Source organism: Biomphalaria glabrata, chromosome 16 (assembly GCF_947242115.1).
Source record: "Biomphalaria glabrata chromosome 16, xgBioGlab47.1, whole genome shotgun sequence".
Lineage (NCBI taxonomy): Eukaryota > Metazoa > Mollusca > Gastropoda > Planorbidae > Biomphalaria > Biomphalaria glabrata.
In genome coordinates this window covers 30,816,232-30,960,410 of record NC_074726.1, presented here as the reverse complement: position 1 = coordinate 30,960,410, position 144,179 = coordinate 30,816,232, and the positions used below count along the sequence as shown (strand labels likewise).

General features: G+C 35.8%; 3 protein-coding genes and 1 long non-coding RNA gene across 12 annotated transcripts in view; 1 reads left to right on the top strand and 3 right to left on the bottom strand.

The window, feature by feature from the left end:
- Positions 1 to 13,200, bottom strand: part of LOC129923514 (uncharacterized) — a 24,665-nt gene extending 11,465 nt beyond the window's left edge. Inside the window, exons 1-3 of one of the 4 annotated variants that reach the window (XR_008775478.1) lie at positions 12,901 to 13,200; positions 7,565 to 7,751; positions 4,923 to 5,111 (exon numbers count right to left, since the gene is read on the bottom strand). This is a non-coding gene — a long non-coding RNA (uncharacterized LOC129923514). The remainder of the gene's footprint in view (positions 1 to 4,922; positions 5,112 to 7,564; positions 7,752 to 12,900) is intronic. The other 3 variants (XR_008775477.1, XR_008775479.1, XR_008775480.1) reach the window with 3 other exon arrangements.
- Positions 13,201 to 33,407: 20,207 nt separating this feature from the next.
- Positions 33,408 to 104,950, bottom strand: LOC106074070 (mitogen-activated protein kinase kinase kinase 12-like). 6 transcript variants are annotated; one of them, XM_056014127.1, is made up of 17 exons: positions 83,737 to 84,240; positions 78,740 to 79,064; positions 67,066 to 67,325; positions 64,684 to 64,713; positions 58,831 to 58,884; positions 53,919 to 54,148; positions 52,373 to 52,568; positions 50,811 to 51,002; positions 49,588 to 49,746; positions 48,416 to 48,574; positions 47,464 to 47,572; positions 46,314 to 46,423; positions 45,676 to 45,792; positions 43,675 to 43,803; positions 41,993 to 43,145; positions 37,646 to 37,957; positions 33,408 to 35,920 (listed from the first exon to the last, which is right to left on the bottom strand). In XM_056014127.1, the coding sequence occupies exons 3-17, from the start codon at positions 67,284 to 67,286 to the stop codon at positions 35,816 to 35,818; spliced, it is 3,276 nt and encodes a 1,091-aa protein (XP_055870102.1). In that variant the 5' UTR covers positions 67,287 to 67,325; positions 78,740 to 79,064; positions 83,737 to 84,240; the 3' UTR covers positions 33,408 to 35,815. The 6 variants fall into 6 exon arrangements, with proteins under 6 accessions (XP_055870102.1, XP_055870101.1, XP_055870103.1 ...); XM_056014126.1 differs by lacking the exons at positions 78,740 to 79,064; positions 83,737 to 84,240 and adding an exon at positions 104,774 to 104,950; XM_056014128.1 differs by lacking the exons at positions 78,740 to 79,064; positions 83,737 to 84,240 and adding an exon at positions 74,940 to 75,608.
- On the top strand, positions 84,754 to 87,927 carry LOC129923307 (chondroitin proteoglycan-2-like). The gene is made up of 3 exons (XM_056013581.1): positions 84,754 to 84,890; positions 85,810 to 86,518; positions 87,868 to 87,927. Exons 1-3 carry the CDS (start codon positions 84,754 to 84,756, stop codon positions 87,925 to 87,927), a joined length of 906 nt encoding a protein of 301 aa, XP_055869556.1.
- Positions 104,951 to 121,648: 16,698 nt separating the features above from the next.
- LOC106069965 (innexin unc-9-like) lies at positions 121,649 to 132,366 on the bottom strand. Its single transcript, XM_056014614.1, has 4 exons — positions 132,292 to 132,366; positions 126,787 to 126,968; positions 125,478 to 125,641; positions 121,649 to 123,514 (listed from the first exon to the last, which is right to left on the bottom strand). Coding segments are annotated over exons 1-4 (1,269 nt in total). The 5' UTR covers positions 132,294 to 132,366; the 3' UTR covers positions 121,649 to 122,593.
- Positions 132,367 to 144,179: the final 11,813 nt, after the last annotated feature.

The window sequence follows — 144,179 nt, the reverse complement described above, 5'->3', positions numbered from 1 at the left end:
AAGTGTGGCAAAGAAATATAGGATGTAACAAATGCCTCTAACCTACAACTTCTGCAAAACAAAACTTCACCTCCAACTTTCCTCTACAGAGCACACAACACAACTAGCAGACCTGACCTAACTTTTATCTCTACAGACATTACCGACTCTTTTAATAACAGTACTTGAAGACATAGGTAGTGACCACAGGCCTATACTCCTCAATATTGGAATGCCAGGTAGATACCAATCCAACAAAACAACTAGATGGAACTATAAAAAAGCTAACTAGGCAGCTTTTTCACAAGAAACAGACACAAGACTATCAAGCATAATTGAGACAGACGTCAAATCAACCTACACAACTATAGTCTCCAACATCTTACAAGCAGCAAAAAAACACATCCCTCGAGGCCAAGTTAAGAAATACAAACCTTTTTGGACACCTGAATTAGATAAATTAGTAAAAGAAAGAAACATGGCCAGGAAGATTATAGAAAAAAAAACTACTAGAGAGAACAAGACAACGTACAACAAATTGACAGGGCTTATAAGATACAAAATTAAAACAGAAAAAAAGAAAAAGTGGACCACAACATGCGAACAACTAGATCTAAACAAGGATGGTCAAAAGGCCTGGACCCTTCTGCACTGGTTAGCAGGAAAGAAACAAATAACAAACCCTGCCTGGTCGTGCGGTTTGCACGCTGGACTGTCGTTCGGACTTATCGATGGTCCCGGGTTCAAACCCTGCCCGCTCCCATCCCCCGCCGTCCTGCGGGAGGTTTGGACTAGGAAGTAATTATCTTCAACTCTGAAGGAACATCCGAAATAAGTAAAACATCAAACAAACAAACAAACCTATAAAAGGCACTGACGACATAATAACAGAAAACCTTAAAAAGGCTGAAACCTTCAATAAATATTTTGCCAGCATTAACAAGTCAAAGCCAAGAAAACAACTGGACCAGGCCTTCAGTAATATCTTAAAGAAAGAAGAAAAAGCTCCAACAGTCAATTGTCAGATCTTTTGACACTCCTTTCACTCTACATGAGCTCAATACTGCCCTAAAAAGCCTCAAGTCAAGAAAATCCCCTGGACCCGATAAAATAACAAATGAAATGATTTGGGGACTAGGACCACAGGCCCAAAACTGTATACTTAACTTTATCAACCATACATGGAAAACTGGAGACATACCACAGGAATGGAGAACCGCAAACATAAATACCCATTTTAAAGAAAAATAAACCACCTGGAGACTCAAAAAGTTATAGACCAATATCTCTAACATCCAACATTGGCAAAATGGCAGAAAAAATGATCAATAACCCACTTTATTGGTTGCTAGAAAGTACTTGCTCACTCCACAATGCACAAGCTGGCTTCAGGAAAGCAAGTAGAACAGAAGACCACCTCTTTCGTTTTATCCAGGACACAGTAGAAGGGTTTCATGAAAACAAGCACACTACAGCAGTATTTATAGATTTGCAGCAAGCCTATGATAGAGTGTGGAGAAAAGGTCTATTTTTGAAGATGAAAAAAATGGGCATCCATGGAAAAATATACAGCTGGATCAGGGCATTCTTAAAAAACAGAACCATCCAAACCCGATTCGAAGGTGCCATCTCTAGTAAAAAAAAGTTTGGAAGAAGGACTACCACAAGGTTCAGCCCTTAGCTGCACTCTCTTTCTAATCTTCATGAATGACCTCCCGGACCTCATTTCGGTCAATAAGGCACTTTATGCAGACGATCCTTTTAATTTGGACTACAGAGAAATATCCAGTGCTGACTAGATCCAAACTAAATAGAGCCCTCACAACTATCTCCACATATTAAAAATTATGGAAAATGGAAATAAACAAAGAAAAGTCAGTTTATTCAATCTTTAGCCACAGCAACAAAACAGCAAAAAGAAACTACATCCTAAAAATAGACTCTCAGCCAATAAATAAAAAAAAAATCCAACATATCTTGGTGTAAAACTAGACCAAAGACTGTCTCTAAAACACTTTATGGCAGATTTAAAAGAAAAGGCATCACAAAGATTAAACATAATAAAACACCTAACAGGAACATCCTGGGGAGATGAAAAGAAAACCTTAAGACAGTTATACACTGGATATGTCAGATCTGTAATGGATAACTGTCTCTCCATACAAGTAGCTGCCAACAAAACCTATCAATCATCATTAGATACAATCCAAAACCAAGCCTTGCGGCTAATTAGTGGAGGTATGAGAACTACTCCCACAGCAGCCTGTGAAATAGACTCCAATATTGAACCTCTTAAGTTAAGGCGCAACAGAGCAGCATTAGAAGCTATTGAGAGATACAGAAGGTTGGAGGAAATATAGGAAAAACAACCAAAAAAAGCAAAAGACTCTGATCCAACTTACTGACGAACTAGCCCTAAAACACCACCTACCCAATAACAGAGAAAAAATTACCAGGTTTTCAAACATTACACCCGGACTAAACTACAAACAATCAACCATCAAAACACATTTACTAAATAACACCTTAACAAAAGAATCAAATCCACTGGAGCTCAAAGTAGGCACGCTTGAAACAATCGAAAGCTATCAAAAAACAGCTATTTATACAGACGGATCGGCTTTCAAAGCTACCATCAATGCTGGTCTTGGTGCCTTCCTGGTCTTCCCTAAAAATAAACACTTTGAGATAAGCGCACCCAGTGGCGATTACTGCTCAAACTTCCAAGCCGAAATTGAGGCAATTACCATAGCACTTCAGACAGTGGAAAACAAATTATATGAAGGAGTGCAACCACCATCAGATATTGTTGTCTTTACAAACTCCCAATCTACTCTGCAAGCACTTAACAGCAGCACCTCAAACAGCCCAAGAGAGTTGACAACACTCATTGTAATAATCCACCAGATGAAATCAAAATTAAATATCAATATCACACTACAGTGGATCTCTGGACACATTGGCATCATGGGAAATGAAAAGGCAGATAAGCTATCAAAAGCAGGTTCATCTATGGAACAACCAGATAGACCTGTTAACTACCTCACCCTAAGGTCAATGTTAGTCAACAATCACAAAGAGGAGTGGCTCATCCAATGGGCATCAGGAAACACAGGCAGAGCCATGTACAGAGAAATGACTAACCTAACAAACTGGACAGTATTAACTTCCTCCCCCACAAAGAACAATCTACAATCTTCCAACTAAGAACAGGACACACACCACTATTAAATTACCACCTGAACAAAATAAACTCCATACAACTACCCCTTTGCAGACACTGCGCCCACCCCTTTGAAACCGTAAACCATATCCTCTTTGAATGCCCCTCCCTAATCCACCTTAGGCAGACCCTACTTCCACTACAGCCCAACATAACCAACACCATGTACGGCAGTGCTGAACAACTGAAGAAAACAGCACACTTTTTTTCCTTGTCAAAGTCTGCAAAAGAGCTCACAGCTCAGCAGCAATAAAGCTGGCTAGAAGAAGAAGAATGTGAAAAGTGAAATAGAACTAACAGTATTGAGATATGTGCCTGTAAATGTGCAGCTATTTTATAAGCTTTGTTTATTTTTTTATTTTGCTTGTTACATTACTTTCTTATTAGAGGCTCAATGTATTGAGAAACTATATTGTGATCTTATATTTCTGTATTACAACATTGTTTCTTTATAAAATCAACTTGTCAAGATGTAACCTTATAAAATGAGAGCTTTAATTCATTCTTCTTCAAGCCACATTTATGTTGCTGACTTTTAGGCTCTTTAGCTGCCCACTTTTCCTCATTTAGACCTTGTGCTCTATAAGACAGATGATGTATAGGTCATCTGTTTCTGTGGCCCACAGTTAATGAGGGTATCATGTGGCCAGCACAATGATGTCCCCAACTATTTCCAGGTACCCATTACAAATTTGTGGACTCAGGAGTGCCCTTAAAATCCTGAAATTAAAAACCCAGTCATCACTCAGATTCAAACTCGAGACCCCTCAGTTTGAAAACCAAGTGCTTTACCACTTAGTCACCACAACCTGTCCCATAGAAAAAAATGTGCTGTTTATTTTTTAGCTGTTCTACACTGACATACAGAGTCTTGGTTATTTTGTGGTAATTGGTTCTGTCTGCGATGAATTAACTTCTCCTGTGAAATTTCCTTTATTAATTCACTTTTTGTGTTTATTATATTTCTAAGTAAAAAGAGAAAATGGTGTCAGATCATATCTCAGTGGTTCAAGTGTAGTTACATAAATAATTTAGTGTTCTTGCTACAAGTCTGGAGCATAAAATTGAAAAAAATTTCAGAAAGTCAATGAAGTCTCATACAAACTAGAAAATCTTGATGAATTTTATTTTTATTTAATGTACATAATCCAGCTCAGGCTTTAGAACAGTCACAAAAACAGTGTTTCTTGTTTTAAGCACCAAAGAGTTGTTTTTTTAATATTTGGCATGTTCAATAGAAGTGGAAGAAAGAGAGAAAGAAAAATATTATGGGGTAATAGCTTGAACAAATTTGCTTCTTTAATTTTTTGTTATTTTTTTGTTGCCAGTTTCAACATGACGCTAAATGCTGAAACAATGAACAATACATACATATAGCATATGTGAAGCACTAGGGTCCACATTTTTATAAGAGAAATTAGTGAATTATATAAACACAATAAGGGACTGTAACAAGCAGGGCAATAACCAGTAACCCCAGAAACAGTCTTTATATATGTAATATGTATGCATCATTCAGTTTCAAAGTGAGACTGCAATTTGTGTTTTCAGTTAACCAGGAGATTGCAAGCTTCATTCAAAGACCAATGTCTGAGTACCACTCATGGAATCAAATTTTTAGACAGTCTTACTTACATGAGGTTAAGTGAAGAAACATGAAGTTAATCTTAAAAAGAAATTTAAAACAAAAATCTAACATAAAATGGAAAAAAAATCTTACAGTATGTGCTTTGTCTTGTTAAATGAACAGCCAAAAGAAGCAAGCAAAAGCTTCATCAGCTTGACACCACATCAGGTCCACATCTTTTAGTGCTGATCGCTTGATGTACATGACTCTATCAGACCTCTATTAGAAGACTTGCTTACTGGTTTCCAACTCACGGGGACACAGCAGAATTACATCTCTATTCTTGAAAAAAAAAAAGATATATAAGGTTAAGCATTCTGATAGCTGAATTAAACATTTTTAAGTTTCTAGGGTTAAATTTTTTCTCTACAACTAATCAAGTTTTCAGTCCAATTTCTTTTGAAATATAGACAAATGGTCAACATCTTAACAAACTATATTTATTACAACTGTTTCTTATTGCCTTAAACTCAGATCTCAAAAGTGAAGTTTAGGAGATAGGTACTTGCAATCTATGAGAGATGATATAAAGCTCTTCTGTTTATGTGGTAATGGTTAACAAGGGTGTCATGTGGCCAGCAAGATGACCAACTTATTTCAGGCATCCATTAGAATTAGGTGGATACCCCCTTTTGCCAGCACTGCTGAGGAAATGTATGTATTCCTATTCATTTTTTATTGATAAATTCTTAAAGTACAATGAGTAAAGAAGTGAATACACTTAAAATAAAACCAAAACCTTCCACTTTAATTTTTGGCCTAAAGTGACACTTTTTGTCACCAGTACTGGAGAAACACTCATATTATATATATAAATATATATATAACATATAGTTCGTCCATCGTGGTTTTGCACTGGGGTTTTATGCCTCCTCATGTGGCTGATGAGACCTATGTGAGCCCGGAATATTCGGACGCACACTGGGCAGGTTATTCCAGCTGGAGCTAGTGTCGTTTGCCTTGCTTTTCTTTATTGGCGTTTTTCTTCTGCCAGCGTTGTTCTTTTTTCTTCAGCAACCTGTGCGCCAGTTTTCACAGCGCGACGCCATGATGCTCTGTCATGTGCCTCTGTCTCCCAGGTGCCTGGGTCTATGCTGAACGCCTTCAGAGAAACTTTGAGGGTGTCCCTGAAGCGCTTTCTTTGACCACCTTGCAAGCGCTTTCCTTCGCTTAGTTGGCCATACAAGAGTCGTTTAGGGATGCGGTGGTCTTCCATTCTGTAGATGTGACCTGCCCATCGCAGCTGGGACTGCATCAGGATTGTGTGGATGCTTTGCAGACACACTCTTAGAAGAACTTCTGTATCTGGTATTTTGTCTTGCAATTTGACATTTAGTATTTTTCTCAGACATGTCATGTGGAAGTGGTTCAGTTTCTTTGCATGTTTACTGTACACTGTCCATGTTTCTGAGGCACAGAGCAATGTAGGGAGGATGACGGCTCTATAGACCCCCTAGCTTTGTGTTTGTGGTGATGCCACGTCTGTTCCAGACAGTTTTAGACAGTCTGCCATAGGATGATGTTCCATCAAAAGACAAGATAATTACTTTGCATTTCTTATGTCAATCTAGTCGTGCAAGTCAATCAGTGAATTACTCTGCTAAGTCATTGGTTTCCCTTGCTGATTCAGGCAGCCCATATGAGGTAGGCATTAGAGTTTAGTGGACTCTAAGGCATCCTTGATTCCAGAAGTTCAAAACACAGTCTTCACCTGTATTTGAACTCAAGATCCCTCAGTTTGGAAGCCAAGCATTTTACGACTCAGCACCCATGCTCCCAGGTATGTTTGTAACTAATTTTTATTACATGTCCCTGGTCATATGTTATGCACTCTGGGATCCCCACCACCCTAGAGGAGGTTTGGATTACTACATAAACTTCATTTTTCAAGGAACATAAAAAAAAACTTTAAAAGAAACACTTTTTTTGATAACTAAAATCAAAATTTTCAACTAATTAATTAATTAATTTATTGCTTTTATATAGTGCAACTTTCATGCATATAGCATGCTCAGAGCGCTTTGGCTCAATCTCATTTGTGGACCAGTAGGGGGTAGTTATCTGGGAGAAGGTTTTCCGTGCTGCCAATCTCAAGCGTACTTAGCCTCTAGATCCCACATCTAAAGGCAAAGATTAGTTTTAAATACTGATGAAAATAAATATTTATAATGTCAAATGGCCAAGTCAAATACATGTCCATGTGTACCTGTCTAGATTATTTGTGTATAGTTAAAGAACAATGTATAACTAAGAGACATTACAAAATATTATTAACTTAGCTTCATAATGAAATATGTATATGATTGATTTATAAGATTATGAAATACATTAAGATTATTTATTTGATAATGCCCAACTATATAACATTACATTGAGACATGGTGGCTGAGTGGCTTCCGAACCAGGGGAGGTTCTGGGTTCAAATCCTGGTGAAGACTGGGATTTTTATTTTGGGATCATATGGCGCCTATGATTCCATCCAGTTCTAATGGGTACCTGACATTAGTTGTGGAAAAGTAAAATCGGTAGGTCATTATGCTTGCCACATATCACCCTCATTAACTATGGCCTACAGAAACAGATGACATTTACATGATCTTACCAATAGATCACAAGGTCTGAAAGGGGAACTATAATAGCAATTCAATTATGAAATAACTGTAGAAATACTTAGCTAGATTATGAACTAATCCTAAAAATACTTAGACTAGATTATGAGACTTGAGTATGATTACCTGGCTAGGTATAAAAACAAATGCCAGGGCAATGGTTAGAATCATTAAGAGTCAGCCCAGCCAAATGTCAGAGGAAACATCTCCATAGCCAACAGTGGAGAACGTGACAACAGCAAAATTGAAAGACTCAAAAATGTTGAAGTTTGAGCTGCTGCTTCCTCTCTGAATGTGTTGAATAGTGCAGATACTTGAAGGAAGGAAATCAAAAAGAAAACTTAACTCATGTAAACCTATGTATATTTATGTTTATTACTGACAAAAAAATAAGGCAAGCTATTAACTCAAGAAACTGGGTCAAAGAATACATGGTCACTTAATTATAACTAATTATTTATTCAATTTAACTCACACTCTGTCAAAAACTAACTCTACAGCACAATTTCTAGAGGCTATATTTTAGAATCTGATAAAAAAAAATTTTGGCTATATTACATTTTACACAGCACTATATCTAGTCTAGGCTACATAGCACATAGACAAACACACACTGAGATTTATTTATTATTGTTCTTTGGAATATACATATTATAATTAATAATTAATAGCTTTTATATAGCGCTACTTTCATGCTTATAGCATGCTCAGAGCGCTATGATCTCATTTGTGGACCAGTGGGGGGGGGGTGTTATCTGGGAGAAGGTTTTCCGTGATGCCTTTAGGTGCTTTGCTCAAGTTGGGTGTCACACCTCGAGCCCACTTAATAGGTAGCCAACACAAACGTACTTAGCCTCTGGGCCATGCTTCCCAACATATGTCAAGATCTGTAAGTCTGTTAATAAGAGTAATACTATGTGTACAGAAACAATCAATCTTCTGATCAACACAAACTCGACAGACCCAGATTAGACATATTATTGATCTAAATCAGACAATATGAATAATAATAACAATTGCTAGAGTTCTTAATGTCAAACGTGAAAAAGCTAATGAAAACATTGTTGCTTATGTAATGTGTCTAGAAGAAAGTGGACTCTTCTAATAAACTTGTTCTGAAGCAAATAGTCAAACAAGTTTGTGATACTCGCTATAGCTCTGCATCAGCAATTGTACACAAAATAAAACTAAATGAATCTGAAAATTGACACAAAGAGATGCAGTGATAAAGGAACAGCAACATCAACAAAATACAGATGACATCATATGTAGCATCACCTTGAGTGATAGTTTAAAAAAGGACAGATTAGATTTTGCTGTGTTATTAGAGATCACATTAATGTGAGACACTAGAGACTTATTTAAAGAGATAGGCAACTCATTTATTAAATGTTTTTGAGTTCAATTATTGTGCTTTGGAATATGTGCTTTGTAGCCTAGATATAGTGTTGTGTAATATGTAATATAAATTCTGTTCTACAGAATCTAAAATATAGCCGAAAAATAGTGCTATAGGGTTAGTTTTTGATATATTATATTGAATTGAATACTAGAAATACAGATGGATGCCTGCCTGTTCATATGGTAATCGATCAGGCTGACTGTGTATTTTACATGTTTCTGATATTCCTTCAGATTTGAATTTTAAAAATGTATTTTATCCAAGCCTAAGGATTGCAGGAGATGATGACAGGCTGAGTTTGAACCCAGGACCATTAAGACCAGCAACCAGGCAACCATCCTGTCATCTAGATGTTGTTCCAAGTTTTAACCAAGCTTATCCTCTGCCATCCAGCGAGAAGTTTGGGCTTGGTTGAAGAAATGGTTATTTCTGAAAGATGCGATAGGGTTAACTGTGTGTGATAACCTGACAAATGTGACCCAGGCCAGTAAAACAGTTCAGCGTACTGTGTTGGTGTACAAGGGACAGTACTGGTATGAATGTTACACATAAATATGTCCCATGTGATTTTTGGGGACCAAACTGTCAGTCTACCGTGAAGTCGGTCTAGGGACAGTGAATCCTTGAGTGAAGCAGTCACAAGTCCAGAATGAGATAGAGAGATAGTTTGTTATTAAAGTACCACATTATTTTGTTGAGCAGTGTTTACAGAAGGCCTGTTAGAGAGAATCGGAATTATTACAATATACAAAACCAAATAAATATATTTTTTTTCCAATTAATATCGAGAGAGGATTCTCCAGACAGAATAATTATTCTTTTGATTTGCCATTTCTTCACTAAACATTGTGTAGGTTGAAGCTATGTGTTCAAATTGATCCAAGTAATTTTCAAGAGTTTCCTCTTTGATGTTAAAGTTATGGAATTTGGAGATGTTTGTTGGGTCGATATATTAGGGTTTACTTTGGCTGCTTCTACTTTTGCTAGTTCTATCCATTCCTCACTTTCTTTTTTTTTTATTTCTAATTCTTTTTGTTTGAGTTCTAAGTCTTTAAATTCTTTTTGATGAGCTTGTTGAGCTGCTCTTTCATCTCTTTCTCTTATTCCCCTATATCTGTTTCTAGTTTATCCCTCTCTTTCCTTTCAGCTTTTTCTAATTCTAATTCAATAAATTGTGAGAAATTTGTGGAGGGATCCACAAAGGCTATGGCACCTTACCCAAAAATAAAGGCAGCTATCCAGAGAGCTGAGAGGGGCAGCCCCCCAGATGGTTGTGCGCAGGGCTTACTACTTTGTCATATAAAAAACAAATACTGTTATAAAAGCTTCTACTCACAAAAAAACCTGGACAGATCTCAAAGGAAAACAGCCTCGGCCTGGAAAAGGACATGATTTTTGTTTTGCAACATGGAATGTGCAAAGCCTTTATAGAGCAGGTGCGCTAGCCCAACTTACTGAAGTGTTAAAGAAATAAAGGATACCTCTTGTAGCCATACAGGAAACCAGGTGGAAAAACATTCTCAAAACTAAGGAGTATACTATATTTGATAGTGGTGGAAGCATTAACTTAGGTACAGGTTTTACTGTAAAAAGAAAATGTCAGGTAATGTCATTGGATTTAAACCTGTAAGTGATAGACTCTGCTCACTATGTTTGAGAGGAAAATTCTTCAACATATTATTCATCAATGTCCATACACCTACTGAAGATGCAGATGATAACACAAAAGAAGCCTTCTATGATGGACTGGAAAGAATTTATAATGAAGCACCAAAGCATGACATCAAAATAAATCCTGGGAGATTTTAATGCAAAAATTGGAAAAGAACCAGCATACAGACCAACAATTGGCAAAGAAAGCTTACATGAATAGTCCAACAATAATGGCATAAGATTAGTGAATTTTGCATCAGGAAAAGGAATGTCTATCTGCAACACTAAATTTTAACATGAGAGTATTCACAAGGTAACCTGGATCTCACTCGATGGAACACCCAGAATCAAATAGATCATATACTCATAGATAAGAGACATGGATCGGATATGATATGCTAGATCAGAAGTGTGCAAATTACAGCCCACAGGCCACATGAGACCCGCCTAACTGTTTTATGCGACCCGCGCATACCTACAGAAATTAGGTGAGCTCATAGATTATACATATAAAGAATGCAAATATATAAAAAATAACTTATTTTAAATATCTATATAAATTATTGAAATTTCTGTGATTCTTATCAGTTATGATGAAGAGGTGAAAGAAATAGTCTCTACACATCATTCTAAAAAGCCTAAACTAAACGTAGCGATGCAATATTTTAAAGATCCAGTCAAAGATTCAAACTCAGAGAAGTACTTAAAGATTTGGAAATAAAACATTCCAATGATCGGTACCACAGTATTGTCTGCTGGCTTAGCATGGACAAGATATTGAGAAGAATATAGGATCTCAAGGAAGAAATTGTTATGTTCCTTGAAGGACATTGACTATGACTTTGCTACTAATATTTCTAATGAAGAGTGGAAGACTCAAACTGTTTTTTCTTCGAAGGTAATGCACATGAAATGTATGTGTATGCTAAATCTTTTCAAACAAAACTTTCCCATTTTTCCAGGCAAGCAAGTGAAAACAGATTTTGACATTTTCCTTTGCTGAAAGGTAAAACTATTTCTAGTAAAACGGTTGAATTATTTGAATTCTTTGATTGTGGAATGGGCTGAATACTTTGAGGGGACAATGGAGTATATGAGCTGCCACATTGGAGGACCAGATCCCTTAGAGAACCAACACTCATTGAAACATCAGAAATAATTAGGACCACGAAGAATCACAAAGCACCAAGAGAGGACCAAATTACAGCAGAACTAATTAAATATGGAGGAAAAGACTTAGATTCCCAAATACACAGACTGCTATCCAGAATTTGGGAAGAAGAAGTAATACCAACAGAATGGGAAACAGCTCTTATAATCCCAATACACAAAAAAGGATCCAAGCTAAAGTACTGCAATTACAGAGGAATCTCTCTACTAAATGTGACTCATAAGATCCTGTCTAGGCTTATAACTAAGAGGCTTGGAAAATACTCAGAAGAAATCTTAGAGACTACTAATCTGATTTCAGATCAGATAGATCCACAACTGATCACATCTTCACACTAAGATGTATACTAGAAAAATGCCTTGAATACAGCATACCTATCCACCAACTCTATTTAGATTATAAAATGGCCTATGACAGTATCAAATGGAAATATCTATATGACACTACTAAATTTTTGAATACCTAACAAACTGACAAGACTTATACATATGACTTTAAATAAATCAAAAAGTAAAGTCATGATAGAAGGAGAACACTCACTGGAATTTAAAATTAAAAGAAGATTAAGACAAGGTGACTCACTAACTTGCATGCTTTTCAATTTGACACTGGAGAGTTATAAGAAATATACACATAAACATGAGGGGAAATATTACTAACTTTTTAAATACTTCAGGAGAGAAAATATGGTTACACAATCAACAGGGACGATATACAGCTAACCTCTACAATACCTTGATTATGCAGATGAATTAACTTATTGGGTAAAGAAACCTCTGACATTGCTAGTTTTTTCACACAACTAGAAGCATCTCGACCAGCAGGACTTGAGGTCAATGACAGTAAACCAAAGTACATCGCAATGACAAGAGACAATCAAAAAGATAGGACCATATATTAAAATCATAAATCACAAATTTGAAAATGTCAAAGCATTCAAATATCTAGGAAGTACAATTGATTTAAAAAATGACCTACTAAACAGAAATAAAGGAAAGAATAGCAGGAGGCAACAGAGCATTTTATAGCACCCATCATTTACTTAAGAACAAAACAATATCAAGAAAAAACAAGAAAATAATATACAAAACCATAAGACCAGCTGCAGTGTATGCAAGTAAGACCTGAACACTGACAAAGACAACCGAAAATATACTAAATACTTGGGAACGAAAAATTCTTAGGAAAATCTATGGTGCTATACAAGATGAAACAGGGTGGAGGACATGCACTAACCATGAGATATATCAATTGTATGAAGACCCACAGATAGTGACGGAGATAAAAGGCTAAGGAGAGATCTGAATGGAGGGATGTGTTGAAGCCAGCTAAAGCCCTCCATGGGCTGTAGTGCCATTGGGATGGATGGATGGAAAGTGTTTCCTGCAAAATAACTGAAAAATAATGACAACATTAAAACAAAAAAAATATTTGCTCTATTCATATTTTACGATGTCTTAAGTATTTCTTTCAAAATAACTATTTTGTATTAAATAGGTTAAATAAGATCTAGATGTAGTGATAAATCTCATCATCTTGACATCATGAATTTAGGAAATTTAGGCACCGGATATTTAGGCACCGCATATTTACGGATATTTAGGCACCGGATATTTAGGCACCCGGAAATTTAGGCACCCGGATATTTAGGCACCCGGATAATTAGGCACCCGGAAATTTAGGCACCGGATAATTAGGCACTTTTTGACAAGGCGGAAAATTAGGCACCGGATAATTAGGCACTCTTTAATTAGCGACCTTAATTTTGAAAGTAGTTTTAAAATGTTAACGTATATGTTATCCTTAGGCTATGGGCTATCGGTGACGTTATAAAAAAATAGCAACTATAACGATTCTAGCTAAAGAAAAGTTGAAACAAAATGGGAAAAAATGAGAATGTGTGGAAACAAAAGACTCGTGAGTATATAATATAGACATCACAGGATTCAGGGGAGGGTTGGTAGAGATGATACTCCGCTCATTGCTTCCGTCCATCACCAACCACTAAGGTTGACTGGTGAGTCTTTTTAAATTGATGATTATGCAAATTGTGTAAATATTTAGTTACTAATGTAAATACTTAGGATTAAAAAGTATTATAAAATATTGTTATTATGTCGGGGAGTGTTGGTGATAAATATAATCGCAATCGCCCTCTGCTTGTGGAAAAGGGAGGGGTCGTACTCTTAAAATGGGATGGGCGGGGCGAGGGGGGGGCGCACACACTCTCACTTAAATGAGTGGATTTCTCGCAGGTAGATGTAAACTTAGTCGTAAAAGTTACGTAGTGAATCTGAAGGCTACACACTGGACTAAAGGGTATGGAAACACAAAGGTGTTCAAATGGAAGTCTGGGGATTATATTTTAGAGGCCTTCCAAAAACTTTGGTAGACACATTTCTGTTAAAACCATCATAATAATAAGAACAGTAATAAAAATAATAATATATATATAAGGGAAATGAAGATAGTTAAATTTCATTGGCAGTGTTGAAAGTTAGGGAAACGAGTGGGGTTTTTTTTTGTTTTTTTTTAATATGTGTCAAGGGTTAGGGTTAGGGTGTGTGTGTGTGTTTAATAATGAGTGTATGAAACCTTTTTTGTCGTTGTTTTTTTTTTGTTTTCATTCTGAAGAAAAAAATAATTCTATAAGGTAGGCCTACTGAACATAAAAGGAATGGAGGAATCATACCTTCTCGACAATTGTAGTAAATATATTTGGTTTATGATAGAGAAGGCGGGGTTAAATTGGAATTCAACAATCTTCTATAAGCAGAATAAGTATTAATAAGAGACCAATATTCCAAAAAAAAATTATATTTAAATTTTTAACTCATGTCTTTTCCATAAACTTTTTTTAAATTTTCAAAACATTATATTTTATCGTAATTTCTAGCCGTTTTGCGATTTCCATTGCTATTTATATAAATATTATATTACATAAATTTACATATAGGCCTATATTCAATAAAAGTTAATTACCACATTTGAAGGACGTAACACACCTATACACTCACACAATAGATCTTCCTAAAGGGGTTACCCATTAACAATATAAAAGAAGGAGTGTTGATAATAGATATTAATGGTATTATAAAAAATGTATACTACTTTAGTTTATCAACATATTTAATTCCTATAAGTAACGCGCGCAAATCCACCCTGCTCATTTCAATTCCCACTATAAGAAGACAATTTTCTCCAGACTTCCATTTTAGCAGTTATGTTCAATGCTGTACCCTGCCCTGTACTCCAGTGTGTAGCCTTGAGACTCATTGCGTCATTTTCACGACCTAGTTCAACATCTACCCACCACAAATCCTCTCCTTTAGTGGGAGTGCGTAAAGGGGGAAGGGCTAAGGTCAGGAAGCAATGAGAAGAGAATCAACTCTACCTCCCGTTCCCTGAATACTGTGAGGTCTATATTTTATAATGACTATTAATCCGGAGTCATTTTTTCCACACATTCTCACGATTGTCATTTTTTTCCTCGTTTTGTCAGTTTTTCTTTTATATCATGAAAATTCAGTTAGAATCGTTATAAATGCTATTTTTTTGATAACGTCAACAATAGCCCATAGCCTAAGGATGACATATACGTTAACATTTTAAAACTACTTTCAAAATTAAGGTCGCTAATTAAAGAGTGCCTAATTATCCGGTGCCTAATTTTCCGCCTTGTCAAAAAGTGCCTAATTATCCGGTGCCTAAATTTCCGGGTGCCTAATTATCCGGTGCCTAAATTTCCAGATACCTGACATCATATGTGATAAATATACATGACTTGATCATCATATACATAAATCATACAGGAATGGACTGGATTTCTAGATGCACTAAGATTCTACATCATGCAACAATACAGGATTACAGGCAGCACTTTGGCTTTCTTACTGTCACTAATACCGTAGTCTAACTGTAATACTTGATCTAGATTCAGATCTAGACTCTAGTAGACTGTCACTTAGTTTACTCATAGTCATAGTCACCATATAGATCTAGATATCATAGTTTCGGTCAGACGTGAAGACCTCCCGCAGGAGAACGGGGGAAGGGAGCGGGCATGGTTTGAACCCATGACCATCGATAAATTCAAATGACAGTCCAGTGCACAAACCGCACGACCAGGCAGCCATCCACAAATACTAGATCTAGAGATATAAATATATATAGAGAGAGATAGATCTAGAAACTAGAATCTATATACTAATAATGTAATATAGATCTAATATAATTATATAGAGAGTAGTTTATTTAATCTGGACATTACATGAATTTGGACACTAGCTGTTTTTGTGGTCATTAAATCTTTATTTTGATATTTAATATGAAACTAGCATGTCCATTTCCAATGATTTTGACCCAATTTCCTTCCATTTAGTTGTCTTTTTATGTAAAAGAAAAAAGAATTTCAAATGTCTACATCATGTTTTTGTTTTTCCTATGATGACTTTACCTCTTCCTAGGGTTAAGACTATATTTTTTTGGTTGGCTAAGTCTATGCTAATGAGCCCGGCAATACTTATTCTGTTTTTGGAGCTGTTTTATTTGATTCATAAGCCAAGTTGTTTGATTTTATACAACAAAAATAATAGGGTGTTTGAATTAAATTACGATTTTCTTACCCAAATTTATTTCAGACAGCCAGTTTTGGACATCAATGTTAATGATCTTATATTAAATTTGTTTGTTTGTTTTTTGTTTTTTTTTTATAGAGAATAAATGGGCAAATGTTTGTAGTGAGCTTGGTACATTGAATGTAGTTAAATGCCTAGATCTAGACCTACTAGATAGAGACAACAGGCGTAGCGCCATTAAAAGATGAACATAACATAATACATAATGATAATGAAACTAAAGCAAACATTCTAAACAAATACTTTGCATCAGCATTCTCAGCCCCAGGAGACAAAGACATATTACTGAATTTGAACCAAGTAGACAACATAGAAGATATAGTAGTACAAGAAAATGGAATTCAAAAACTATTAGCCAACACCAAACCAAATAAAGCTTCTGGACCTGATGGTATTCCAGCTAGATTACTCAAAGAACTAAGTAATGAGCTAGCCCCAGTGTTCAAAATACTCTTTCAGGCTTCACTTAACCAGGGCAGAGTACCAAAGGACTGGAAAGAAGCTAATGTCACCCCCCTATTTAAAAAAGGAGAAAAATCTGACCCAGGAAACTACAGACCAGTATCACTTACCAGCATCACATGTAAAATCCTAGAACACATAATATGTAGCAACATCATAAACCACTTAGACAAACATAATGTCCTCACACCATACCAACATGGCTTTAGGAAATATAGATCATGTGAAACACAACTAATAGGACTAATTGATGATTTTTCAAAAGGTTTAGATAATAGTGAACAAATAGATGCTATCTTACTAGATTTTTCTAAGGCTTTTGACAAAGTTCACCACCATAGTTTGCTTAAAAAATTAAAATATTTCGGCATTAATGGTCCACTGCATCAGTGGATTAAAGACTTTCTGATAGGGAGAGAACAAACTGTAATAATAAATGGCTCTAAATCAACACCGATAACAGTAAACTCAGGTGTACCTCAAGGAACAGTCTTGGGTCCACTACTATTTTTAATTTACATAAATGATTTACCAAATTGCATTACTTCAGGAACAAAAGTCAGATTATTTGCAGACGATTGCATAATATATAGAACAATAAAAACAACACAAGACACAGATATTTTACAAAGAGAATTAGATGAATTACAGAAATGGGAATCAAATTGGAGCATGTCTTTCCACCCAGAAAAATGTCAGTTGTTAAGAGTAACAAAAAAACTAAAACAAATTAATTCCACTTATCTTATTCATGGCAAACCAGTAACACAGACTAAAAACGCAAAATACCTAGGTGTTATAATAAATGAAAAACTGTCATGGAATCCACATATTGATGAAACTACAAAAAAATCAAACAAAGCATTAGGATTTATTAAAAGAAATTTCTATAAATCAAATAAGAACATAAAACTAAAATGTTATTTAACCTTGGTTAGGCCAATAATAGAATATGCATCCTCTGTTTGGGACCCCTCAACTCAAGAAAACATTAAGAAACTAGAACAGACACAAAATAGAGCAGTGCGATTCATAACAAACGAATATTCACATATGACTAGAGTAACACCTTTAGTAAAATCACTAAATTTAGAAAGCCTTCAGGACAGAAGGCTCAAAAGTAAAGTAGCAATCATACATAAAACACTGAACCATAATCTTCAAATACAAAAACAAAATTTAATAAAATACTCTGAAAGACACAAAGATAAAGGCACATTCCTCGTCCCATATGCTAGGACAAATTTGTACAAATACTCCTTCTTCCCTAGTGCTATTAGAGCATGGAATGGGTTGCCTGAGCTAGCCAGGAAAACCAGTGACTTGGCAGAATTTAAGTCATTGGTTAATATGCATGACTAAATGCATGACGCGTAGGACGTAATCATCTTCTTTTTTGAAGTAAGGTCTGTATTATATAAGATAAGATAAGATTTATAGAGAGAGAATATAGAGGATTCAGCTATTTAGGCAATAATGGCTATTTAGATCTTAACCTGTACTATACTACAAAAGATCATCTGTATTTGAAATTATTAAATTAATAAACAAAAAACAAAATGTAGTTAATGTTAATATAGAATTAAAATCGGAGTTTATTGATGCCTAAATATAGAGACTGTCTGAAATAAATTATGGTCTCCGGAATAAAATAATGTGGGTCAAATTTGTCTGCATTAAATGAAAACACATGGCCTCTTTGCCCTTAAATATAATAACAAATATAGGGTAGGGGTACAAATATAAGTAGTCATCCTTATTCTCCTTAAACTTAAACTAAAGAAGATTTTGATACTTATTTCTTTTTTATGTCGAACCATTGTCAAATAATGCGCTGTCAAAGTCAAACTTTGAAATTTTAGCCTATAGGTGTCTGAATAGCAAAATAAACTACTCTAGATCTAGATTATAATAGATCTATTATAATTTATTATTATATAAAATATATATATTACTACAGATCTAGACAATCACAATAGTCATTATTATCGTAATCATTATACTATGACTATCTCACACTATCTGTCTATACTTTTAGTCTGAGTATAGTCACTATAGACTAGTCACTAGACTATACTTAATTATAATACTAAAATAGTATGACTATCTCACACTATCTGAGTATCTGTCTATACTATTTGTCTGACTATACCGTCACTATACGACTATAGTCACTATAGACTAGTCACTAGACTATACTTAATTAAAATACTACTATTTTATACTATATTTTTTTCATACTTAATAAAATTATAATATAGTTATAGTTATGGACCTCATTCACCAATCGTAAACAAACAACATTTAGCCATGTGATTATCTATATCTTCTATACAAACTATGCCATCCATAGTGGCTGTCACGTGATACATATTTTTTTATTGTTTTATCCATATTATGCAGTGGCTAAACATGTTTATTTACGATTGGTGAATGAGGTCCATTAATATTATTTATACTATATTTTTATATTATATAGTTATAATAATATAAGTTTTATATAGTTTATATATATATATAGATCTAGTACTTATACTTATAGAGTCTATACTTTATTAAATTATTACAGTATTAAATTATAGTTACACTACTAACTAGTTATAGATAGATCTAGACAATATAGTCATCTAGTCAGTAGATCTACATTATATACACATTATAAATAGTATTACACCGTTTAGTCAGTTTAGTATAGATTTCTATAGATCTAATCAATCTAATCTAGATCTATCTCTAGAGATCTAGACCTATATATTATATTATTATATTATAGATCTAGTGACAATCTAGTGATTCTAGTCTATTTATTATTAACACTTTCACCACTAAACAGTTGTCAGAAACTATCTATCCCTAAGTCTCCTGGATACAGGACTCAGTGATACCCCCCCCCCAACCCCGTCTGCAGACAAATATGTATATTCAGATACAGTTTGGTTCTAAGAAGACAGGCTAAGTCGTAAGAGAAGGGATATATAACTTTGAACGTCTTTGTAAAGAAAGTTTGTATCAGTTATTTTAAAAAATCAATTTTATGACTAAATTCACAGGAAAAAACTAGATCTAATTAATCTAATTAGATCTAATATTAATTATTTCGATAAACTGACCTAGATACAGTGTGAGTGATTCATTACAGTTACTAGATCTAGCTAGAATTCTAGAGAGTCTAGAGTACTCTAGAGTGACTAGACTACCGACACTACCGTCACTAGAGTTAGACTGTTAGTTAGAGTGACTAGAGTAGAGACTAGTAGAGAGTAAGAGTCTTAGTAAGAAAGAGAGTCTAGATCCATTTTTTTTGCCCATTACTTGCCTCAATCATTATTTATATCCATATTCTACAGCTGAAACATTAATATTCCCATTAGAATCTTATTCTATTAAAGCCTACACTATATGCCTAAATATGTTCCATTTTGAAGGCTAGCAAAAAAAAAAACACGTAATTTTCTAAAAATCTTAAAATTCCATTTCAGCATGCTGCAACACCTAAAAATAACTTCACTATCGCTCTTCTAGGTCAGAGTTAGTAAAGGTATAAATAGTTTAAAAAATAGCAGTGCGTTCGTAAACGAAACAACCCAAAATCGGCGCCTCTAGTCGGCGCCTTCGACATAGAGGTCACGCTCTAGTTGTCTACCTTCAGTGAAGTCCAGAAGGGCGTCGGCGCCCTAGGCGCCATTATCCCATTGGTGGTTAGAAAGGCTTTTATCTAATTACGTGGGCCTCTTCACCCCTGTCCTGTCTGAGGGCTCCCAACGGTAGACGGCCATATCGATTGACTGGGCCAGACGTGTACACAGCGCACCTGGGCCCCACTACAAGTGGCCGAGAACAGTGCAAACTGATGGGAGCTTGTCTCATATTCCTACACTGTAACCGCCACTGTTCCATGCAAGGACCGCCACTCCAGCTAACGGGACACTGATGACGGCCCCCTTGTGGAACGGCTTGACGGACTTTTTGGACTGGGTTCCGGGCGTTTTTTCCATCCCAACCCCGAGTGAGAGAAAAAAACAAAACAAAAACTCACCCAGGGAAGCCCGGCCGGGCCTGGTTCGCTACACGTACGTAGACTATATAGTTTCCACCACTAGACGTTTCCACCGGAGGGCCGTGCTGTGGCGACGGGTAGCTGGAATTTCCTCCGGCTAGTTGACTACCAGTAGCGGCGACTCCCGGCCACTCTAGTTGTCAAATGGTTAAATATTGACTCTATAGCTTGCCATGTTTGTATTTCAGACGTCAATAAGATAAACTTCTTGCGGAAGTAATCTTTTTTGTAATTTGCGTAGCTAGGAATTTTCCATCGTTGGGGGGGGGGGGCCCAGGGCTTGACCTCTTTTGAGGCCTCTGTATTTTGCGTAATTTTTTTTTAATGTAAAATACACACTAACTTGGGTGTCCTCTCAAGTGGGGGGCCCGTGGGGATTTTCAAATACTCCCTCCCCCCACCCCCATTTGTTTTTACAAAGCTTATATCAACTCTGTCTGTTTGGTCAAAAAGTTTTGTAGTTTTTTTTTTCAAAAAGTATTTTTTATATTTTCTTGTTCATATTTTAATTTTTAAGAGATGGGAATTTCAAGTCACTGTCCACTGAAGGAAAACCTAGATAAAAGTCAGCGCTATTGTGTCTCTAGTGCAGTGTTTCCCAAACTTTTTCCTTAAAGGAACACTTCGCACGTTCTGAGTATTTAGAGAAACTTTTCGCTTATTTTTTTTTTCACTTGGTGGCCTTAATATGGATTGTGTATGTGTGTGTGTTTATATTGTTACGATCTTCTCTATCAGGCCTTCTGCAAACACTGCCAACAACACAACACATCTAAAACAACTTGACTACAAAAGCTTCAATAAACAAAGTGGCGGTTTAATGACAAATTACATAAACAACAGCCAATAAACACAATTGGCTACACTAACTGAAATGCTTTTCTTCACAACAGAACTGCCTAACTAATCCATACAAGTCTCTCTAACTCGTACAGCTACATCTTCGAGGACTCTCAGGGTACTGCACAGTCTTTCTCTTGCTGTCTTGGACTCAACTGTCCTTTCTTTACACACTGAGTCTCTCCCCCGTAAAGGCAATCTGTCACATGACCTCAGCACAGGTCAGACTTGCGTGCACTAGCAGTACTGTCCCCTTATTCAACAGCCCTTGACCTGTGTGATCATCAAACACACTGGAATTTTTTTTTTCTGGTTTATCATTCGTTGCTATGAATATTATGATTCATATAGGAATTTGTTGTTCTATGAAGTAGTCCTTCCAACATTAAATACTAATTAATATGCCTTATATATCATTGTAAAAGGTTTCGCAAAGAGCAGTTTCTTGAGTATTTATTGATTTTCACGAGCGGCACAAATATTGAATCTGCTGAACAAAACTCAAACCTTTGCTGCCTTGCGATCATTCTGGAAGTCGACAGAAGTCAAAAGTATATAAGAAGTTGTAGGACACAGAGAAGGTTGACTTTACTTGCTGTTCTATCCATGAGCGAGAAACAGCAAACGTTTAGAAATAGATTCACTGGTTTCTGAATTATCTAATGAGAAGAACAAAAAAAAAAAAATGTTAGATTGATCTAATATAAGTTGATAGACATGAAAATAAGTCATCGCTAATTATCAATGTAAACTAGTTTTAATTAACTAGATTGGTTAGATTTTTTATTACACACAATATAGATGGCTGCTCGGTCATGTTCTATGCGCCCCACACTATCGTCTAGAGCAGGGGTCGGCAACCTTTTGAGTCGGAAGAGCCAAAATTTACAATTTACAAAATTTCAAAGTTTTTAAAGAGTCACAATTTTATTTTCTTCAAAACAATAAATAGTACTCGATGGCTTTGCGTACATTTGGCTCATAACTTGTTTTTAGTTTCAAACACGACTTTAAATTTTCATTTGTTAGTTGGCTTCTTACTTTACTTTTAATTATATTAATAATGCAAGAGAACGCTCGCTCGCACGAATATGTCAATCTGATGATAGACATCTTTCCAAACGCAAACGCTCTATTTTCCTCTCTAGTTTGTCACGAGAGCGGTAGCAATCCTAGAAGTTCTTCTTTTAGACTTTGGGAAGACATATATTTGACAAAAAAAGGGCATCTTGTGACTCATTTATAGCAAGTGATAAGACAGAAAAAAACTGAATATCTTTCACCTGCAAATATGTTACATTTCAAGACATGGGGGAGGGCTGAGCTGAAAAGCGAGTACATTTGGCTGAGAGATAGAATCGGTGCCTAATCCTCGTTAATCGATTCAGAACGATTTAATTATTTAAAGCTTAAAATAAATCATATTGGCGTAAGGAACTAAAGAGCCGCAGCTTAACATCCAAAGAGCCGCATGTGGCTCGCGAGCCGCAGGTTGCCGACCCCTGGTCTAGAGTACTCTAGACGATCTCGGTATCGAATCCTGAGACCACTAGCACCCCCCCCCCCCAGCCGTCACGCGTGAGACCGTGACCTCCGTGACTCCGTATCGAAGGTGCGGGGAGACAGAATTCCAGTAGTGAAGTTTCAACTTGATCAGAAAATAGGTGCTGGAGTAATAACATGTTCAGATTTTTTTCCAGACGGACAGAGTCAATTTAAGTTTTGTAAAAAGCCTCTCCACTAGTACAGTATGTCACAAGACGGGGGTGTAAGATGTGAGTCTGTGTGGAAGTTGTTTATTATTGTGAGTGAGACATGAGAATTGTGTTGTTAACATTTTTTTAATTCAGGGGAGACTATGTGTGTGTGTGTGTTGGGCCAGAAGTTCGAGTGCTAAGCTGGTCTTTGATAGGAGTGGGATTCTGTTTGTTTATAAAGAAGTGGTTCTCAAACTGTGGTCCGCATGCAACCGTGGGGAGGTCCGGAAAAAAAAAAGAAAATAGTTTACAATTTAAAAAATTTCTTCGCTGATAGCCAGTTAATTCGATCGGGTAATTCGAATAATAATCGACTCGCCCATCTCTACTGTTTATTGTCTTTTACGAACTATTTTATGACGACCTAAGCAACAGATTTGAAGACACTCTTCACTTGATATACCCTATTGAACTCTTTAGAGCGTAGAAAAACTCTAGATCGCAATAACAGATCAATCCATACTAATGCAGGAGCAGCTAATTGAGATATCAACACACACACACAAAAGAGGAACTTACAACCAATGTTTGAACAATGATATGAAAGATTCTGGTTTCAAAAATAATTCCAATTTTATACCCTGCATTATGGATCATTGTACAAAGTTGTTGGCTGATTTCCCGTCTTTTATTTGGATACATTGCCGCCAAGAATCTCATGACATTAAAAAAAAAAGGACTAGAAATTTGTGATCTTTGAAATTTGCGGTTACTATTTATAAAAACATTGACCCAGACACAAATACACTCCTAAAATCTCGTGACAGTTATCCAAGTTATCCAACTCATTATTTTAAAACTTACTTTTAACAAAAGTTACTATTTCATAAATCAATCCTTCCCTATACTTTTTTTTTCTACATTTTAAAATTATCTACTATGTAGTTCTGTAGCTTTGTCACGTTGAGATTCGAGGGCAAATTTTGACTATTCAAAGGAGTCCCCGGATAAAAAAAAGTTTGAGAACCTCTGTTATTAGAGTATGAAAGGGATATTATTTTTTCTCTTTTATTTATTTTGGTTCTTGTTACTGGTAATGATTATGTCTGTTGACAAATTGTTATACTTTAAAATATTATTACATAAATTGCAGTATTAGCCTAGGCGCCCGAGTACTATGTGTATGGGTGTATTTACTCTTTTATTATCGGTTTTAATGAGATACTTGTGTATGTGAATCGGCTGATCTGTAACTAAATCTAAGTTTGTACTTCATTGGGAAGTGTTGATATAGTCGTCGTTCACATTCAAGCAATCTAGAATGGTCAACCCATGTACCATCTCTTTCACATTTATATGTACTAACCGCTATCAGAATCATACTCTTTATCCAGTGTGTTGTTGCATTCACCCACACAAAGCCATTTGTCTACACAATACACTCAGCCCATCCGCATCTTTACACACGCTTTAAGGACCAGCACCCGAATTGCTCTTTCTTTTTAAAAGATGAAACGAAGTTAAAATAAAAACATTTGTAATACATGAAATGTCATTTGGCTTGGTTAATAACAAAACATGGATTGATATATATATGGCTCCTTCTGTCTCGTAAGACAATGGGTGCGCCCAGATGAGTCACTGGCTTTGGTTACGTCTTGAGACGTGGCAGAATCTGGAGTGGCTGATCAAGCCAATTCTGGATCGGCAGAGTTTGCCACAGTTCGAGCATTTATATTCATCTGTCCTAGGGCTCACTGACAGGACAGCTTTCTTTTTCTTTCTCTTGACCGATGCAGCTTCATTTCTTTTGCATTCAGCAAAGTTCGTACCAGCACGTACACTCTGTCTCCATGCTGTCCGGTCTTGGGCTATCTCTTCACACATACTTTGGTCGATGCCCATGGCTCTCATGTCTCGCTTGCAGACATCTCTGTAAGTTAGTCTTGGGCTATCTCCTCCCACATACTTTGGTCGATGCCCGTGGCTCTCATGTCTCGCTTGCAGACATCTCTGTAAGTTAGTCTTGGGCGGCCCTTGGGTCTTGCTCCCTCTGCTAGCTCAGCGTACAGGATGTCTTTAGGGATTTTTCCATCTGGCATGTGAGTGGATCTGGCATGGATTGATAACTATACAAAAATATTACTTTTTTTTTCTTCACTTGAAAAAGAAAATGACTTGCTCCGCCTCCCCCATTTTGTCAAGAGCTCGCACCCCCTATCCCGAGCTCCGAATTTACGGCTGTGCTACACAAACATGTATATATATAAATATTTAAAACTAAAATTACACATTGAGTCACTATCTCTTCTGTAGAGGTCTAGCAAGGTAATGTAGGTGTTATCCCCTGGAGTTACACATGAACAGGGCTTACGTAACACTAACGATTAACGTGGCCAGGAGAAATGTCACTTTAATGGGTGTGTGTGTGGGGACAATGAAAACTCTGGTTGGACCGTTATAATTTTTAAAAATATAATAATCTTACAATTAAACATTGCTTTTGAAGTTTTATTTTTAATACATGTCGTGGGAAATTACCGCAAGTAGTATTCAAGAGTTGTATACATAAGAAACCATAAACATAATCTTTTGAGGAAATATAAATTACACTGAAATCACAGATTTAATTACAAAGTAATATTTGGACCGTTAAATTGAAGCTTTTAACAAATAACCCTTATATTTTAATGTTTACAGTGATATATAAATAAAATATAAATACAATTTTTAAGTAAATAATTTTAGGTTAATTAAGTCAAATTTTCGAGAAAACTTGGCTGTCATCCAATGGTCTGTAAAGAGAAAGTAGCAATGTTAAATTAGTCTAGTTCTTGAAATATTGATAGTAAAATTACGTTTATTTTATAGTTAAGTTGTTTTCAGTTCATTTACATCGGTTATAAACTGAACAGCTTGCCAGTAGAGATCACAATAAAATAAGAAGACGTGTATTTCTATTGTAGACTGTGTGACTTAGAAGTAGTCATACAAACCGCTTAGTTAAGCAGCTAGAGGTCATTCTTAATATGCACCAGGAAATTGTTTTTTCGAAGGATTTAAAATTTGAGTCGAATAGAATGGGCCTCATTTACCAATCATAAACAAACAACATTTAGCCACGTGATAATATTGATAAAATATTGAAAAAAAACTGTAACGTGACAGCCTGTGTGTATTACATAATTTGTATAGAAGAGATAGAGAATCACGTGGCTAAATATTGTTTGTTTACGATTGGCGAATAAGGTCCATTCATTTAACTGAGCGCCCTAAGTTAGTTTAGAAACATTCTTATACACATGTATTCCCTTTGCCCATTCCATTATTCTATAAATGAGATTGGACCCTAGTGCACTAAGCATGTTATAACATTAAAAACGCGCAATGCAAAATTTTTGGTGTAGGTCTTTATAGAATAGTAATAGACATATTAAACAGTAGTAAGGGACGAGTTATCCTATTGTATAAACTGGCTTTTAGAGAAGAATTTATTTTAATTGTATAGTTTTCATCTTTGTGTGGAACTTCTTTCGTCACGTGGAACCTTGAGATCCCGGGATACAGTATGAAAAACACTGAGTTAAGTGCTATGTGAAATAACAATGCTTGACTAGTCACCTTTTTTCAAGTTTAATGTACAGCAACACAGCTAGTTTCTAAAGGCTAGCCACGCGAGCGAAACTCGTGCATTAAAATCCTAGCCTATAGCACATAATAATAAAAACACGACCCAAAATACACGTGTCGACATGGCGACTTGAAACATTTGACCGTATAGGATCATCACACACATGCGCATCAACACAAATACACACACAGATACGAACAAATGAAATTATTTCTTATGAACAAAATCATGTTTTGGTTCTATGATGAACTAAGAGAGGCAGAACAAAAATTGATAATTGAAGAGACCAAGCAGTACACGTGCCCTAGACTGTTGGACCGCTGGGATACCACACATGATCTGTCGACCATCTTTCTCCATTCCTTTCTATCTTTTGCCTTGGCTAGAATCTCTTTCAATTACAGGCCCGACCATTTATTTACGTTGTCCTCCCAGAGTCCCATCGCTTTCTCTATCTGCCTTTTTCTTTTTTTCTGGTACTGTTTAATAAAGGAAGGTCTTTGCAAGAAATTGGACCTTGTGATATGGCCATAAAGTTTAGTTTGAGTTTTTTTTACAGTTGTTAGCAAGTTGTCTTGGAGTCCAATCGCCGTTGTGATCCTAATTCTTATCGGTTCTTTTGTGATGCTGTCTTTATATGAGATGCCTAGGATCCTTGTATATTCAATATATACCATCTCAATTTCATTTCTAGGATCTTCCTCTCTAGTTCCGCAGTCAGCGTCCAAGATTCACACACATAAGAATGTGGCAGTGACCAGGGAGCGTGTCGGTCTGACTTTTTTTGTTGAGGGCTATGCCTTTGTCTTTTTAAGTTGTTTCGCGTTTTTCAGATGCAGCTGCCATTTTTCTCCACATTTCTTCACATTCCCATATTAACATTCTTATCTTCACAATTTCATTTCCACATTCTTATATTCACATTCACATATTAACATTCTTATCTCCATTTTTTCATCTCTACATTCTTATCTTTGCTTTCTAGTCTTCACTCTACATTCGATGTTTTAGTTTTTAATACATGTAATAAAATGTGATTGAAAAGTTATTAACTTTTAATTTAATGTATTAACTGAACAAAATAAATAAGTATTTTAAAACATCATAAATAATGCAATGCAACGCGCACTCTGTTCAAACTCTTTCTGCATCCCTTGGGATTCGCGTAGGCTACCACACTTTGGAAAAACTGTGTTAGAAGAGATAATTTGCTGGCCGAGTCTAGATGAAACATTGAGGAATGTGTATGACCATTTCAAAAAGTGTAACAATTACAAAGTTGTTTTTTTTTTAGGGAGAAGTCGTTGACCTTAATACCCTGTAGACTACACACGTTATTGTCACGTGATTTAACTTTTATTACACTGTGCTAAACGAGGGAAATAGGGAAGATGATGACATTGACCTAATTCGTGTTGGGGTGGGAAAGTATCACATAACAAGAAAAAAGAGAAAAAATCACTTTAAAAAAAATAAAGCTTATATTTAGAATAATTTTATCAATTGTTTTGTATTAGTCATGTACTCCAATTTGTAATAGATCTAGATTTTTCTAGACTAATAATAATAATAATTCTAAGCGATTAGAAATATATGTGAGAATTAACGTGTGCAGGCTTTTTACCAGGCAGACAGAGTGAGTTGATATAAGCTTTAAAAAAAAAAAGAGTTGACCTTCCATCTATTAACAAAGACATCGAAGTGGCTATACATTTTTTTTTCAAATAAATTTACTAATATCTAAATCTGCAAGGCAATAAAATATATGTTTGAGAAAATATCTATCAGCATTTAAGAAGGCCTTTTGTGTGTCTGACATTCGACAAATATAATATAATAATACAATAGATCTATAATTTTCATTTGGGGAAAGTTCTATTTTTAGAGTTCGAACCAAGTTTCTTAAATTTTGTTAACAGAGTATGACGTAGATAAATCAAAAGAGACTCGATCGGATAGAGAATTATCTAATTGTGAACAAGAAAAGGCGCTAAAAATGGCATGTGTTAAATGAAAAGGGCTTTTGTTTGACTTATTGTTATAAAACTTTTTTTGCTGTTGGTGTACTTGCTGATGGTCTTGGCTACCACACTGACAGCGTGCTTGGCCAACTCACCAGGAAGGAGGAGACGGGCCGCAGTCTGGATCTCAGAGATGTGATGGTGATGTGTTTGTTGTGGTGCGCCAAAGAGGTCATTGAGTTCATGAGGAGATATTTTTATTGCTTCACTCTTACGGTGGCTGTTTAGCTTTGACACGGCCTAGTCCATAACTATATGACAGTCACTGGTACAGTTATATTTGTAAGGTGGTCCTTTCGAAGTAAGCCTATTTAAGAACGGAGGCCCCTTTGATTGAAGAACTATTCAAAATAGTGGTGACAACCACAGGTTGGTAGACGTCATTTATTTGTAGGCAGCATGAGTGAAAGAGGTACTTGCAAGACGGTTATCAACTTCTTAATGCATTGGTTCAGCAGTTACCTTCACATTTGTATTTAGCTTATTTATGGGCGACATGTAGCTTCTTTAATGTACCCCACCTAAATGTCTTTGAATTACTTCCTAAAACATGGGGTCTATTTTATTTTTAGAATGCACATTTCTTCAATGAAACGAAAAACGACATCACAACTAAATTCAATCATTTCTAGTTTATTAGCTTACAGGCCTAGTAGTTTATAACAAGTCAAGTTCAATGCCTAGAAACCCATCATTTATTAATGGGAAGCATTATTCAGATTGTCTTTAGAATAATCATCAAAGATTTTAAAACCATATACACGCAATACGTAATAACCATTTGCAGCACTAATTGACAACAATAACAACTGAATAATAGTCCTACAAATAACAAGAAATAAAATGGCTGCCACTAGAATGATTGTAGGAATCAGGAGAACACAAAAGAGTTCTACTGTCAATGTACAAGTGTTTGAATGTTTAAAAAAAATGGATTAGTAACAATTATGAATAATAATGTAATATAATATCATATACAAAACTGTTTTTTGTTTTAATGTACTAATCATACAGCAACTTTAAAACTTAGTCAACAAGAAAGGCTTTAGCAAAAAAAAAAAAAAAAAAAGCCAAAAAGTGCTACCAAATATAATTTGTAAAAAATAAGTATTGAACAGATGTTCACTCATGTTGTTTGCTTTCTTCAGTCTTATAAAATGAGAAGCAAGACAAACTAAATGTAAATAAAACAAACCAAAAAGCAAACATAAAAAAAAAAATAATTAATTTGAGGTCCACAGAGGACATTTTTGTCCCCCCCCCCCCCTTTCCCCTAAAATTTTAACAACAGTAGTAGACATGGCAAAAATAAAACAATTGTTTCATGATTTTCCTATGATTAATGTTTTGTATATTTGAGAGTGCAAAAGTCAAACAAAAGCATAAAATAACATGAACTCTTTTCAATAAGAGGTAGAATCAAGGTGATAGTCCAGCCAGCGAAACCAATGTTTTGATGAAGCAAGTTTTATCCAGCAAAACTTGAGTTTGTCTAATGAATGGAATAGTGACAAAACTATGTGGCCAAATTAAACAATTATAATCTGGACATGTAATACAAATGTCACTGGTAAACTTTAAGACCAGTTCCAGACAAACGAAGCAATGTGTGTGTTAAAATAAATAAAAGGATCTATACAAAGAAATAAACACTTACAAATGTATGAAAGAAGAGTAATAAGACACAGAAAAACTGAAATAAAAAATTCATTGGTAAAAATCAATAAGATATTGTAATATACAATATTTAACTTTTTTTTTCAGCTTATGTAGTAATAAATGTTTCTATGACAAAGTTTGTTTTTTTTCAGATTGAAAAAAATCAATTTAGAGATGATGACATAATGAAAATTGATCTAATAAAAAAACAAAACATTTTTTTTTGTAGGACTGAATGCTGTATTTCTAATAACTACAGCCCCCCTCCCCTCCCCCTGAAAAGAAAACTTAAATCTATTTTTTTTTCTGTTCTATCAACATTTTAAAAAGCCTAAAAGTTTTTTTTTGGCCAATGAAAAGTTGGACAGGAAATAAAATCATGCATTGCTTAAGAAAGATGTGGACAACACTCACAAGGAATGATTTAGATCAGCGCTGCCCAACCTTTTCCAGCCTGAATTTCTAATACAGGTCATGGGCCACATTTAAAAACAAAAATGAAATTTGCCTTTGCAGTTTGATTATGCACTATGAGCAGAAGCTTCAAAAGCCAAACAGCACTGCACCATGGGCCAGATATGGCCTGCAGGCCCCATGCTGGGTATCACTGTTTTGGATTTTGGATGCATACATGCTTTTAGGAATGCAAAAATAGACTTGAAAAAATGTGCATCTATTTTTATTCTTATCTCGGAATGACAATAGTGGTTACCATGTTATAAGATACATAAAAAAACAACTTTTTAAAAAATGTGATATGTTAATTTTAAATTATTTTTGATATTTTAAAGATTTGATAAAATATTGTCATTAAATAAATAAACTTGAGCTAAACAAATAAATGTATCATTAGCAAAGATGAAAATGAGGAGAAAAGAGGCAAAGAAAACTGCCAATGAAATCATTGTTTGTAGTTATTTAAAAGAAATTTTCCCCTCTTGAAAACATGCACTGGCTGAAAATCCTTTTCATATTGGCTGTTAGCAATAGTCATCAATAAATACTATTTTCCTGTGCATTAGCTTATTACCAATATGCAATAGTTCCTTGTACATTGGCTAAGCCAATATAGCTACACTAAGTGCAGCAATCGGCCACACAAAGCTTGAATGCAATCAGGTTTTGAAAATGAGTCATCTTAAAGTTCAAAGGAAATTAAAGGAAATGCTCATTTTTTTTTAAAGAGACAAAAGTTCCTAGTGGCTGGCTAATTAAACAGAGCTCCCAATAAGCAAACAACGCCCAAGTATTTGAAATACAAACTACTGCACCTGGTTAAAATTCATACTGATGAATTCACTCAGTTAATTTTTATTGTGTTTTTTGAGATCAAACACACACACATAAATAGTTGACTATTTTCAATAAAAAGAAAACAACCATAAAAAAAAAAAAAAAAAAAAAAAACAAGCAGATCTATAATCACAATTGAAACTTGTAACCAACTTTTGAAGAAGCCTATCACTAACTTCATCTTTTAACATACAGTATTTATGATTAACAGGTTACTATTGTAAAGAGTTTAAGAAAGTAGGCCTCTATTCTGGTAGACATTTATGTTTTTTAAATACAATAATAACAAACTGTCTGTTTGTTATGTCAGCATTGAAATAAAGGTTAGGCTTCAGTGATACTTTGTTGACACTCTTTTAAGTCCAATGGCTACTTGACATCTGAAGGGACATAGCAGCTAGAAGCAGAAACTTGAATTCACTCAAGAACCTGAAGCTACAACAAATGGCTTTTATTTCTCCAAGGAAAATTTGACGCACATTTTTGAGCTGAACATTTTAAGTTTAATACTGATAAAAATAAGTATAATTGTCTTTTTTTTTTATAATAGAAGAGGGAAAAAATCAAGATTTTACTAACGTCCTACAAGATTGGCTAACATATCATTCTACCAAGAAGCAATTATTTCATACAATTTGACTATTAGTTTTTGACCATCTTCTTAGCATTCCATACTGTGGTCAGGCCTAGATGTACAAATTGATGGTAACTTTTTCGCTGTGTCTTGAGTATTCTAACAACTAATTTCAACTAACCAAATGAACACAGAGGCAATGCCAACAATATAATGAGACAATCAAGTGTGTTGGCGGTTCAAACATTTAATCTAATAATGAAGGGAATCTGTCTGTCATCGCTGTCACTAACCAAATAATTAAGTCCAAAACTTCTTGATAAACAAAACTTGACTGACTCCAAAGACACTAGCATTATGAACTGTTTTCATTTCATATCGAACTCTTTTGTTTTTACTATGACATTATTGTCATTATATAAAACTTACTCAAAATACACAAAACAAAAACAAAACTAAACTTTTATCTGCCTAATTTGATATTGTAAACAAGTGAAGCCTAACAAATTCCTTTGACATATCACTATAGAAGTAGTGAATCTAGCACTAAATGTTAAGACACAAAAAAGGGGTTAGCAATAAAATACTCATAAGGGGAGGATGTCCTAAAATTTGTGCTGATGTCAGAAATAGATGATTCTAAATCAAAGGAAAATATAACATTCCATAGCTTAAATGTAAACAAGAAAAGGAAGATAATCCAAAAGTAAAGAAAGAGAAAAAAAAGTGAACAAAGAGAGAAAATAATTATCTTTGTTTAGAAGTATCAGTCAATGCCTTTAGACAATAGAAGGAAGTTAGTGTATAAAAAAAATTGGTCTCATTGGAGAGTCTGGTACAAAAACTTTTAAAACAAAGTGCAATGACAGTGCAATGAGAGACAAAAACACTCAATTTCAGACAGCCAGGCACATCACTGTTGAATGTATAATTTGTGACATCTTGCCAATGTTGTAAGACTTGATACAACTAAAAATATTAATAGTATTAAAATGTTGTTGATGGTATAATTTCTGCTGTTGGAGCTGATCTCTGAGATTTGGTATTAATAATTACCAGACATATAAATTATTTCAGAAGTGAAGCCATTTAATAAATGACATATTGAATAGGATTCCCTAAGATGAAAGAAGTAATAAAACTACATAGTGGAGAAAGTGACTATAGAGATGGCCTACTTATAGGTCAATCACAATGAATTGAAGCTAGACTGAGTTTAGCATAAGGAAATAAATCATTAGTGCAAAAGTTAGTTCACTTTAAAAATAAATTAAAATATATAGCAAGGAAATGAGCATCATACACTTAGAAGACCATCTTCAGAGGCCCACTTAGTTTTATTTCCAAATGTTCCCACACACATCTGATGATTCTATCATTGGCTCTATCCCCATATGAAGTGCCACCATTCAAAATGACTATATCCCCACAGATGTAGTGGATCCAGTACTAATTATAAAACTGATCTACAATGATTTTGGTAACTCACTGAAGTTTAAATATTATTGACTCCCCTGATAATACTAAAAAAAAAGGGGGGAGGGGGTTAAGGGGGATTTTGGAAGGTAAATTTCATATGCACAAGATTCACATAGACTTGTTCAAATTGATTATTTATACTAGAAATAGAAAAAATAGATCTATGTCATCAGTGTACATTATCTAAGAAGCAAAAATCAGAGAAATGGAAAAATGTGTGAAAAATTACTAATATTTGGAGCAGAATTTAACTAAATATATTTCAAAATTAGAATCTAAAGTGCCAATGTCCTTTGATCAAATCTCATTTAGATCAAAATAATTAATAATGTAATTTTTAAAAAAATCTATTAACCAGTAAGTAGTTAGTTCAATTGAAACAGCTGGTAGTTTTAGAAAGGATGAGTTCACAGAACTGTTAGAATGGACATAAAACAACAAAAATAAAAAATTTAAAAAATACTGCTCATCCTCCTCCAGACAATACATCAATGGCCCAGGGTTAGCTTTGAAAAGTTATTCTAGACTTGTATAAACCATTGACAAATCTGATATAAAATGACAATTTTTCATTCATTGATTTAGTGCATGCTTTTATTTAGTTTAGATCAAGTTTCTATTGGCAGAAAATGCACAAATTTGCCATCATTTTAATATGATTTTCCCTAATAGCAATGCATTTTACTTTTTCTATATGTGACAAGCATAATACAATCAGGATATGGTGAGGTGATGCTTACATAAACATTTAAAGTTTTACTATCAGTATAAGATAATTAGAATCATGCCACACAAAAAAATATATATTCGCATCAATGCAAAGAAGATGAGCATAAGTAGGGAAAATCAAAACTCTTGAGTCTTGATGTATCAGTGGCAATGACAGACAGTTTGTGTATGGTAGCCCACCTAACTGAATAGCTTATTCTAAGTGTAAAAATATATAATTAAAGTTTATTCTAAGTGGGGAGCGTGGTCGAGAGGCTAAGTACGCTTGAACTTGGCTTGGCTACCTATGAAGGGGGCTCGAGATGCGACACTCGACTCAGGCATAGTTGTGTTTACTGAGCACCTAAAGGCAGCACGGAAAACCTTCTCACAGATAACACCTCCCTGGACCACGAATGAGATTGGACCATAGCATTATGAGGATGCTGTAGGCATGAAATTAGCACTATAATAAAGCAATAATTTATTTATGTGTAAAGATATACAATTAAGACATTTTTCACAGAAATTCTGTTTTTCCTGACTTGCTGTAGTGGTGACATGTCAATTGTTGAGTTTTTTAAATTTGAGATCAACAATCAGTGAGAATGAAAATACTAATTGTTACATGACTTCAATTCAGATTTAAACTGAATGCATTCCATGAAGGTCCTCATTTCTACAGATGGTGCACAATGATAAATGAAAATCCCTTTTTGTGCAATTGATGGTGGTCTCAGACCAAGAGCAGTGAAAACATTGGTTTGATGCACTGTTACATTCACCAAGTAATGCAATTCAAAGATGCTGTCTTTGTGTTTTAAGATGTTTTTGTTATAGTGAAATTTTGAATCCATGACGTCACAGGACTAGTTTACTGCTTGATTTAAACAAATGACGAAACAGCGTAAATGGTAGTCTATCCAACTTGATGGATGTCCAAACAAAACATTGTAAATGGTTGTCTAACCATCTGTATTGATGTCCGAATGATGTTTATCTAGCACAGTTCACTGAACAACTGAACACAATAATTGTAAGTGATAGAACTGATGACTTCTGTCTGGAGGAAATAGAACTAAGAGAAAAACTACTACCAGTGTGTACTAGTTTCTAGAGATCTGGTTTTGTGTATAGTTGATGAGACAGTCATGTCAGAGCATTCATCAGAACTTGAACTAGTTTCTGTATCACATTTCTAAAATGAAATAAAAATATAGTTAGTAAGTGAAGCAGTATTAGAGTTACTTAGTGAATAATACAAATATTTGAAATTATTAATACTTTTTATACACAGCTATTTGACTGCAGAATTACTTAAATTTTTCCAAGTTTACAGAGACAGCAGCTCATACATTATAGACCTCCCCCACCTCGCTGCTGATGGGGCAGATAATGAAAAAAAAACAACACTTGAATTGACTGGCAGAAGAGTCAGATGTGATTAAATATATGTAGGTCACTGTTGAATCTGCATAACATGTAGTTCACAATCTCAAGAGTTTTCTTGAATCAACTGTATCTTTTGACTCACACATAATTCAGTTCTGCATGAGTCTCTGTCTGCAGCTGCACATATTGGGCAAGATTTTACCATATTTGACAAGTGTGTCAACAAAAAAGCTTGCTTTGGCATTCATACTCTTCTGGCTTAACTAATAAAATGCAATGCCAGCATGTAAAACTGATAAGCTGCAGTGAATTTACAAACAAAACAACATGAGATTCTGTACACTCTTAGCATACACTCGATTGGCTTCCTGAGAGTACAGGATAGACTACAGGGTGGCCATACTTTGTCATTTTTGCATTTAGAACAAAGATATGCCCTTGTACCTTAGTGAACTGATCTCTCCATGTGACCCTCTAAGAGCCCTGCTTTGGGCTAAACACTTCTAGTTTTGCCAAGTTTCTTCCATAAAAGTTGAGGTTTGCTTTTTCAGTGCAAGCTAGTATTGATCTTAGACAAGCAACATGCTTCACTACACTCAAAGTGTCAAAATTTTGACTTGTCTGCTCAAACCTTTTAAAAAATTGGTTTGTCATTTTAACTTTTTTCTTTAAGCCATGTTATCACAACACCTTGAGCCTACATTATGTGTGTTAACAGCACTATAGAAATTGAAGATTTTTTTTTTCAAATGATTTTGTTCTACTAGATGCACATTTTTCATGCAATAGATAAACCTTGGAGGTGTGAGGCCCCTAAAACCACAAGGCCCTTGGCAGTCACCCACATCTTGAACCATGCTGGGGCAGATGATATAAAGGTCGCCTTGTTTCTATGACAGATGGTTAATAAGTGTGTTAAGTGGCCAGCACAATGACCAACTGTCTTCTGTTTAGAAGCCAAACACTCACTCTGCCACCATGCCCCCCCCCCCAATCTTTACTTTAGCCCTCTTAATTTTCTTTTCTATAACCTGAGGCAGTGTTTGCTTTTAAACTCTCTAATTAGCTGCATGAATATTTTCCTTCTTTTCCCCCACATTTCTTCTATTTTCTTTTGAGCAGTACGCTACAACAGACATAGCTGTACATCTTTTTAAGGAAAGTTTTCATGAAAGAGAAGTAGAGATGGCAAAAGTTAGTATACCCCCACCTTTCACATTTTAACATATGCTTTTACTTGAGGAAAAATATGCAGTATATGTTCCAGGCCATTTCAGTGTAGCCTCTTGATGTTCAGAGATAATGCCTATTTCTATTTTATTTAGTTTTTCAAATTTATTTATCAACAACTGGTTGGAGTGGAAAGCAGGGCTGCCTGGTCATGTGGTATGTGCCCTGGACAGTTATTCCAATAATCCCTGGTTCAAATTTTGCCCGGTGCCATACCCCATCATCCTGCAGGAGGTTTGGAAAATAATCTTCAAATCTGAAGGTACATCCGAAACAAACAAGACTAATAGTTTCTACTTACTTCAAATATTCTGTCAGGGGAGTTGACTTTATTCTTCATCTTCCTGACAGTCTTCTCCCTGTCGGACAACCCATCAGGTATATTTGTAAACTTTGTCAACTCTGCTTGTAAATTTTCTGCACTACCCGTAGACAACAAGCCATTATCGCCACTGCCATCTTGATGACCAGAGCGATCGCTAGTCATGTCCTCCTCAGACAACACACCTTCAGAACTGAGAGTTGAGAGAGACTGGCGACAGGGAGGGTGGCTACTTGATTCATCATCCTCACTAACATCTCCTTCTTCTTCGGACCATGAATCTTCAGAGTGCTGTGGGGACAGTTCAAAATGGTGTGAACAAAACATACAGTTGTCATTTAGTTTTTGAAGTTATAATCAATGAATGCACTGTGGATGAACTTATTTTTTTAACATTTGTCTTTAAACCTAATCTAAATTTGTCTTTAAACCTAATCTAAATTTGTCTTTAAACCTAATCTAAATTTGTCTTTAAACCTAATCTAAATTTGTCTTTAAACCTAATCTAAATTTGTCTTTAAACCTAAAATCTCATCAGTTTTCTTCACAGATTTTATCTAAAGAGAAGAACTGACTACTAAGTAAGTATGGCTTCTTAGCAGTGTGGTCTGTGCTTTGGCTGTCATTACAATGGCCCTGGGTTCAAACCTGTCATCCTGCAGGATGTTTGAACTAGGAGGTAATATGCTAAATTTCTGAAGAAAACATATAAAACAAAACTAACCCAAGACTTATAATTTATCCAAATTATATTAAAGATTTTAAAAATATTTCATCAAATAATTTCCTGGCTCAGAAAGTGGTCAAAACATTTTCTAAGTTGGCCCAGATTGTTAACAATTTGTCTAGTGCAATCCCAAGTCAGAGCTTAAAAAATTAATGAATGATGATAACTAGAACAAAGTATTATGTGGATGAAATCATACTTCACAGAAACTATTTGATATAAACTTTTCACAGGTAAATTATGAGTGAGTCTGGTGTGAATATGTACATTTTGGTTTTCTATAGTTATAATGTTTTGTTTGGTGTAATGCACAAATTGTAAGACAAGTGTCTTTACGGATAACAAAGATTATTATTTCATATCCACTGTACATTGAACACTAAAACATTTGGCAAGAAAATATAGAATGTTTCATTTCTGACAATTTTTCTCACATAGCCAAATAATTGTGAGGTGCAAGGAAGCATCATCTTTAGGGTTTAATCCACAAAAGTGAAGGGGGGCAAGAGATCCTTTTTGATACCACCAGTTTGGAGTCTGTACATATGAGAAAGGCTTTACCCTTCAAAAGTCTTCAGAACAGGCAGCAGATCAACTCCAGCAGTAGCTCTAAATTCTGATAAACACAGCCCTTAAACCAGACAAGCATGCAAGAACCACAGCTCATTGTTTTCCTCAAACAACCACTAGCATATCACCAGTTAGCCTGCAGAGGCCAGCGACTGTCAGATGTTTCACAATGTTAGCTCTTTTCAAAACATTCAAGAGGGTAAACTCCCAAAAGTTACCAGAAGGCACCAACTGGAGTTTGGCAGGCAATGTCCCCCATAGAGGAAGAAAGTAAATTTGCATACATTGCAAATTCAATAATTATTCAAAGGAAGTATATAATTGTTTAGATTTGTCATGTTTAAATGAAAGTTTCTAGATACATGTCTTATAAAGACTGCTTCTCCTCATCTTTGTTGGGTGGTGAGGGGCAAAGCCTACATACATTTGCACTAAATTGCCTTGATATCCCTGCTACAATTGAAAAGACACGGCAATGGATTGAATATTTCACAAATTAATCTTGATTCCATATTTTCATAACTCATGAGGAGCATTTTCACCTTCAGTTTTTTTTTTTTATTTCAAGTGTTGTTTTTTACAAACCAGATGAAATAAGAAAAATGATACAAACATACAAATCTATCATCTGTGATTTTATAAGTATCCCACTAACAAACCATATAGGCTGAAGATAAAAATTCATACGAGGCTGTATAACCTTACAGACTTGAGTCTGTTTAATCTGACCGCACCAGGAAATGATCATTTTGGTCCTAATAACTGGCTGATCATTTCATCCCGTCACTTTGGTCAGATCATCCCCAATTAAAAATGTTGTAAGTCATTGTATAATTGTGTTGTTAAGGGTTTGCCTATAAGCACTCATTTCATATAATATATAAATATTCCTATTATATTTTTTTATGTTTTGAACATGTTATTATAGTGTTTATAGTGTTCCCCCAATATATTGTAATGCAGGGTTTGTATTTAGTTATATAGTTTCTGTTTGTTGTAGGGATGTCAATATTATCCTGTGCATATTGCGTGATGTAATGACAAAAGGCCAAGGCATGGTGGAAGTGGGGAAAATCTTTTTAGAAATAGAAGTACAATTTGAATAATTATGATCATGCCACTCTGCGCTCATAAATTATCATCAAAGGCCAAGGTGTGGTGGAAGTAGTGTAAATCTTTTGAGAGATGTGAATAGTTAGAATACTTATGATCATACCGCAGATAAAGTATCTCCTGACGGCCATCTTTCACTTTATCTTTCTTTGTCAAACGTTTTTTCTTAAATATGTGCATGTCATTTCAAAAAATTACTCTGGAATCCTCGATACACTATAATGAATCTCCACCCTGGGACGAAAGCCCTCTTCCTACTATAAGGGACCATATTGAAAACATAAAAAGAAAATCTGATTACAGACCAACAGAGCTCAAGGAAATAGTGAACTGTTTTCTACATACCAATTACTCTAGCAATCAGTGGATCAGAGTTTACACGGATGGCTCATCCCATAAAGCCACCACAAATGGAGGAGCTGGAATACTTATCGAATGGCCAGATGGAGGAAAACTAGAAAAATCCATTGCAACTGGAGAGCTCTCTGACAGTCACAGAGCAGAAAGGGAAGCACTAGCACTAGCTGCAACCATGCTAGCAAATCATCCAAGTTCTCCTGACAGTCAGATTGTCTTTCTAACAGACGCGAAAACAACCCTCCAAAGCTTCCAAAACTCTGATTCCCCTTATATTAAAAACCTCAGAACAGCACTTACAAAGCTCAACAACAACAGCAAAAAAACTGTTATTCAATGGATACCAGCTCACATACAACTAGCAGGAAATGAGAAGGCTGACACACTCGCCAAGAGTGGGAGAACAAACTCACAAGTAAACTCTGCAATCTATCCAGAAGAAATGAAGAAATTAATTGTAGATAAAATAAATGAGAAATGGACGAGCTCTCATCCAAATCACAAGAAAGATGACGCTTACTATAAGCTAGCGCGACAAGACCAACGTCTAATCTTTCGACTCAGGACCGGACACAACAGAATGCGACAACACATGTTCCGGAAGCTCAAAATTGGAACCAGTGAAATCTGCCCATGTGGAGTGTCACCAGAAAATGCTGACCACGTCCTCCAAAACTGCTCTCTCTACCAAGAGGCCCGTATAAGACATTGGCCCCAAATCACCCCAATAGAAAGAAAACTATATGGAGAGCTCCCTGATTTGGAAACCACTGCGCAGTTCATCTCATGTATTGGTCTAGTCATATGAACACTCCAACATAACAATGAGAACGATGAAGAAGAAGAAGAAGAAATTTCAAACCCTACTATATAACATTTTATTTATTCTAATAAACGCTGACTTCAAGAAATATGCAACACTGGCCGAGAAATTAGGAACAATGTACAGCAATAGGAATCAAAAGATCTTCTTCTGTACCTACTATCACAAGCCTATCTTATTGATTTCAATTAACACGCAAAAACAATTTTTACATTGACATTATATTTTATTCTTATTTATTAATGTGTAATTATTATATTTATTATTATCATACTTATTATATTATAATGTGTAATAATAAAAATAAATATATGAAATATTGTTAATTTCATACTTCTTACAATTATTATTTGATGGATTAGAGAATGAAATGACTAGCGGATGAAATGACCATGGGATGAAGTGACTTGGAACCAATTAAATGATTATTCTATGTGATACAAGAACACTTTGGCACTTCAGTCCTGATTAGTGGACTGGTGTTTAACCTTCGGTTCAATGAAATTTATATGGTTATGTTTTTTATTATCAAAATGGGGATTATCACCGCTGACACTGTGTGGAATAAATAATTGAGTCATGATCAAACTACAACTTTAGAAGACCACCACTGGCACAGTGTGGATCAAAGTAACAAGGAAGTCAGGATTTTACTAAGATCAGTGTAGATAAGACCTACACAACTACACAACAAAAATGGTCATTTAACATTGATACAATATTTTACTATACTAACCTTTGTATTTCTAAACTTCTTCAGAGCATTGGTCTTCTCTGGTGACTCATTTCTTTTTTCTATTCCACTTTGGAAACAGTTGGTCTCTAAATTTCCTAGCGTATTGTATCCTCTAATGTTTTCATAACTCCTTCCCTCCATCAAATCAGATTCACGAATCCTTCTGGAGGGGCTTCTATTCTTCTGTCGCCTCATATCCTGACTGCTATGTACACGTTTAAAGCCAGAGTTGACAGCCAGAAGTTGATTATTGGAAGTTGTATTGTTGCACAGACTGTGGATGTTGTTAGAGTTGGTAGTAGGACTGTCTTGGAGAGATTCCTCAAGTTGACCAGATGTTAAATGACAACTTTCAGTGGCTGAGCTATTGATTGGGTAATTTAAATTTTCATTTGAGTCTTTTTCTCGCACCGGATTTGATTGAGTCTCCAGTATGTCAGCAGGGGAGGTAACCGGTGAACAAGAACATGAACCTGACCCAGTTTCAGGTCGGGAAGAGAGGTCAATATCCGGAGAGGATTTTTCACTCATAGTTTCCAAGTTCTGTTTTGGGCTGGGCAGAGGGGATAGGTCACATGTGCTCTCCACATCAGCACTGACCTGGGATGAGCGTTGGCTGCTACAAGTAGCATCACTGCAGCCACCATCACAGCCAAAGCAGACATCATTAATGTTATTGTCTTGATAGGATGAAGAGTTCTGTTTTGATGCTGGTAAGTGTTTACTTACAGGTGAGTGTTTTGAGATTGGCGAGTGCCTGGTGGCAGAAGTGGATGAGCTTCTGCTACAACACTCCTGACGTTTCTTAATGTTGTTTTCCATATGAGTTAACCTGGTCTCTTGGCCATCAGCTTCATCTTCACTTCGATACTCCCTGATAGCAGTGGCAGGTCCCAAAAATTTAAATGTCCCAGGATAGGGTGCATGGTCAGTAGGATGAAGCCCCGCAGGGTTTAGTTTGTCTGATGTTTGGGTGTCCAGTGATGCTTCATATGTTGATTGAGATTTGAGCGGAGAGGTAATGTCTTTCATAGACCCTCTGCTGTTATTGCGACGATGACGAGACTTCCTAGCACGCATTTTCGTAGGAGATGGTGGTACCAGCTCAGAGCTTGTTGTCATGCTCCCTTCAGTGTTTTTCATAGAGTCAGGCCTAAAGTCAGAAGAGAAATATAAAGTCTTAATTTTTTATTATATCTCCATCTCTTGTTATTCATCTTTTAAAAACCACATATATATTCTAAAATTAATTTCTTGTTTTCTTTTTCTGAATACCATTTTCATATTTTGTCATATACAAATTTAATAAGCTGAACATTTATAGGTCTAACATAACTCAGCCTGTGCATCTTAATACCATTTGGTGAAGATTTCTTTATGATTGCTAGTTAATATTTACTTAACAGTGTTATAGATTACAAGTCTTTCCAGTTCCTTAATTAATGACCCTGACTTTGACATTATGTCTACCTCGTCATTTCCCTCTGTAAGACTGCCTTGTCATTTCCCTTTTTGCCTATAAGTCTGTCTCTTTATTTCATTCTATACCTAAATTCTATCTTTTCATTCCTCTTTATGCTTTATGCCTACATGGCCATGGATCCCTAATAGTATGATAGTGGAGTGCGAGCTATAGATTGTGGAAATCAAGATACACTCACACAAAAGGAAAATTTACTTACGTCGTGACTTCAGACCCTGACCTATGTGTACGTTTTTTACCAAGTCGATCTAACTTTTCTTGAGCTTTTATGATTGGCCGAACTATACTCTTTCTCCGTTTATTGTACAAAGTCAGTTGTTGCTCTCGTCTGATAAAAAAAATTCATTATTAAAATTGAATGTTTGCCATGATACAAAATAATCATACAGAAAATATCAACATCATGCATAAGTAACAAGAGATAGTCCATATGCTAGGACAAATTTGTACAGATACTCCTTCTTCCCTAGTGCTATTAGAGGATGGAATGGGTTGCCTGAGCCAGCCAGGAAAACCAGTGACTTGGCAGAATTTAAGTAATTGGTCAATATGCATGACTAAATGCATGACACGTAGGACGTAATCATCTTCTTTTTTTGAAGTAACATCTGTATTATATAAGAAGTCTCAAAAAAAATAAAAATTTGAAGAGGTGAAAATGATCTAAAATTATTTTATATAACTTTAAATCATTCTTGGGTTCAAAATTCATTTGTTAGCACTGAACTTACCAATACTGGGCCTGATTTAAATAAGATAAGCACTTCAAGGACTCAAAATCATGAAGTCATTTTTTTTTTTTATATTTTAACCCAATAGCTTCTATTTCCGGTTAGAAAAAAAAACTTTCAAGGCCCTAATCAAAGAGGGATAACCCTGAATCCTAAAAAATAAATATTTTGAAAAAGTAATCAAACTTAAGATATATTACTAATAAATAAACAAACAACTTTAAAAAATAGAACAATATGTTTAGTTTAAAAAAATATATACTTTTAATACCTTTAGAATATAAAAAAGCTTCAAAAATACTCATTTTCTCAGGTGGGGGCTTATACACTGGGGTTTATGGGCCATTTCATTTGAAAAATTATTTAAACAATAAAAAATTCCAGATTTTACTAAAAATAGAATTGATAATCTTCACAATGATTTACAGTCATGCTTGCAACGAGACTAGGAGAAATCTTCTATTTAAAAAAGTTTAAAGCAAGTAGGCCTATATTGAAAAAGGGGATTTTAGAAACGTTCTACAACAGTTTACGACAAAAATTACAGGAGAAAACGTTTCAGATTGCAGAAGGAGCTAATGGGTTAATTATAATAACAGTTTATCTTAGCATAAATTCTAATACAAAACAGAAGTGTTTTTCAAATTATATATTTTACATGTAAGGAATATTCTACCTTAAAAATAAGATAAATGTTCAGCTAAATTTTTTTTCCAATGTGCAACAATGTGTTATCAAAACAATATTTGGGAAACACTTATTTAGATACATCTATAATAGAATATACTGTGCTTTAGCTATGGTTCATACAAAACATCTATATCAATAGTAAAATAGTAAGGCTTTCCAAAGTGGTAGTATACGCAACATTAAAGTTACTTTACTTGTATCTAAATGTGTATCCGTTAAAAAAAGAACATTTACAACAAAAATTAACATAAATATAATATAAATAAATATAAATGATATATAATCTTAGTAAAATTTAATTGTACGATATAAAGTAATTTTATTAATACTGCCTTAAGAAAGTTTTTTAAAAAAGTGACCAGATATGTGACCACTCCTTGTCAGCAATTTGTGGGAGAGAATTAGACTAAAGCCCATAGCCCAAGACATCACAATGCCAAAGGAGCTGGATAGGACACACCCTACGAAAACCAGCTACCGATGTTGCGAGGTAGGCACTTGATTGGAATCCACAAGAAAAGTGGGCAGACCCATGCAAACCTGGAAGAGGTCAGTCATCAGTGAAGCTGAGGGTACTCGAATGACAGGTGAAGAAAGCTGCTCAGAACCGAGTTTGGTGGAGAGGTGTGATTGCGGCTCTATGCCCCCCTGGGAGTGCACAGGAATAAGTCAAGTTCTTGTCAGAGGGTCCTTTTGTGATATGGCCCACAGGTTGAGAAAAGCACCCCTAAAACATTGTAAAGCATGACTAACATTAACACCAAAGAACATGTCCTTACTTGATGAGCTCCCGTTCTCTCTTTTCCAGTTGCAGCATACAAGCTGTTAATTCCATATACAAATTGTTAGCACGCTCCAACTTTCTTTCATAATGCTCTCTGACATCCTGTGCATGTCTAAACAAAATAATTAACATATTGAAACATAATAGTTAACACTTCGTAGCAACAAATAATGGAAACATCCTAATTTACTATATGTTTAGTCAAAGTCTATATAGATACAAGTCAGGGCATGAGATAATTAAAAATATAATTGTCAAGCCTATTATGTCTTACTTAAAAATAAAACAAAGTAAGTCAAATGAAAAAAAAAATTTCAGTTATTATTATTATATTATTATAGCTTTTATATAGCGCTACTCTCATGCTTATATCATGCTCAGAGAGCTTTGGTCCAATCTCATTTGTGCACCAGTGGGGGTATCTAGGAGTTGGTTTTCTGTGCTGCCTTTAGGCGCTCAGTAAACACAACTCTGCCCGAGTCGGGTGTCGAACCTCGAGCCCCCTTCTAGGTAGCCAAGACAAGCCAAGTTCATGCGCACTTAGCCTCTCGACCACGCTTCCCACGTTGCATAAATAAATGATCTTAATTTCATGAGAAAGAAAAAAAAACAAATACTCTCCATACAAAATACCTTAATTCTTCTTTTCTTCTTTTTATAAGCTCTTCTTCTAGCTGTGGTAAGTTGGAACCTTCAGCTTTCATTTTTTGGAAATTTTCACGAATTTCTTTCCTCCAAATTTCCTAAGCAAAAAAAAGGTTTAAATATTTTCTTACATTTTTTAATATATATAGTAGAAAAATAAAATGTATCATGAAAAAAATATTTAGACAGGGATTTTTTCACTTTAAGAACTAATGACAATAGAAGATAAGCCAGAGCTGGAACAGAAAGGAATTAAATTTGCTTTATTTCTGCCAATGCCATTCTTGGTCAGAATAAGAAGTTTGAATAGAGTCTGAAAGAAGGTCACCATTACTACCATATAGGAGCAGGGATACTTGCAGTGTAAAAGCTTTTCTCTCTCAGAGTGTAAAAGAAGGCTAGAAAATAAGAGGCTGTCTCTTTTTTTTTTGTATGAAGAAAGCTTAGAAGCTTTGCATTTGTTGAAAAAACAGTTTTTTTAATCATTCAAAGCACAAGTTCACTTCTGGCTCTAGCACTGCTATCACACAGCTACATTAAGTACAAAGCTAACTTCTGAGGACAAACCAAGATGCTGATACTAGAGTAATATCAATTCTTTGTACCCACCTAGGAGAAGGAAACTTCTGAATTGAAACCTATGCTGCCTTGCAGCTATACATAATCATGGGAAAGGTTTCTAGAGTTGACCCAGAGAAAAAATCAGGAGACCGCAAACCCTTAGGCAGTTTGCAGAGCCTGCAACACCACTGATACCAAACTGTATCAGCACTTGCCACTCCTTTGGATACATCAGCTGCATGGAGAGGAGAGCAATATCATTCTGACCACAGCTGATGCCCAGGCATTCATCTTATTTCAATGTGATGATCCATAGTTGCTTTGTGACTGAAGGAGGCCATTATTAAATATGTACTGTTAAACGTTAAATGCCATAAAAAGACAAATTTTCTAGCACAATATGACAAGTCAGGAAGCCACCTGCTCTTTACTCAAATAATAATGTATGCATTATGCACAAAGGCAGGTTTTTAATCTGTATATTTTAATTGGGAAAATGAGAACACATCAGATAATTTCTTAAGAGTTTCTTGTTGATAATGACAGAACCCATAGTGTAAATCAGTTAAGGACTTACTTGAGATTCAGAAAAGTCCTCCCGACTGAACCGAAGTAATTCAGCAGAGGCAATCTCAAGGTGCATGAGAATTTGTCTAAATGATGGTCTATTTCTGGGCTTTGCACTCCTGAAAAAAAGAAAAAGATATTTTCCATTAAAATAATTCTTTGGTGATGACCTTTTTTTTTTTTTTAAAAGGAGTAGGTTGATGATTTAAATTTTTTAAATTTCATGTATATAGAGAGTGTGGTAACCTAAAGACAGTAAATAGAAAGAAAAACATTTGAACAGTTTACATTAAGATATAAAATGTTGATTAGATTAAAAACCTGAATAATAGTTATAAATTAATGTAAGCAATAAATTAATGTAAAATATACTACAACAATGCAATGAAGTTGATAACCAGTTCCCACTTCATAAACTTTCCTAAAGATCTTACTGTGTGTAATGTTATTCCTTGATGTATTGTTTGTTTGTTTTAAGTGGATCCTGTTAATTTTTTAACCTAATTATACCATAAGAGATTATTAAAGTACCCAGAGATCCAATCAACAGATCCAATCAGCTACTTGCTTGATCTGAAATATGATCCTAGAACTTGATCCTAAAATGTGATTTCTAGAGCTTCCTAAGCCTCTAATCTTTATGTATTGAAATTTTTCTAATGTGAAAGACAATGTTTGTTTGTTTTTATTTAATCTGACAAAATGAAACAAAAAAAAAAAGGAAAACTAGACACGTTGAAGTCTTTAATGTCTCGTTTATAAAATTATAATGGCAGGATAAATTGTTGATAGGATGCCTGTTAAAAATGTATTATTTGCTATTGTGGATTGCTAGCTTGCAAGCATTTATAGCCCCCCAAAGGAAAAAGGATCTCCCCTAAGACTGCAGTACATTCTAATCTCTAGCTTGTTATCTTAAAGGAAACTGTTCTTTAAATCATAAGCAAATAAAAAAACTTTACCAGCACTGCCTCATCAGCAATTTAAAGCCCTCTGGGCAAGTGCCTGGAACAGGAAGGTGAAGGCTATTGCTTCCCACTCCCCAGATGATAGCAGAAGAATCCACATCTTTGTAGGGTACTTCTGCTGTCAACAGTTCCCATAAGACAACACCATAAGACCTGCAATTTAAAGAGTAATATGACACTTAAGTAAATTCTTACAAGATTCTTTGAAAAAAACTTATAAGTTTCTTAATATGAGACAGTGACTAAGGTTAAAGGCTTAAAACCATATTTCTTTATCACTGCACTTAGTTAAAATAGGTGAGTCTTTGTTGTTGTTTTTTTAAATTATAGAGCAATTATATTTATGAGCGTTGTCAGATCAAAAACAAAACACTATCTAATAAAATACACAGAAAGTCACATCTCCCCATATGAATTTTTTAAAAGTGCTTTTCTTCCCTAGTGCCATTACAGCCTGATCAACTAGGAAAACCAATAACTTAGCAAAGTAAGTCTTTTATGAACATGTAAAGCTTAACATATGGATATTTGTAAGATGTAAATATTCATAAAAACTTTTCTAGTAAGATCAAAAGCAAAATATGTTTGATGTTAGTGTAAATTGATTAGAATATGAGTTGGATGCTAGTGTAAATTGATTAGAATTTGAGTTGGATGCTAGTGTAAGTTGGTGAAACTATTCTGTTTTTGTATTAATAATTGTTCATAAAAAGATGATCTATAAATTTGACATGGATGAGGTGTACAAATATCCAATAATCTTTTAACTAATATGAATTTAAAAATCAGTAAATATAAAATTCTTTAGTTGCTATAAAGTAAACCTTGTTTGCATAAAGTATCACATATGACAAAGATTTCAGACATGAAAACTAATGTACACCTGTGTATGCTGGTTAAATAGATAATTTTTGGGTCCCCTCAAACATCTTATTTGTCATTTTTAGTTCTAAAATGTCAATTATAATGTTCATTCCGACTTGCTTTATAACAATGTCATTGAAATTACTATTATATATACATCTTTATCTAAAAAAAAATACAGCAACAAATGATGAAAACTTAAGGAATCAATATCTTGCATATCAATACTAGGATCATAGGGTCGAATCATGAAATACATTATTTTTATTTTTAGGGAGGAGGAATTACAACAGGCTACTCACCAAATGTCTACTTTTTCACTACACATTTCATTTCGAATGACTTCTGGTGCCATCCAGGCCACAGTGCCAGCAAATGACATTTTAGTGCTTTTTTCATTCCACTCTCGGCTGGTTCCAAAATCTGAAATCTTGACAATATCATTGGATGCCACAAGAACACTGCAGACAAAACAAAAATAGATATAATATTGGAAATATTTCTTTAAAACATGATTGCATAATGATTGCTGAGAGGTTGGTAGAGACAGCATTCCAAAAGAAGGTAGAAACTAGAACACAAATATTAGTTCTTGCCAATTGCACTAAAGAGAAAAACCCAGCTCAAGGTAACATTAAGAAACCAATTTATCACTACATCATTAAAGAATTTTAAGACATTCTGGAACCAGATGGATATTTCACTCTGCACTGTTAATTATGAATGAAATAATAAAAATTCATATAAGTGTGGCAGGAGGAACATAGCTATTGGAATATTAGCTATGCAATCTGTTTAAGTTCCCTGCATAGGCTAATTAATAGAACAATATTTCTTAGAAGCAAAATAAAATTAGCTTTCAGCAAAGGAAACTCATTGCTATTAAAGATCAGAAAACAGAGTTGGCATGTATAATTGTGCTAATAAAATTAGCAAGCCACACAGCTTAGAATATGCTGTGATATAATCAAAATAAGACTTTAATCTCATATAAGTCTACACCGCTACTTGATTGCTCAAAACATCAGAAAGTAAAATATTTTTCTTTTACATCTGACAATGTTTACTGAAGTAGAAGGAAATATGTTGTGTCTATCCTGTATACTTACTTTCATAATGTCTAACCCATCAACTCCTTTAGCTCTAGATTATAACACAATAAATAAAAACTATTTTCTATGGGGAGATTCTAAACAGGATCACAAAACTTGCTGCTTTGCATACATTTTTTAAAAGATGAATTTTTAAATTGCTTTAAACCCAGTTGTCACTGATCACATCCTGGGAACAATACTGATTTTTTTCAGCAGGAATTTCTAAAACTTATTTTTTAAAGAAGTCTGAGATATGCAGGTAGATTTTCTTTCAACGAAAATGAAGAACACTGATACCTTCATTGAATTTACAACATAGATGGTGAGTCATTTCAAAATGAAAATAATAAAAGGCTAGACCTAGATTGGCCTAGCTTTTGTGTACAGTGATGAATAAACAGAGAAAGTTAACTAAAGTTCTAGTCTCTCACTTTGGTGACTTGAGATCTCTGTGAATGATCTTATGTGAGTGCAGATAGTTCATTCCACTAGCAATCTGTTTGGCCCAATCAAGCACCAATGTAGGTGGGATCTCCTTGCCGTCCCGCAACACTTCATACAGCTGCCCATAGGGACAGTATTCCATAATGATACAGTAGCAAGGGGCTTGTGTGCAAACTCCCCTGTACAGAACAGTCATATATTAATGCATTTAACTTATTATGAAATAGTTGTTAGACATCAAATTCAAACTTAGCCACAGTTAGAAAAAAAGCATCTTTCAGTCTTCAAACTGTTATCTTATTTATTTATCAAAAGTTACAAGCTTCACAAATTGTTGAGATCCTCCTTTTAATGGACAGAATAAGAAATTGCACAAAGTCTGTTTTTTAAAGGTTTACATTACAAGGGACAAAAATTAATGCAGTTGACAATTGATAGTTCGACATGTAATAACTCAAAATTCTCAGTAATCTGACAAGGTGCCGATGTATATTCATGCAATTCTTATTATTTAAAATATTATATACTAGTATCTATATAAAAATATACATATATCATTAGTTTATGGTTGGCTTAAATTGTAAATAACTACTATTTGTAACACCTATTTCATAGGTTTTGTGCACTTTTTAGATATTAATAACAAATTTTCTTTTTCAACTATTTTTTTTTAAATTTATACCACTGAAAGTCTAAGAGAATAAATTATAACATGAATGGTTCAATTCTTTGAAGTACAGTTAATCTCTTGTTATGGAGTGGGTGTGTGGGTGTTTTCCTGGGTGATGATGAAGAAAGGGAGCAATAATAATTAGTCTTGAAGAATGATGCAAGATAAGGGGCTCTGTCATAAGATATGTTCAAAACGAGAGACAACTCCAGGATGCCTGAATGTAAGGACGTGTTTTATTGTGAGTTGGATTTCTTTCAATATCAGTCTATTCCATTTCATCTCAAATTGAAGTTTTATATTGTAACAAAAGTTATATTTAGTTCACAAAAGAAATTTATTCAAGTCATTTCAAGTTCTATAATTTAAAATATGATGCTGCTACATTGGTTTAGCTGTCTACTAGCAATCTGGTGTTACAAGTCAACATTCATACTACACCTCTCCCCCACTCAGGTCCTGTAGCCGTCAGACTATCAAATCAAGAGTCAACTGTGGGAAGAGTGGTCGAGAGGCAAAGTGCGCTTGAACTTGGCTTGCCTTGGCTACCCATGAAGGGGGCTCGAGGCTCGACACCCGAATCGGGCAGAGTTGTGTTTACTGAGCACAGAAAAACCTTCTCATAAATACCTGAGATTGAGATTGGACCAAAGCGCTTTGAGAATGCTATAACCGTGAAAGTAGCGCTATATAAAAGCCATAATTTAATTTAACTGAAGAAATTTTTTATTTTTACTATCAGCAAAAAGTCAAATTAATAAGTCAGTTGTTTAGAGGAAAACAGTGTTCTCGTGTCAATCAACACTGAGTTACAAGTTTACTAAATGTGAAAGATGCTTTAAAAGATAATGGAAATGACAAAAACACATGAAAACATACTTGAAGGATATAATGTTTGGGTGATTCAGTTTCCTCAAATTCCGAATGTCTGTCTCTTTCACATCTCTGACCTTCTTGACTGCTACTTCTTCATTACAGAGTTTGCCAAGAAATACAGCTCCCTGAGCTCCACTTCCTAGCCACTGGAGATCTGTGATACTTTCAAATGGAATTTCCCAATCATCAGAAGAGGAAACTGAAAGAGAAATATAAGATAAAAAGGATAATATGGTCTTTGTATTAACTGAAGGGTACTTATCAAAACTCAAGATTAATCATATCATTATGTATAATAATAATATGGCTCCATCTGTCTCAGGTTTACAATGGATGCACCTAGATGAATTAATGGTTTTTGTTTCTTCTTGAATTAGGGCAGAAACTCCTGTGACTCAACAAGGCAATTCTGAAAAGACAAATTTTACCACAGCTTTTGCAAGAGAATGCATCTGTTTTAGAACTATCAGATAAGGCAAATTTTCCTCCTGCTCTTTTATAAGGCTGAGGCGCGGTGGCTGAGCGATAAAGCACTTGGCTTCCAAACTGGCGGGTTCCAGGTTCGAATCCTGGGATTTTTTTTATTTCGGGATCTTTCTGCATCTCTGAGTCCAAATGGGTACCTGACATTAGTTAGCAAAAAGTAAAGGCAGTTGTCGTTGTGCTGGCCAAATGACACCCTCGTTAACCGTAGGCCACAGAAAAAGATGACCTTTACGTCATCTGCCCTATAGACTACAGGGTCTGAAAGGGGAACTTTTTATAAGGCTGGCTCAGTCCTTATGCTTTTAGTGAGGCTCTCAACAGCACTGCACAGACTGACTCCATACTGTCTTATCTTAGGCAGTTTCCTCCCACATACTATCATTTATGTCTGATGACCTGATTACAGACATCACTGTAAGTTAGACTTCAGTCTAGTCTAGATTTCAATTAACAATCTTATTCTTAGAAGGTCGGTCACAACATGAGTGGCCGAAACCCTGGCCTAGTGATATGGGCTTTAGACTCTTTGCCATGATGGTTCTTAGCTTGAAATGTCAATAATTAAAGGGAGGGAATTGATTACAGGATTAAAAAGAAGATGGCGAGGGGGCAGGGAGAGCAAAGAGATCTACTTAGATATCAATGGACGTAGTAGAAGAGAAAGTCAACAACGAAAAAAAAAAAAAGAGAATGTAAATGGAAATAGGCTAAGAATACATCATTTTGTTTTCAAATATTCTTTTTTTTTTTTACATTTGTTAACTTAAATGTTCCATGAAAGACACAAAGATAAAGGCACATTCATTGTTCTATATGCTAGGACAAATTAGTACAAATGCTCCTTCTTCGCTACGGCATGGAATGGGTTGCCTGAGCCAGCCAGGAAAACCAGTCACTAGGCAGAATTTAAGTCATTGGTTAACATGCATGACAAGTAACGAGTAGGAAGTAATCATCTTCTTTTTTGAAGTAATGTCTGTATCTTATATAAGAGTTATTGTTATAGTGATATTTAGAAATAATATAAACTCTATTAGAAGTAAAGTAATAACGTAAAGAATACCTTGTTGTTTTAACTCTGCAGCAGCTGCCTTGCCAAGGATTGTCCATACAGGTCGGAGACAGCCCAGCAAGCCCTGGAAGAAACCTCTCTGTGATCCTGTTCTATAGCCAACATCCACACTGCCATCAGGGTTGTGGGTGGGAGTGACAGGGGCAGAGTGAGCTGTAGTTGGTCCAGTGGAAACCACAGAAGATGAAGACGATAGACCATCATGATCTACCCTGAGCATGCTGAGTAAGAAATATCATAGTCTGATAAATATGTGGTTTAATATTATGAGGTAAATATAGCGTGTTCAAATATGTCATTAAATGTAATGTGGTAAAATATCTGCTTAAATATAAAGTGGTCAAATATTTGACTAAATATAATGTGGTTAAATATGTGATAACTTATTATGTGGGTCAATAAAATGTCGTCAAATATAATGTAATTAGTTTCATTACCAATAACAAATCCAAATATAGGGAGTTTTTAGATTCTCCAAAGCTTAGACGTTAACATGTAATTAGGAATTTAAATGGGTTGGCAAATTGATTTAAACCATATATAGTGATATGATTCCTTTTTACTACTTTTATAAAAATGGTTCATGTGTAAAATTTAAATGGTTTCCTGGTTGTGTGGTTATGCTTTGGACCATCATTCTGATCCCAAATTTGAATCCTGTCCCCTTCTATCCCCTGTCATGAAGAAGGTTTGAATTAATAATCCTTTTTTAAGGAAGGAAAGTCTGATACTTGTAAAACAAACACTGTGCCCCAATAATAGGAAAGAGTAAGACAAAGACTAAACTGTTTAATTGCACCTTTTTGGAAATTTGTTCTGATTACAAGACTCAAGTGGAGGGGCAGTGACTAAGCAGTAAAGCACTTGGCTTCCGAACCGGGGACTGGGGTTTGAATCATGGTGAAGACTAGGATTTTTAATTTCAGGATCTTCAGGTGTCCACCCAGCTCTAATGGGTACCTGATATTTGTTGGGGAAAAGTAATGGCAGTTGGTTGTTGTGCTGGCCACATTACACAGAAAAAGATGACCTTTACATCATCTGCCATATAGACCACAAGGTCTGAAAGGGGAACTTAACTTTAAAAGGACTCAAGTAAAAACAACAACATTCACACAAAGAGAACAGACACAACACACACAGAATTTCATTGAGTGACTACACACATAAAAAAATGACATAATATCTTGATCCTTTTTACTTTCCAGGACAATGAGTAGCGCTGATATAACCTGACAGATAGTTGATCTTTTAATCAGTGCAATGTGAAAAAATAAATTCAATGATATATCAAGTTGTTTTTTATTAATTAATTTTTTTTTCTTTTTTCTTAAATCCCCACTGAATTTTATTTTACTATTTATTTGAATGTAAACTTTCACTCTGTTACTTAACATTTATTAGTTGTTTATTTTTGTTTATTTTGCATCCATAAATACAATATTTGCACCTAGTAGGAAAGGAAAGAGGAAAATAGAAACAAAAGCTGGCGCTTTACTAAAAAAAAAATGTCTAAAATTTGGCACAATAATACACAAAAATGTAGCATTTATCATCCATGTAATAAACAAATCAGAGCAGGCTTAAAATCAAAAACTATCCTACTATACAAATACTATCTTTTGTTGTACCCAGACATTCATCATCACAATTTGTCTGAATGCAAATAAGCTCACTTGCTATATATAATTTCCTTGCATCAATTTTATTTGCAATTTTTTATGTTTGAAACTTTCTTCAGTAACATTTAAGACATTGCAGCATACACATTTTAGAATTACCAAAACCACTATAAAAAGGGCTGGCCTTAAACAAGTGATTTAGGTGGCCCCAAAATGAAATAGAAAAATTAAATATAATCAACAACAATGCAAAAATGACAGGCAATTTACTTAAAACCTAGTGGCTCCAAAAATAACATTAGGCACAAGTTACTACTCTACAAAATGTTCAAGTCCTGTGTGAGGCCCTCAGGCTAAGGAGGCTGCCTAGTTTGCCTATGCCTACAGCTGGCCCTGCACGGTTTCATATCATAGCATTTAGTTTACAATGAGGTTTTTTTTTTACTTACAATGTTTTGGATTACAAGTCATGGTGCTTTCCATGGATTCCATGGGCATTGTTATGTCTGGTTGATTGAAACATTGATGAGTGGCAACTGACAAGGTTGGTTCATGCATTGTCTAAGCCTTCAACCATGTCTTCTGCTTGTTGAAAGTTGATGTGTGTGTGGTCTGGTAATGCTCATAGTTGATGGTCACACTTTTATAGGGTAGGACTTCTACTTTCATGTGCAGTCCAAAACGTATGAACCAAATATTTTAAATTCACACATTTATTACATTTGTGTCTTTCCATCCTGTTTCATAAACATTAAACATGAACCACAACTTCTTGCAGGATTTTGTTTTCTTTCTGTGTTTCATGTAATAGACTCAGGCGTTCTTATGGACTAACACTAACACCTTTCAGATCAACAGTATGCAACTGTTAGCGGAACAAATTCCTTTTTCTAGTCAATTTCTTTTCCTTCCTAACAGTGACTAACAGCTATTCTAGACATTTTTCTGTATTTATAAGATAAGATCATATTCTGGGCATTCTGGCTCATATTCTTTGACATTTCCGATGATTTCGTCATTTGCTTGGAATCCTAATTTTGGTGTGCAAGTCAAGTCCACTTTGTTTCATAAATTAGAAAATAGAATCTATAGATAGATATATCTAGATGTATTTTCTATAGATCTAGATCTATCTAGATCTAGCTTTCATATTACCACAGTGACTTTTAATAAAGTTTTAACTCCTGGCTCTGGCCACTTAGCATCATCTCTATTTAATTTTAATCCATTTTCTTGTGAATAATCCGTCATTGAAGTTGGCTGTCCTGTTTTGTACATTTCCCTGATCACTTTTTTTTTCAGTAACATTTCATTTCTTGAGCACAAGTTAGATCTAAAAACGTCAATTTAAAGTAAATGTTAGAACTAGCTTCTTTTGTTTTGACTTTTGATTTCAAATTCTGTTGCGTGCAAGATAAGACACTAATAGCACACTAAAATGGGGCTGATCCACTATTAACTCTAAGACAGAAGAGCTCCCATTTGCCTAGACACAGGACTGACGCCAGCGGCGAAATGACGTCAAAGTCTCGCGCAGGTCATTCGTTCAATAAAACCCTAGATAAAACGTTGGAGATTTTATTTATAAACCCATTTTAGAGATATTTTTTAAAATGCATAAGTGACGCGAAAAATACTTTTTTTTTGTCAGAGAGAGAGAGAGAGAGAGAGAGAGTGCACTAATACAACTTTAAACATAATTCTGTTGTAAAGAAATATTCGATTGCATTTTTATGACTACTGATGTAGACTATATAAATCTAGAATCTAGATTATGATAATTGAGAAAAACAAAATGCTAATTATGTAGGTCTACTTGCAGTCAAAGATTGTGCTAGTAAAAAAAAATAGCTTTGTTAAAATTCAGGTCCACTATAAAAATGTTAGATTTCTAGCTTTGAAAGGGAAAAAAAAAAAGCTAATTCGACAAGGCTATCTCCGATCAATTCAATGCACCATAAATATGTCCTCCTCCGGATCACCCTCGGCGTCTGCTATCCAACACATTACTAACAATGTGCGAAGGCCAAGGTCAACGTCCATCGATAGAAGCCCTTGTTTCTACTCTTGCTGTTGAATATGGTTCATCGTTGTAATGACGGGAGTTATCAGACTTGAAGACCAAAACAGAAAAAAAAAAATGAGACACTCTCCCCCCCCCCCCCGACCCATTCAATTCCCATTCCTTAATTAGTCTTTTTATTCAAATTTAAAGGATGACTGCCTATGTGGTATGTGCTTCGAACTGGAATTACATTGGTTCCGAGTTTGAATCCTAGCTGTATTTGGCTAGCGTACACAGACAAGTACGTACTAATCTTTTCAAAAGAGATGTGTGACACACTAAACACATTGTTTCTGCTAATGTTTTCTCCATAACATTGATATTTCAAAGAGAGAAAGTGTGAGTTCTTGCGCTTGTCCCAACTCTAAGTATGTCACCACTTCATGCATCAGTAGTCTTTCTGCATTAGGAACATTTCTGAAGAGGGCATGATTTATTAGTTCTTTCCAATGATCTAGTGATTAGTCCACATTCTTGCTGTATATTATATTCTAGGTAGTATTTTCATCTGGAAACTGGATTTAAAAAAAAAAAAAAGGGGGGGGGGGAGAGTGTTTAAAAATTTTAAAGTTTGTGTGTATTTCTATGGTGACGGTATGAAGAGGTTAGCGATTGGTTGTGAATGATGCAACATAGGTGGCATTGCCGTCACTTGGTCTTAGTTAAGACAGACGACTCCAGAACGTGAAACTGAAAAATTGTGTTAGATTTTGTTAAGAAATATTATTACTAAAGTTTAGTAGTATTGTTCGCAAAGAAGTTTTTTCAAGTTTTATTAGTTAAGATATATAATGCCTACAACGGTTTAGTTGTCTACCAGCAGTTTGGTGCTACAAGCCAACGGCTGGTAACAACGAACATGAAAAGATGGATGCACTGGATCTATGTCATTGCATGTCCAGGGAAAGTGACTATATCAAAGAGCTTTTGGTAGCGTATTTGCGACACCAGAAATGACTTTAAACAAGCCATTGGTTAGGGTTAGTCTAGTTATGGACTATGACAGATCTATATACCTAAGGAAACTTTTCTTTTGATTCGATGCCATTTTACGAAGGCATATGAAAAATAGTGCCTCAAATATAGAACTAAAATATGAAATATTTCTTGATTCCAAAAACATTCTTACAAAACAAACAAAAAAAGTTCCCTTTTCTAACAATCAATGTATAGGTCAGTTATTCTGGACAGGACGGTTGAACAACTTTTTAATTACCTGTTAGTGAAGTCCACATCTGAGCTGGTGGTCATAACATGCAACATGCTTGTACTAGAAAAAAAAAGATATAAAGATAAAAGTCGGATAAACGCAAAAGGCTGGTCACTCAAGTAGCAATAACATTGGTCAGGGCAATTGCATTAGTTAGTTTAGTGGCAATTATAATTGTTAGCTTAGTGTTCATTACCATGGCCGGTCTTGTGTCCATTACATCGGTCAGTGCATTCGTGTATAGATATCTAATATGAAGACCGAAATACAGAGACAAAAACTTCATGTTTATAACAAACGTCTTAACTGTCATTAACCTTCGTGTAATTTATGTCTTCAGCTGAACAAAGTTTTAGCTTCTTGTTTGGGGGGTGGGGGGGGGGAGGCTGGAAGGAATCTAAACAGAACTAATGGAAAATAGCACTGTTGGAAAGTGTCATTCTAATAGCACTGTTGGAAAGTGTCATTCTAATAGCACTGTTGGAAAGTGTCCTTCTAATAGCACTGTTGGAAAGTGTCATTCTAATAGCACTGTTGGAAAGTGTCATTCGAATAGCACTGTTGGAAAGTGTCATTCGAATAGCACTGTTGCAAAGTGTCATTTTAATAGCACTGTTGCAAAGTGTCATTCTAATAGCACTGTTGAAAAGTGTCATTCTAATAGCACAGTTGGAAAGTGACATTCTAATAGCACTGTTGGAAAGTGTCATTCTAATAGCACAGTTGGAAAGTGTCATTCTAATAGCACAGTTGGAAAGTGTCATTCTAATAGCACTGTTGGAAAGTGTCATTTTAATAGCACTGTTGCAACGTGTCATTCTAATAGCACTGTTGGAAAGTGTCATTCGAATAGTACTGTTGCAAAGTGTCATTTTAATAGCACTGTTGCAACGTGTCATTCTAATAGCACTGTTGGAAAGTGTCATTCGAATAGCACTGTTGGAAAGTGTCATTTTAATAGCACTGTTGCAACGTGACATTCTAATAGCACTGTTGGAAAGTGTCATTCGAATAGCACTGTTGCAAAGTGTCATTTTAATAGCACTGTTGCAACGTGTCATTCTAATAGCACTGTTAGAAAGTGTCATTTTAATAGTACTGTTGCAAAGTGTCGTTCTAAGCTGACTCCATTGGAATCCATTAACTAAGCTCTGTCTTAAAGCTAAATGGAGAGTTTAGGTTTCACTGATACATTTCGGACGTTCCTTCAAAGATGAAGATGATGACGTCAAACACAGGTTGGCCAGTCAGCAGGCACGGTTCGAACTCGGGACCTTTGTGAGGACAGCCTGAAGTGCATACCACACAACAACGCAGCAACTTCACCACTGTAACATGCCTAGATCTTCATATGAAACCAATTGCTAATAATAGTGAAAGGGATTACTAGGCATCTAAAGTCTTGTCACCAACGACTCGCTCTATGTGTATTAAGCTTTGAAAATATTGGATTGGATTATTTTGTGCTATTCATCAATTTTCCTGTAATATCAGCGGGACTGGACTACGACATGACAGATCCCAATGTTCTGAAAGTAGCAGTTCAAAATGCAGTGTATCAGAATAGTGAGGAGAGAGAAATGAGTAGATACAACTATCTATGTCAGTGTCTTGGCAGACCAAAACTTAACGTAAGCGATTATCTCATTAAACATTCTAAACATTTTGATAAAACTTCTGCAGGTTTAGAATTTAGCAATTTACATAAGATAAAAAAAAAACCTATCACCCTAAAAGTTTTTCTCATATAAAAGCAGAGGAAATATAATTAAGAGAAACAGAAGAAACATTGAAATAAAAAAAAAATCAAATTCAAATTAAAAAAAAATAATAAAGAAGGAAATAAAACAATTCCCCAGAAGTATGTCACGTGACAGACATACAATTAAAAAAGTAAATGTATTGTATTCACCCTTACGCATTGATAACAACTTTAATCGCATGTATGAATAACCTTTTTAAGAAGTAGATCTTGTTTGTAAGCTTTGTACGTTTAACATAATAAATTTCAAACTGAATAGAAATATAGAATAAAAAATATGTCCAAACGTTTTTTATCTTAAATAAAGTCATCTAAAGTTTTGAAGAGATCTAAATATATATATATATTTTAATTTTTATATACATATATAAATGCAACAGTGGCGTAGCCAGGGTGGGGAGAGAATTTGAAAATTCCTTCCGGGCCCCCACTTGAAATGGTTTTTTTTACATTAAAAATTAAATATTACGCAAAATGCAGGGGCCTCAAAGAGGTCAAGCCCCCCCCCCCCGGGCCCCCAAACGATGGAAAATTCCTAGCTACGCCTCTGAAATGCAATCTATTAATTCATATGTTGTTTTTTTTTTTTTTAAGTTATCGTTTCAATTGCTCTGTTTTTGTTATTCCTTAGAAAGTTTCATAACAGTTTAATGATGATTAAGTGAATGAAAAACAAAATAAGGTTCATACTAGCTGTTGGTGTGTCCTAGCTGTTGGTGTGTCCTAGTTGTTGGTATATCTTAGTTGTTGGTGTCTCTCAGTTGTTGGTGTCTCTCAGTTGTTGGTGTGTCCTAGCTGTTGGTGTGTCCTAGCTGTTGGTGTGTCCTAGCTGTTGGTATATCTTAGTTGTTGATGTGTCCTGGTTGTTGGTGTCTCCCAGTTGTTGGTGTGTCCTAGCTATTGGTGTGTCCTAGTTTTTGGTGTGTCCTAGCTGTTGGTATATCTTAGTTGTTGATGTGTCCTAGTTGTTGGTGTCTCCCAGTTGTTGATGTGTCCTAGCTGTTGGTGTGTCCTAGCTGTTGGTATATCTTACTTGTTGATGTGTCCTAGCTGTTGGTGTGTCCTAGCTGTTGGTGTGTCCTAGTTGTTGGTATATCTTAGTTGTTTGTGTCTCTCAGTTGTTTGTGTCTCTCAGTTGTTGGTGTGTCCTAGCTGTTGGTGTGTCCTAGCTGTTGGTGTGTCCTAGCTGTTGGTATATCTTAGTTGTTGATGTGTCCTAGTTGTTGGTGTCTCCCAGTTGTTGATGTGTTCTAGCTGTTGGTGTGTCCTAGCAGTTGGTGTGTCCTAGCTGTTGGTATATCTTACTTGTTGATGTGTCTTAGTTGTTGGTGTCTCCCAGTTGTTGATGTGTTCTAGCTGTTGGTGTGTCCTAGCTGTTGGTGTGTCCTAGCTGTTTGTATATCTTAGTTGTTGATGTGTCTTAGTTGTTGGTGTCTCCCAGTTGTTGATGTGTTCTAGCTGTTGGTGTGTCCTAGCTGTTGGTGTGTCCTAGCTGTTGGTATATCTTAGTTGTTGATGTGTCTTAGTTGTTGGTGTCTCCCAGTTGTTGATGTGTTCTAGCTGTTGCTGTGTCTCCTAGCTGTTGCTGTGTCTTAGTTGTTGTGTCCTAGTTGTTGCTGTGTCTTAGTTGTTGATGTGTCCTAGTTGTTGGTGTGTCCTAGTTATTGATTTTTGTCTCTAGTAGATGTGTCCTGGTTGTTGGCTTGTCCTTGTTAGTGTGTTCTTGTTAGTATGTTCTAGTTCTTATCTTATCTTATATGATACAGACGTTACTTCAAAAAGAGAAGATGATTACGTCCTACGCGTCATGCATTCAGTCATGCATATTAACCAAAGACCCAAATTCTGCCAGGTCACTGGTTTGCCTGGCTAGCTCAGGCAACCCATTCCATGCTCTAATAGCACTAGGGAAGAAATAGCATTTGTACAAATGTGTCCTAGCAAATGGAACGAGGAATGTGCCTTTATCTTTGTGCTTTTGGTGTGTCCTAGATGGTATGTCTTGTCTGTGTGTCTTAGTCGTTGGTATTTTCTAGTTGTTGTTTTTTTTTTTGGGTGTGTTCTAGTTTTTGGTTAGCCCTAGCTGTGGGTATGTTCCCGGAATGTATTTGAAGAGTGGCAGTACAAACAAAAACTTGCTGGGTGCTCAGTGTGTACAAGGTTAAAGGGAAACTCCGATGGTTTTTCAAATTTGAGTTACTAATATATTTAAATTCTGCGTAAAAAAATTAAAGGTAAAAATCTTACAATTTTGTATTGAAATGACTAGAAACATTTATATGTAATTAATTAGACCAAAAGTTCTTGACTTCCAAAAAAAAAAACCAACAACAACCGGGTTTCTTAGAGGTTTTGTTTTAGGTTAGGCATACGTCACTTCCCTCAACAATACTGAAAGCGAATCTAGATCTAACCAATCGTATCACTTCATTCCTAGATAGACCTAGATCATAGCTATGGTACATTTATATATATCTATTTTTATATTATATATAGATCAAAAGCATTAGGATAACCAACTCTAGAAAAAACAATTTTCATCTACACCCCTCCCTGTCCCAAAGACTAAATAGATGGTGTGTCTGACTGATTCTAACAAACTGGTCAGTGTTAGGGTAGTCTAGACTACGTGTTTCGGACACGATAGTGTTTATTGTGTGTTAAGTGGACAGGCGAGAAAATACACACCGCCGTGGTCAGTCTGTCATAGTATGTAGATCTACTCTTTACACGTATTGTTTGGCTGCCTGGTCGTGCGGTTTGCGCGCTGGACTGTCGTTCGGATTTATCGACGGTCGAGGGTTCAAACCCTGCCCGCTCCCATCCCCCGTCGTCTTGCGGGAGAATTGGACTAGGAAGTAAACTATCTTCAACTCTGAAGGAACATCCGAAACATGTAAAACATTTTACAACATTTTACAAACATTGTTTTCTTTGTTAACAATATTTAGATCTAACTTCTTTAGACCTAACTCTTATCTTATCTTATATAATACAGGCTCTATTTCTTTTACGAGAATGTAAACTTTACTGTTATGGTTTTCCGTTATACAGTAAGTCAATAAATTGAATTATAGGGTTTGTTTGACGTTACATAGAAACCAGGAGAAAATCTGCCGTTTCAGATGCGTAGAAAAACATCAGTCACTAAGTGATTATTGGAAAATAAAATAAAAAGAATAATACATTCATTTTCTGTAAATCAAAACACATATAATACAAATTGTCAAAACCATCGGAGTTTCCCTTTAAAGAGACAATCAAGTTTCAAACCACAGGCTTGAAAGCTTAAAATATACTACCTGAAAATGCCAAAATATAAAACAAAATGCAAATTATTTAGAAGCGAAATTTAAAAAAAAAAAAAAAGGGGGGGGGGGAGGAGTAGGGGATCATAATTCTGTGAAATAAATATTGTCTATACTATTTGATAGTTATGTTAAATGCCTTACTAATTATAATAATTTAGGTTTAAGCGTTCTAGCAATGAACTATGCCATCTTTCTTTTGGAAAATCTAGAGTCTCTATGTTTCAATCTAAATGTATTCTGGAAGTTAGAAGTTTATCTTATCTTATCTTATATAATACAGACGTTACTTCAAAAAAGAAGATGATTACGTCCTACGCAAGTTTAGTCAAGAAGAACTGGCATTTAATGGCCTGCAAGAGGATAATAGTGAAAGTAATCTAGATGTCCAGAAGGTTAATGACATATTTGGCCACAGTGTATTAAAACATGCCAGCTAGGCTTTTATAAATGAGGATTATTTTGTATACTATAAGATGGAGTTGTGTTGTTTTTTTTACTGTAATTCTGTGTATGTGTAACTTGTGAATACGTTTGTGTGTGTGTGTGTGTTAAAGAAAGAAGAGATGAGTGTGCAAAGAAGGAAGACAGCCAGTATGAATGAGAAAAACAATGAATGCGATACAATGAAAGAATCAAAACAAATTTGTATCTAAAAAAGAATGAGTGAATATTTACACCTGAGAGTCTGTTAACTTTCGAATTAAATAAAAAGGGAAAAGGGATGTGACCTTAAGTCGGTTATGGAAAGGGAAATAATCCAAACCAAGCGTGTCAAGAGTTACTTACATAGGTGACAATAACACACCAATTTCTGTCCTGAAATAGTGGCAATCGCTCTTTTAAAGATGAAATTACAAAATGGCTTAGTCTAAATCAGAAAATGTGGATGATTCTTTAGTTCACACAAAACTTTAAATATATATACATATAATATGAATTTCAAATTGGTGAGCCTTTGCTTACAAGATTGTAGGTTAACATGCAGGTAACGAAAGCTGTGTATTGAATGGCTTGCATACAATAAGCATATTAGTTTAATAAACAATTGTGCATTATATCAGAACACAAGAGACTGTTGCACCGACCACTAAAAATATTTCAAGCTTTTGTTAAATTTAAAAAATGCATTCACGTGACAAATATATAAAATTAGACTATTCCTCATTCGTAATAGGTATCTTTATCGTTACTTGAAAAGAGAAGATAATTTCGTACTATACATTATAAAAACTTAATGATCATAATTTCTCTCCCCCTTTTTTAAATCTCCAAGCCAGCAGAACCTCGACTAGTCAACGTCATTACTAGTACTCAGTGGCGTAGCTAGGGTGAGGGAGGAGTGTGGAAAATTTGAAAATCCCCCCGGGCATCCACTTGAGGGGGTCCCAAAATGAGTTTTGTTAAATTAAATATTAAATTAAAAGAGGTAAAGCCCCCCCCCGGGTCCCCAAATAATGGAAAATTCCTAGCTACGCCCCTGATAGTAGCCTACTATTAAAGTCTTGATCTTGAGTCAAAGATAGTAGGCCTACGTTTTCAAAATATCAAAGTTTCATTTATTTTGAGAACGATTTTTTGAATTTGTGAGAAAGTGACACACGAAATAACTGATGGGATATTCAGCACTAAACTTTTAGCAGCTTTCTGTTTTTTTCTGTGTCAGATTTATTGAAAGATTCGCTGATTTTCTTTATGTGCACTGATTTATTTTTAGAATGACGTGTTTAAATAGTCTTTTCATGGTTATAACACTGCAGTTCACGACATCTCTTTAGTCGACATTAAAAAATGCACAAAGAAACATTTACAGAACTCAAAACATGCTCGTCTCTCCGTTTGTATTTTTACATCTTCTGAAGATTTTAAACGAATTAAACTCAACCAACACTTGGTCAGTGAAGCAGTAACTGGTCAATACAATCTACAATAATTTAAGAAACTACAATGCTGAGGCTCGCAATAACACGCGAGATGAAAAAGGGTGTGTTGACGATGAAACAAAACAAAACAAAAAGTTTAAAAAATATTTTAAAGCGTGTAGACGAGTTAAGACTGTCACATTTTGATCAGTTCAATATATATATATATATATATCATCACACGTCAATGTTCTGCAGGCTTGGAGATTTTTTAAAAGGGAGAGAAATCATTATCACGTATTTAGTTATTGTGGTTTCAAGTTAAAATTAAACAGTTTTATTAACGTGACTAAACAAAGGTGCGATGAATTAAACACCAGTTGTTTGTTTGATGTGAAGATGGTAACGGCCGATCAACTCCCCGATTTGGCTATTACTCAGTAACAACCTTCATTCCTTCTTTGTTCGTTCTATAAAAAATACCATCTAGCCTAGTCCACATAAGAAGACTAAAAATAGAATAACTTTTGAATTTTTTTTATTTCTATGGCCTGACCAACTGATTCGTTGATTTTATTTTTTTTTTTTAAAAGGAAAAAACATGTTGAAGAAAAAGGTGCTGGATAAATGAATAAAAACATTTCACTGCCAGTAAAGAAAATATCTTGCCAGAGTCATCTTCGTTAGTCAAATAGCAGTGCAATTAAATTAACTTAAAAACATCAATGTACTCAAAACAGTTAAGGCAAAATGTAAGCAAATCATCTCTAACGACTAACATGTAAGCAAAAAATTCTTAAGCCTACACACCAAATGTAAGCAAATCATCCCTTAGTCTACACACTAACATGTAAGCAAAAAAAAAGTGAAGGAAACAACCAGAGCAGCGGTTCTCTCAACCTTTTAGCTCGGCGAGCCCAACTTACAATTTATGTAATTTTATTAAATGTAAAATAAAGTTGTGCTTCAATTACAAAAAAAGGTTTATCTTTAATGTATAGCCTACCATCTATGTTGTTATAACACTCAGAAATCGTATGACCAAAAACAAAAAAAATAGACGAAAAAAAATTTCTGATGGTCTTAGGCGACTCCTGGCAAATGGTCATTCGACCCACAAAGAGGTCGCGACCCACAGCTTGAGAACACTGAACTAGAGGGAATTCATTGTGCAGTGGGGATTCTGTTAAAAAAACAATGTAGCTGCACTAATTAATTCAATAGAGTAGCGCGGGAAAATGTTTAAAATAGATGTTTATAGAAAATGTAAGGATTTTTTTTGGGGGGGGGGGGAGATAAAAGTACTGACCTGTTAGAAAATTCTAGATCAGAGCTGGCCGTCAGGATGTTCAACATGTTCGGGCTGTTCCTGCTGTACATTGGCTCGTCCTTACGCAACACATCTAAGCCGGTGGGGCTCGGGTACAGGGTGCCCACGCCCCCAGCCATGGTGCCAGAGCTGGGCTTGGCGGACATCGTGCTGGTGTGAAGGGACGCTGCTGGTGGTGGGACGTTACGTTCCAATGTCATTGTTACACTTCATCGAATGTCTGTTAGTCACTATGTTACCTGTTCAGATAAAGAACGCATTGTTACGATTCATTGAATTTATTTTCTTACTTGGTTACTAGCAGAGATCTAGGCTTCCGGAAGTGGTCATGGATATAAGTTCTATAAGCACCACACTACCTAACCATAGCTTCCAATGGCATGAGTTTCAAATAGCCTTTAACAACCAGTCCAACCCCGGGCCTTCAGTGGCTCTAATAAAGAATCACCCTTTGTGTCAGGATTTTGTGATTTTACCATCACAAAAGAGATACAAGACACCGATAGCAAAGACAAACAGACACAAACACTCTTTTGTTCCCCTGGCAATCAAATCATTAAATAAGAACAATCTGGTATAAACTTTGTCACATGTAAATTATGAGTGAGTCTGGTGTGAATGTACACTTTGGTTTCTTATAGTTATAATGTTTTTTGTTTGGTGTAATGCACAAATTGTAAGACAAATTTCCTTACGGATAATAAAGATTATTATTATTATTATTATTATTATAGATATGATTCCGGCGCAACTTTTATCAATAACAACAGAAGAGTAAAAGACGAGCAACTGGCGCCTTAAATAGTAAGCTTTGGGCAGGAGGAGCTCGTTAGCCTTGACCTACGAAAAGGAAAACCTCTGCTGCTTTAGGGCTATAACCAAACATGGGAAATGCCTCGGGAGCTAACCCTGAGGAAAAAATGAGGAGCTGTCAACCATTAGGCAGCTTGAAGCAAAAAGTAATACACCCTGGCAGAACCTGCGACGCCGCTGATCACAAACTGTATAGGTCATTGTAGAAATGGAATTAATGAGGGGAGATCATTCATTTTCCGGCACAAGAAATTTCGGTAACTCTCGAGTTCTGAGTTCGAGACAAACTATAATTAAAGGGCAATCAGGGCTATACACAGTTCATTGAGTCAATAAGTCGATACAGTGGGCGTTCTCTTGTTTTATTATTTCAACTTGGAAAATGATTTTTTTTTCTGTTTCGAAAAGAGGAGAGTTCTGTTGGTTCTTCACCAATACTATAATACCTGGCATACAATTGGATAGTGGGTCCGACTAAAAACTCAAAACATCTAGGTGCAATAAAAAATGTGAAGTTATCACGGAATCCCCATATTGATGAAATTATTTTAAAAATCAAGCAAAACATTACAGTTTATCAAAAGAAATTTCTACAAATCAAACAAGAACATAAAACTAAACTTCTGTTTAACTTTAGTTAGGCCAATATTAGAATATGCATCCTCTGTTTGGGATCCCTCAACTCAAGAAAACATAAAGATACTAGAACAAACACAAAATAGAGCAGTAAGAAATATTCTAATTTGATTAGAGTAACACCAGGACAGAAGAATTAAAAGTACATTAGCTATAATACATTAAACACTAAAGCATAATTTTCAAATCGAAAAACAAAACCTAATGAAATACTCAGAAAGACACAAAGATAGAGGCACATTTCTTATTCCATACGCTAGATCAAATTCGTACAAGTGCTGCTTCTTCCCATTAGAGAATGGAATAGGTTGTCTGAATCCGCCTGGAAAACCAACGACTAAGCAGAGTTTAAGTCATTACTTAACATGCATGATATTGACACATGAAATGCGTAGGACGTAATTATCAAATTTTTTGAAGATCAGATTTAACTTCTGAAAGTACTTAAAATAGTGAGACGATTTGAAACAATTGTAACAAAGGTTTTTAATCAACAAGGTTAACACACATGCAAGTTAAGTCTGTATTAAATATAAGATAAGAATGAACTGAACATATTAAAAGCACTTCTATAAAATCAAATTATAAATAAACAAGTCTGACCCTAAATACGAATACAAAAATTTATCAATAATCTTTCAACATCAGAGACATCTTAACATCAGAGACATCTTAACATCAGACATCTTAACATCAGACATCTTAACATCAGAGATCAGAGCTGGAGGCATTCACCAATAGAAAGCAACAACACTTAAGGTGTGTGACCGCCTCGAGTTTGTCAAGTCATTAATGAAGAACGTGTTTGATTTACACAATGAAATGTCAAAGTGACACAGAAATGCGCGCATACTCATTGACATTTTGTACGCAACAGCCACATCTATATCAGCTCATTCCAGTGTTTCAATGTTGACATACCTTAAGTATTAAATAATTGATGACTTTCCTTTGACAACAAAAGGAACGTTATAAACAACAAAAGTACCGTTATAAACAACAAAAAGTGCCGTTATAAACAACAATAGTGCCGTTATAAACAACAAAAAGTGCCGTTATAAACAACAAAAGTACCGTTATAAACAACAATAGTGCCGTTATAAAACAAAGTGCCGGTATCTAGAACATGATATCGTCGCATAGCAGAGATCCAAATTGATTATCCGAATATTTCAAGCTAAAAATAGGTTGCATGCTAAAAATCATGTTGCGTTTAAGTTGCTCTCTCAGAGCTTGCCATTTATAGTAAACATCATCTGACTCTATGGCCAACAGTTATTAAGCTTGTCAATGATCAAACGCCTTTAGGTTACTTAACTGATGTCAGATACCCATTAGAGTTGGGTGGACTCAGGGGCGTCCTAAAAATCTAGAAATTCAAAATACCAGTTTTTTTACCGAGATTCGAACCTGGGACTCCTCAGTTCGAAAGCCACGCGATTTACCACTCATCCATCAAGCCTCGTTATAATTTACCATTTGCTAAACATGAAGTTTGAACTACCAGCTGTCCACCATAATAGTAGGACTATTTGACAATTTCTATTAACATAAAATAGTGGCTATTTAACCTCAAGAAAGTTCATAGGATAGGTTTGTGGTAGAGATACTGTCATTTAATACCAGACAAACTATCCCTTTAAAAAGAAACACGCTTAAACATTTCCTGTATTACTGATCATCCGATTTTTAATAAACCACAAAGTTACAGTTTTACATGAATTGGGTTAATTTACCCAAGTATTGAGAGTTGTAATACGTATATTTCCCTTCCCTTGTTAACACATCTACATACACACACATATGTATAGAGAAAAAAGAAATGGCGAAGACCTTCATAGTTAAGTATTTCTTGTGCAAGTCTGTTGAGTAATTATTATAGTCAAAGTTTCTTAGCTATGCAATTGTAGAATTAGTTGGGTACTTGTTAGGTTAGTATTTGTTCAGTTTGTTAGCTATGTGATAATAGTATCATTTTGTTAGCTATGTGATAATTGTATCATTTTGTTAGCTATATGATAATTGTATCATTTTGTTGATTATGTGAACATGTATTATTTTGTTAGCTATGTGATAATTGTAACAGTTTGTAGCTATGTGATAATTGTATCATTTTGTTAGCTATGTGATAATTGTATCCTTTTGTTATCTATGTGATAATCGTATTAGTCTGTTAGCTATGTGATAATTGTATCATTTTGTTATGTATATTATTCGTTTATAATGTACACAATGTACTTTTCAGTCAATACCTTTTAAAAAATCAATAAGCTATTTATAGTTGAGAAGGAATGCGGCGGGGATTTCCCTTTCACAGCCAAGTGGGCTCAGGTGACAGTACAACAGCTGATCATGTAACCTAGTTAACATTTTATAGCTACAAGACCTTCCTTTAAATCGTTCAATCAAGATAAGTTCCAACGAGTTTTAATCAAACTTCAAACATGATTTTAAAAAAATACATTTTTTGTTTTAAAGGTGTAGAGAGTTTTATCAAAATGAATAATCACAGACCTATATATGTTATATCTAGACTGGACATGGAGATCTCATAACACTATACAAAATGTCGTAAAAAAGAAAAAAAGGTGAAACAAGGCGTTGTTTTGTAAAGTAATTATAAGACGTAAAGTTGTTTTTCATCCCTAACCTATGTAACATATAATTTAATGTTTGGATCTAGATCTAGTAATGAAACATCGAAAATAAAAGCACTCTCGTCTCATAATTATTATTTTGCAATTTTTAGATACATAAAAATCTATTTAAATGTATACAAGATGACTAAAATCAATAGACATGAATTATTTCAATCTAGGATTTCGAAACATTACCTTAATGGAAACTAACAGGAAATGAATATATAGTTCTGTGATTAACAATCGCGGATAAGAATCTGTTTCCGTTTTCCAGTCTAGATATAATACATATATATAGGTCTGTGTGTTTTCTATTGTAACATCTAAAATCTAAAGTGACAAATGTCTATTACTTTGTATTGACATCTTTACGACATTTCGCTTAACATGCTTTGTCTAACTTGAGACGTGAAGTAAATCTTTATTATTATTATTATGTTAAAAAAGAGCGAGTATTCATTCTCTGGCGAAGCCAGGGTCGAGTTTCGTTAAAGGGAAACAAATTTCATCGTATTCCCTTTATCAGTTTCCGCCCAGGAATTTTCTGGTCAGGAATTTTCTGGTGATGTGGCAGGTCTGCAGAAGAACCGCCCTCTGACAGGAAACGAGAATGTTACTAGGAATGCCTAGGGCCTTGAAGGTATCTGCGAGGTCAGTTGTTATTATCCCCCTAGGTTGATATAACAATGGGGTATATTGTTGTGTTAGATAACTTCCATAAACGCTTAATCTCCAAGCTAAGGTTCCCACATTTTCGTTGTTTTTTCCAGCTCAGTTTTTTATAAATTGTGAGGTAGTGGTACGGCGATGTCAATAATGGTAGAGGCTTTTTATTTTTTATCGTTGAGCAGCAAATCATGGCGATTAAAATCTACCGTTTTGTCATTCAAAATAGGCCTATCCCAGTACAGTGGTGATCCGTAGACTCGAGAACCTCTTGTGGGGAGTATTTGTAATATGGAGGAGTATCCTTACCGATCAAATTGTGTGTCAAAGCCAAGTGCTGGTGTATTAGCTTTGCAACTTGGTTATGGCGACCTAGGTAAGCAGATTCCGATAGGGCTGAACATCCTGCCATTATGTGTTCAATTGACTCACCCACATTTTCGGCAATTGTCAACAATATTGAGTTTTAGGATATGTTTCTCGTAATTTTTTGTCCTAATAACTCTGTCCTGTATTGCTGTGACAAAGCCTTCAGTTTCAGGGTAGAGATGACCTGCTTTGAGCCATGCTAATGAAGCAGCCTAGTCAATGTTGTCCCCCTCTAATAAAGCCGGAAATTTTCCGTGGAGTGTTTTTTCTTCCCATTGGCGAATCCCATGCCCTAGAGTGCCCTAGACTAGAAAACGGAAACAAATTATTATCCGCCATTGATCAACTCACAGACCTATATATATATATAGATTGTTATGTATTATTATTATTATTATTATTATGTCACAAACGAACGAGTATTTTCTTTCCGGCGCTGCCAGGGTCGAGTTTCGTTAAAGAGAAAAAAAATTCATCGTATTCCCTTTAACAGTTTCCACAGAGGAATTTTCTGGTGATGTGGCAGGGCTGCAGCAGTACTGCCCTCTGTTCCTAGGAATGTTAAGGGCCTTGAAGGTATTTTATTATTATTATTTTACAGTTTAGTCTACTTGGCAATCACTTATGATCATTAGTTTTTACCTGCTGGCTACGACCGGTACTTCCTCACTTTTATCACTGTGAATTTGTGTTCAAATACAAGAAATGGGTTGCCTGAATCAGCCAGAAAAAAAACAAAGACTTAACAAGAGTTCAGGGAGGACTAGATGAAAAAATGCATACGCGTAGGACGTAATTATCTTCTTTAAGTAACGTCTGTAATTTATAAGATATCACAACCACGTTTCCCCTTAGTTGAGGTAAAGTTGGTTGGTCGTTGTGCAGACAACATGACACCCGCGTTCACCGTGGGCCACAGAAACTTTTGACTTATATGCATCTGCCCAATAGACCGCATGTTCTGTTATATGTTACATTCGAGCAATATCTCTCTGAACTCTTTCTCGACAACTTAATGGATTGTCTCCCGTGTTATATCTCTTTTATTTCTCAGGATGTCTAAGCATGGGGGGTACAAAACCTCAGGGCTACTGGACACCTGCACCTCCGAGGGAGTATAAAAACGGGTTATACAAAGAAGCACCAAAAAAAAAAAAAAAAAAAAAGTAAAAGTAACTATTAAAGACTAGCCTCACAGTGTATTTGATGCACAGGTCAGAATAATAAAGGATATAAAACTACAATATTAAGAGCCACATTACTCAGACGTAGCGACTTTTGGTATTAGATCATCGTTCAAATAAACACGCGCGTGGAGATCCATGCACAGGTCATTTTCCGTTGGATTGGACTTTGGAAGAAGAATGCATGCCAAAGGTTAAACGGACAGTCTTGTTTTCTCTAACGTCATCTGTGCGTTAAGTTATCAGCAAAAAGAAAAAACAAGCAAAATAAAAAAAAATGCTTAAAAAAGAAAACAAAGTTTATATTAGGCCTAAGTGTATCAATTAGTCTGGATCAGTCATGTCATCAAATTTGTAATAGATCTAGACTAACAATATTAAGCGTGGTCGAGAGGCCAAGTGCGCTTGAACTTGGCTTGGCTACTCGGGCAGAGTTGTGTTTACTAAGTGCCTAAAGGCCTAAGCACGGAAAACCAACTCCTAGATACCCCCTCCCCCCACCCACACTGGTCCACAAATGAGATTGGACCAAAAGCGCTCTGAGCATGCTATAAGCATGAAAGTAGCGCTATATACATGCTATAATAATTAAAAATGTGTGATTAGAAATATTTTTTTACCAATTGTTTTTGTTTAGCGCAATTTCAAGCGTTTAGCTTTCTCAATACGCAATGATCCTATCACTTGTCTGGACCATTTGCAAAAGGGGTAGGAGAGAAATAACTGGTGGTATCTGTGTAATCGCTTTTTAAATGTTTTTTTTTAAAGGGAAAAACCTGAATTCGAACTTGTGGGCTAAAGCCTTCTCAGGCTTCTCAAGACAACGCGGTAACCACTCTGCTAGCGAAGAATCTATGAACATGGAAGATTGTTTCTATTTCATGTTTGTGTTCCCTAAGCCTCAGACGACTATCTATAAAGGGGACTAATTCAGCTTATACCACCACTTCAGTCAAGTACAAATTCCTTCCCTTGTTTGAGATACCAAACATAATAATATTTATTACCAATAATTAAATACTTAATTAGTTAATTTTTAATTGATTCTTGTGTTGTCAGGTAAAAGAAATAATTGTGCTAAATTTCAGCTTGATCGGAGTAAGGGTGTCGAAGAAATAACGTGTACAAACTTTTGGCCAGACAGAGTGGGTTGATATAAGCTTTGTAAAAAAAAAAAGCCGCTCTTTCAACATTGTGCCCTAGAATCAGGAGGAATGCATAGTTCAAATTGAGAGATTTTAGACGCTGTAACATTTCGATTATAAACAGACTTAAAATTACGAACAACTGTTCATGGAAGTTTAGGTCTCACAAACTTGTTAACTTCTATTTATAAGGTAGAAAGGATTGAATTCAATGAGCGCATGATAGGCTTTAGAAATAAACACATGAGAGAAAGCCGGACGGAGGACACTACACCAGAAAATACCGGACGTTTGGTAACACCCAGGTTTGATAAACTCACGTGACCTTCTCCCAACTAGAGCACTCTCCCCACCTCATCGTTGCGTTTAAAAATAGATAATACAGGTATAGTTATACTGACCTATATGTACTTGAAATTTCTTGACTTCTACTAAGTCAGGTCCAGTTTAGTACGGAATAAAAGAATGCCTACATTTGACCAATACAGTGACCTTGGTGTACATCTAGTATCCTGCCTTTTGGTCCCCATGTTGTTAACTGAACAGTTTCTTCAACAGAATGACGTCAAGTCAACTTTTCCAATCAATTCAGTCAGCTGACCTTAAAACAATAACAACTTTAACCATGTACCTGGCTAGTCCAACATTGATTTTTTTAGACACTCCGTAATCCGATTCTTTACATTGTATTCAGCTTTCATTTTCTAGATATGGATACAATATAACTTTTAGTATTCATGCATATCAGCATCGATTTGGTGCCAGTCTGAATTGTTGGAAATATCCTTTTTAGATAGAAATAGAACAAAATCAGAAAATCCACTTGGCCAGATAAACCATCAGCATTTGAGCACAGCTTGGCTTCAGGTGAAATGTATAGATTGATTTCAAGATTGATGTTCTACACTCCAGAATTACAAGCTAACACAATATGTCATGTGCCCGTGTGTGTCTTTGTGTTGTGGTTTGTAAGATGACAGTGCTGTTGGTGTCCAGAAGTACACAGGTGCTAGCCAACACTACCAAGGGATTGGCTCACACGACACTCACTACACGCAGACGCCAAAACAAATATGGAGGTCACACGGCGTTTTCCCCCCCCCCCTCTCTCTCTCCCCTCGGCACGTGGATCGAGTATTGATCCGGTTACACTGAACTGGTGAAGGCAGGCTCAAAGGCGAGTAGGGGGGGATAGAGGCAGCCGGTAGTTGCAAATAAGGTGGCCGCAGAAATAAAAGGGGGGGAAGGAAAAGGCGCTGACACTTGCTATGCAGTGGACGATAGTAACGTCTTGCTCAAGACGATTCATTTAGGGCTAGTAATCGTCGAACTAGAGCTAGCGGATCGAATATGGCCCGCTAAAAATCAAATATCCGGCTCGCGAGCCCTCACGAGTAGATTCATTTATAAAAGAAATTATCATAATAAAATTAATATATAGAAACAAATAAATAAATAAACAATGGTGGAAATAAATAAAAAAAACAAAAACAAAACATTTACAGTTGTGATAAAAAAGACTAAAATTTCCACAGTGGCATTGTGTTGGTTTTAAAAGGAGACGTGATGATAGAATAAGCATTTCAACATTAAGTCTCTATTAGTTCATTTTACTTCACCAGCAAGTCTCTATTAGTTCATTTTACTTCAGCAGTAAGTCTCTATTAGTTCATTTTACTTCAGCAGTAAGTCTCTATTAGTTCATTTTACTTCACCAACAAGTCTCTATTAGTTCATTTTACTACAGCAGTAAGTCTCTATTAGTTCATTTTACTTCACCAACAAGTCTCTATTAGTTCATTTTACTTCACCATTAAGTCTATAAGTTCATATTATTTCAACATTAAGTCTCTATTAGTTCATTTTACTTCACCAGTAAGTCTATAAGTTCATTTTACTTCAGCAGTAACTCTCTATTAGTTCATTTTACTTCACCAACAAGTCTCTATTAGTTCATTTTACTTCAGCAGTAAGTCTCTATTAGTTCATTTTATTTCAGCAGTAAGTCTCTATTAGTTCATTTTACTTCACCAACAAGTCTCTATTAGTTCATTTTACTTCAGCAGTAAGTCTCTATTAGTTCATTTTACTTCACCAGCAAGTCTCTATTAGTTCATTTTACTTCACCAACAAGTCTCTATTAGTTCATTTTACTACAGCAGTAAGTCTCTATGAGTTCATTTCACTTCACCAACAAGTCTCTATTAGTTCATTTTACTTCACCAGTAAGTCTATAAGTTCATTTTATTTCAACATTAAGTCTCTATTAGTTCATTTTACTTCACCAGTAAGTCTATAAGTTCATTTTACTTCAGCAGTAACTCCCTATTAGTTCATTTTACTTCACCAACAAGTCTCTATTAGTTCATTTTACTTCAGCAGTAAGTCTCTATTAGTTCATTTTACTTCACCAACAAGTCTCTATTAGTTCATTTTACTTCAGCAGTAAGTCTCTATTAGTTCATTTTACTTCACCAGCAAGTCTGTTAGTTCACTTTACTTCAGCTGTAAGTGTCTATTAGTTCATTTTACTTCAGCAGTAAGTCTCTATTAGTTCATTTTACTTCAGCAGTAAGTCAGTTAGTTTACTTTACTTCAGCTCTAAGTCTCTATTAGTTCATTTTACTTCAGCAGTAAGTCTGTTAGTTCACTTTATTTCAGCTGTAAGTGTCTATTAGTTCATTTTACTTCAGCAGTAAGTGTATTAGTTCATTTTACTTCAGCAGTAAGTCTATTAGTTCATTTTTACTTCAGCTGTAAGTCTCTATTAGTTCATTTTACTTCAGCAGTAAGTCTCTATTAGTTTACTTTACTTCAGCTGTAACTCTATATTAGTTCATTTTACTTCAGCAGTAAGTCTGTTAGTTCACTTTACTTCAACTGTAAGTGTCTATTAGTTCATTTTACATCAGCAGTAAGTGTATTAGTTCATTTTACTTCAGCAGTAAGTCTATTAGTTCATTTTACTTCAGCAGTAAGTCTCTATTAGTTCATTTTACTTCAGCAATAAGTCTCTATTAGTTCACTTTACTTAAGCATTAAGTCGTTTAAAATTGATGTTGATCTATTAAGCTATTTTTTTTTATATATTTTGATTATCCTATTATGGTAAAGAGAAAAGTAGCAGGTAGCAGATGGCCTCTAAAAGAGACAGTTGAAGAGCACTCACAAAGGCCGCGGGACACATATCTGAGGCCAGAAAACAGGCGCAGAAGATGTAAAGATAAATAAACCCCAACCGGACAACGGCCTTATCTGCATCAGATGTGTGAAAATATACAGGTCGCAACTGGGTTTGAGTGGCCGCGTGAAACACTGCACTCTACAGAATCGAAGACACTGTCATTCCTTCTTCCTAAATGTTAAGTTCATTTTTCTTTAAGTTCAGCTTTTATTCAAGTTGCTGCATGAACAAAATGATATGCTTACAACGCTTTCATTGGCATTGCCAGTAGCGGATTTAAGAGAGGGCAGGCGTGGCCACAGCCATGGGAACTCCACAAGAAAGGGGCCTCCACAAAAGAGATAAAAATATATCCGACTTTCAACGGGTCAGAAACTTTTAGTTAGTTTTTTTTTTTTTTTTTCTAACTTTTTTTTTTTGCGCATTTTTATGCTGGCAAAAAAATGTGATTACGTATACGCTTTTAGCATGCTCGGAAAAAGTAAATACAGCTCGGGATTTACGGCAGTGCGTCTTCCAAGGGCCTTACCCTCCACAAACTAAAAAGTAAACACTTTTTAAAACTAAAATATGTATATTAAATTTAGTTTAAAGGAAAGTGAGATTAAATTTACAAGAACTCATTTTTTTTCTTCTAAACTATAGCATGCTTTTAGATAGAAGTATTTTCATTCATAAAAGATCTTTATTAAAGCTTTCGAAAAATCGTATTAGCATCCACAAAAATCCTGCCCCGGGTGTCCACATACTTAAATCCGGCCCTGGGCGTTTCTGTCTGGAGCAACAATGAAACTATCAATATATCTCTCCATCTCCCTCTCAATTCACTCTGCCTCCAAGCTGCCCCCCCCCCCTTTTCCCCTCACTCTTTCTCTACATGTTTTTTTCCCCTCTCATTTGGTGAATGGATAAGGCAATGTATATAAATGATCACTCTGTCAAGCAGTAGAATTAGATCTACAAAAGGCACACAAAAGATACACATAATTATCCGTTAATAAAGAAATGAGTACAAACCTATTAGTATAGCTCGCAATATAATCCACTTGGGTATATCCATATCCATGGCATTAATATCAATGCATTTAAAAAAAAATATCCACAGGAATAGCACAGACTTTGTTTGCAAATTCGTATCACAGAAATCACTTTAACACATCACGAGAACAGACTCATTGTAAAAAAAACAACCCTAGATCTAGTAATGTCCAGTGCAAGAACAAAAGTTTTGCAGTATCACTAGGGAGTTTAGGGACGTTTGTTTGTTTGTTTTTTCTTCTACCTTTTGAATCAAACAGTGGACAGATTTCTGCCTAACATCAAACTATCTGGCAATAGCTGCCTTTCGAAAGAAAAAAAAACTTAAAATTAAAACATGTGTAGATTGTTTTCATTCAATATAATTAAACTAAATAATTTATTGAACTCATAATGTGCCAGGTAAATGTTAACAAACATAGTTATTATTTGATTTCTATTGCTCCGATGAGAAATAAGAGGCGCGGTGGCTGAGTGGTGAAGTGCTTGGCTTCCGAACCGGATTGGGGGGGGGGTAATTGAGTTCGAATCCTGGCGAAGATTTTTCATTTCGAGATCTTTAGGGCGCCTCTGAGCCCAGCTCTATTGGGAATCTGACAAAAGTGGGGGAAAGTAAAGGCGGTTAGTCGTTGTGCTGGACACATGACACCAGATGATCTTTACATCATCTGCCCTACAGACTGGATGATTTGAAATGGAAACTGATGAGAAATAAGCTTGTCGATGATTTAGAAAAAAAGTGAGAAGTTTTTTTCCACAAATCCTCTAGTTTCAATCATTTTTATAGTCCAATGAATCTCAATCAATCATTTTTTAAATATCATATATAAACTATATCTATAAGTCGGTTTATTGTGATATTGTAATCTCAAAATATCGCTGATTTCACGAGAATCAGTCACAAAAAATGTTGTACACTAAATGATGCTCAAATAAGAAAGAAAAAACAACCCTGTATTTAAAACAAAATCAATTTACATCGTAAACATAGAAGCAAGGATTGACTATCAATACTTAGAGGAAACAAATATATTGCACAAGTAAACATTCTATTTCTGCTCGCGGTGCAATCATTCCTTAGTCTATTATAGTTATCATTTAGACTACATGGAATCCTATTGACCAATTTATAATTATATTGACCAAAAATTTAATTATGTTGATCAAACATACTATAGTATTGACCAACATATAATTAGGTCTATAATTATATTGACCAAAATATTGATCAATAATTGAACAATCAGTCACAATGAATAAAATTAGAGACATATTGACCAAGCATTCGGTTATATTGACCAAGCATTCAGTTCTATTGAGCCTATGTTGTAGCTAGCTGGACTCAGCAGTTCATTGAATGTATTCTTCTAAAAGTCTGAATGGCAAAACGAGACCTCACGCCCACAACTCAGTGTTGGAAATAAACTCTCATTGTCGGAGGGTGGCGGAGACAGGGCGCAGGGGGGAGGCAGTGACGACAGTACACTGGGCAACGTCACAACTAGGCGATATCGATTGGTGCTTTAGAACGTAGGGCAGCACCCTCCCCCCCCCACACACACACATCCACCCACATACACACAGACACTGCTCTTCATCCTTGTGGTAGACTCCCCCCCTCTCTCTCTCCTCCATTTTTCGGTCTCTCTTTCTACTTTATAAAAAAAAATCATTTTCCCTTTTTCTATATTTTTGTTTTACTCGCTGTCTCTTTTTAACATCGAACTATCAACGCGTTCTTTCTCTTTCATTTATAGCATGTTCCAATAGATCTATCAGATTATTGATTATATGAAAACATCTTTCTCTTTCGTATATAGCATGTTCCAATAGATCTATCAGACTGTTGACTATATGAAAACATCTTTCTCTTTCGTATATAGCATGTTCCAATAGATCTATCAGACTGTTGACTATATGAAAACATCTTTCTCTTTCGTATATAGCATGTTTCAATAGATCTATCAGACTGTTGACTATATGAAAACATCTTTCTCTTTCGTATATTGCATGTTCCAATAGATCTATCAGACTGTTGACTATATGAAAACATCTTTCTCTTTCGTATATAGCATGTTCCAATAGATCTATCAGACTGTTGACTATATGAAAACATCTTTCTCTTTCGTATATAGCATGTTCCAATAGATCTATCAGACTGTTGACTATATGAAAACATCTTTCTCTTTCGTATATAGCATGTTCCAATAGATCTATCAGACTGTTGACTATATGAAAACATCTTTCTCTTTCGTATATAGCATGTTTCAATAGATCTATCAGATTGTTGATTATATGAAAACATCTTTCTCTTTCCTATATAGCATGTTACAATAGATCTATCAGACAATAACATCTCTCTAACTCCACTTTCACTTTCTCTCACTTTTTTTCTACTAGATCTACATTATTTCTCATTTGCTCTTTTTCTCCGAGTCTCTTATTTCACATCACTTTCGTTTCTCTTCTTATCTCTCTTTCTTTCTCGTATTCTGGGGCGCGGTGGCGGAGTGGTTAAGCTCTCGGCTTCCGAACCTGGAATCCAGGTTCGAATCTCGGTGAAGGCTGGGATTTCGGATTTCGGGATTTTTAGGGCGCCCCTAAGTCCTCACAACTCTAATAGGTACCTGACTTTAGTTGGGGAATGTAAAGGTGGTTGGTCGTTGTGCTGGCCACATGACACCCGGCTTGTAATCTGTTAGCCATAGAAACAGATGACCTTAACATCATCTGCCCCATAGATCGCAAGGTCTGAAAGGGAAACTTTACTTTTGTTTCTCTCCTCTTTTCTACCCCCCCCCCCCCAATAAAAAAAAAGGAACGTTTCGTACAAAGAGAATGTCCACACACGCCACGTCTCTTCCACCAAATAAACATTCAAATAACGAACACACACACACAGCCTGCTCGAACACGCGCTCAAAGAGCAGGTCTTCACATCGATCATCTACAGAAAGGTTCTGAGACATGAGTTTCAAACCTGTAAGCCTATTTTTTTTTATTTTTTTTATTATCAGGAAATAGCACCACTGCACATATTGACATTACCAAATCTGGGCACCACTACACATATTGACATTACCAAATCTGGGCACCACTACACATATTGACAATACCAAATCTGGGCACCAATACACATATTGACATTAGTAAATCTGGGCACCACTACACATATTGACATTACCAAATCTGGGCACCAATACACATATTGACATTAGTAAATCTGGACATCACTACTCATATTGACATTACCACATCTGGGCACCACTACACAAATTGACATTACCAAATCGGGGCACCACTACACATATTGACATTACCAAATCTGGGCACCACTACACATATTGACACTACCAAATCTGGGCACCAATACACATATTGACATTAGTAAATCTGGGCACCACTACACATATTGACATTACCAAATCTGGGCACCAATACACATATTGACATTAGTAAATCTGGGCACCACTACACATATTGATATTACTAAATCTGGGCACCACTACACATATTGACATTAGTAAATCTGGACATCACTACTCATATTGACATTACCACATCTGGGCACCACTACACAAATTGACATTACCAAATCTGGGCACCAGTACACATATTGACATTACCATATCTGGGCACCAGTACACATATTGACATTACCAAATCGGGGCACCACTACACATATTGACATTACCAAATCTGGGCACCACTACACATATTGACATTACCAAATCGGGGCACCACTACACATATTGACATTACCAAATCTGGGCACCACTACACATATTGACATTACCAAATCTGGGCACCAATACACATATTGACATTACCAAATCGGGGCACCACTACACATATTGACATTACCAAATCTGGGCACCACTACACATATTGACATTACCAAATCGGGGCACCACAACACATATCGACATTACCGAATCGGGGCACCACTACACATATTGACATTACCAAATCTGGGCACCACTACACATATTGACACTACCAAATCTGGGCACCAATACACATATTGACATTAGTAAATCTGGGCACCACTACACATATTGACATTACCAAATCGGGGCACCACTACACATATTGACATTACCAAATCTGGGCACCACTACACATATTGACATTACCAAATCGGGGCACCACTACACATATTGACATTACCAAATCTGGGCACCACTACACAAATTGACATTACCAAATCTGGGCATCGCTACACATATTGACATTACCATATCTGGGCACCAGTACACATATTGACATTACTAAATCGGGGCACCACTACACATATTGACATTACCAAATTTGGGCACCACTACACATATTGACATTACCAAATCGGGGCACCACTACACATATTGACATTACCAAATCTGGGCACCACAAAACATATTGACATTACCAAATCGGGGCACCACTACACATATTGACATTACCAAATCTGGGCACCACTACACATATTGACATTACCAAATCGGGGCACCACTACACATATTGACATTACCAAATCTGGGCACCACTACACATATTGACATTACCAAATCGGGGCACCACTACACATATTGACATTACCTAATCTGGGCATCACTACACTGGATCCTTTAAAAAAAAAGAGACATCTAGACACCACAGAGTCCTTTCAAACAGAAGTTTTCTCCCTTGCTACGATAGACCAACATAGAATCTAGAACAAAATATTACATCTTTATAGATCATTAGATCTAGCCCTTTTTAAAAAATCTTACACCAGATACCTAACCGATTTTAACTCCACTCCTAGATCTAGTTACGCACTAATTCCGCTTTCTGTGTCATGGTGACCAGTTAGTAATAAGTTTGAATAGAAAGATTGCTAATAGCATCATTAAACATTTAGTTCAAGGATACAATCGTATCGATGTAGATCTAGATCTTAGTTAACAATTGTGTCACCATAGAGTATAGACTAGCATGTATTTAATATTTCATACCAATACGCTTTGAAAAGCACTCCGAGCGATCAGCTTACATATCCAATAGCACATTAAACAATAACAACACCTTTCGAATAGCACATAGAAAAATAACACGTTTTGAAAAGTACACATCAAAATAAAACACGTGTCCAAGAATACACATGCTAATAAAACTACACACATCGTTTTCTGTCTAATGATTGGGATTTTTTTTTAAAAGCAGACGGCGGACTTATTTTTTTTTTACTGCTGGATTTATTGGCAGGATTTGATGAAGGCAGGCTTGGGAAGATTGAATTCACTGGCACACCTGTCGTCTGAAACGGTTTGTTGACCGCCACGCATGAATAACTTAACGGGAGAATTAACACTATTTCAGCCAACCATCTGACCTCGTGAAAACTAAATTATTAATTTGGAAAATGGACTGCATTTATTGCTTACTAAAATTAGGGTGCAAATCTTTTGATGTGCATATAGCTATCAGCAGTAGCGAGGCGAGGTTTTATCATCTGGGGCGGGCAATGAGTATTGAAATAATATACATATTGAATGTTTAAATTATTATGAATATTGACATTAGAATACATGACGCCTCGATTTGGATGCCATTAGGATGGGCAAAACATGGGGACAGTTGGAGAGACTCGCCCAGAACCGAGATGCCTGGAGGAAGCTGGTTGGTGGTCTATGCCCCAGAAGGGACCACAGGCAGAGATGAGATGAACACCCATAGTACAATCACTACTTAGAGACACTTCAGGGCATAACTAAAAAGTAAAGATGAAAACAAAAAAGACACGAAAAAAAACCCAACTGCAATTGGTATCCAGAAGCATGAAGCAAAACTAATGACAGATATGGACTTTGCAGACGATATAGCATGACCCGGAAATACAATCTAACGCATACTTTGATGGCGGCGGAGGGCCTCGATAAAGACGCACTCCGAATAAAGTTTAATAAAACCAAAGCTACTCGTACTGGCTTAAAGGTTAACAAATATCCTAGACAACACTTGGGTACACAGAGATGGAAGAGATAGAACAGTTCACACATTTAGGCAGCGTCGTCCCAAGCGACGGAGATGCATACCGTGATGTTGCATGTCGGAAAGCAGAAGTCGTCTTCCAAAAACTACGGTCTATCACTGACCTGCAACGTTGCAGGTCAGTGTTGTCGCCTACAATAACAAATGGTCTCGGTGCCTTATGAGAGACATGTCTAGTTCTACAGCTTAACTTTGGTATCTCTAAGCTCTATTTAATATTCCGGTATGTTTTACGCAGGCTACTCCTGTAAATCCCATATTCATTCATAAGATCAACTAGAAATCTGATCACTTATTGAGAGCTTGTTTACGTATTATATGTGTGTTGCTAGAAATAAATTATGTATATATCAATCACTTTGTAATTATCATTTATGGTTGGAAGAGTACTACAGTTACAGATTTTTTTTTTTTACAAAATGTATATGAGCCCCCTCTTTCTGTCCAACTGGCACAAATCTTGTAATCGTTTTTTCTCCCACTTCCCATTCTCGGATAAAGTTGAAACTTTGCACAATTATTCATTGTCGATGACATAACACGAATCAATTAGAAAAGCAATTAATTAACCTATTAGCTGTTATCAATTAATTTTGTTTCATAAAGAATGATGGTGATAAATCTCATAGCATTGATTGATATGGCAGTAAATGTGCGGTTCTTTCCGTTATATAAGCTTGTTTTAAAAAGTAATTTTTTTTTATATTTTGCTTGTTGTTTTTTGTTTTACTGCTAGCGTGTGATCAAATCATTCCTGTTACTTCATGACAATGAATAGCTTTTAAATGCTTACACATTTACATTTAAAGCAAAGAAGTTTGTTATCGCCTCCCTTAGCCAGTTAGGGACCTAGAAGGACTCTATAGGTACTTATAACCTAATGACAAATAAAAAAAACTAAGGACATAATTATTGCACAATTTTCAGGTTTGACATTACATGAATATTTACAATATGTTTAGAATCCAAATTTACGTATTAAATGTTCATTATAGTTAATCCATTTATTTGTTGTTGTTGTTGTTTTTCACTGAAAGAGTGTTTCCTAGAAAATGTTACATTTTAAAGGTTCTTTTTGGAAATAATATTGGAGAAGCAGTAGGAGAGGCAGTAGGAGAAGCAGTAGGAGAAGCAGTAGGAGAGGCAGTAGGAGAAGCAGTAGGAGAGGCAGTAGGAGAGGCAGTAGGAGAGGCAGTAGGAAAGGCAGTAGGAGAAGCAGTAGGAGAGGCAGTAGGAGAGGCAGTAGGAGAGGCAGTAGGAGAGGCAGTAGGAGAGGCAGTAGGAGAAGCAGTAGGAGAGGCAGTAGGAGAGGCAGTAGGAGAGGCAGTAGGAGAAGCAGTAGGAGAGGCAGTAGGAGAAGCAGTAGGAGAGGCAGTAGGAGAGGCAGTAGGAGAGGCAGTAGGAAAAGCAGTAGGAGAGGCAGTAGGAGAGGCAGTAGGAGAGGCAGTAGGAGAGGCAGTAGGAGAGGCAGTAGGAGAGGCAGTAGGAGAAGCAGTAGGAGAGGCAGTAGGAGAGGCAGTAGGAGAGGCAGTAGGAGAAGCAGTAGGAGAGGCAGTAGGAGAAGCAGTAGGAGAGGCAGTAGGAGAGGCAGTAGGAGAAGCAGTAGGAGAGGCAGTAGGAGAAGCAGTAGGAGAGGCAGTAGGAGAAGCAGTAGGAGAGGCGGTAGGAGAGGCGGTAGGAGAGGCAGTAGGAGAGGCAGTAGGAGAGGCAGTAGGAGAGGCAGTAGGAAAAGCAGTAGGAGAGGCAGTAGGTTTTCTCTCCATCCAGCAAGGAGGTCTGAAAGCGCGCTGTAAGACCCCCCCCTCCCGCCCGGTCAGGGACTCTGCCTTAGCGCCTGCGTGAACTTCAGAACTCACTTTTTCTCACAGAGCGCAGTCAAACAAAGTTTAAGTCAAAATAAAAAATAAAAAAAAAGAGGGGGCAGGCCGATATTAAATTGTTTTGTTGCAACAGAGCAAACAATTTATCCTAGTCAAATAGAAATTGTCGCAGATCAAAACAAGTCTAAGAAAGAAGGAAGCAGCATTGGTCAATACTGTTATGTGAAAACATAAGAGTTACATATAACGCATGGATGGCTGCCTGGTCGTGGGGTTTGCGCGCTGGACTGTCGTTCGGATTTATCGATGATCCCGGGAGGTTTGGACCAGGAAGTAAATAATCAACTCTGATGGAACATCCGAAACATGTCAAACATTTTACAAACATTTTACAAACATTTTGCGTGTACGTCTGAACTTTAGGTGCTTGTAGTAAGAGTATCTTTGTGTTAAGTAAGGCGTCTTGCCACAAATGTCGACAATATAACGATAAACAACAGTCAGGAGAAGTTTGTCCATTTTTTCTACATAAGAAAGTCGAGAAGAACCACGTTAGCGGAGACGTTTTGAAATTCAAAAAGATTTAAGCCGATAAGATGCAGACGCCTCTCGTGAAAAATGGTTTACATTTTTGTAAAAATCATTATCAGAAGATGAAACGACTCTTAAGAGATTTCACTCTGTTAAACATTTTACTTGGTTAAAAAAACAAATATGGATTGATAACTACAATGGTAATAAAACATATTTTTTTTTGCCCATTGAAACAGAAAAAGACCGGCTCTGCGCCCCTCTTTTGTCAGAACGTGGCGCCGCCTTGAGAACAACTTCGCGCATGTACTAAAATAAAATATACTTTTTTTGTTTCTCTACATTCAAATGTAGGCCTATTATTCAATGAATGTGAATAGATTAAGCGATTCCCTCAAATATATTTATTCACAAAACTAGAAAAAAAAAAACACTACACACACACACATACACATATACGTACATCTGTAAACTCAATCACTATTGCATACTTTGCATACAAATACACTCATTGCAAGAGATTATCCAATGCACACACACACACACACGGTCGAGCATAGCCTATATTAATCTAGGTCTACATAATTTGAAAACATAGATGATGATATAAAATAAATTTAAAAACAAAAATTATAACATTATAATATTTGAAGAAAAAAAATCTCTTATCAAGAAAAATGTAACCTTTCTAACATGCCGATATGATTACGTTAACCAAAAATAACCCTTTTTATTTGTTAACAGGTGTATCACATGAATAAAGATATGTCTACAGTTAGATATAGACATCTAGCAGTTACTTGACAAATATTTGTGTGAACTAAAAGTGTAGACTATGCTTTGGCTATTTGTTAACTAGCTAGTTTTTTTTTTTAATTGAATGGGAGTATCATAGGCTGATCTATTTTCTATTCCTTTTTAGTAGGCCTACTCTTAACCACCGTCCAGAGAATACCGGGAGCGGATCTAGATCTATATCACATGGGCATTGCAGAATGACCCACTGGTCATTCAAAACGTCACAATAAGAAATTCAAGAAAAAAAACTCTACACAAAATTCCGTTAAAAAAAAAGTCACAAACCTCGCATAAATATAATAACTCTATTGCTTCCTCTAGATCTCTCTAATAAACATTATTGAATAGAATTTAAAACCTATACGACGATGGAGATCTTGATGAAAACACAATAGCTCTATAGGAATTGGTCGCTTCTGATATAAACACACCTCTATATCCATATTACGTTTAAAAAATCCAAAAGAAGAAGTGTCACAAGAATCAACCCAGAAAGAGGCACTCAGTGAAGAAAAAAATCCCTTATTCCGTCGTCCATTCTCAGCTTCTAGCTTGTTGCAGACGAACAACAAGCGAGACAACCACTAAAGGAATCCAATGGGGAGAAAATAAAAAAAACTGGCCACTTTGAAGCAAGCAATTTCTGCTGCCTTCTGCACTTCGATCCGTTGTCACATTTGTTGGCCAGAAATAATAATTTTTTAAAAAGTCATTTTACTCACATTTACACTAATTTTTCAACTAAATCTTATTTTTTTAATGATTATTTAATGATATTTTAAAAATAAAAATAAGAACTCTGATTAAATTGTATTTAATCCATTTTTAAAACTTCTAGTTTTAATGTGAATATGAAACATGATACAGTAAGACTATCATTTTATTGAGCAACTTACTTAGTCTTAAGATAATGCTAGTTCCAACCCTCTCTCCCCTAAAAATGATTAAAACGCTATTAGCTCATTATGCTAAACAAATAGATAATTTCTCGTAGATTATGTTACAGCCCTACTATCTATGTAGGCCAAGTCAAAAAATATATAAATTAATCAGAGTTTAACTTACAGCCGCCTATGTATCTATTAATAAAATATTAAGGTTCCAATTATATTTTTTTATAAAACTTACTAATTAATTAGAATCTTTTTATATTCGCATGACATTAGGGCCATGTTCATCTGTATTTATTTATAGGCCAAAAGTAGCAAGCTCATGGCCTAACAGGCAACTTTTTTTTTGTCCTTTTGTTTTATGGTTCAGTCTTCTGTGAGATGGAATAAGACCTACGTCGAGAAAGCGATGTGGGGAGGGACAGAAAGAGTTGGGGGGGGGGACATACATGGATAAAAGGAAAGAAAGAAGGAAAAAAAAAAACAAGAAAGAAAGAGATGAAGGAGGGTTAAATCTTCTCATCAATGGAGAGCGTGAGTAGAAAAGGTAACAGAGGAGGAGGGGCAGGCGGTTTGGAGGTGACCTTTCTAACCGGTCAAATCAATACTTCTTCTAAATATGGCCAAACTACGCCAGTGTCACCATGGCAACGCGGCAGGGATCAATAGTCCGCCCCAACGTCTAGCTACTAGCCTACCTTCTGTGGAGTGGATGTGTGTTGATGCTTGGAGTGAATGTGTGTTGGTGCTTGGAATCGATGTGCCTCTCTTTTCAACATCTCCCCACCTCTCTCTCTCTCTCTCATTGGCTATTCTCTCTTTTTCTTTCCTTTTATGCCTCTTTATTTCTTTCCTGTCTTTATCTTTGCCTCGCTTTATCTCTCCATCTCTCTCTCATTCGCTATTCACTCTTTTCTTTCTTTTTTTAATTCTCTTACCCTACCCAACTCTCTCTCTCTCTCTCTGGCAGCGGCTTACTTTAAAAAAATCTGCAATTACAAATAATTAATATCACAATATTTGATCACCGACAGTTGCTCACACCCTTCATTAATCAAAACACATACACAGGAAACTAATGAACCCGCAGCACAATGATACACACTTAAAAGTACGCGTACCCGACACACGGGTCAGGTGCACACTTATGTCAAGGACAGCCATGCGGTCACACTGGATACTCACCCACGCATAAAGCAACACCAGTGACTGACCGACCTACGGTTAGGAAATACATACACTCAGAACATGCCACTGACCTATTTGGTCCGAAACTTGATACAGAGGCGACATAAAGAAATGAAAGAGGTCATTAAAAATAGCAAAAATTAAAGAATACATTTTTAACTGCAACATAGTGAAGAACAGATACGTGTGTGTGTGTTGTGTGTGTGTGTGTGACTTATAAAACACGCACACATTAATGCTCATGATTCCAGAACGTTAGCATGTCACAATGCACATATCGTTTCTAAAGGGCCGTTTATATGGCGGAGACCTGAACGGCTGGTGTGGTACAGAGAATGAATATGGGGTGGTTTCTTCGGTGTGCTTGGCCTTCGGCCACGCTTCTAAATCAACCTTCTTGGGAATCGAGACATCGGTAGGGATGTTAAGATCTGTTTGGATCTTTCCCAGACAGAAGTTTATTTAGACAGGCAGATGGAGTCAAGCTCCCATAGGCCTAGAATTTCAAGAGTCTTTGACTCAACTCTTGGGACAAGCTTCCTTAGGCCTAGAGTTACAGAGTCTTAGACTCAACTCTTGGGACAAGCTTCCATAAGCCTGGAGTTACAAGAGTCTTTGACTCAACTCTTGGGACAAGCTTCCATAGGCCTAGAGTTACAATAGTCTTTGACTCAACTCTTGGGACAAGCTTCCATAGGCCTAGAGTTACATTAGTCTTTGACTCAACTCTTGGGACAAGCTTCCATAAGCCCAGAGTTACAGAGTCTTTGACTCAACTCTTGGGGCAAGCTTCCATAGGCCTACAGTTACAGAGTCTTAGACTTAACTCTTGGGACAAGCTTCCATAAGCCTAGAGTTACAGTCTTTGACTCAACTCTTGGGACAAGCTTCCATAAGCCTAGAGTTACAGTCTTTGACTCAACTCTTGGGACAAGCTTCCATAAGCCTGGAGTTACAAGAGTCTTTGACTCAACTCTTGGGACAAGCTTCCATAGGCATAGAATTTCAAGAGTCTTTGACTCAACTCTTGGGACAAGCTTTTATAAGCCTAGAGTTACAAGAGTCTTTGACTCAACTCTTGGGACAAGCTTCCATAGGCCTAGAATTACAGTCTTAGACTCAACTCTTGGGACAAGCTTCCATAGGCCTAGAATTTCAAGAGTCTTTGACTCAACTCTTGGGACAAGTTTCCATAGGCCCAGAGTTACAGAGTCTTTGACTCAACTCTTGGGGCAAGCTTCCATAGGCCTACAGTTACAGAGTCTTAGACTTAACTCTTGGGACAAGCTTCCATAAGCCTAGAGTTACAGTCTTTGACTCAACTCTTGGGACAAGCTTCCATAAGCCTAGAGTTACAGTCTTTGACTCAACTCTTGGGACAAGCTTCCATAAGCCTAGAGTTACAAGAGTCTTAGACTTAACTCTTGGGACAAGCTTCCATAAGCTTAGAGTTACAGAGTCTTAGACTTAACTCTTGGGACAAGCTTCCATAAGCCTAGAGTTACAAGAGTCTTTGACTCAACTCTTGGGACAAGCTCCCATAGGCCTAGAATTTCAAGTCTTTGACTCAACTCTTGGGACAAGCTTCCATAGGCCTAGAGTTACAGAGTCTTAGACTCAACTCTTGGGACAAGCTTCCATAAGCCTGGAGTTACAAGAGTCTTAGACTCAACTCTTGGGACAAGCTTCCATAGGCATAGAATTTCAAGAGTCTTTGACTCAACTCTTGGGACAAGCTTTCGTAAGCCTAGAGTTACAAGAGTCTTTGACTCAACTCTTGGGACAAGCTTCCATAGGCCTAGAATTACAGTCTTAGACTCAACTCTTGGGACAAGCTTCCATAGGCCTAGAATTTCAAGAGTCTTTGACTCAACTCTTGGGACAAGTTTCCATAGGCCCAGAGTTACAGAGTCTTTGCCTCAACTCTTGGGACAAGCTTCCATAGGCCTACAGTTACAGAGTCTTAGACTTAACTCTTGGGACAAGCTTCCATAAGCCTAGAGTTACAGTCTTTGACTCAACTCTTGGGACAAGCTTCCATAAGCCTAGAGTTACAGTCTTTGACTCAACTCTTGGGACAAGCTTCCATAAGCCTAGAGTTACAAGAGTCTTAGACTTAACTCTTGGGACAAGCTTCCATAAGCCTAGAGTTACAGAGTCTTAGACTTAACTCATGGGACAAGCTTCCATAAGCCTAGAGTTACAGAGTCTTAGACTCAACTCTCAGGACAATGAAATAGAAACAAAGATTATTACGTTCTAGGCCAAGCCTAGAATATCAGAGAACAGAGGAGCGAAAATTGTATACAGGCAAAAAACAAATTGCATGCGGTCCAAACGTCCAAAATGGATTGAGGATGTGGAGGCAAGTTTGCAACAGCTTGGGGTTAGGGCCTGGAGATGAAAGGCCCAGGAGAGATCTGAATGGTGGGATGTGTTGAAACAGGACAATGCCCTCCATAAACTGTAGCGCCATTGGGATGGGTGGATGGATTACTTTAAATTAGGCAATTAGGCAAACTTAATCTTGGTTATTGATATGAATTGACCTAGGCTATGTTTCAATGTCCACTCGTTAGGGTTGTTTTAATGACCTTGAAAAGATTTTTGGAAGCTTTAAAAAAAAACTTGTTATCACGAGGTCCTTAGGGCTCAAAAGATATTTCTTCTGGGAAAAGTACCAGGGAAAAGAAGAAGATACAGAGAGAAAGCGATTGGAAGACATTGTCAAAGAATGGACGGACATGTCAGTGAAAGAGATTCTACTCAAGGAGAAACACATAGAGGAATGGAGAAAGACGGTCGACAGATCATGTGTGGTGCCCCAATGGTCAAACTTTTAGAAAAAGAGAGACAATATGATGTTAAATCTATGTTTTTGGGGGTGGGGTGTGGGGTTTCAAAGATCTATGTCTGAAACTAAAACTAAAGCAAAAGACAGAGAGGAATGGAGAAAGACGGTCGTGGTACCCCAAAGGTCCAAGAGACTAATGGATAGGTAAAGGTAAAATGTCTGAAAAACGCAGGAAGACAGACTTTTTCAGAAAAAATCTACTAAATCCAAGTTTCTGGGTATTTCAGTACAATAGAACTGATATAGATATCTTGTTTAGTGTTTATTGACTACACATAAAGTATGTTGACCAGGCACCTATTTAGTCAAGGTTTCCTTATCTAAGAATTCAAAGTGTGCTGTAGTGTTTGTTTGTTTGTTTGTTGTTCGTTGTCTGTATGTTTGTTGTTTGTTTGTTGCTTGATGTTTGTTTGTTGTTTGTTTGTTGCTTGATGTTTGTTTGTTGTCTGTTTGTTTGTTGCTTGTTTGTTGTTCGTTGTCTGTATGTTTGTTGTTTGTTTGTTGCTTGATGTTTGTTTGTTGTCTGTTTGTTTGTTGCTTGTTGTTTGTTTGTTTGTTGCTTGTTGTTTGTTTACGTTTCGGATGTGACTTCAGATTTGAAGATTATTGCATCCTAGTCTAAGCATTCAGCAAGACGGCGGTAGATTAAGGGCACAGGGTTCGAACCCTAGACCGTCGAGACGTTCGACGACAGTCCATATCGCATACCACACGACCAAGCAGAAATCAGAATGTAGGATCACGTGGTCTGATCAGCAACACAAGTTGATCTCAAACGTATGCTTGACACTAGTTGCATCCCCCACCCCCTTTTTTTTACATCCTAAAAATATGGGTCTTTAGTACGAACTATTGATTGTTACTGGTCAACTTTATCTTAATCCCAGAGATCAATACTTATGGACGCCTCGATCAGAAGCCTGGGGGCGGTTACTTCAATTAAAATGTGTGGGGAAATAGCACGGGATTTCGCTCCCCTGTTTTGAATGATACTACCATCTCAATTAATTTTTTTTCTCGTAACCAACCAATCTCTATAGGAAATCTTCTAGATCTTATTGGAATCGATTACATTTAGAAAGCGCTTAAAACGAGTAAATGGTTAGGTCACGACTGAAAAACAAACAAGGTCACAAAGACAGTTTGTGTTGAAACATAAGGTTTCAACTTCATCCGATAATGGGGAGTGGGAGAAATACCGTGTTCGAAATTTGTACCAGACAGACAGACTGACTGACAGACAGTGAGTTGATATAAGATTTGTGAAAAGTAAAGTAGCAATGATTAATAAAATACTGAACCGTAATAAAGGCACATTTTTGTATTCCATCTGCTATAACTAAAATTACTAATGCTGTTTGGGCATGGAATTTGTTGCCTGTATTAGACGTGAAAACTAAAGACTTAAGAAGAGTTTACGTCACTGATTAACAAGCATGTGTAGATTGACACGTGGATACGCGTAGGACGTAATTATCTCCTTTTTTTTGAAGTAACGTCTATAATTTATAAGATGAGCGTATTACTGCAGTTGAGTTCTTCGAGTCATTGGTACAAATCAGATAACTATTACTAGTAGACAACACATTAGGAAACCATTTAAAGGAAAATAGAAAAAAAAAACGTTTTTCCGACTTGGGAAGAACCCCACATTGGGACTAAGTTCAAATCCCACACAACAGTTACATGAAAACACCAATAACCAGATTGCCAATATGTTACCAATGTTACCGCCGACAAACCCTAAGCTTTTTTTTTTACTGACACCCAAAACTCACACTAATGTATAGTCATAAAGATTGATATGAAAAATAAGTAGATATACACAGGACAGGATTTTTTTTTATAATGTTGGCCCAGCGAACACCAAGGGCCTCACCCTTAATTAGCCCTCCCCTTTCTTCTTCTTCGTTCTCATTTTACATGTCGCGGGGTTCAGATCAGTAATCATATATCTGAGATGAACCGCGCAGTGGTTTCCAGATCAGGCAGTTTTTTGCTCTATAGGAGGGTTTTGGGGCCAGAGTCTTGTTCGGGCCTCTTGATAGAGTAACCAGACCCCCCCCCGCCCCAATTTAACAAAATATTGTATTAAATATAAAATGAAATGTGATTAAATTAACCTGACTATTTCTTTTTTTTTTTTCATAGGTCATGATTTTAGGTGTTATCAATAATACTAAATGCATATACATTGAAGCTTTAAGAGGGTCGGGGGGGGGGTAGGAGCTTCGTTAAAAATCCTAGCCAGTACCTCCACTTTCTAAATTCAGGCACTGCGGCATACATACAGATTATAGTTACTGTCAAGATAAATGTATTTATTATAATAATAAATCTTGTCTTCGAGTCCGAAGATTAATGAGGAATGCAATATTTCTCGTGGCTACGCAATCCCAGCTGTGACCTACATATTTCGCCACATCCAGGGCATAACCATTGTCCGCCGGTGGTTGATTAAGATTTTCTTTTCGCCGCCTGCGTCTGTCTGATTAATGTCACGTGGTGGCCTACTAGTTAATTATTCCAGTAGTTCGTGGAAAACATATTTAGGTGATTCCACGGAACGCAGTTTTGGAAAAACTGTCCTAGACCACGCAGAAAAAAAAAATCTTTCAAGTAAGCATTGTTAAATGGCATATGCATCGCTACCTGATCGAGCGGTTTGCGCGCTGGACTGTCGTTCGGATTTATCGACGGTCGAGGGTTCAAACCCTGCCCGCTCCCATCCCCCGTCGTCCTGCGGGAGGTTTGGACTAGGAAGTAAACTATCTTCAACTCTGAAGGAACATCCGAAACATGTAAAACATTTTACAAACAAACATTTTTACCCAGGGTCACGTGACAACGCACAACCACAACAAAAAAACAACAACAACAACCACAGCAACAAAAAGCACAAAAACTAAAATAAAACAACAAAAAAACATGTAGTTTGGCAGCAATATTTAACTTTGCATTAACATTTAACTTCGTCTTAACATGAAGCTTCCTAAACGTTGGCATGTAGATCCTCCTTAGCGTAGCTAAAACATTGAAAGATTTTTAAATTTTTTTTTGTACATCTATTATTACATTTCGTTTTTTTTAGAAAGATTATGAAAAAAAAAATCGTATTGTTACCAAACAGGTTATTATAAAAATAGATTCAATTTGCTGACATTTTGTAGATCTACTTGTGAGCGTATAGACTCTAAATTGACAATTTACCAATTCGATCCACCTACCCATATAGTCATTTCTGCAATTGTCTACCTGTCAAATCTATCCTTTTTGGGAAAAACCAGCATTATATTAAAAATATATATGGTGAATAGCTCCACATATACAGTCATATCTAGCGATACTGTAAGATTTATTTCCCCCTTCTCGATATTAAACAAAAAAATAATTAATTACCACTATTTAATTGGCAAGTTGATTTTTTTAAATTTTTTTTTTTTGTTGATTGATTCATGTTTCGTTTGGAACAATGAATAAGTGTGCCAAGTTTCAACTTCATCCGTAAATGGGAAGGGGGAGAACTCACGTGTTCAAAAAGTGTAGGCTACCAGACGAACAGACAGGGAGAGTTGGTAGATCTAAATGCTTTGTTATTAAACAAAATCTGGATAGCCCAATACATACAAATGAAGTTAAATTTTCATGACACATTTTAATGTTTTGAATGAATCTGTCTGGTAGTAAACATGATAACCCAATAGACTGAAAGATAATGAATTCTTTAATTACGACATCAACTAGATTATTTATAGTTCTGGATCTAATTAGCACGTACACTTGACCTATAAATAAGATTGATGGAGTATTAGGATTTTTTAAAATAAAGTTTAGAGCAAAGTTGTTACTGACCTTTGAACTTGATAATTTTAATCCGTAAGAAATACAGAATTACATACACCTAGTACACAAATATGGAAAGGTCTAAGACAGTGTACTAAATAGGCCTCATAAAGAGACTGTCTTCTACCACAGGAGTCGTGCCCGTTAGAAGACGGTAGGATACTTTCATTGGAGGGCTGCTTCTGTCAACAATACACTTCCTCTACCCCTCCCCCCACCTACGTTTTCCACGCTGACCTCAGCTTTCTTTTTCCACCTGTGGAGTTTGAAAAGTTTTTTTTATTTTTTTTTTTATATTCTTGAGAGAAGGAGCTACGCGTCTGTTATCTCTAGTGGCTACTTGGCGTTTAGACAAAAAATACGATCTCATTGTCCTCTTACAATTATGTCATACTTACACACACACACACACCAATATATGTGGACACACACACAGACAGCATGACAACACATTTTCGAACTTTAAAATAAAAAAAAAAAAAATTGAATAGAAATGTTTTGGACACGAAGATAAAAAGTAAAAAAAAAAAAAAATATATCACAAGAATGTGTAGGGGCGAGAAAAACAAAACAAAACCGCGAGCCTGTCCATGCCTTGGTGATACACGGTGCACCTGGGCGAGAAAATAAAGAAGGGGGGGATAAACCCGAAATTCTGACCTCGACGACGCTAGTGACTAATGCGACACATTAACTACCTGTGTGTGTGTGTGTATACAATCTCAGTCAAAACTAGGCGGTTCGTCTTAGTAAAAAGATAAATGGGAAAAAAAAAAGGGGGGGGGGTGAGGACGCTCTCATGAGTGACCTTTCCAGAGTTCACCAAAAAGTGAATCACTGTCTCATCAATGTCTCGTGGTTACATTTTATCTTTCATTTCTCTCCCCTCTCTTACTGTCTTGATTCTACTGTCTCCATGTCTCAATTCTTAATGTCTCCATGTCTCAATTCTTAATGTCTCCATGTCTCAATTCTTAATGTCTCCATGTCTCAATTCTTAATGTCTCCATGTCTCAATTCTTAATGTCTCCATGTCTCAATTCTTAATGTTCCGTTCAGTGTCTTTACACTTAATGTCCCCGTGTCTTGACACTTAATGTCTCCGTGTCTTGACACTTACTGTCTCCGTGTCGTAATTCTTTTTGTTTCTTACAATTTGAAGACTGCCTCAATATAAAACTGATTTTCAACGTTAGCATTATGCCCCGGATTAAAAAAAACAAAAACAAAAAACAAGGTTACAAAGAAACACAAACTCAAAATCGACCCCCGAAGTGATCCACCTAGAGTCCTCACCAGGATTCGAACACATGATATAATTTTAAAAACTAGATGGTTCACTTTCGAAAAAGAAAAAAGTAGCCGTTGCATCAGAACTTTGAATGATCTAAAATATTATGATGTCCGATTTTCATTTGCACTTCTAATTTCTGAGATCTAAGCGGGACGGACGGACGGACAGGCCACACAAAACTAATAGCGTCTTTTCCCCTTTCAGGGGCCGCTAAAAAAAACAAGAAAAAAATTAGGAAATTGTTTTCTATGAACTGTGTTGGCTATACGAGGACTTGTTCATGAAGAAGGCTGTTGTAAAAACGTTTTTTTTTCAATGTATAAGTTCGTGTGTTGAAATCAGTAGATATGAAGAGGGGTTCCACGACAATTCGTTCACTGACATTTCGTTCACCGACAAATCGTTCACGACTTTTCGTTCACGCGACTATTCGTTCACCAGACATTTCGTTCATCCGACAATTCGTTCACGCGACTATTCGCTCACGCGACTATTCGTTCACGCGACATATCGCTCACGGACTATTCGCTCACAGACAACTTGTTCACCGACAACTTGTTCACCGACAGTTGGTTCACGACAAATCGTTCACGCGACTAATCGTTCACGCGACTATTCGTTCACGGCACGGACAAATTGTTCACAGACAAATCGTTCACTGGATAGTAACATATTGTTAATATTATATATTCTCGTCGCGTGTTTAATTTTTTTACATTAAAACTTTTGTAGCTATTATTTCCAAATGCAAAAACAATTCTATAGAGATCAGGTCAAATCCGAGTTTATTTAATTTCGTAGTTGTTGTTGTTGTTGTTAATATTTTGTTGATGAGGACAGTATGTGATAAAAATTATACTTAAAATAAAAATAAAAAAATAAATAAGAGATCTTACAAGCTAGCTGAAAAATGTAAACGGGCCCTCACTTTACTATAGGTAACATTTTTACTTTCACCTTTAATATACCTTTACACCCCCCCCCCCCCCTCTTTTTTTTTTCATCTACCGGGAATCTCCCGATTCATCTGGATACTCTAGTTAACACCTAGTGGAGTGCTAGACAGACTGGCTCCTCTGGAAGTCATAAAACTTTATTGGACATTGCCTATACACATGTTCAATCTGCTAACATTGAAAATATCTACTAGACACTAGTATAGTACTTTCCATCAAGTTTAAAAGAAGTTTTATTTTATTTTTATTTTAGTTAACTTGTTTCTATATGTGACCACCCATTGGTAGACTAATTTGATTGCTTGGACTTCAATAACAAATTTATTGAAACAATTTTATTTTGTTCTATTAAATTGCGATAAATTTATAACTTTTTGATAGGGAACCAAAATATTTCCTAGTGTTGTAAATGTAATTTTTTTTTCTAGATGTCTTAATTGATAAGTATTAACCTTAGATCTGTATCTAGTATGTGACGTTCAGAGTTGAACAGTGAAACCATGTATTGTACCAAATCTAGTACCATTGTTAAAAATCTAAATTATGTCTCGTAAAAAAACACTGACAGGATTGTGGAAAAAATACTAGTGTGTCTGAGCTAGCCAAGAAAACCAGTAACCAGAAACCAGAAATTGAGTAATATGCATGACTGAATGCATGACGCGTAGGACGTAATCATCTTCTTTTTTTGAAGAAACGTCTGTATTATATAAGATAAGATTTGTTTTTGTTAATAAAATATCAATAAAATGGGTATGTTAATTAAACATATGGACCGCTATTAAGAAGATAAGTAAATATGGGTAGGGCGAACAAGACTACAAGAGTGTAAAAGAAGGCCTACATGTTGAAAGTAAAAATGTTACCTATAGTAAAGTGAGGGCCCATTTAAATGTTTCAGCTTGCTTGTAAGATTTCTTTTTTCTTTAAAGTATAATTTTTTAATACATACTGTCCTCGTTAACAAAATATTAATAACAAACAAACAAAAAAATTAACAAAGAATTTCGGATCACGCCCGACTCTGGCAATTTTTTGTTTTTTGAAATATCAAGTGAACGATTTGTCTGTGAACAATTTGTCTGTGAACGAATTGTTAGTGAACGATTAGTCGCGTGAACGATTTGTCGTGAACCAACTGTCGGTGAACAAGTTGTCGGTGAACAAGTTGTCTGTGAGCGAATAATCCGTGAGCGATATGTCGCGTGAACGAATAGTCGCGTGAGCGAATAGTCGCGTGAACGAATTGTCGGATGAACGAAATGTCTGGTGAACGAATAGTCGCGTGAACGAAAAGTCGTGAACGATTTGTCGGTGAACGAAATGTCAGTGAACGAATTGTCGTGTCCCCATGAAGAGGTGCTGATACGCCATTGCAATAAGCGACAGATTAAAAGCGAACATTTTCACACTTAAGCGATTTAAGCCGATTCCAGCCGGATGGAGGACATGACCGAAAAAAAACGGAGGAGATTCATCCTTTGTTAGACATAAGGTTACCCTATCTTATCTTATATTATGCAGACGTTACTTCAAAAAGAAGATGATTACGTCCTACGTGTCACGCATCTAGTCATGCATGTTAACCAATGACTTAAATTCTGCCAAGTCATTGGTTTTCCTGGCTGGCTCAGGCAACCCATTCCATGCTCTAATAGCACCAGGGAAGAAGGAGCATTTGTACAAATTTGTCCTAGGATATGGAACTAGGAATGTGCTTTTATCTTTGTGTCTTTCTGAGTATTTTATTAAATTTTGTTTTTGTATTTGGAGATTATATCTTAAAAAGCTATTGCACTAAGACACTAATAGCCTTAAATTATAGATTGTCATTTAACTTAATTTAGCATTGTATTTCCATTTATTAATATAACTTATCAACATTTAGTCTAGGACTACTCTGTCTCAATTCTTCAGGTGAATATATTAATAATTATATAGATCTAGGTCTACAGTAGCCTAAAATATAGTTGTAAATACAGATCTATAAAACATACTTCTAGTTTAGGCATAGCAATAATCCTAGCCGCAAGGTGGACAACACAAAAGAAAAAAAAAATTAAATCTACTCTCAAGGTACTTCGTTTTCTAAAAAATTGCTGGAAAATTGAGCTTTAGATGAATTTCATGTGAATCGAATGGCTGCTTGTCGTGCGGTTTGCGCGCTGGACTGTCGTTCAGATTTAGCGATGGTCCAGGGTTCAAACCCTGCCCGCTCCCATCCCCCATCGTCCTGAGGGAGGTTTGGACTAGGAAGTAATTATCTTCAACTCTGAAGGAACATCCGAAACATGTAAAACATTTTTTTTTTTAGATTGTGCTCATTAAGTCTAAGATTATGTTTACATCCTCGTCTGCTAAAGAGTCGTACTGAGACATTTCATGACGCAATAAAGTGTGTGTGTGTGTGTGTTGATTTTTTTGTGTCAAGGAACGCATGTAGTTTTTAAGATAAGAAAAGATAAACGAACAGTTTGTAATTTTTCTATATTCATTTCATTATCTCAACAAATGGATTTCAATTCTCTATCGAGTGTTAAAAAAAGAGAAATATTGTGTGTGTGTGAGTATGTGTGAAAGAGAGAGAGAGAGAGAGAGAGAGAGAGAGAGAGAGAGGAAGAGACTACATGTAATCAGTGGAAAAAATAGGTCAAGGGAGACAATGATATTTTTTTGTCATTTTCTCCGATTGAGCTATGACTGTACCGAGTGATTCACCCTGGCGTTACGTCACGATACCCGAAGAGTCGGTGATTAACGTACCTGTTGCCTTCAGATCAGATTAGATTCTAGAGTCGAGTCAATGACAAAAACATTCGTCGCCTGAAATTCAATGTATGTCACCCATTTGACCACACCCTTAGATTGTTCATGGAAAATGATTTTAACCTTGCATTCTATCTTCTAACGTAGACTTTTCAGTATCCGAAAGTATATGATCTATAAATGGAATAAAAATGGGTTTTCATTTTTATGCCATTTCATGCTTTTGTTCTTTTTAATAGTTTATCTTTGTCTTTGTAAGGTGTTACTTTTGTGAGGTGTTATTTTTTGTGAGGTGTTACGTTTGTTATGTGTTACTTTTGTAAGGTGATACTTTTGTAAGGTGTTATTTTTGTAAAGTGTTTTTTGTGAGACGTTACGTTTGTTATATGTTACTTTTGTAAGGTGTTACTTTTGTAAGGTGTTTTTGTGAGGTGTTACGTTTATTATGTTACTTTTGTAAGGTGTTACTTTTGTTAGGTGTTATTTTTGTGAAGTGTTACGTTTGTTATATGTTACTTTTGTAAGCTGTTACTTTTGTAAGGTGTTATTTTTGTGAGGTGTTACGTTTGTTATATGTTACTTTTGTAAGGTGCTACTTTTGTAAGGTGTTATTTTTGTAAGGTGCTACTTTTGTAAGTTGTTATTTTTGTAAAGTGTTTTTTGTGAGACGTTACGTTTGTTATATGTTACTTTTGTAAGGTGTTATTTTTGTAAAGTGTTTTTTGTGAGACGTTACGTTTGTTATATGTTACTTTTGTAAGGTGTTACTTTTGTAAGGTGTTTTTTGTGAGGTGTTACGTTTATTATGTTACTTTTGTAAGGTGTTACTTTTGTTAGGTGTTATTTTTGTGAAGTGTTACGTTTGTTATATGTTACTTTTGTAAACTGTTACTTTTGTAAGGTGTTATTTTTTTGTGAGGTGTTACGTTTGTTATATGTTACTTTTGTAAGCTGTTACTTTTGTGAGCTGTTACTTTTGTAAGGTGTTATTTTTGTGAAGTGCTACGTTTGTTATATGTTACTTTTGCAAGGTGTTACTTTTGTAAGGTGTTATTTTTTTGTGAGCTGTTTTTTTTTTGTGTGAGACGTTACGTTTGTTATATGTTATTTTTGTGAGGTGTTACTGGATTTCTGTATTTCAATGACTATCCTGAGTTCACCCAACTCTGATGGGTACCTAACATTTATTGGGGCAAGTAAAGACTGTTAGTCGTTGTGCTGGCCAGGTGACACCCTCGTTAACCGTAAGCCACAGAAAAAGATGACCTTGACATCGTCTGCCTTATAGATCGAAGGGTCTGAAAGGAGGTACTACATTTGTAAGGCGTTTACTTTTTCAAATATCTTTCATTTTATTTTTATTTTTTTTTGCGACGTGCCACTGTTGTTATATATATATATATATATATATATATATATATATATATATATATATATATATATATATATATATATATATGTATGTATGTATGTATGTATGTGTGTGTGTGTGTGTGTGTGTGTGTGTGTGTTTTTGTTTGTTTTACGAAGAGATGTCAATATTTATTATAGAAATCAAACAGAACATGTTTACATTTCGTCCTGAATATGATCCAATAACTTACTAGTATGTATTGAGTATGTATTTATAAAGTTTGTTAAAAAGTATTTAAATACCGACTTAACAATGCTTTGAATTTTTAAAAAATTAGTAGGCCTATGATTAAAATCACTGTTGATGAAATATTTTCTAAATGCATATAAAAGCAAAAAAAAAGTTGGTTGATTTCATTTTGATTTAGAGATGATTTAAGGGTTAAAAAGAAACATAAACAAGATATATCATAATTTTCTTTGCATCAGTGAAGAAAAAAATCTACATGAAAACACCTGCTCTCCAGTTTCTTAAGTACTTTTTGTTTCCGAAACTTGACTTCGCATTGAGCCAAAAAAAAAAAAAAAAAAAAGCTTTGAGCCTACATCACTGACCTATCGATACTTGTATTTACTAGGACTTGTATTACGTAGGACGTAATCATCTTCTTTTTTGAAGTAACGTCTGTATTATATAAGATAAGATAAGATTTACTGTCAATTTCTTATGCTTTAGTCTGCAACAAAGTATGAAAGTAGAGTAGTTTCCCTTGCCGAAACCTTTCTTATATGAATTTAAAATAGAGACTAACTACTTGATTATTATGGGTTAAATATCTCTTGGGGGGGGGGGGGGGGAGGGGTCCTAATCTAAATCTTATGTAACGTATAGGTAAATTCGACCTCGCTAGGATGCTGGCCTATGGAACATATTATTTATGTGACAATTCAACACAGCTCGTGTTTATGTAAATGAATGTTCCAAATATGTTTTCTCTCAAGAACACTTTGTCTTGTTGTTATTTTATATGGGGTCATAAGTGGGATAACTATAGGCCTACTAGCCACTACGTAATCTACGCTGCTTAATTCCTGGTCAGTCTGATGACCCATTAGTATATCCATTAGTATATCTACATTCCTAACTAATTTTGATATGTGTGGTCGATTGTAATTTGAAGCTTTTTTTTTGTAAATAATAATTGCTATTTTATAAGTTGTAATAGTTCTAAATACAGATCGATGTGTGTAATTTTAGTGCCAAATTTAGAGCAACCTCGAAGCCAAAATTAAAGAAGAATTTCTTCACTAATATTAAATCAACCCACCACATGTACCTTAATTTTAATAGTTTTATTAGTTTAAAAAAATTAGCTAAAGCGTACAAAAGTGTGTTTTATGTAATGTGAATATAGTAGGCCTAACTAGCTCTCTAGATCTAATCGAGGTCTAGCCAGTCCCACCACAACTTCAAGTTGGCAAGTTTTTTTTTTTGTTTTTTTTTAGCCTCCTAAAGCTACAGTTCGATAGCCCAGTAACTGCGCGCATTGTTGATTGTCAGGTGACACTTGTTAGAATATGTTATTGAAAAGGAAGATCATCTACTTATAACTTTCAGAGCTATGGAACAGCTTTGGAGGCGGCCATGATTCACACATTTCTAAAAATAAACTAAACTATCGGGGAAAGAGAAAAACATCTGACTCACCTTTCCGTGACGACGAGGGGAACCGTCGGATGATCTAGGTCACCGTGGATATTCACTACCAATTCACTAGGAAACGAATGCTTCTTTTTAATCCATTTGTACACCCTCCCTGTCCTCTTTCAAGCGTCCATCTGTTAATGTTTCTGTTCCCCTGTCCCTATTACCTGGCTGCATTACGCTACGGAAGTTAGTGGAATTCCCTCGTTACGTAGTGTCTTATTATAGAATCAAAACATGAGATAAAAATAGCTAAGTGACGTAACGGTGTATATGATTGGAAAGACGACCGCGAGATTTTAAAAAAGTAGGTCAGTTGAAGATCCCAAAATGTATTGAGTCTTGTTTTATTGGCTTGCTCAAAGATGACTTTATGAAAGAATAATTGGGTTACCAAACGTGCGATAAAAGAACCTTCTTATTGAGGCCGTGTCCTCCGGGCGGTAGGTTTTGACCTCAATTGTGTTATAGATCTAGAATGTATTTTAACTCCCATCATTTTTACACGACAGTAATTGACTCAATTCGTTCATCTGGGCACTATAGGCTGTTTTTTTTGGGGGGCAATCAACGCTATTTTTTAAAATCACGTGAAAAACATAATGTGCTGATTCATGTCAGAAATTTAATCAAACGAATGGATACCAGATACCTGCAACTTCAGAGGAGGACATTGTTGTGGATGGTCGTCGATTTGTAGCACCAAACGGTGACCGGTCATTTCATCTTTGGCCACTTCATCCCCGGTCATTTCATCTTTGGCCACTTCATCCCCAGTCATTTCATCTTTGGCCACTTCATCCCCGGTCATTTCATTTTTGGCCACTTCATCCCCGGTCATTTCATCTTTGGCCACTTCATCCCCGGTCATTTCATCTTTGGCCACTTCATCCCCAGTCATTTCATCTTTGGCCACTTCATCCCCGGTCATTTCATCTTTGGCCACTTCATCCCCGGTCATTTCATCTTTGGCCACTTCATCCCCAGTCATTTCATCTTTGGCCACTTCATCCCCGGTCATTTCATCTTTGGCCACTTCATCCCCGGTCATTTCTTCCTCAATTAAATATTGTTTTCTTAGTAATTGTGTTGTTAAGTCTTTGCTTTTAAGCCCTCATTTCATCTAATGTATAAATATGTTTATTTAGAACACGTTTTGATATTTTTGGCATGTTATTATAGTGTTTATAGTGTTCCCACCTACTCTTTTCATACTTTTTGAGAAATCAAAGAATAAACGTAAATAAGTAGATGTATTGTAATGTGGCGTTTGTATTTAGTTATATTGTTTCTGGTTGATGTAGGGGATGTTAATATTATCCTGCACATATCTATATCTAATGTGATAATCAAAGGCCAAGGTGTGGTGGAAGTAGTGGAAATCGTTTGAGAGATGAGAACGATTAGAATACCATGCCACTGATAACTTATCTCTTGACGGCCATCTTTCACTTTATCTTTATTTGTTAATCGCTCTTTCTTGCAGATGGGTGGTCATTTTCAACCCTGATCTAACGTTTTATTTATTCTAATAATCACTGACTTCACTACTCTGGACCCGATTCAATATCACCGATTCATATCTCAGATATACGCTTTAATTTTAACCTCGTTTTAACTTAAGTTATGAATTGTTGTACTGAATAACGTTTAAGCAAGAAATATGCAACACTGACCTATAAATTACAAATCAATCTACTATCAATAGCATTGAATTCGATTAACATGCAAAAACAATGTGTACCTCTATATCAGGGGTGGGCAACCTTTTTGTATCGAGGGCCGCATTTAAAAAAAATGTTGGGAATGGAGGGCCGCATATGTATCATCTCATGGAAATGAGATGAATGCCTGGGCATTAGCTGTGGTCGGAACGATGTCGCCCACACGTCAATTCCCCCCTCTCCACGCAGCTGATGTATCCTAAGGAACGGCAGTGCCGACACAGTTTGGGGTCAGCGGCGTCGCAGGTTCTGCCAGGATGTAGCACTGGGTGCTTCAAACTGCCTTATGGTAGCCAGCTCCTGGTTTTTCCTCAGGGTTGACTTCCGAAGCCTTTCCCATGATAGCTGCAAGGCAACAGAGGTTTGAATTCAGAGTTTTCCTTCTCCTAGGTGGGTAGCCAGCCATGGTCCGAAGCTTAAGGCGCCAGTTACTCGATTTGCCCCTTCTCCTGTTAGTGAGAACAGTTCCGACGGACTCAATATCTGATCCACACGTGAACGGTGAAGGCCAGTAGTTGGACTGGTTGTCAGAGGCTATTTGAGACGCATACTATTACGAAACATTTTATAGGTAGTGGAGTGCTTACATCCATTACGAATTCAGACAATGACAACCTTGCAGAACCATGCATCCCTACATCGGAATATTTTATTTCAAAATCTTCAAGTACTTTTCGGAATTGCCTGTGGCTAAGACCCCTAGTTCTGATAAGTTTGATCACTACAGCTTCGTAACCAATAATGTGTTAATATTTTATGCAGCTTTGAACAACCTTTCCAGTTTAGAGTTTGTGGTTGGATATTCTTTATTAAATATATATATATATATATATATATATATATATATATATATATATATATATATATATATATATATATATATAATTTCCTACAGTGAAAGATCGAGCTCTAACAATAGCTACACTTACCATCTTGTTCCAATCATACCCAAATGTGTGGCATTTTATGTCTCGTGAGGCAATCTTTTCCCTTTGCAATTTTTGTTCAAAGGCTGTAAGTGTTCGCGGGCCGCTTAAAACACTCCGGCGGGCCGCATGTGGCCCGCGGGCTGTATTTTGCCCACCCCTGCTCTATATCTATAGATTTTAAATTTTCATATTTTTAAAGACATTAAATTCTATTTCTATCTATATGTCATGTATATAAAAAAAATTGAAATACTTTTTTTTACAATTATTATTTGTTGGATCAGAGGATGAAATGACCAGGGGATGAAATGTCCGGAAACCCACCAAACTGCTGGTAGACAACTAAACCGCTGGAGGCGTATTATATCTATTATATCTTAACTTATAAAACTTGAAATAACTAAATAACAAAACTAAATAGAACTTTTATTACAATATTGTTATAAACCTGGCGGTGATACAGATGGGGGTAGTGCTGTGTGTTTTTAGCCTACCCAAATCACCACAGTCCAGCGCAGGACGAGCGGTCAACCGTGACCAGTGACATTACACGCCAGTTCGGCAAGGACCAGTGTCATAAATATTACGCACGCAAGTCACGGCGAAAGTGATCAACTGGAGTGGTCAAGAAGGTTCGAGGCCAGTAGAGACCCTATATAAAAGCGATGGTGTTTTGACTCAAGACACTTCAAGTTACCTCGCAATGTGACCAGTACGAGACGAGAACCAGCACGGTGTGTGAAGTCAGTGCGGAGCGAGAGTGTTGTTGCCAATGGACCTCATTCACCAATCGTAAACATACAACATTTAGCACGAGGTGCTCTATCTCTTCTATATAATTTACGATCTCATGTTTAATTCATGATGGTTGTCACGTGACAGTTTTTTTCCGTTGTTTTATCAATAAGATCACGTGACTAAATGTTGTTTGTTTACGATTGGTGAATGAGGTCCATTGTTATGTATTTGAAATTAAACTGACTGATACTTTGGAGCCCTGAGTTGTGAGGTTCTTTAAGTTCGTTGTGTCGTGTGGTGCAGTTTGAAGAGAGCCTGGATAGTAAGAGAATCGAAACAATACAAACAAATTCAACTTAAGATAAAATGAAATCAATGTAATAGACTTTAGTAATAATCTAAAATGGTATTCCGAGCTACAATAACACATCCTTTCAGTCTGACAATATGTAGTCGTCTGACCTTTCTAAGATTACTGATGACAATGTTACGTATCTCTCATTATTCACAACCAATCGCAAACATCGTCCCACAGTCACCATAGAATAACACACACACATTCCATAACAGACATTAAGGAGGACAAACCATTAACAAGAAAGAGAAAAAAAAAAAGACAAAATAAACTTAAAAAACTAGGATTACAATTTATTTGAAGAGCATGTTAGCAAATCCAAAAACTGTGGAACCACTCTGGTAAGTTATGTTTCTGAGATGAAGACTTTTCACAGTAGTTCTACGACATTGTCATTGCCTTGTAATCACATTAAATTTCCAATAAAGATCAATAAAGAAGTCTTAGTCATAAGTAGCAGAAATACGACTTTTTTTTTAACACATGTTCGTATATAATAATAATAATAATTAATAATAATAATTTTATTTATAAAGCGCTGTTAACAAACAAAATGTAGGCTCAATGCGCTGTAATAACATTACAAACACAAACACGTCAATGTAATTATAAAACTAATCTAAAAAAGTTTTAAACAAGTAGGTCTTAATGTTCTTCTTAAAAGTGGTATAGCATGTTGTCTGTCTGAGATCAATGGGGAGTGAGTTCGAAGCTGTTGCAAAGAAACCTATTACCCAGAATCCCTCAGGATCCAAGATTTACTACTCAGCATTCCCGGGCAAAATGCTAACTTTGAAAGAGCGTTTTCGTTGATCAACACGCATTGGTAAAAAAAAAAATGCTATTTCTCTCGCGTGAATGCGGATGAATACTGTACTACGAAAGGTCACATGAATATAAATTAAAATTCTTTCAAGGTCTTTGATTTCCAGACGTTTCCTTCATCCAAAACATGTTAAGCCTATTTAAAGTTGACCTCATCTGGACGGGCAGACGGCTAGTAAGATGTCTAGTGTTCCATTTATGTGTACGTGTGTGTTTGTGTACTTGTTGTCTTCCTTGTCCTACTGTTCAGTGTGTTCACGTGCTCGCGTGTTTTTCTCAAGTCTGTTATCAGTATGTATTGCAATCTCCTGTTAGTTGTATCACTTTCTTGTCATGTCAATAAAATGGAGTTGTAGCTTAAACAGCAGTGTTGTTATTACATCTTAATTGATTATATAACATCTAGTAAGGAAACCTAAAAACAATATTATCCAGATTTGTATTAAATTAAATCTTTAAATGATAAATTTCAGATTGATATTTCCCTTTTAATCAAAGTTGAAAAAATCCTAAATTGAAAAAAAAAAATGGAAGAAAGATAGATAGAAATAAGTTCTAGAGATGAGCAAGAGTGCTTTAAATGAATACAATAAAAGACTACTAGATTTTGTGTTTCTGTGAAATTAGGATTGGCATAGCGGCACAATTTAGGCCGTGTCGTTTCTATGATATAGACTTTGATATGCTGGGAGGGTTGGTATGTTTGTTGTTATTCTTATAAATAGAGAAATGTCAATTTTAAAAAACCAACTTTGCAACGCTTCGATTGAATGTGCTTTATAGGTCAATCAAAATCGTGTAAATAGACTACAAACTTTGGGATTTTTAGAACGGCCCGATTCTATCCAACTATAACGACTAGCCGAGGATAGTAAAGGCAGTAGGCCATTTTGCTGGGGATTACTGATTTTCCATCTGCTAGAAATATTCAATTCATACAGTCTACAACTTGTTTACAAATATACACAGTTACACGCTCTAAAGCCAAATGGATACATTTCGAAAGTTTAATCTCTAACCGAAAATGTATTTCTATGACTTCCCGCTCGAGGTCAATGCCCGACTGAATTCTTGTCTAGCCTTTGGGTCAGAAAGAGTTCATGATTATTACGTTACATCAGATGTGTTATAAGATTTTCCCGCCATTGTCGCTGTCCTTGGTCTATTTATAGATATTTAGTCCACAAGAAGGGCGTATTGACGATTCCTGTCGGAGCCCTAATATAACCAAAATTGGATTTTGAAAAGTCTATATATGTTCTCATTAAATTCCATGTTTTACTTTTTGTTTGGCCTAGAGAATATTCAGAATTTTGTTATTTAAATCATAACAAGAACGCAATGGCAGATGTTTAACCAAAATAATTGATAAAAATGGAAAGCAAAGAACAGGGGAGGAGCCAAAGCACTCTGCAGAATGCCATAGTACCAGCCATAAAGGCGTAATTAAATCTTCGGCCCTTTATTAAACTAACTGATGGATTTTATACAGCATATAGGTGTAATAACCTAACGCCAATTAGAATCTACTTTTTCTTTGAGTTAATTTAAATAGAATTAAATAAAACGTTTCAATATTTCATTTTGACCAGATTCTGGAGTTTCGTAAAACTCGGTTCAATACTGATGACAATGTTTATTGATTTTTGCCGAGTTTCTCATTCGCTGATTCAGCTATAGATCGAGTTAGTTCCAGGAGTTGTGCTCGGGGGCCACGGACACCTCACTCACGCGGTGACGTCACGTTGTGTATTTCAACTTTGTTTTGATGACCCAACCTCACCCACCACTTGATTTCTCGGCCTCTCAGCTCAAAACATAGGATGATGCAATCCGTGTTTGTGTTTGAGCTGATGATTAATAATCATTTCTCGAAATAGGTCACACCCGGAACAAAACTAGGTTCAAGGCCGATACATTTACAAATTCGACCAAGTGATAGAGGAATACGTACTAGGGTACTAGTGTAGATATTCTTCATGACACAACTGTCATTTTGTTAAAAGTTTTCGTTTAACACGCATGGCTGCCTGATCATTTATACACTCTGGATTGTCGCTTCGGTATCCCTTCCCGCGGTATCCGTGTTATTAAAGAGCCTAATTGTTCATGTTATTCAAAGACTTCAATCTTTCTAAATCATTAGTTTTCTTGGCTAAGTTCTGTCCTTTCATTCCTATACTTTGTCAATGGACCTCATTCACCAATCGTAAACAAACAACATAGAGTCAAGTGCTTCTCAATCTCTTCTATACAGATTACGATCTAATTTTAATCAACAATGGTTATCACGTGACAGTTTTTTGTTCGTTGTTTTATCAATATAATCACGTGACTGTTCGTTTTGGTGAATGAGGTCCATTGAAATAAGAAATGTGGCTTGATCTAAATGTATTGCTGAGTGGTTTATTAGGTCAGGATTTTGTATCTCTGGTTACAGCCATAGGAGCCTAGACACAGTCATGGATTACGAATTAGTCCTTCGCCTCTTCAACAGATCAAATATTCACATCCTGAAAAAGCACATCTAAGCTTTATGCAACGAGGCCATTTTTTTTTAAACCAGCTCTCTTGAGTTGATATTGTTTAGTGCATGACATTTGAAAGAGATTAACATGATATCATCTGGTCCATGGCAGACCTAGTTGTGACCCATAATATCTGACACATCTAAGTACAAGGGACTTAACTTGGACTATTCTACGCACTCGTAAAGTCAAGTAAATAGGCCTAAATATGGCATCAACAATTAGGCTCTAGAACAGCGGTTCTCAACCTTTTAAGCTCGGCGACCCCCTTTTTACAATATCCCACTCTGCCGCGACCCCCCTCCCATGCACACACATACAGCAATAGAAGAATAGACAATAACAATCCTTATTTTTGATGGTCTTAGGTGACCCCTGGCTAATCGTCATTCGACCCCCAAGGGGGTCGCGAACCACAGCTTGAGAACCCCTGCTCTAGAATAACATGGCTACTACGGGCAGGGACCACCGAGACGACAATCCAGAGTGTATACTATATGATCAGGCAGACAGGTCAACGCAATACAATATACAGAACAATGCAGAAACTGATATTGAATAAAGCCCACGAATGTAATGGAAGTAGCCTTTAATGGGAAAACAGCAGATTTCTTGTATACTTTGTCAATACAAAAATTAATTGAACAACTGTAGATCGACTTGGAAAAAAAGGTGTGATTTGCTCTGATGATAATGACAGTTTATGAAAACAATGTGCAGCCATAAAACACGAGAAAAAGAGCGGGAAAGTTCAAATGTTTCCCTAGAGCAGGGGTGGGCAAATTACGGCCCGCCGACGCGTAAAGAAATCAGATGTTCCTACACATCACACATATAAAAATGCAAATATATTTAAATAAATAATTTTAAATATCTATAGATCTAGAAATTATTGAAACTTTTGATTCTTATCACTTATCATGAAGAGGCTAATTAAACATTGTCTTTAAACGTCATTCTAAAAAGTTTAAAGTAAACGAAGATTATTTAAAATGGCAATATTTCGAAACATTCAGTCAAAGACAAACACAAGCCAGTTGTAATATACTAAATCAATTCATAACCTTAGAAACAAGGCTTTATTTCAATACAACACGACTGATACACACAATAACACAGTACAGACTGGTCACGATTCACAGACTACCATAATGCGAACACGATTACAAAAACTAGCACGATTACAAGCACGGGTAAGTAACACACAAGTTCATTTAACGATCACTCCACCAGTATTTATTCCATTCTATCAAAAACTGTGTTGAAAGTGATGGGTCGGCGTGTACAAGATGGCAAGTGTAACAACTAATGGAGCTCGTGCTTTGACTAAGAGAAACAGGCTTTTAATAAAATAAAGCATTGAATATCAAATATATTGTTGGAATTGATTTCTCAATGATCTTATTATTGGCACAGGGCCAGCCTTAGGCATAGACAAACTGCTTAGGGTCCCCAATAGGTGAGTGCCTTGCACTAACTATTCTCAAATTATTTTAGAGAAGAAATATCGAAACTTGTCCTCAATGTTATTGTTGAAGTACAATAGGTTTTTAATAAATTGCATAGTTTTACTGTTGTCGCTTTTTTTTTTATATTTGAGGCCACCAAATTCACTTTGCCAAAGGGCCTCCAGTCATGACTCGCAGTTCCGAGAAGTACTTGTAGATTTGGAACCAAAAAAAAAACATCCCGATGTTCGGTAAAACAGTAGTATGCGCTGGCCTAGAAGAATATGGAATCTCAAGGAAGAAATAGGTTCATTGAAGGACGTTGATTGTGACCTTGTTACTAATATTTCTAATGAAGAGTTGAAGACAGACTTCATGATTATCATCGGAGACATTGCAATGTTTTGTTTGCAAATGAAATGTATGTGCATCTTAAATCTTTTCAAACAGTTATTCTACTTCTCGAGCCAGCGAGTGAAATAAGTTCTTATCATTTTCCTTAGCTGAAAGGTGAAACTATTTCTAGTGAAATGGATGAAATTAGAAGAACTATTTGGATTCCTTGATTGTGGAATTTGAAGGCAAAGTTTGAGACGTCAAGAACTTGGAGCTAGTTTTCAATACCATCAGCTCACCATTTAATGATTTAGCTCCAGATGACATACCTCCAAGCAAAATATGACCTGAGAGAGTAATTCCAGTTAGTTCTTCCAAAGACGTCTCATGACTGCCAGAAGCTGTATTCCCATACTTAAGAAAGCTTTGCTGCGAAGCTGTCACATTATTCGGAACCTAATTCATCTGCGAACACGCTTTATTTCGTTTGTTTGAAAATTACAAAGTGTTAGAACAGGTCGATGCTCACTGACTGTAATATGACAGCAGTCGCAAGAACAAAACAACTAGTAAGCTAGTTCTACAGTTACAGAACATTATGCACGAATGTAAACAGTTAAATGCTTCACATTAAGAACAATTGTACATTTGTTGTGAAATGTTGTGATGTAAAAAGACAATAACACAATTTTAAAAGTTATTCGTAAAATTAGCTCAAGAAATTGCTAACTGTTGTTGTAATTCCTCAATTGGGAGTAAAAAAAAAAATGTATGCGGCCCGCCAGTCCCCACATTTTTTTTTATGCGGCCCTCGGTAGAAAAAGGTTGCCCACCCCTGCCCTAGAGAATGTGCATGTACCTAGTAATGTTTTTAGAATACTAAAAAATCGTCCCATGGGCTGCCTGGTCGTACGGTATGCTCACTGGACTGTCACCTGTATAGTCCCGGGTTAGTACACAGCCTGCTGCCCCCCCCCCGGGGTCGTGCTGCGGGAGGTTTGAACAAGGAAGTAAACATCCGAAACATTTAGTAGCCTACAATTTGAACGAACCAATAACCTTGACATTGATAACGTGCAAACGTACGCAGATGTCATAAATACTATTCTTAAAGACCTAGGTCAGTGAGCCTAGGACCAGATCAAATCACTTCCTATAGATATCTAGTATTCAGAACACCTAAGTAGTCATGTTTCCTATTTGGATTACGACATACATGATGAAACCAAAGAAACATACGGCCTTCACATCATCTGCCTTATAGATCGCAAAGGTCTGAAACGGAAACTTTTATACATGATGGAGGCATCACCTTTAATTTTCATCAGCGCTTTTAGTTATTTTCAAGATATAATTGTGACACAAACAGATAAACAACTTTGGAACCTACGGCTTTTCAATAAAAGAGCTGTTAAAATTGCCTCTTTGTTGTTTTGGCAAAAACATTTTAGCATCGACATTTTTGTTCTCTACACCCAAGTTTCATTGAACGTTAACAAACACCTACCGCCGCCATTGGAGTAAGCCAGGTGTGGAAACCTCCAGATATTCCCAAGGCCTACGTGGAAAATCCAATGCAGGTGACGATAAACTCCAGGTGTCGTCCCCATGCAGGGGTGGGGGGTGGGGGTGGGGTGTGTGTCCGCTCCCTTCCCTCCACAATACGACAAAAACAAAAAGTCAAAGTCAAACAAAGTTAATACTTGAGTTACAATTTTTATTTTTTTATTAAGAGATTTAAAACAACATGTAATAGAAATAAAAAAAAGTATTTTTGTGTGTATCAGATTGGTCCCTGAATGATTGTGGTATGCATGACTATGCATGACTAAATGCATGACGCGTAGGACGTAATCATCTTCTTTTTTGAAGTAACGTCTGTATTATATAAGATAAGAAGGTAAACAACACAAATCATAAAATAGAATAACCACATGAGGAGAAACAAAATCCACGTAGAAGAGAGTGAACTCATTAAAAACATGCACAAAAAAAATCATTTGATTCGTACCTAAGTTTTTACGGGTTTGTAAGGTATGTCAGGTCCGGCTAGAGCTAATACAATACTGAAAGAAGACTTGTATAAAATTATGTATGGTATCAGGTCCTGTTAGAGCTAATACAATACTGAAAGAAGACTTGTATAAAATTATCTATGATATCAGGTCCTGTTAGAGCTAATACAATACTGAAAAAAGAAGTTATACCATAATGCTGTTGTAACTAGTAACCATCAGCTCAAAACCATTAAGAATCATACATCAAATTGCATCACATTCTGGTTTGTAAATTTTTTTTTTCAAGATGTATAAGAGCCAATGTAATGTTAAATGTCATGTTGTTAAATTATAGAACCATACGTTTGAAATCTATGGTCAAGGAAGCTGTGATGAAAAAGACATTGATGGTCCAATAAATTGTGTTTCATTCACACAGTGAGCTGCTACAAACAGTGAGCTGCTACAAACAGTGAGCTGCTACAAACAGTGAGATGATACAAACAGTGAGCTGCTACAAACAGTGAGATGATTACAAACAGTGAGATGATACAAACAGTGAGATGATACAAACAGTGAGATGATACAAACAGTGAGATGATACAAACAGTGAGATGATACAAACAGTGAGATGATACAAAGGCAGTGGTGTTTAGAAGAAACATTAAATTTGCAATGAATTTTAAGCTCTGTCAATGATGGCAACAATCTAAGTGGCTGAAATGAACAGTTATAAGACCTTGAGTTTGAGTTTTTGGCACATCGGCACAATTTAGGCCATGTCGTGCCCGTAGTCCTTCAAGGATTACTCTCCCTTTATATCACAAGGGCTAAATTCGGTACAGTTACATTATTAAAAGCAAGGTCTATGATCTAGTGTGAACACAAGTCAGCTTGGTGTAAAAATAGTGGTACACATTGTAAAACCAAAAAGTGAATGTAGAGGAGGTCAGGGTTGGCTGGTCTGGTCACAAATAGATCCTGACCTACAGAATAACATTTTATAAAACAGATGATTCTTACAGTGTATAAAGTCCACTAAACAGGAGCTCATTATAATCATATAAAATGTTTGGCTTAGTCTGAACTTTTTTGTCCAAAGTGACTGTGTAGATGGTACAAGATATTGGGGTCAACATGGCTGGACTTGAAATCCAATATTTCTATGACAATGTGGAATTCAAACATTATTGTGACATTTGTTCTCAAATTGATATTTGTATAAAACAAAAATTTCCCATCCAAACCAACATTTAGCACAACATTAAACTGTAGGTCTGACCTACTTACACTCACATCTGCCCAAGGAGATGAAATTATTGACAAATATATTTAAAACAAAATATTTGGCATGCAATGTCATAAAAATCAAGCAAAATAATATGATCAGAAACATATTATAATATGTAAATACATTTCCTTTAATATATGTTTAAAAAATTAAACATGTAAAAAAGTAATGCATAAAAAACAAATATTAGTATTCTCAAGATACTTTAAATATAAAATAGTATATTATTAATGCAAGGGAGAGATTCTATATCAAGACAATCAACTAATATAAAGGAGAGATTCTATATCAAGACAGTCAACTAATATAAAGGAGAGATTCTATATCAAGACAGTCAACTAATATAAAGGAGAGATTCTATATCAAGACAGTCAACTAATATAAGGGAGAGATTCTATATCAAGACAGTCAACTAATACAAGGGAGAGAATTCAAGACAGTCAACAAATTTAAGGGAGAGATTCTATATCAAGACAGTCAACTAGTACAAGTTGAACTTAATATTATCCAAGACTAGAAGCCAACCAGTACTGAGTTACTGTCAACAAAATATTGACCATGTCTCGCAATCTAAGTCTTGGACTGGATTTACAGCTACATATAAAAATTACTTCAAGACAACAAGGTTTGACTGATACAACAAGGTTTGACTTGATACAACAAGGTTTAACTTGATACAAGGTTTGACTGATACACCAAGGTTTGACTTGATACACCAAGGTTTGACTTGATACAACAAGGTTTGACTGATACACCAAGGTTCTGATCAAAACAAGTAAGAACAATAATATTATCATTTCATTTGAAAATACTTTGAATTAATCACTTGACATAAATTGACTTGCAAATAATGCCCTTTCGTTTGGACACTAGGCCATGTTGTCGTCCCATTAGAGAGCTGAACCAACAAAGACTACAAGATTATCAGAAACTAGAAGAATAAATAAGTAAAAATAGAGGGAGGTGGGGGACTTTTATAAACTACAGAATACATCAACAATACACTATGAACACAATGACCAGTCTGTCGAATCTTACATCTTTGTCTTTTCATTCAAATAAAATAAAACCATTTTGACCAGGGGGGACAATTAACAAAGAAATGTTATTAGAACAAAGCAAAGTCCTACAACTAGTGAAGTATGCTATGGGGAAACAAGTCCACAGTGAAGCTAAGGACGAGATGAGAACTAACCCAACAACTAATACTGTGTCTGTTCAAAACCAGGACACCATGTGAGATTTTTAAAGTGATCACCAATAATAAGGCTATAGGCTAATCTAGTGGTCAATGGATTGAACTCTATACAATAAAATCCCAATCTTCAGTACCAATGTGAAGCAGTTCTTTTGTGTGAGGCAGAGAATGTAATAGCAGCATTCAACAACAAAGACAAGTTCCAGGCATTTACCAACAAATGTTTGCAACATATAATTGGTGTCAGATGGTCAAACAAAATCTCAAACTAGAGCCTATGGGAAGCCACTCTCACCAATAGAACAAGAAATCAAATGGGGCTGGGCACACAATGTGAAGAATAGCAGACAACATTGTAAGACAGGCTTTAGACTGGAACCCACTGGGTGGGAGACCAAAGCGAACATGGAGGACATCTGCAGACCAAGAAACAAAGATGGCAGGATGGACATGGACCTAAGGGGCATTGCCCAGAACAGAGTCTGATGGCAAAGTACTGTTGCTGTCCTATTCTCTGATTGGAGTCAAAGTAATTAAGTCAGGTTAAGACCAATAATGAGTACTACATAGTAATAATGTAATGGCAAAAACTTTTAAATCCAACCATTAGCTCTTTGGGGATAAATCAGTCTAACTTAAATAAATTTAGAAAAATGATATACAAAAAAAAAAAAAAAATACCCTATCCTTTCACATCTCTTATTCTTTAAGTCCCTCACCTGACAAACAAACTTGATAAAACTATTCCACCAATTAAGAGAACTTAATAACTGACATACCAAAAGAACAATTTCTGATAAAAGATGTACTTCTAAGTAAACACACACATCTATCAATAAAGTCAACTACAAATACACATTGTCTGAATACCAGCCACAATCTAGCAGTAAGACACCACAAGTAACCCTGAAGCTATTAGTCCATGTACACAGAAAAATAAACCTAAACTGAAGTCAGTCATAAATCTAGTTGACAGATATAAATCTTTTAAATTAACACATTTTTATATAGATAAAAGGTAGATCTAGTTACATATCTTTAAATACATAGGTCTCACCAGCCACATGAGGAGGCATAAAACCCCAGTGCAAAGCCCTCAGCCCCCTGGATGACAAAGTGGTCATCATCGAACCACGATGGACGAACTATATATATAAATATAGTTAAAAATTTATTTATAACTAATAACACTGTTTAGGGTGCCAGATGAGTCCACCCAACTCTAAAGGGTACCTGACATTAGTTAAGTAAAAGTAAAAGCGGTTGGTTGTTGTGCTGGCCACATGACACCCTCGTTAGCTATAGGCCACAGAAATAGATAACCTTTACATCAACTGCCTTGTAGATCGCAAGTAATAATGTTGTTTAATGCAGCAATAAATCTACTTACTGTGATAATCTATTGCAATAGAAATAAATTTATTGGCACAAATAAAAATTAAAAAAACAAAGCTTTTACAATAGCTGAATATAAATACAACATGCAATAATCTGTATATAAAAACCCAATTTAATATGACAACAATGTCACTGAACAAATAAATTGGTTGTGCGTTGAATCTAGAATTGATATAACATCTTGAACAAAATATCATGGTAAAAGAATATAAGCAAAATATTTTGTAAATGCCTAGTTAAATGTATATAAAAATTAATAGTTCTGTACAAGAGAAGAGAATACACGTTTTTTATATTAATTTTTAGGTTAGTCATTGTTTCAAAATTACACAAAATTATATATTATTTGACACAAAATTAAATAAGAGAAAAATGTGAAATAAACATTTTATAAGACAACAACAGTAAATATAAAAACATGTTTAAAAAAAAAGTTTCAATACAAAATGCTAAAAGATTTGCAGACAGTTTTGTGTTTCATATTGAGATGACTTAAAAATTAGAGAGAACAAAATATAAATGCACACAACAGATTTAATTATTCTGACAACTGACTTTACAAATCTTTCCAGCAGAATGAGTTGGACAAACAACTAAATACCAGCAAGTGATGGAAATCTTTGGACTATTCTGACTTAATAAATGGTTCCCATTTAGTTCAATGACTAGTTCCACAACTGACTAAATACCAGCAAGTGATGGAAATCTTTGGACTATTCTGACTTAATAAATGGTTCCCATTTAGTTCAATGACTAGTTCCACAACTGACTAAATACCAGCAAGTGATGGAAATCTTCGGACTATTCTGACTTAATAAATGGTTCCCATTTAGTTCAATGACTAGTTCCACAACTGACTAGAACAAAATGGTTCCAACATGTTATGGAAATAGCTGACTAAATGATCCCTGGTTCAAGTACCATGACTAGCCTCACACCAAACTAAATAAAATGCTTTCCAGAAGTCAGTGGACTGGCTCAACAACTAAAATATTTCAGCTTTCTAAGCCACTTGGTTTGGGTTAGGACCCCAATTGTATTGCAAAAATACTAACAATGACCTGCAATAAATCTGTGAAAACAAGAGTCTCATTAAAAATAATGTTACAATTAAATGTAAATGTGCCTTTATAAAACATATTGACAACAATGATTGAAAACAAGTAACAATGGTCAAGAAGGAAACAATGGAAAGGTGGTAGCTGTAAGTATTTGGTTGTATAATGGTGTTATAAACAGATGGGAATGATAGAGAGAGCAGTCAACTAGTTGGAAGATTGTTGGTCAACATGATACACAGGCACTAACATATCAACAAGTCAACTCATGGAATACTAGAACTGTAGGCTTCTATCAACATTAGGCTGCCATTAGTAGCATTAGAAGACCAGACACACATATAGAAGTGTTTCTTTGATTATCTGTTCAAAAAATGTCAGCAAAGAGTCATTGCTTACTGACAAAATGTCTTTTGAAGACATGGTAAACATACATAGAAATAAATTGACTCAACTCTCAACAATCAGGAACACCACAATGATCCTTAAGGCAGTGTGGTGTCAGAATAGAACAGAGATGGTTAGTTTATTAATGACCAAATATAAATACACATATCAGAAATGTACAAATTAATGCCGCAGTTAATGCTAGGGACTTGTATAACAATCAAACTCTAGAAGAAAAAAATACCATTGAGTATGAAATACTTTTTAAATGAAAAACATTTTTTGTAAAAGTGTGTTACAAAAGTGATTGATGAAAATTGTTTAAATATCATTTAAAAATTTGAATTCGTTGTGATGGCAACTACCGCCAGTAGATTTTGGCTACAGTTGCTTGAAAACTGGTCATACGACTGCATAATCTTAAAATGAATGTGCCACTTTGTAGCACGAATATCATCAGTCATAAAATCTGGCCAATATTATTTATCAACGCAACAGGGCAATCGCTATATGCAAGGCAAAAGTTGGTAAAATCTGGCCAGTATTATAAACACAACAGGGCAATTGCTATATGTAAGGCAAAATTTGCTGAAATGTATCTATAATATGTATTGTTTCTTATTTATAAAAGCAGAACTTTTAGACTGAAATATAAAGGTCAACTTGTAGCTAATGTAGCATTAATAAGGCTTCAAATGTTTATGACTACACAAGGTCAAGGCAACATTTTGGCTGTTGGTTTTCTAAAACACGAAAAAGAAAAATTGCAACAGACTTAATATAAAAGACACTAAAACTCATTCATTATATCAGTCTTAATATAAAAGACACTAAAACTCATTCATTGTATCAATCTTCACTCTGATTAAAAAAAAGGACAGTTGCATGTCATTTCCTGCATATATATTGTTAACATAAAAAAAAAAAATAATTAAAGGGAAGTAACAACCAATGCAGTTTAGTTGAGACCATGTTACCATATAAGGTCTGGTCATTAAAAAACAAACTTGTCAAAGAACGCATAAACAGATAATATACTTTCTCAATATATTATTAACAAAATGAATGCTGGGTGTAGCTTCCATCGATATCAAACAATGACACAGAACTTGACTCTTACAAAGTTGTATGCACTGACTCGAAGAACTTCGCAAGTCATAATCATATATTTGCTTTCACTCAGTAACCAAAGAAGTTATTTGTAAAATCTTGAGTATATAAAACAAAAAACAATTTTTTTGAAACACAACTGTGTAAAGTGTTTAGGTATAATGATGGATAAAATGACATGAAAAATGTCAGAGCTAGTCAATGGAACTGAGTTTCAATCCAGCAGTAACAATGGTTCGCTAAGAAAACATTTTATAGGGAGAAATAGCACAAGTCAAAGAATTCACCTATAGCCAGATTTCAGTTAGTGTAAAATGTGCTTGAAGGGGGATCAAAAAATATATTTCTCTTCAACACTTTGTGAACATAATCAACATTGATTTTCACAACTGGTAAAAGTTTCTGGGATCTCGTCATAGTTGGGACTGTTTGATTAATAATTCAATAAAAATCACTTAGAAACTTACTGACTTGGACATTTTGCTTTCTGCCAAACTTGTTCTACTTGTTGTTAAGTTCTCTCAACTCTTCAATATCCAGTTCAAGAGTGGACACTGCATTCTTCCCATTCATCTTGGCTTCCCTCTGCCTCTTCTCGTGTGGTAGTGTGGTATGTGGGTTATCAATGTAAAAAAGCCACAAGTGGTTGATCAAGTCACTAAGGACAAGTTCTGAGGAATTTTTGGAAACAATCTTCAACACAAACACTCCGTCGTCCCGCAGGTATTCATCCGCAAACTTTCTGGCCAACTTGGCGTCTGTTTTGTTTCTTATGTTGTCTCCCAGCTTGAGGTACTTTTTGACATACCTGTAGCGGTTGCCACCCAGGAGAATCTGGTACAGCCAAGCCAAGTAATTAAAGACAGTCACTGCCGACACTAACAGATACCAAAACCACAAGAAAATGAAAATTTTTTCATTAAAGAGGTTGATGGGAAGGACGCACTGGACAGTGTACCTCTGGACGTTGGCCATTTGGCGTATCTCAAAGTCACACAGAGTGACTCGGGGGAAGCGGGGTGAGTCTGTGTAGCTTCCTTCTTTGACCAGAGCTTCAATGACTTCCAGCCCAAACACGCTGTAGTTCATAGCCAGGAAGTGGTTGAGGATATAAAATTGGAATATGACATTGGCCACGTACAAGAACTTGACAAACAGGTAAAATCCAGTCAAATATTTTCCGTCCCTCTTGGCAAACCAAAAGCAGAATACATTTGAAAAGCGCTGACGCAGTCGAACAAGTAAATTATAATGATACTGGCGGTGAGCTTTCAACCAGCGGTCCAAGTACTTGGCCACCTGGTAAGTCATTTTCTCCCTGTCCTCTTGTTTACCTATTTGAGTGCTCTCTGATAATGACACCAATCTGTCCACATTAAGTCCTCCTGTACTATTCAACATTTTCCACACCATGTTAGGAAACTGAGGAGAAAAAAAAAGAAATCTTTAAAAAAGTAACACACACCACACAAAATAAATTTATGAAGTATTTGAGACATCAAATCAAAAAGTATCTCAATAACCATATCTAGATTTTAGATATCCACAAGTATTATATGTAGCCTAAAAACTTTGATGACTAACCCATATGTAAAGCAACCTCAAACAAGACACCTCTATTAGGGAATGACTACCCCATACAAAAAGTTTACAATTTATTTATAAATATTAAAAGATTTTTATGTCTAAATAAGACTGTATGAAAAGTAGATATGTGTTGTTGGACACAGGTTTTTGTTAGTAAAATCAAGGATTTAGTGCACTTCAGGACCATGCTTCTAGCCAGTAGAGAATTATAACATTTCTCTCCTATATTAGCCATGTTGGACAATTTTTGTTTAGTTGAGGTTGAGCTCTAAGATCATGCTTCCTGCATATAAGGGCTCTAGAATCATGTTCTTTGCACAAGGGTTTAGGACAATGTTTTATAGAGTTAGTTGTGCACTTTTCACTGATAATTTAACTAGGATTAAATTGTCATACTTGTATCTAGCATTGCTATCCTGAATGTAAATTAGTCCATTAAAGAAAATATTTTATCAAATTGATAACTTTAACTTTTATCATTTGACATGCCATGTACAGAGAAATGACTACGCCTAACAAACTGGACAGTATTAACTTCCTCCCCCGCAAAGAACAATCTACAATCTTCCAACTAAGAACAGGACACACCACTATTAAATTACCACCTGAACAAAATAAACTCCACACAACTACCCCTTTGCAGACACTGCGCCCACCCCTTTGAAACCGTAAACCATATCCTCTTTGAATGCCCCTCCCTAATCCACCTTAGGCAGACCCTACTTCCACTACAGCCCAACATAACCAACACCCTGTACGGCAGTGCTGAACAACTGAAGAAAACAGCACACTTTTTTTCCTTGGCACATTCTGCAAAAGAGCTCTCAGCTCAGCAGCAATAAAGCTGGCTAGAAGAAGAAGAATCATGTGACATTTTTTCAACTAACAAGTTTTCCACAAATATTTGAATAGTACATTTTATTTAATAAGTATCTTGACCTTTTGTTTTCTACATAAACACTGATCCCCAGCAATTATTGTGTTAGTTTCTAACATTTTCAAGCTTTCTATCGAATGTCTAGCTTTGTCTAAACATGAGGACAACAGTACTGAGTGACCAGCCAACTGGGCTAGCGTTATTTTAGCAACAGACATTAGATTACTCTTGATACTGACACCAAACACAGGTCTAAACAGAATACACTCATATATAGTATGACACATTGCGTCTAAGCAGATAATGCACAGATACACCATGTCTTTATAGATTTTATGCTCTCTTTCAGCGGCAAAGCAACTATGGATCATCTCATAGAAATGATATGAAAGCATTAACTATGCTGAGAACCAAGTCACCAACGCAGCGATTCCCTCCACTCTATGCAACTGACATGCATTTGGGTGTCAGCTATGTCGCAGGCTCTGCCAGGCTGTAGCAATGTGTACTGCACGCAGCCTATAGGTCACATGATCATGATTTTTTCTGAGGGTTGACTCCCTTTACCATGACAGCAGAAGTTTCAATTAAATATTTTCCTTCTCCTAGGTGGGTAGCCAGCTAAAGCTAATGAGTCCCCTCTGCTCAAATCTTACTGGTTTAGATATCAATAGTTTGCCTTTGCACTTTCTTCTGTCAATGATGACAGTTCCACCAGACCCTATATCTGAGCATATAATGTGAAGCCAGGAGTAGGACTGGTTGTCAGAGGCTATTTGACATGCATGCCATTGGAAGCATTTCAAAGCTAGAGGAATACTTATAGCCATTACCTCTTCCAGCAACACCAACTTTATGGAATCTTTAAAGATTTCCTACACACTGTATGTGTTTCAAGTGCTATCAATGAGAACCACTGACCTTGAACATTAAAGCCTGAAAGAGAAGAATGATGGGCACCCATTGGTAGTAGCTGATTTCTCTCTTCTGTCTTTCATGGATGTTAACTGGGATACTATCATCCATTGGTATGTAGTAGGTGTTACTGATCCAGCAGACACTCTTTGTGTAACTGACATAGGAACCTGAGGACAGAGTAACAAACTTGGTCATGGATACTAAAATTTTTTTAGAGACCAAATGACCCACATAAATATGAATGAGACAAACAACATCTGAATTATTTTCAATTTTTTTAAAAGTATCATTTTAACTGAAGCAAAACTTCTTTGCCTTGATGCTATACTTTACCAAAATAAGTAAATCAAAGTTAACTCTATGTTTATTCATCTCTGAAAAAAAGAAAGTTTTGGTTAATATGTTTCAGATGTTCTTTTGGAATTTCAGATTATTAAATCCTAGCTTAAACCTCCAGTAGTATTGCAGAGAATGGCGGCAGGTAGGATATGAACCTGGGAACATTCCATTGAGATGACAACCCAAAGTGTATGTACCACAAGACAAGCTGCCATGTTAATTAGTTGAACTGTAAAATAATATTTTGAAAATAATTTCCTAATCATTCTTCTAGATAAAAAAACAATAAAGCATTTACTATCATTATCTGCCAAGCCAATTATTCTATTATACATGTCTTTATATAGTTTCTTCTGGAGAAACTTGAATAGATGCAACAATTAAAACTGATACTGCATTAAAATCTAATTCCATTTTCAACCCTGATACTTTGCTTCAGATCTCTGTTTCTGTAAAAAGAACTAAAACATTGTATATAATCAGGGGGGGAAGAGGGTCATCAAGTTGATAGGCCTTCCCAGCTGTGTCTAATGCAGCTAAGCCAAATGGAGTTAACACGCAAATAACGAAATCCAATAACAGGAGAAAGGCCAACAACAGAAGATAGTTGATGTTGATAGCGAATGTTGAACAAGAAGTTTAATATATCAACGGGAACTGTCAAATGTCGTCAAGTTATCTCTACGTTCATTTCATAAAAGCTCCTTATCTCTAAAACTGTCAAGAGTAGTCTGTTTACATCGGTTTATCTTTCGCTATTCTTTAAAAATCTAGTCTAGTTTTTACTAGTTGCGTCATTGTCTCGAAGTCAAAACTTCCTCTAATTACAAAACAAATTCCTAATTCCTACACAAAAAAGTGCTCTCTCTCTTTATATATATATATATATATATATATATATATATATATATGTAAAAAGAGGCTAGCATTTTGTCAAGTTAGCGTTTACATATATATAATTTGAATTACTGACCAGTAAACTGTGCTGGACACCAACATTGTATGGGGTCTCCGACATACTGGGCTGAACTGACCAGGATGGTGAAGAACGCCAGTAGCACAACAGTCCAGAGGTGACTGATCCTGTCAGCCCAGTCATCATCTTTGGAGCTCTGTAGCCTGGACCAGCTGGCGAAACTGTACAAGGCGAAAACCCTGTGAATAAAATGTAATGTGTTAAAAGACAAGAAGAATTGACAAACAAAATAGAATGAGAATAGAGATATACTGAACAAAACAACCCACAAACAGCATAGGCGTTAAAAGCAAAGTAACAACATAGAAAGAGCATTGACAAATCTTATGCCAAAATGAAATTGTTTTAAAGGAAAATTGTCTTTGTTTTTACTAATGTTATATTACCCATGTTAGGGCTCTCATTTTTTTCTCTAATGGATTGGTACCAAGGCTTTTAACATTTATGTGTTTATGAGATAGGACTCTGAACAGTCTAATGTTATAATATAATTACTGTTGCCTCTGAGTGGGCCACATTGATGTGTCTTATCAATGGTTACATTTGATGCATTGATCACTTGTTTAACACAAGCAATCTACAGAGACATAGCACTTATTCATAATAAAAACAAAACATCTTTTTGGAACAGTACAAAAGCTTACAAGCAGCCCTGAAGCACACCCTGTAAAATGTGAAATGTTTTATTGTAGTTAACAGAGAATCTTTTCCAAATAATTAGCTTTCTCTATCAGAAAGTGCTAAAAGAAAATTTCAGTTTCAGTGAACTTCAAAAAGTTGAAATCTCTTTTTTAGACCTTAAAAGTACATAAGAAGATGATTACCCAGCTGCAGTGGCCACTATGTATGAGGGGTAATGTGTGGCCAGCAGAACAACTTTATTTTACTTTCAGCAGAACAACTTTATTTTACTTTTTGAGGAAGATTTGGGTACTTTCTAGAAAAAGAGAAATAGTAAATATCCATATATCTCATAGCCCATAGCTCAACAACCACATTCTCTATCACACCTTTGTCAAATCTATTATAACCCAACTAATAATAGGATCCCATATTCGTGTCCATTAGTTTTATAGGTTTGTATGTATACTCAAAATGGCTGAACAGATTCTAGTGTAACAATAAGTAAATGGCTGAACAGATTCTAATGTAACAATAAGCAAGTTAAGGTTATAAATTGGGGAACGAAAGTTGGAGTTCCAGCGGAGACTGCAAGAAGGAAGGATGTGTGTTTAATGTAGTTTAAAAGTGAGTCAAAATATTTTGTTTCAATTGTTCAAGATATTTGTGTTTCTACATACATCTACACTGAAGTTGAAAGCTTTATATTATATATATATATATATATATATATATATATATATATATATATATATATATATATATATATATATATATATATATATATATATATATATATGTAAACAAAACATCTTTTTGGAACAGTGCTAAAGCTTACAAGCAGCCCTTATGGACACGCTGGAAAATGTGAAATGTTTAATTGTAGTTAACAGAGAATCTTTTACAAATAATTACAAATATAGAAACAAAACATATATATATACATCATTAAAATTTAAATTCATTTTCATTTCCTACATGTGCATTGTTTTAGTTGGAGATTTAACTGTTCTTCAGAATGACAGGTGAACCTGTCTAGTCTGGCGGACTATGGTGGACAGGTGAACCTGTCTAGTCTAGCAGACTATGGTGGACAGGTCATGCAAAAGAAAAAGGTCACTATGTTTTGAAAAGGCTCTCCGCCCACGACCATGCTGCTATATCTATAGTCAAGTGTGTACACTAGAATTATGTTTGCTTCATCTAGAGAGTTATTTTTTCCTGACATTTTGAATGTCACAAACCTAACAATGTCTTTTGAGTCAGCCCCAATGACAAGTACGTCAAAAATCTAAAGTTATTTACTATAAAAAAAAGGGTAGCCAACTACAACTCTTTACACTCATGCACTCTTCTTTGGTCATCTTTTGTAGTCGATAATATAATATATATTGACTTTTGTCTCTTGTTACATAACAATGTGAGAGGGAACTATCTTCCAAAAGTTAGATCCTGTTAATTGGGTTTTAGCCTAAATAAAAAATACTTTTGCAGTGCTTCATACATTGTTGCCACATGAGCATGTACATTATACATTTTGTGCCTCAGTTGTAGCCCATAAAGATAAAATACCTTCCTTAGCTCCCGCCCTCTATCCCAGCATTTCTCAAACTGTGGGGGCTCGCAACTCCTTTGACAAAAAAAAGAGGATGAGGGAGTTCAATTTTTTTCAAGGGACAAAAATATTTAATTTCATTGGAGTTTATAAATCTATGTTTGTTCAACAAAGTAAAATGGCTTAATTACCAGTGTTTCAAAAATTTAAACTATTTTAAGTTTCATCTTCTGATTAGGACCTTTTAAATGGCTGCAACAATATCAACTAAAACTTTTTCGAAGAAGACATTTCTCTGCTTTAATATGACGAACAGTCAAAATTCTCAACGCTGTCAATGTCATGCTGAGGACTTTTTTGCGTAAAAAAAAAGCTGTACCAAAGCATTTTACTTCTGACACCCATTACAGACATATTGTGCTAAATTTATGTTGGATATCCCTGGCCAGTTCTGACTCCTTCTTTACTTGATATGCGTATTAGCCCGTCCCAATCTATTTTTACAATCAGTCCAGTGCTTGTATGTAATCTATTTTCACAATCAGTCCAGTGCTTGTATGTAATCTATTTTTACAATCAATCCAGTGCTTGTATGTAATCTATTTTTACAATCAATCCAGTGCTTGTATGTAATCTATTTTTACAATCAATTCAGTGCTTGTATGTAATCTATTTTTACAATCAATCCAGTGCTTGTATGTAATCTATTTTTACAATCAATCCACTGCTTGTATGTAATCTATTTTTACAATCAGTCCAGTGCTTGTATGTAATCTATTTTTACAATCAGTCCAGTGCTTGTATGTAATCTATTTTTACAATTCAGTGAAGATGCAAAGGGTTCCTCTGACCTAAATACAACTTTCAGAATGACAAACTAAATATTCATTTCTGGAAGTTTAAACTTTTAATTTTTTTTTGACATAGTCCAACATCTTTTTCATTATTATCTATGGTTCTTCAATCATGAGTGACATAAGACTAGCCATGCATCTAGATGTCAAGTTGCCATTCTGGTCTCCCTTTACTTCCCACAGGCTTGACATAAATGACAGCACTGGCAGATTCAATAAATGTCAAACCATTTAAACCCTGAAGCAGCTAGTTAGAGTCTGGCACTAGGTACACACTGCAGGGCTAATTAGGGAAACAAACAGTTTGTGGTGTCTAAAACAGCGTGTCATTTATTTCATAAAACCTGTGTTCTGTTTCTACAGAGAATAAATAACATAAATTAATTAAGAGACTTCATGTTGATATGAGTAAACATTGAAAACTATTGATTTATTACGTCTCATCATTTCACATACTTTCACAAAAACATTCGCAACAAATAATGGCGCATATTAGCACAACTTGCAAGAGACTTATAAAACCTTATTGTGGCAAGCTCAAAGCAAAAAATGACGAATCCTTAATATTATATATTATAGACCATGTTAATCAATGACTTCACCCATTCCATTCTCTAATGGCACTAGGGAAGAAGGAGCACTTGTATGAATTTGTTCTAGCATACAGAATAAGGAATGTGCCTCTATCTTTCAGTCTTTCTGAGTATTTTATTGGATTTTGTTTTTCTATATATGTAAGTTATGGTTTAGTGCTTTAAATGTATTATAGCTACTAGTTACTTTTTATTCTTCTGTCCTGAAAAGTCTCTAAATTTAGTGATTTTACTACAAATAGAGAATCTCAAACTTTGACTTTAGAATACACTAAGTTGTGATTGTGACAAGAGATAAACTTTGATCTAAACATTGTGAGCATAATATTATATAAATAGCATTCAGGTGTTTAGCTTATATGTGTATGTAAAGAAAACGTAGTATTTTTAAAGTGAGTTTAAAAAATGTTTGTTAGTAAAATATTTGATATGTTTCTGGTGTCCCTTCAGATAATTACACCCTTGCACCAGCCTCCAATAGGACGACAGAGGATGGCGGCATGCAGGGTTTGAACCCGGGACCATTGAGACTACCGCGCAACAGACTTTTGAGCGCAAATCACACAACCATGCTGACATTCAATTATAATGTAGTAAAAATATTCACATCTTATTTAATAAAATGTGTGTGTATACATACATGTAGTGTGAAGTGGAAAGATATTTAATTTGTCAATATAAGTTAAGGTTATTTTTTATTTTTTTCAAATTGGTCAGAAGTTCTGTATTAAGTTAGGACCATAATGCCTAAAAATGTTTAATTCCAGAACAACAACTGTCTGCTAGCTAAGAAATCCATCAACACTTTTTAAATGTAGATCTGATGACTGATCTATTAGCTCTAAAATTGTTATTGTGTAGTTCTAATCTAGAGATTCTAGTCTTCTACCTATAAAAAGTTTTTGATATTCCGATATAGAATAAAGCTCTCAATGGCAACAATTATCTTAAATTATAAAATGACACTATTGATAAAACAACTTAAAAATGAAACACCAGCTTGAAGATAAGTCCACTTTGATTTCCTCTCAAGAATCTTGAATGAAACTAGAGTAATACTTTATTAAATTTTATATCTAAACACTTGAAGACACTTCTGTCTAGTACTCTAATCTAATCAAAATGGTTTTTAAAAGAAAAATGATCATGAATTTAGAATGAAATTGATTTATATATATATTATATAGATCTAGATCTATAATATGATTGCTGCCTGGTCAAGCATTATGCCAACTGGAATGTCGTTTGATTCTTCGATCTTTATTAACTCTAAAGAGTCTAAAATCTAGATAAACTAGATCTATAAAGATCTCTTCTAATCTAGATTAGTTAGTAAGTAGATCTAGTATTCTAGTAGTAACTAATATAGATCTAGTAAAATCGAGTAGTACAATCATTACTCATTATAGTAATTTAATAAATTCTACTTCTAGAATCTAGATCTAATTAATCTAATTCTAAGATCTAGACCTAGAGATCTTACTAATGACTAATGAGTATTATTATAATCATTTTATTATAGACTCTAGACTCCGTGGCATTTTATATCTCGAGAGACAATCTTTTCCCTTCTAGACTAGATTATTCTAGAATCTAGATCATATTATTAGTTATCTATCTTTACTAAATAAAAAAAAAAATTACAATTAGACTAGTCTAGATTTAGATCTATAGAGTGTCTAGACTCTAGACTAGACTTAGACTATATAGAAGATAGATCTAGAATAATCTAGAATCTAATCTAGATCTAGAATAGATCTAATAGAAATAGTCATAGATCTAGTGATTAGTGTCTATCATCTAATAGTAATAGACTAGATTCACTAGATCTAGGACTAGACTAGAATAGATTTCATTTTCTACATCTAAAATTACTTACATTTTATAAATTCAAGAATCAATTAGGTTCAAGTTCAGGTTGGTTGAAATATTCTTCTGCCCTGCCCTGATATTACTAAATATTAGTGATATGTCAGTGATGACTCAATGACTGGTCTAGTTTGACGTTGACCAGATCATGAATGAGATCAAAGTAGATCTAGACTGAAGAGTCTATCCATAGTGCGTCACTCAACATACACTTGGTATCCAGAGCTTTTTTTTTTCTTTAGTTATCCTTTGGAATTCTAGACTTTACTGAAGTTTAGAAGCAAGACAGTGGCCAGATCCCGCCTGATGGCATGATCACGATGTGACGTACGATGGAAAGGAAGACACATTTCTTTGTTGTACTCCGACAATACACATTTATTTCATTTAAACATTAGGTTAATCCTCATTAACGAATTATTTAATAAAGGTATGATCTAGACTAGACATAGATCTACTTTTAATACCGCCAAACAATGAAATAAGAATCATAACATGCTTTTTCTCATAGAAGTAGATCTGTAGATCCAGAAATAATCCGTGAAAGTGTCTGTAAGAAAAGAAAAGAAAAGAAAAGCGGAAATAGGTCACGTAGTGGCGCCGGATTGGTGAGTTGTGGTGGGTGCTGTGCTCTAGTTACACCCTAAGCTCAAGCTATACAAAGCAATGTGAATGTCTACTACACAATAGATCTACCAGTGTCTAGCTCAAGTAGCACATGACGTCTCTATGAAAGTCAACACGCGCTTCAATGGTGACAAAGGCAAAGGTCATAGTCACGTGCTGTTTTAGTGTTTACAATCGTAATTTCTCTTATTTTCTGATATCAAGATTGCAATGGATCCATAGAGATCTTATCTTATAAAATATAGCTAAAATAGTCTAGATCTAGTCAAGATAGGCAGGCACAGACGATTTTTAAGATTAAGATTATTAAAATTAATAAAGATAAACACATATTTTTTTTTATCGTGGCTGCGAAGACGTGGGCCTATATATTTATTTTATACTTACCTACTAAAATCAGATGCGTGGCTTAGATCTATATAGATGATAGATCTAGATAGATCAGGATTTAGTTCTAATTAAAAAGAATATTTAGGACTTGCTAATTTAATAAAACTCAAATAAATGAAAGGAACTTTGGACAATGGGTTATGAGGGCTCAGGTCATTAATCCGTGTTAAATAAGCGATTAAGCTCGTAGCTAACTTTTTTTTTTTTTTTTTAGGTTATTTGGTGTGTACAGCAACGAGACCATTCGACTGTAAAATAGTCTGATGAAGTAAACAATATCAAAGAGTTGTTTGTTGTTTTTTTTTTTTTTTCATTAAATAAATATTGGATTTAATATAAAAAAATCATGCATGTGAAATTTCACAAACTTTTCACACAAATTTAATTAGATATCTAAAAAAAAAATTAAAACATTGACAGAGCTCCACCGAGCGCCGGAAAGCAGCGGGCGCCAATATATTATAGGTATCAATAACACACTGCTTAAAATATCAACTAAAACTGATTTAAAGCTATTAGAGAGTTTCATTGGAACAGGAGAGTGTGTCTGACTAAGCATTGCTAAGCAAAGTACCTATCAAGTGGGAACTGGTCAAAACAAATAAAAATAGTTGGATGTTTGTTTAATTAGTTTCACATGTTTGCGATGTTATTTCAAAATCACAGATATTAAATCCTAGCCCATGCCTCCTGCATGAGGGCGCGGGATGGCGGTGGCGCGGTTCGAATCCGGGTTCACCGAGACAGTCCAGCGCGTAAACCGCACGACCAAGCAGCCATAGCGTATACCAGGCGACTATAGGCAGTCATCCATTTCAATAATGTTTCAATAGCAAAATTAGAAAAGTAGCCTAGGACTTCTGTAAGAAAATGTGACTGTCGCTACAGATTTTTTTTTTTACTGCGTGCTTATTAAACGCATTTTGTGTGTGTGTGTGTGCTTTAACTGTTGGCTGTTCTTATGCAAATATGGATTTTCAGGTGGACACAACGCCCTGACAAAAATCCTGCTGAAATCGAGAGATTAAGGCTAAATGTGGCTCATCAACTTATATAATTCAGACGTTACTTCAAAAAAGAAGATGATTACGTCCTACGCGTCATGCATTTAGTCATGCATATTAACCAATGACTTAAATTATGCCAAATCACTGGTTTTCAGAAATCAGAAATGGTTAAGACGGATTTTCGGAGTCACGGAATAAAATGAGATCAGATTTAAAAAAAAATCATATACTCGACAACTTAAAGAAGTTGTGACCCAGTGTCGCATGAGGTTTGCGGGACATGTCATCCGACCAGAGGCGACCTTATCAGTGCGCGGGGCCCTAGGCGAGTGTCCTATGGGAGCCCTGCGCCGTAAGGGTAGAGCATGTATACCGTACCACATCAAGCTAATGGGCTCGTCTACCTCTAACGATGAAAGCCTTATTTTTGTTAGGGGCCTACAAGCACATTACCTTACGTTAAGTAGGGCTACTGTACTATTGGCCGTTTGAGTACATTACATACTGTACTGTAATTGTTCTGCATGAAACATTTTGCTTTTAAGGTTAGTGGACGTAGCTAATGATTCAGAAACTATTGTACGAAGAGAAATCAACAAACTAGATACTAATAATTTCTGCTAAACCTGCTGAGGTCGGAAAGTAACAATTAAGCACAAAGGAGAACCAGAACACTTGCAATAAAGCATTTACCAAGTTTAACAAATCCTAGTTTATGAGAACTGATCTGGTTTTCGAATCTCCGATCGCGGGTTAGTGGAGGTAGGCAGTGGACACTCACTGGACACCAGTTGGCAATAGACTGCTTACATTTTTTAGACCAATTTCTACTGACTATGGAGACAATTTATCGCCCAAAGCGCCGAACGGCACGATAGCATGTAAGTCTATTTTTCTTTGTATATGACTGCTACTTGAGCGGATGAGAACCGGCTAGCAACTTTTAAGGGTGGTTCAGAGTCACGCTGGTTGGAGAGGAATGAGTATTTTTATGTGTGCGCATATATATAAAGGTCATTGTTTGTAAAATGTTTGTTTGACATGTTTCGGATGTTCCTTCAGAGTTGAAGATAGTTTACTTCCTAGTCCAAACCTCCCGCAGGACGACGGGGGATGGGAGCGGGCAGGGTTTGAACCTTCGACCGTCGATAAATCCGAACGACAGTCCATCGTGCAAACCGCACGACCAGGCAGCATTTGTGATGAGACCATGAGATACTCATGTGATCGTTGATCTCTGTTATGTATGCCAGCATAATAGTCTCAACGTTTATGCCAGCCTTATAGTGGCAGGCAAACGTAACATTTGTGGTAATAGATATTGGCATTATAACAATTTAGTAAGGAATGAGTTAAAAAGAAAGAATTAGGCCTATGTCAAAACAAAAGAAAAAAAAAGAATTAAGAAGCGTGGGAAAAGATACTGCTGTTAGCACGAGTTACGGGGGAATAACTCCGGTACAAACATCGCAGAATGTGTATCTAGACTCGATACACCTACAGATTTAAAAATAAAATGTGTAAAGAGTTTCTTATGAACTCAAAAGATTGCCGTGAAGTCTGATGAGCTTATGGCTTATATATAGCTTTAAATAGCTGACTATTGATTGCAGTAATGGTTGTTTTGCTAAAGTTTTTTTTATATTTTGGTTTAATTTTTTTTTTTTGTTACAGATTCGCAAACTGTTATACTGTTCCTTAGTTCTATTTCTATATTCTAGATCCAATCCATATCTAAAGTTTCCCTTTTCAGATCTTGCGATCTATGGTGCAGATGATGTTAAGGTCATCTGTTTCTTTGGCCAACGGTTAACGAACAGGGTGTTATGTGGCCAGCACAACGACCAACCGCCTTTACTTTCCCCAACTAAAGTCAGGTACCCATTACAGTTGGGTTGACTCAGGGGCGCCCTAAAAATCCAGAAATTCAAAATCCCAGTCTTCACCGGGAATCGAACCCAGGACCTCAGGTTCGGAAGCCAAGCGCTTAACCATTCGACCACCGCGCACCCTACCCATATCTAAAAGCGTCCAATATTATACACACAGCCTCAAACCTGTTTCTGTTCAGTGAAAACGAATGTCATCAATTTGTTTTCTTTAATACATTACACATCGCCAGCCACCACTGTTTGTGAACCAATGGACCTCATTCACCAATCGTAAACAAACAACATTTAGCCACGTGGTGCTCTATCTCTTTCTATATAATTTACGATCTCATGTTTAATTCATGATGGTTGTCACGTGACAGTTTTTTTCATTGTTTTATCAATAAGATCACGTGACTAAATGTTGTTTGTTTACGATTGGTGAATGAGGTCCATTAATACGTCTATGTTTGTTTGACATGTTTCGGGTGTTCCTTCAGAGTTGAAGTTAATGTACACCCTAGCCCAAAAACGCCAACAGGACGTCGGGGGATGGCAGCGGACAGGATATGAACCCGGGGCCATCGAGACGACCTAACAACAGTTCAGCGCGCATCCGTTTGATCGTCTTATGAGCTGAGCCGAAGGCTCTTCGAGCTCAAAGTTTGAAAAAAAAAAACCTGTTTGGACGCCAAACAGTAAAAAAAAAACCACAAAAACTTGCATGAACACACAGTTCTGTTTGAGAGAGACCCGAGTCAATGCCTATGTAAAGCATTGCTGTTTCCAATGCCTTTGGCCCCCGACGCATGCTTGGCTGCACATGGCCGAAGGCCGATGACACCGGGAGCCTCCGCCATTTTCCTTCGTTATACCAAGCTAACCGTGGGGGATTCGCCATTTATGTAACGGTCCCTTTGAGGAACAGCGCATGGATGTGTGACTCTTTTGCAACTCCGCCCGTGCAATGGGTGGACTCTCGTCTACCCGTGGGCATCCCCACGGGAGTTATGTTGCGCCATTCATTTAGCCTAGCTACCCCCTCAAGTAACCGTTTCCACCCGGGTGCCACGTTGAGGCAGAACAGCGTACCCGGGCAGCGCGCATCCTGCAAGACTTCTTGGTACCTAGGGTAGGCCTATATAGTGTTACATTTCACTCTCCTAATCGGGCCTTCTGTAAACACTGCTAAACACAAAACAGCACATCTAAACACATCAAGAACTTGACAACAAGAGCTCTGGTTAATCTGGTACTTTAATAATGAGTGAATAAGTAGATAACAGCCAATACTAGACTATTGGCAACACATCAACAACTAAAATGTTACATTGTACATCACCGTACAAAACTCTACTGTCTCTATCTCTTTCTGGACTCGTACATAACACTTGAGGACTCAACCAGGACCGACTTCATAGCCAGACTAACAGTCCCGGTCTCCTCCGTGTCCTAGTGTCCTACCTTGAACTGCCGCCTTCTTACACACACTGTGTCTCTGGTCCACCCAGGCTCATGATCAGATGACCATAACCCGGGTCCTATTCACGTGCAAGGTTCATGCCAGTACTGTCCCTTGCCCTTCAATATAGCACGCTAAACTGTATTACTGGCCTGTGTCACATCTGTCAGCTGCTCACATACAGTTAACCATATTGCGTTGCGAATAGGGTTACAACAATATCTTCATACTACATTAAAGAGCATTTTAAAATATTTATAAACTGGATAGAGTGCTGCCGAAGGAGATTTTCTCATGAAAATTATTTCTTACAATTTTCAACAACAACACTACCATCACTATAAATCACTACATCTACTACTACTAATAATGATGTGGCTGCTTGGTCGTGTAGCAGGGCTGGCCTTGGGCATGGGCAAACTAGGCCGCACCACTGGGCGTGCTAGTATTTTTGTAGAGAAGAAATAGCGAATCTTATCCTCTGTTATTGTTGGAGTTCGTACACGACGTTTTTAATCAATTGCATAATTTTACTTCGCTGTGTATTTTTTATTTTTCTATTTTATTTGGGGCCACCAGCTTCACTTCTATAAAGGGCTTCCAATTATCTAAGGCCTGCCCTGCGTATGGTTTGCGCTTTGGACTGTCAACGGTGGTCTCGATGGTCCCGGGTTGGAGCCCTGCCCGCTGTCATTCAGCCATCCTGCTGAAGGTTTGGTCCAGGATGTAATTATCTTCCGTAACACATACAACAAATATATTCAAAATAATAATAATTTTATAAAATAATATAGATAATAAGTAACAATAATAAAATGAATCGGAAGGATGCTGCCAATAAATTGTTCTTAGGCGTCTTTGAGATATAAATGATCTTGAATAATCTTGATTTAAGTAAACGATATAGGCCTATGTCCTATATGTCTATGTAGTTCAAATAAAAATGTCGCTTCTACAGCCATCTGCCCGATAGAATATCAATGTTTATGTTTTTAACATTTATAAAGAGCCTAATATTAAAAATAACACTAATGTGATGATGAGCAGGAACTAAGCTCTGACTTTTAACATTTCCTTTTCGAAGTTCGTCTGCCACAGATCTATTCGCCTTTTTTTTTTAAGACAATGTAACCTTAATGAAAAGATAATGATTTCAAAGAAAGGCCATTAAATTAGATTTAATTCTTAGTAAGTGGTCTGCCCTTTTCTTATATATCGGACTGGTCTTTAATCTTTATTTTGAAAATTTATGCAGACCAACCATTTTACATCTATTTAGATTATTAAGTGGCAATGGCTTGTGACATCAACAGTGTTCGTATATAGCCTACCTATTTCAATTTGACTAGACCTATATAAACTTTTACTTCTTTATTCTGGATTTGTCTTATATTAATGTTATGTGCTATGGACAATCGTAAGACACATATTATTTCTTCAGGGATAATAAAGATTAATATTATTATTTATTAAATATCTACTGCGTATCTTTAGAAATTCTAAGTCCATTTGTTTAAAAATCTAATTTGAATGGCGAAACCAATTCAATACATGTTAATTGCTTTAGTATAGCGCATCTTACTTGCTATGAACATTCTCAGTTGTAGGCCTACTCTGGTCTAATCTTTTTTTGTAGACTCGTGGGGCCTGGAGGGGGGGGGATATCTGGGAGGTTTCCGACTTCCGTGCTGCCTTTAGGGGCTCAGCTAACACAATTCTCCTCGAGACGGGATTCGAACTTGCTAGTTGACAGATTTAATTTTTTTGTGATTTCAAAAAAAAAAAAACAAAAAAAAAAAACAACTTATGTTGAACAACGAATACAGTTTGTAGTTTAAAAAAGAAGGGGGAAAAAAAGGGGGGTGGGAGGAGAGAGACACTAGGGTGGAAGCGTGGAAAAAAAAAGTACCCACCCCCATTTTAAATTTATTTAAGATAAGAGATTTCTTTACCTCTTCTTTATTTGCCCCCACCTTTTTTTTTCTCTTTATATACTTGGTACTGCAGGTCTTTTCCACACCATAGGAGTGCATCTTATTTCTAAATAGGCTATCCTTTCCACAGTAGGAGACTTTAGCCAGCACTTTATTCATCTGGTTTTAAGAAACAATGATCACTTTGTGTTCCTAGATGTGACATTAGAATCTCACATCACAACTCTGGAATCTGGCAGAACGCTTCAAATTAAAACCTCTCCTACGATCAAATTAATTTTCTTGGACTGATTAAAGTTAGTAAAGGTGCCAATCCCTTAAAGGAAAAAAGATCAACAAAAATGTGAACCTCACAAGTGACTCAACTTAAAACTTAGAAGCGTCTGGATAAGATTACATCGAACTTGCTTCGTACTACTCGGACTTTTGATTCCTTAAATTGTGTGAAACTCATCCGCCAACGTTCTAAGCCAGGTTAAGCGTAGGGCTAGCCACCCTAAATAGTGGGGAAAAAAACAGCTACAGAAACAGCAAATCAACAGAAGTCACGGACCTGGGAGAAGAAGGACCTCCAGCCGAAAGGTTTATGACGCATAGCGGTGAAAGCCAGGATCATCTGGAAGCTGACAGGCCGAAGACCATCATTTCTACCAGAATGCCAAGCAGATGGGCAAGACGTTGGACAGTTGGACTCGCCTAGACAAAAAAAAAAAAAGTAATATTTTTATCCACGCCCCTCCCTGTCCCAAAAAGTAAATAGAATCTGTGTCAGACTGTTTCTAACATAACTAACTGGTCAGTGTAAGGCTAGCCAGGCTACGTGCTGTCGGTCGCGACATTAAGAGAACCAAGCGATATTGTGTTGTATGTTGAGTGGTCAGGCAAGAAAATACACACTGCCATGGTTAGTCAAGCACGTAGATCTACTCCTAAAACGTATTTTTTTTTCTCTGCTTACAAGATGTATATCTAACTGTATAGACCTAAATCTATTTCTTTTACGAGATTGTAAGCTTTACTGAATGTGTGCTAATATTAGAAGATATTACGTCATTGTTTGTTGTTTATGTTTTATGCGAGAGCAAAGAATCGGACAGAAATAAAAGTTAGTTATAAATGTCCACCTTGATAGAGACAGTCTCGTTTTTATCATTATTAATTAGTAACGTCTACAGTAATTTATTATTAATCTGTGACAACAGAACAGAATGGTTTTCCAATAAAATAAAAATGAAGGTAGACACTTTGGTGGAGATTTTAATTTAATCCAAGGGGCAAAAAAATAAAATAAATAAATATAGAAATACATCTTATCTTATAAAATACAGATGTTACTTCAAAATGATGATTACAGATTGCGTCCTACGCGTGTTCCTAGGTCTATCTAGTCATGCATGTTAACCTATGACCTTAATTCTGCCAAGTCACTGGTTTTCTTGGCTGGCTCAGGCAACCCATTCCATGCTCCAATAGCACTAGAAAAGAAGGAGCATTTGTACAAATTTGTCCTAGCATATATGGAACGAGGAATGTGCCTTTATTCTTGTGTCTTTCTGAGTATATTATTTTTGTTATTGTCCAACAATGATAGTAACACACATCTTTCATATATAAAAAGTCTTCAATGTGAGTTTATGTATAAATATATATATATATATCAGTGGCGTAGCTAGTGTATATGATGCCAAAATTGCGGCAGTGTCTCATGATGCCCACCTCCAACGAAATAAAACAACAACAACAAAAAAAAAAAAAAAACTTTTATTTTTCGAACTAATGTGTATTCGTTGTTAAGGTATTGCCATTTCCCCCCATCAATGAATCATATTAGTCCCAAATTAATTCTTGATCCACTTAGCCTAAGTCTGAAAACAATTCGCTGTCATAAATTTATCACTTACCGCAATCGCCAGAATTATTAAGATAAAGACAATATTTAGAACTGAAGCATCTAGGCTATATCTGAGATGATGCCTGTGAAAGACTAAAGAATTGTAATTGTCCATGACAACGAAACCTTAACATTTGAGATCATTGTTCCAGTTTTGAGATGTCAGGTGTACTGTCAAAATAATCTAGAAATATATGGCTTGTAGTCACCCAATAATACAATAAGTTTGTTTTAAATTTGCGGGGACGTACGTATTTGGTCAGGAACTAGCTTGGGTATAGGAGCACATGTAGGCCTACTCTTAGGAGCGGATCGTACTTGGAAAGTAATTTCAACTTCTAGAAATGACCTAGATATTGTCTTTGCAATTCTTCTTCAACTTGTTCGCGATGCCCATTAATTAAGTGCCAGATTCTGTTTTGAGAAAATGGACTGATATCCAAGATTTTTTTCAGGTTTCATTATCAGATTTTTACCCTTTGGACCCCTTGATCCGTACCGTCAATCATTTGAATCTGAGATGACAATTTCTCATTCCAAACTAGCACTTGGCACACAAACCGGACTTCTCAGTCGAGCAATGCCCATATTATTGTTTACAATTCAGTATTAGTGTTAACTAGTTGCTGGTGAAAAATAAAATACACAAAAAAGGTAATTGGAATAAAAAAATATTGATGTCACTTTCATTGCTCAGTGGTCATTAGAATTTACAAAATGACTGAAACGAAAAAGATTCATATAGTAAAACAATTATCTAGATCTAGAGGTGGGCCTATATTTTTAAGCTCTAGATCTAGATGAATCCAGCGTATTGTGCAATGAAGTAACAACATGTAGGCATAACATGTGGCTAAAAAAAAATAAAAAAAATGGGCGTTTAAAAGTGAAATCATTGAGAGATTGAAACAGATCTAGTCACTTTGATTCTACCTGGTCTAAAGCTTACATTTAATTGAAGAAAGAACGCAGGACATCAAAACAAAATAGCCAAATTTGTAGTTAACATTTCAAATAGAGTAGTTTGTACTTGTTCATATGTTTGTAGAATGTGTTATCTTTACTGAGAACGTTTAATACCCCGCACCACTCGCTCATAGCTAGCTAGGCCTACGCCACTGATATATATATATATAGGCCCCTATATACTCTCACATTGAAGACTTTTTTTAAATTCGTATCTTATCTTATATAATACAGACGTTACTTCAAAAAAAAATAAAAAATGATTACTTCCTACGCGTCATGCAAATTAACCATTGACTTAAATTCTGCCAAGTCACTGGTTTTCATGGCTAGCTCAGGCAACCCATTCCATGCTCCAATAGCACTAGGGAAGAAGTATTATTTGTACAAATTTGTCCTAGCATATGGGACGAGGAATGTGCCTTTATCTTTGTGTCTTTCAGAGTATCTGAATTAGTTATGATTAAGATGAGTGTCTACTATAATCTATTGAGACGTAAGCATACAATTTAATTAAACTGCTTGAGTTTTAGGGGGGAGGGTATGTAGAAAGTAAAACTGATCGGGACATTTCAGTAGATCTATATAGCCTTCACTATATAACCAAAGTCTGGGTATAAAAACCAAGTAATGTTAATGTAGAGGCTCCCAATAATAATTCATTGCTACTTGTTGCTATACAAACACAAAAAAGGCAAACACTTCTAGAATGTCAAGACATAGTTTATTGTTTTTCTTGTTGATCAAATATTAAAAGTGTAGCACCAGGAGACTTTGGTTTGAACTCTTTACAATACTCAGCCCCCAATGAGTGGCAGACTGGACATTTGTCTTTGATAAAAGTACTAGAGTTAGAGCATATCTAGGAAATACAACTTTTAACTAGGAATATTGAACTTCAAACTAAGAAGACATTCGGAGACAACATGTTAGTCCAAGCATTAATGAAGCCATTGATTTCAGAGTTGGTTCCAGACACTTTAGAGCTAATTGTAGTTTGTCTAAGTGTGTTTCGTTTGCTGTACATGATTTAGATGATCCTTCAGATTTGAAGATAATTACATCCTAGCCCAAACCTCTCGCAGGGTGGCGGGGAAGCCAACGTGCAGGGTTCAAACCTTGAACCATCAAAATGACAGTTCAGAGGGCATACCATACAAATAGGCAGCCACCTAGTGTATACCAGAGCAACACAATTTTTAGACTTGGACAACTGATGTATGAGATATTGTACACAAGAAATACTGAAAGATGTTTCCTTTGATAGCTGTTATTTGGGAGAAATCTCCCTAGCCACATTGTACTGGTACTTATTTATGACATGAACCTTGGACAATGTGATGAGAACTGAAATCTAGACTCAAACCACATCTCACTGCAGTAGTGTTGAAGTCAAAGTCTGTAGGTTAGATAATTAGATTCCAAAATACATGAAATGACAAAATGTAAGTGCCACCTCTATTATTTCCGAAGATCTGTCTTCCATTTTAGATTAGTAGTCATAGAGAGCCAAGTATAAGTTACATATGATTGCAATCAGTTGTAGTCAATAAAGGTAGATATAAAACAAAACTTATTAATTTTGGGAGAAAAGTACAAATGACTAAATGTAATCAATTCGTCTACCATTTCAAATATTTCAATTGAGTTCACACATAAATCTATCAGCAGCATTAATATTAGCATTGATACAGTTTGATTTAACAATATGCATTACTGTACCTTCAAACGTGATCTGTGATCTTTAGAT

Excerpts from the sequence above, each read along its gene's own strand:
- LOC106074070 (XM_056014126.1), bottom strand. The coding sequence starts at position 67,286 with ATGACATTGGAACGTAACGTCCCACCACCAGCAGCGTCCCTTCACACC. Across the intron at positions 54,149-58,830 it reads GATGTGGACTTCACTAACAG|CATGCTCAGGGTAGATCATG; the intron begins GTAATTAAAAAG and ends TTTCTTACTCAG. Across the intron at positions 52,569-53,918 it reads TGCAGAGTTAAAACAACAAG|TTTCCTCTTCTGATGATTGG; the intron begins GTATTCTTTACG and ends TTTCTCTTTCAG.
- LOC106069965 (XM_056014614.1), bottom strand. Across the intron at positions 125,642-126,786 it reads GTGTCCAGCACAGTTTACTG|GTTCCTATGTCAGTTACACA; the intron begins GTCAGTAATTCA and ends CTCTGTCCTCAG. Across the intron at positions 123,515-125,477 it reads TTCAGGCTTTAATGTTCAAG|TTTCCTAACATGGTGTGGAA; the intron begins GTCAGTGGTTCT and ends TTTTCTCCTCAG.
- LOC129923307 (XM_056013581.1), top strand. The coding sequence starts at position 84,754 with ATGGAAGAGATAGAACAGTTCACACATTTAGGCAGCGTCGTCCCAAGC. Across the intron at positions 84,891-85,809 it reads ACTGACCTGCAACGTTGCAG|AGTGTTTCCTAGAAAATGTT; the intron begins GTCAGTGTTGTC and ends TTTCACTGAAAG. Across the intron at positions 86,519-87,867 it reads GAAAAGCAGTAGGAGAGGCA|GTGTATCACATGAATAAAGA; the intron begins GTAGGTTTTCTC and ends ATTTGTTAACAG.